Raw genomic sequence first — 144,179 nt, forward strand, 5'->3', positions numbered from 1 at the left:
AGTCGTTTAACTTGCTGGGGTTCTTTTGCTACTCTGTGAACTTAGCAAGTTTGCGGCTGTATTCTCAGATTTGCCTGCCTAAATCCTGTCTCACTGTGCAAGGTGTTCAGGTGTCAGTTTAGTGGCAGTAAGCTGAACCTGTGCACTGCAAGTGAGGATTAGGATTGTGGAGACTCTCCTTGTGTCTATCATTCCATCTCTGACCAAGGAGTTTACTGCCACACCCGTTGGTAACCCTTTAGGGTTTTGCTGTTGCCCTTAGCAACAGCATTTCGGGTTCTCTACATATTAAAACACAACATCTTGCTTTTTCCATCTGAGCATTCCTAATTATAGGGAGACACCCAGTTTCTTAGCCTCTGGGCTTCTCTGTTCACTTTGTGTTTATTTTGTTACCCTATCACCTTCTGTGTACATAATGTCATATTCCCCAGTCTGTCTGTGAGATCATTTGTTATGCATCCCTATCCGTTCAGACACCAGTACATTCCTGCAGGCACTGGTGTGCATAACAGTTCAGACACCAGTACATTCCTGCAGGCACTGGTGTGCATAACAGTTCAGACACCAGTACATTCCTGCAGGCACTGGTGTGCATAACATATTCAGCAGCCTAATACTCCTGTTGAAATTTTGTGGGAATATGGAGCATACCCCTCAAAATACGTTGCAACAGGTGGTCGATCAGGTGCAGGTCCTGACTCGACAATTTAATGATTTGTCCATTAAAATGCACACCTCCCAGGCTGCTGGTGGAGCTCCCGCAGCAGCAGCACCTTCAGGGGTTGAGGAGCCGAAAGTAAATCTCCCGGATCGTTTTTCTGGAGATCGCTCGCAGTTCTTTTGTTTCAAGGAGAGCTGCAAGCTGTACTTCCGGCTTAGGCCTCAGTCTTCTGGGTCGGAGATTCAGCGGGTGGGCATAGTGATTTCCTTGCTACAAGGATGTCACGATCCGGGTATCTGGACGCCATTTCTTACCCATCAGATGCCTCCTAAGGCTGGCTCAGCGCTCCAGGACCGGATCCCATCTGTTATCCTGATGTGTACATTCCTGTATCCTCTCCTGTCACTCTGGGACGCTGTCACAGTAAACGCCATATTACACCTGGCATGGCGTCTCCCGCGGCCTCCGCCGCCGTCCCTGAACTTCTGCATGCAGAGTGTCTGAGTGGCGATTACGTCAGCCGCGGCCTCCGCTGTGTCCGCGTGGTTGGATGTGCATCTGTCAGCCTGGCGCCTCCTGTCTCCGGTGGCCGGCGCCGCCATTACTGTTTTCATTACCACATGGATTACAAACCAAACTTCCCTCCAAGTGTCTGCATGGGCGCAGCCATCTTGGATTCTGTCAGCTGATCATTTCCACCAATCTGTTTTCAGTATTGATAATCTGCATAATTGCCTAGCCAATCCCTTCCTTGCTGCAGGTATAAATACACTGTGCCTGAGCAAGGAAGGCGTCAGTGCTTTGGTTGTCAAACCTAGTTCCTGTTTGTCTCTCTCCTGTGATTGTCTTCCAGGTTCCAGCTCCTGTCTCAAGACTTCCACCATAGAGACCCGCACCAGCATTCCACCTGCGGTGTAGCCTGACTCTCCAATCCATTGTGGATTCATCTGTTTCCAGCTACAACATTACCTGCTTCCAACTCAGCTTCCAGCAGAGTACAGCTTCCCTTAAAGGGCCGGTGTCCTTTCTACACTTTACCACTCTCCACCGGTATTATTATTTCTCCGCTCTCAAGTTCTACATTTCAGTTCATATTTCATCGCTCCCAAGTTCATTTATTAATTAACTGGTTCCAGCCAGTATCCACTCCGTGCTAACAACAGTCTGGTTCCAGCCAGTATCCACAGCAGCTGTTTTATCTTCAGCAACCCAGCTTTTCCTGGAACACCAGCTGGCACAATCCTGGGTTATCTCCATTGCTACAGTCGGGCCTGGTAAGGACTTTCCATCTAGAAGATCATAAGAACTATCTCACACTACCAGTGCCCTGTGGCTCCTGCCATCCTGTAGTACCCAGGAACTGTATTTATTCTTTGCTGACTTTTACGTTTTCTTTTACTGCTGCTGTGTTGCGGAGTTGTCATAATAAACATCATTGACTTTTATCCAAGTTGTCGTGGTCACGCCTTCGGGCAGTTATTATTCATGTTACTTACATGTCCAGGGGTCTGATACAACCTCCCAGGTTCCGGTACATCTCAGCCCCTACAACTGAGGCTGCCTCCCGTCAGCTCAGGCCCTCAGTTGTGACAGTAAGCACTGACCTAATGAATCCAGCCGGAGACCAGGATCAAGCGGCCAGGCCGATGCAAGAACTGGCAGCCCGACTAGAACATCAGGAGGCTGCACAGGGCCACATCATCCGCTGTCTCCAGGATCTCTCTACTCGGCTGGATGGGATTCAGACAACTCTCCGTGGATCAGGCGCGTCTGGTGCGTCAACCACAGTGACTCCAGCTATAACCCCACCAACCTTACCCATTTCTGCTCCACGTCTTCATCTTCCAACGCCAGCAAAATTTGACGGATCTCCAAGATTCTGCAGGGGATTTCTCAACCAGTGTGAGATTCAGTTTGAGCTACAACCTGGCAATTTTCCCAGTGACCGTACAAAAATTGCCTACATTATTTCTCTTCTCAGTGGCTCAGCCCTTGATTGGGCATCACCGTTATGGGAGAGGTCCGACACCCTGCTATCTTCCTACACTGCCTTCGTGTCAACATTCAGGCGCATCTTCGACGAGCCAGGCCGGGTAACCTCAGCTTCATCCGAGATTCTCCGTTTACGCCAGGGGTCACGTACTGTAGGACAATATCTGATACAGTTCCAGATCCTGGCATCCGAACTGGCATGGAACGACGAGGCCCTGTATGCTGCATTCTGGCATGGCTTATCTGAGCGTATTAAAGATGAGTTAGCTACCAGAGACTTACCTTCTAAGTTAGATGAGCTAATCTCACTCTGCACGAAAGTTGATTTACGTTTCAGAGAGAGAGCAACTGAGCGTGGAAGATCATTTGCTCCAAAATCTTCTGCTCCTCGTCAACTGTCACCATCTAAAGATGAGCCCATGCAACTTGGCCGTTCCCGTTTAACTCCTGCTGAGCGCCGAAGACGTCTCTCCGAGTCTCTCTGTCTCTATTGTGCAGCTCCGTCTCACACCATTAATGCCTGTCCCAAACGTCCGGGAAACTCCAAATCCTAGCTCGCCAAGGAGAGGGCCGGCTAGGAGTAATGATCTCCTCTCCATCTTCTCAAGATTGTAATCTCCCAGTCTCGCTTCAAGTTGCTCAACGTTATTGGAACGTCATTGCCCTCCTTGATTCCGGAGCGGCTGGGAACTTTATTACCGAAGCCTATGTTAAACGGTGGTCCCTACCCACCGAGAGACTTCCTTCGTCCATTTCTTTAACTGCCGTGGATGGCAGCAAAATTTTTGATGCAGTTATTTCTTTAAGGACTCTACCAATTCGTCTGAGAGTGGGAGTTCTTCATTCCGAACTTATTTCTTTTTTAGTGATTCCAAGAGCCACACATCCTGTGGTCCTGGGCCTTCCATGGCTCCGTCTTCACAATCCTACAATTGATTGGACGACTACGCAAATCCTGGCATGGGGTTAATCCTGTGATGAGACATGTTTGTTTAAAGTATTGCCTGTCTGTTCTTCCTCCCCCAGGTCGTCTGATGTTCCACCTCCTCCATATCAAGATTTCACGGATGTGTTCAGTAAAGCTTCTGCTGATATCCTTCCTCCTCATAGAGAATGGGACTGCCCGATTGATCTCGTTCCAGGGAAGGTTCCACCTCGAGGCCGAACTTATCCGTTGTCTCTGCCTGAGACGCATTCTATGGAGGAATATATTAAAGAGAACCTAGCAAAGGGGTTCATTCGACCTTCTTCTTCTCCAGCCGGCGCAGGCTTCTTTTTTGTAAAAAAGAAAGATGGTGGTCTGCGGCCATGCATCGACTACAGAGGTTTGAACGACATTACCATCAAGAACCGTTATCCTTTACCCCTGATTACTGAGCTCTTTGACAGAGTTAGCGGAGCTACCATCTTTACAAAGCTGGACTTGAGAGGTGCATACAATCTCATCCGGATCCGTGAGGGTGACGAGTGGAAGACCGCCTTTAACACCCGTGACGGACATTATGAGTACCTCGTCATGCCCTTCGGATTGAGCAATGCTCCAGCTGTCTTCCAGCATTTTGTCAATGAGATCTTCAGAGACATTCTATACCGTCATGTCGTGGTCTATCTAGACGATATCCTCATTTTTGCCAACGATTTAGAGGAACATCGTTTTTGGGTTAAAGAGGTTCTGTCCCGTCTCCGTGTCAATCATCTCTATTGCAAATTAGAAAAATGCGTCTTTGAAGTCAAGTCCATTCCGTTTCTAGGGTACATTGTGTCCGGTTCCGGACTAGAGATGGATCCTGAGAAACTACAAGCAATCCAAAATTGGCCGGTACCCTTAACCCTCAAAGGGGTCCAGAGGTTCTTAGGGTTCGCCAACTATTACCGAAAGTTTATACGAGACTTTTCCACCATGGTGGCGCCTATTACTGCTTTCACTAAGAAGGGTGCTAACCCGTCCAAGTGGTCTGAAGAAGCCATGCAAGCATTTCATCTTTTAAAACAAAGGTTCATCTCTGCGCCTGTTCTGAAACAGCCTGACATCGACTCTCCTTTCATCTTAGAGGTGGATGCCTCCTCCGTTGGAGTAGGAGCGGTGTTATCTCAGAGGGCTAAAGATGGCCATTTACACCCTTGCAGTTTCTTCTCCCGGAAGTTCTCCCCAGCTGAGCGCAACTATGCCATTGGCGACCAGGAGTTGCTAGCCATCAAGCTCGCTCTAGAAGAGTGGAGGTATCTGTTGGAGGGAGCTTCTCATTCAATCACCATACTTACAGACCACAAGAACCTTTTATATCTGAAAGGCGCACAATGTCTCAACCCTCGTCAGGCCAGATGGGCACTTTTCTTTTCCAGGTTCGACTTTAAACTCCAGTTCTGTCCGGGCTCTCAGAATCGCAAGGCCGATGCCCTTTCCCGCTCATGGGAGCAAGAAAATGAGTCAGAGTCTTCAGACAAGCATCCTATTATAAATCCGTTGGCATTCTCCACGGTAGGGATGGACTCTACGCCCCCATCAGGGAAAAGTTTTGTGAAACCGATGCTAAGGAAGAAGCTCATGCATTGGGCCCATGCTTCCCGTTTTGCCGGACATACAGGTATCCAAAAAACCCTGGAGTTTATCTCTAGGTCCTATTGGTGGCCAACTCTGAAAAAGGACGTCTTGGAGTTTATTGCATCTTGCCCAAAGTGTGCTCAACATAAGGTATCCCGCCAGTCGCCTGCGGGGCAACTGGTTCCACTATCTGTTCCCCGTCGACCTTGGACCCACTTGTCGATGGATTTCATTACAGACTTACCCATGTGTAACAAGTTCAATACCATCTGGGTGGTAGTTGACCGGTTCACCAAGATGGCACACTTCATTCCTCTCACCGGTCTTCCGTCAGCTTCCAAGTTGGCTCAAGTATTCATACAAGAGATCTTCCGACTCCACGGTCTTCCTTAAGAAATTATCTCAGATCGAGGAGTTCAATTCACAGCCAAATTCTGGCGAAGTTTATGTCCAGTCCTCCAAGTCAAGCTAAAGTTTTCCACGGCTTACCATCCTCAGACCAATGGTCAAACCGAGAGGGTGAATCAGGACTTGGAGGCCTTCCTCCGCATCTATGTGTCCTCCTCTCAAGATGACTGGGTTCAATTACTTCCTTGGGCCGAGTTCTGTCATAACAACCAGTATCATTCTTCATCTGCTTCAACACCATTCTTCACTAACTTTGGATTCCACCCTAAAGTCCCTGAGTTCCAACCGCTTCCAGCAACTTCTGTTCCCGCAGTGGATATCACCTTGCATCAGTTTGCCAATATCTGGAAGAGCGTACGATCAGCTCTGCTCAAGGCATCGTTCAGGTACAAGAAGTTTGCGGATAAGAAGCGTCGAGCAGTTCCTGCTCTCAAGGTGGGTGATCGGGTATGGTTATCCACGAAGAATTTGAGGTTAAGAGTTCCCAGTAGGAAGTTTGCACCTCGCTATATCGGTCCTTTCAAGATTGAACAAGTCATCAATCCTGTTGCTTACAGACTCCAGTTGCCTCCCTTCTTAAAAATACCCAGGACATTCCATGTTTCCCTGTTGAAACCGCTGATCTTGAATCGGTTTCATTCCTCACTTCCTCCAACTCCGAAAGTCCAAACTCAACGAGGCGTTGAGTATGAAGTGGCTAAGATCCTGGACTCACGTCACCGTTACGGTCAACTACAATATCTTATTGACTGGAAGGGTTATGGTCCTGAGGAACGTTCGTGGACCAATGCTTCTGATGTCCATGCTCCTGCCTTGGTCCGGAGATTCCATTCCAAGTTTCCTCAAAAGCCAAAGAAGTGTCCTGGGGCCACTCCTAAAGGGGGGGGTGCTGTCACGATCCGGGTATCTGGACGCCATTTCTTACCCATCAGATGCCTCCTAGGGCTGGCTCAGCGCTCCAGGACCGGATCCCATCTGTTATCCTGATGTGTACATTCCTGTATCCTCTCCTGTCACTCTGGGACGCTGTCACAGTAAACGCCATATTACACCTGGCATGGCGTCTCCCGCGGCCTCCGCCGCCGTCCCTGAACTTCTGCATGCAGAGTGTCTGAGTGGCGATTACGTCAGCCGCGGCCTCCGCTGTGTCCGCGTGGTTGGATGTGCATCTGTCAGCCTGGCGCCTCCTGTCTCCGGTGGCCGGCGCCGCCATTACTGTTTTCATTACCACATGGATTACAAACCAAACTTCCCTCCAAGTGTCTGCATGGGTGCAGCCATCTTGGATTCTGTCAGCTGATCATTTCCACCAATCTGTTTTCAGTATTGATAATCTGCATAATTGCCTAGCCAATCCCTTCCTTGCTGTAGGTATAAATACACTGTGCCTGAGCAAGGAAGGCGTCAGTGCTTTGGTTGTCAAACCTAGTTCCTGTTTGTCTCTCTCCTGTGATTGTCTTCCAGGTTCCAGCTCCTGTCTCAAGACTTCCACCATAGAGACCCGCACCAGCATTCCACCTGCGGTGTAGCCTGACTCTCCAATCCATTGTGGATTCATCTGTTTCCAGCTACAACATTACCTGCTTCCAACTCAGCTTCCAGCAGAGTACAGCTTCCCTTAAAGGGCCGGTGTCCTTTCTACACTTTACCACTCTCCACCGGTATTATTATTTCTCCGCTCTCAAGTTCTACATTTCAGTTCATATTTCATCGCTCCCAAGTTCATTTATTATTTAACTGGTTCCAGCCAGTATCCACTCCGTGCTAACAACAGTCTGGTTCCAGCCAGTATCCACAGCAGCTGTTTTATCTTCAGCAACCCAGCTTTTCCTGGAACACCAGCTGGCACAATCCTGGGTTATCTCCATTGCTACAGTCGGGCCTGGTAAGGACTTTCCATCTAGAAGATCATAAGAACTATCTCACACTACCAGTGCCCTGTGGCTCCTGCCATCCTGTAGTACCCAGGAACTGTATTTATTCTTTGCTGACTTTTACGTTTTCTTTTACTGCTGCTGTGTTGCGGAGTTGTCATAATAAACATCATTGACTTTTATCCAAGTTGTCGTGGTCACGCCTTCGGGCAGTTATTATTCATGTTACTTACATGTCCAGGGGTCTGATACAACCTCCCATGTTCCGGTACATCTCAGCCCCTACAACTGAGGCTGCCTCCCGTCAGCTCAGGCCCTCAGTTGTGACAAAGGAGACCCACAGGTCTGGGCATATGGGTTGCAGCCTGACTGTCCGTCGCTTAAAAGTGTTGATGCTTTTTTTACGGCACTGGGCATGTTGTATGATGACCCTGACAAGACGGCCTCAGCCGAGGCTCAGATTTCGATCCTTAAGCAAGGGCGAAGGCCAGTTGAGGTTTACTGTACGGAGTTTCGGAGGTTGGCCCATGATACCCAGTGGAATGACCCAGCCCTGAGACACCAGTACCGAAGAGGTCTTTCTAACCAGATAAAAGACCAACTGGAACAATATCCCTTGCCTGATAGCTTGGATCAGCTCATGCAGTTATCCATCCGGGTGGATAGACGGCTGAGAGAGCGTAGGCTTGAAAGGGAGACAGAGGTTTCCTTCTTTCCCAAGGGAACCTCAGACTCTGAGGAATTTTCCGAGGAGCCTATGCAGATTGGGGCTACCCGCCTCTCCTCGCGTGAGAAGACGCGGAGGAGACAGCAGGGGTTGTGTTTGTACTGTGGGAATAAAGGTCATGTGGTAGTATCATGCCCAGAAAAGCCGGAAAACTTCAGGGCCTGAGGGTGATGGGAAATATCCTGTCAGGCCAGAAGTCAGAATTTCCCAAGAAGACTTTTATCATTCCGGTGACCTTGAAGATCCTCGGTCAAACTGTCAAGACTGAGGCCTTTGTGGACAGTGGGGCCGACGGGGTTTTTATGGACCGCCAATTCGCCCTGAAACACTCTGTTCCCTTAGTACCCTTGGCATCGGAAATTGAGATTTGTGGGTTAAACGGGGAACCATTATCCCAAGGTAAAATTACCTCTTGCACTAGCCAGATTTCTTTGTTTATTGGAGCCACACACTCTGAAAAATTGTCCTTTTATGTGACTGTCTGTACTTTTGCCCCATTGGTGTTGGGGTTACCCTGGTTAAGGGCCCACAATCCTCAATTTGACTGGGTCTCTGGGGAGATTCTTAGTTGGGGTACTGATTGTTTCAGGAGTTGCTTGAGCCTTCCAGTCAGGCTCTCGCAGCTAAGTTTGCCAGGATTGCCAGGGTGTTATGCAGATTTTGCGGACGTGTTCTCCAAAAAAGTTGCAGAGGTACTACCTCCCCATCGCCCCTATGACTGTGCCATTGATTTGTTGCCAAATGCTAAGCTTCCCAAGAGCAGGTTGTACTCCCTGTCACGTCCTGAGACTCAGGCTATGGCAGAGTACATTCAGGAGAACTTGGCTAAGGGATTTATCAGACCTTCACAGTCTCCAGTTGGGTCGGGGTTCTTCTTCATGGGTAAAAAGGACGGTTCGTTGCGACCCGGCATCGACTTCAGGGAATTGAACCGTATCACGATTAAAAACTCATACCCACTGCCTCTCATTTCGGTCTTGTTTGACCAGCTTCGTACTGCCACCATTTTTTCTAAGATTGACCTACGCGGGGCGTACAATCTAATCCGAATAAGAGAGGGGGATGAATGGAAGACTGCCTTTAATACCCACTCAGGGCATTATGAATATTTGGTGATGCCTTTTGGGCTCTGTAATGCCCCGGCAGTCTTCCAGGATTTCATGAACGATGTACTCAGGGAATATTTGGATAGATTCTTAGTTGTATACTTAGATGACATCCTAATCTTCTCCCATTCCCTGGAGGAACATCGGAAGCATGTACGCTTAGTCCTCCAGAAACTCAGAGACCACCGGCTTGGGGCGAAGCTGGAGAAGTGCGAATTTGAAGTTCAGCAAATCGCATTTCTAGGATATATTATCTCCCCAGAAGGTTTCCAAATGGAGGGTTCCAAGGTACAGGCAGTCCTGGATTGGGTGCAGCCCACTAGTTTAAAGGCGCTTCAGCGTTTCCTGGGCTTTGCGAATTTTTATAGACGATTTATTGCTGGATTTTCGTCTATAGTGGCGCCCTTGGTGGCACTCACTAAGAAAGGGGCGGATGTTGCTCACTGGTCTTGTGAGGCTAAAGCGGCTTTTGCCCGTCTCAAAAGGGCATTTGTCTCGGCCAAGGTGCTGCGACACCCAGATCCAGAGCGTCCTTTTGTGGTGGAGGTGGATGCCTCAGAGATGGGTATTGGGGCAGTGCTCTCTCAGATGGGAGTGTCTGATAATCGCCTTCATCCCTGTGCTTACTTTTCCCGTAAATTTTCGCCTGCCGAGATGAATTATGACGTGGGTAACCGGGAATTGTTGGCTATTAAGGATGCACTCGAGGAGTGGAGACACTGGCTTGAGGGGGCTAAGTTTGTGGTCTCAATTCTCACCGACCATAAGTATCTGGCATATTTAGAGTCAGCGAAGCGTCTCAATGCCAGGCAGGCACGATGGGCTTTGTTTTTTGCTCGCTTTAATTTTTTGATAACATATCGCCCTGGGTCAAAAAACATCAAGGCTGATGCGCTCTCGCTGAGTTTTGCTCCAATCCAGGAGACCACCGAGGAGCCGTTGCCCATTGTGTCCCCATCATGTATTAAAGTGGGCATTACCCAGGACCTCTTGTCATTAGTCCTTAGAGCACAGGAGCAGGCTCCTCCAGACCTTCCGGTAGGTCTTTTGTTTGTGCCTCCTAGGTTAACACAGCGAGTGTTCCTGGAATTCCATGCCAAGAAGTCGGCAGGTCACCCGGGTATTGCCAGAACTCGGGAGTTGCTATCTAGGGCGGTGTGGTGGCCCTCGGTGGCTAAGGATGTGGATCAGTGGGTTCGGGCATGTGACATCTGTGCCCGAAATAAGACTCCAAGAGGGGTTCCTGTTGGCCCATTACATCCACTCTCTATCCCATCTAAGCCATGGACCCACATTTCAATGGATTTTGTGGTGGACTTGCCCAAATCCTCGGGGATGACATCCATCTGGGTTGTCGTTGACAGGTTTTCGAAGATGGCGCACTTCGTTCCACTGGTTGGGCTGCCATCGGCCAGACGCCTGTCTGAATTATTTATGCTGCATGTTGTGCGTCTCCACGGGTTGCCACTTGATGTGGTCTCTGACCGCGGATCCCAGTTTGTGGCCAAATTCTGGAAGGCATTTTGTTCCGATCTCCAGATTTCTGTCAGCTTGTCGTCAGGCTACCATCCGCAGTCTAATGGGCAGACTGAAAGGGTGAACCAGTCCTTGGAGCAGTTCCTCAGGTGTTATGTCTCCAAGTGTCAGACTGACTGGGTTGCTCATCTGTCCATGGCGGAGTTTGCCTATAACAACGCGGCTCACTCTGCTACAGGGATCTCTCCCTTCCTTTGTGTGTATGGGCATCATCCTAAGGCCAATTCTTTTGACCCCCTGGACTCCACGCCTGGTGGTTCCTCTGTGGTTTCGGTCCTTAGAGGTATTTGGAGGAAAGTGAAGAAAGCCCTTGTGTCTGTGTCATTAGTGACCAAAAGGGTTTTTGATAAGCGGAAAAGACCCTGCAGCTTCAAATTAGGAGACTTCGTCTGGTTGTCTACCAAGAATTTGAAGTTGAGACAGCCATCTCATAAGTTAGGCCCCCGGTTCATCGGCCCTTATAAGATCACCAGGGTTATCAATCCGGTGGCATTTCAGTTAGATCTGCCCCGTTCTTTGGGTATCAATAAAACATTTCATTGTTCCCTTTTAAAACGGGCGATTAGTAATCCTTCTTCCAGTGGAAGACCTTCCCCTCTTCTGATACGTAGCCAGAAGGAGTTTGTTGTTGAAAGGATTCTTGACTCCAAGATGGTTCGGGGTCGGCTGTCATTTTTGGTGCACTGGAAGGGGTATGGCCCGGAGGAGCGGTCGTGGGTGCGCAGTTGTGATCTTCATGCCCCCAGACTGATACGCTCTTTCTTCTCGCAGTTCCCTGATAAACCCGGTGGTAGGGGTTCTTTGACCCCTCGTCAGAGGGGGGGTACTGTTAGGGTCTCCTGCCCTGTGCTGCCACGTCGTCATGGCAACCGGGAGACAAGTGCTAGCGGAGTAACCTGAGCGCAGCTGATACTCCGGTTCGGGTCTTTTGCTGTGCAGTGGTTACAGGCTCTGTGCACGGCAGGGGATCCGGTGCTGGTTTTTGTGCTCACAGTCTGTGAGGTCTGAGTGGGGCGTGGACAGCACCTGCTTTATAAACCCTCTTCTCAGGTTAAGCAGATGCTGCTGAATCTTTGTTGGTTAGTTAGTTCCTGAAAGTTAGCCAGTACTGTGTAGCTTTGTATTTGTTGTTGCTTACTGCAAATAGGCCTGGGAATTTGGTACTACACTCTGCCAATCCAGACCTAGCAGTAAGACTGGAGTCAGTCGTTTAACTTGCTGGGGTTCTTTTGCTACTCTGTGAACTTAGCAAGTTTGCGGCTGTATTCTCAGATTTGCCTGCCTAAATCCTGTCTCACTGTGCAAGGTGTTCAGGTGTCAGTTTAGTGGCAGTAAGCTGAACCTGTGCACTGCAAGTGAGGATTAGGATTGTGGAGACTCTCCTTGTGTCTATCATTCCATCTCTGACCAAGGAGTTTACTGCCACACCCGTTGGTAACCCTTTAGGGTTTTGCTGTTGCCCTTAGCAACAGCATTTCGGGTTCTCTACGTATTAAAACACAACATCTTGCTTTTTCCATCTGAGCATTCCTAATTATAGGGAGACACCCAGTTTCTTAGCCTCTGGGCTTCTCTGTTCACTTTGTGTTTATTTTGTTACCCTATCACCTTCTGTGTACATAATGTCATATTCCCCAGTCTGTCTGTGAGTTCATTTGTTTTGCATCCCTATCCGTTCAGACACCAGTACATTCCTGCAGGCACTGGTGTGCATAACAGTTCAGACACCAGTACATTCCTGCAGGCACTGGTGTGCATAACAGTTCAGACACCAGTACATTCCTGCAGGCACTGGTGTGCATAACACTGAGAGACACAGTGCTTGGAGCCAGCACACACACAGTGCTTCAATAGGTAGATATAAACCAAATACTTGGCACTGTGTACCCTTAAAAATCTACACAATAATTTACAGCCTTCCCCCTTCTACAACCCCCTGGTACCGCACAGGATAGCTGGAGTCATGTGGAGGGACGGCACTTCCTGTCAGCGGTCGCTGTGGGTGTATCTGCAGGGAGAAAATGGTGCTGGGCCCGCTCTGAGGAGAAGCGCCGCCCCTTGAACATGGCGCGTCTTCCCGCTTTCAATTCTTTATACTGGCCTGAGGTATGGGCTAGCAACGTTACCGAGGTCCCTGACAGCCTTGAGTGACCAGTGTAGGGTATTCACGCTGGCTCAGGGCGCCCCTCATAGCGCCGCACTGTGTACCGCTGAGCTCTCCGGAGCACAGTTAGTACTGCACTCCTGCCCTGTTGCCACCATTCACACTGGTTCCCCCGCTTGTCGGGTCACCGGTGACTCACTCGCCACCGGAATCTTCTGGCAATGTTAGAGGGTGGGGGCATGCTGCAGGAGTGAGCGGTCGCCTCAGGCAGCTAACGATCATCACCCTCAGGAGCTCAGTGTCCTGTCAGCGGAGATAGTGGCAATTAACCTCTCATGGTTGGACACTACTCTCCCCCCTAAGCCCCACACAGCAGAGAGGCTGTTGCCAGCAGCCTCCCTGTGCCTAACTCTAAGAAAAATAATAAAACTAGAAAAAGTCATATGGAGCTCACCTAGCTGTGACCGGCTCCACCCGGCACATTTTCTAAACAGAGTCTGGTAGGAGGGGCATAGAGGGAGGAGCCAGCCCACACTATTAAACTCTTAAAGTGCCAGTGGCTCCTAGTGGACCCGTCTATACCCTATGGTACTAATGGAAACCCCAGCATCCTCCAGGACATAAAAGAGAAATAAAGGTTATCCCAGGTGACCAAATCGAAAGCATTCTCCGCATCCATAGAAATGATTACTTGTGGGGAGAGGGAAGAAGAAGACATGGCAAACGACTGGATCCCGGAGATCACCTTACAAATATTAATAGTGTAATGGCAACCCCCAAATAACCCAATCTGATCTGGCGCAATAATAGATGACAAGATTGTTTTTAATTTGTCAGAAATAATGTTCATGAACATCTTGTAATCAACATCCAAAAGTGATATAGGACGATATGAGGCATGTAGTTCTTGGTCACGGCCTGGTTTGGGTAAAACTTTGATAACAGCACTGTTCAAATGGTGGAAGATGGTGTGAAAGAGAGGATGGAGTTAAAAGGGGAAGTAAGGGGTGTACATGTATTTTTGTTGAGGATTTAAAAAAAGTCTCCTGAAAAGACGTCTCGGCCAGGAGCTTTTAATGGCTTCAGTTTGCTAATTGCAGCAGACACCTCATCGGTTGTAATAGGGGCTAGCAATGACTCAAAAAGCTCTGAGAGGATTAATGGAGAGACTATGGGGGGGTCATTCCGAGTTGATCGCTCGCTAGCTAGTTTTAGCAGCCGTGCAAACGCTATGCCGCTGCCCACTGGGGAGTGTATTTAGCTTAGCAGAAGTGTGAACGCTTGTGCAGCCGAGCTCTGCAAAAACAGTTTGTGCAGCTTCAGAGTAGCTCTGAACCTAGTCAGCGCTTGCGATCACTTCAGCCTATTCGTGTCCGGATTTGACGTCATATACCCGCCCAGTGAACGCCCAGCCACACCTGCATTTTTTCAGACTCGCCTGCGTTTTTGCAAACACTCCCTGAAAACGGTCAGTTGACATCCAGAAACGCCACCTTCCTGTCAATCTTCTTGCGGCCGTCAGTACGACTGAAAACTTTGCTACAACTTGTGTACAACCACAACGGGCTTTGTACCCGTATGACACGCGTGCGCATTTCGGCCCATAAGCATGCGCATAAATGTCATTTTTTTACCTGATTGCTGCGCTGCGAAAATCAGCAGCGAGCGATCAACTCGGAATGATCCCCTATGTGGGTCATTCACAGTTGATCGCAGCAAATTTGTTAGCAGTTGGGAAAAACCATGAGAGTCATTCCGAGTTGATCGCACGTAGCAACTTTTTGCAGCCCGAGCGATCAACTAGACGCCGCCTATGGGGGAGTGTATTTTAGCATAGAAGGGCTACGATCACTTGTGCAGCCATGCTATGCTAAAAAAGTTTTGTGCAGAACAAGACTAGGCCTAGACATACTTACCCTGTGCGATGGATCCAGTGATGAAGGTCCCGAAATTGACATCCTACATCTGCCCTCCAAACGCCTGGACACACCTGCGTTCGTATCTCCACGCCCAAATTTATAGACTGACAATTCTTACGAAAAGTATAACAGGAAATCAATTGGTCCAGAACTCCATTGGAATGTGTTTTAGCTTTCAAAGAAATTTCTTGAGCAAAGGGGGTTAGGGTTCGGATTTGAAATATTGAAATGAAGCAGTAAGGTCAGATTGGGCTTGTGTATATAATGGAGTACACTCTGTTGTGTTTGGCGGTATATACTTTGATTATATGTTACTATAGCTAGTATATGCTAGTACAGACTTAGCTGCCTGCCAATAAAGGGATGGATTATCTACATGAGAAACATTATTACGTGCATAATCACACCACGCTCCCTCTAACATATTGCAAAATTTCACAGAATGCACTAAGTAAGATGGGAACCTCCATGTCAGGGCTTTTAACACAGAAGGGGGCCCCTGTGCAGACTCCGGTTGGGTCCCCTTCTCAGCAGGGTGCAGTAGTCTCCGGCATTGTGCCGGAGACTACTGCTCATGAGCAGGTCTCTGTAAACATGGCTCCCGCCATGTTCCAGAGACCAATTTTACTATTGTATGGCAGACATTTTGGGGTGTGATTTCTGAATCGCCTGTAGCGCCCGACGTGGGACTCCGGAAATGTATGTATTAAAATATGGGTGCAGTGTGGGCCTCCTTTGGACCCAGGGGCCCATGTGCACTGCACACATTGCACCTATTATAGAAACGCTGCTCCACGGCCTTTAAGAAAGAACAGCTATAAATTACCAGGTTGAGAGATAACCAAGTCAAAATATGGTCAGATAGACATATAGGTTCGATATTGGACTCATCAACCCAAAAAGTTAGTCTGTCGGAGAGCAAAATATAATCAATGCTAGACAACATAGCGTGAGCAGTAGACAAGCAAGTGTATTCTCTAGAAGTTGGCTGACAAGACCTGCAAACCTCAATCAAATGATGGTGAGAAATGAGATGTGGGATACCAATAGGCAAGGAGCGATGGGGTCCAGCAGATGGACGCTGATGGTCCATATAGTCAGAGGCCACAATATTTAAATCTCCTCCCACAGTTAATGAAGTATCTAGGAAAGGACTAAGCTTAGCCAACAAAGATTGAAAATAACTTTTTTGAATATACATTTGGTACAGAACGTAAACTTGTCCCCAAGGATGGAAACATCTGATATAAAACACATCTACCAGCAGGGTCAGCAATAAACCAACTGGGGAGCTAATTGCTTTTTGATCAGAGTGACAACAATAATATGGAGTAACCCATAATATTAAGCTTCAGGTTTTCAGGCTGCAGCAAGTGGGTCTTCTGAAGCATTACCACATACATACCCAATTTATGGACCTGCGGTAAGTGAATATCTTTTTCCTGTTTATGGGAGAGTTGATTCCCCCGACATTCCAAGTACAGATTTTCAGGAGAGCCATATTAGGGCAGAATCAATAAGTAACCAAAAAAATGCCATTCCATACAAAGCAGTCAGGACCCCAATCAAGAGCAGCACACCCATAGTAATAACAAAGACATGGTAAAGCAGTACAGCACTCCAGTAATTGAATGGGGGAGGGGGAGGGGAGAAAAATAGGATTTTAATACCTACCGGTAAATCCTTTTCTCTTAGTCTGTAGAGGATGTTGGGGATGCTTCAAGAACCATGGGGTATAGACGGGATCCGCAGGAGACATGGGCACTTTAAGACTTTAAATGGGTGCAAACTGGCTCCTCCCTCTATGCCCCTCCTCCAGACCCCAGTTATAGGAACTGTGCCCAGGGAGACGGACATTTCGAGGAAAAGGATTTTTTTGTTAAACTAAGGGTGAGATACATACCAGCTCACACCACAAACACGCTGTACAACATGGCATTAAACAGAATTCCAGTCAACGGCATGAACAAAGGGTGTAATTCCAAGTTGATCGCAGCAGGAATTTTTTTTTAGCAATTGGGCAAAACCATGGCCCTCATTCCGAGTTGATCGCTCTGTATTTTTCATCGCATCGCAGTGAAATTCCGCTTAGTACGCATGCGCAATATTCGCACTGCGACTGCGCCAAGTAATTTTACAATGGAGATAGTATTTTTACTCACTGCTTTTTCATCGCTCCGGCGATCGTAATGTGATTGACAGGAAATGGGTGTTACTGGGCGGAAACAGGCCGTTTTATGGGCGTGCGGGAAAAAACGCTACCGTTTCCGGAAAAAACGCAGGAGTGGCCGGGGAAACGGGGGAGTGTCTGGGCGAACGCTGGGTGTGTTTGTGACGTCAAAACAGGAACGACAAGCACTGAACTGATCGCACAGGCAGAGTAAGTCTGAAGCTACTCTGAAACTGCTAAGTAGTTAGTAATCGCAATATTGCGAATACATCGGTCGCAATTTTAAGAAGCTAAGATTCACTCCCAGTAGGCGGCGGCTTAGCGTGTGTAACTCTGCTAAAATCGCCTTGCGAGCGATCAACTCGGAATGAGGGCCCATGTGCACTGCAGGGGGGCAGATATAACATGTGCAGAGAGAGTTAGATTTGGGTGGGTTATTTTGTTTCTGTGCAGGGTAAATACTGGCTGCTTTATTTTTACATTGCAAATTAGATTGCAGATTGAACACACCACACCCAAATCTAACTCTCTCTGCACATGTTAAATCTGCCTCCCCTGCAGTGCACATTGGCCCTCATTCAGAGTTGTTCGCTCGTTATTTTTTTTCGCATCGCAGCGATTTTCCGCTAATTGCGTATGCGCAATGTTCGCACTGCAACTGCGCCAAGTAAATTTGCTAAGAAGTTTGGTATTTTACTCATGGCATTACGAGGTTTTTTCTTCGTTCTGGTGATCGGAGTGTGACTGACAGGAAGTGGGTGTTTCTGGGCGGAAACTGGACGTTTTATGGGAGTGTGTGAAAAAACGCTACCGTTTCTGGGAAAAACGCGTGAGTGGCTGGAGAAACGGGGGAGTGTCTGGGCGAACGCTGGGTGTGTTTGTGACGTCAAACCAGGACCGAAACTGACTGAACTGATCGCAGTGGCAGAGTAAGTCCCGAGCTACTCAGAAACTGCAAAGAAATTTCTATTCGCAATTTTGAGACTCTTTCGTTCGCAATTTTGATAAGCTTAGATTCACTCCCAGTAGGCGGCGGCTTAGCGTGTGCAATGCTGCTAAAAGCAGCTTGCGAGCGAACAACTCGAAATGAGGGCCATGGTTTGCCCAACTGCTAAAAAAATTCCTGCTGCGATCAACTTGGAATTACCCCCAAAATCAGCAACAGGCTGACCATAACTGAAACACAACCTTTGTGTAACACAAGCAATAACTATTAAACAAGTACTGCAGATAGTGTCCGCACAGGGACGGGCGCCCAGAATCCTCTACGGACTAAGAGAAAAGGATTTACCGGTAGGTATTAAAATCCTATTTTCTCATACGTTGTAGAGGATGCTGGGGACGACATCAAGACCATGGGGCATAGACAGGATCCGCAGGAGACATGGGCACTTTAAAGACTTTTCATTGGGTGTGACCTGGCTCCTCCCTCTATGCCCCTCCTCCAGACCCCAGTTTTAGAAATGTGCCCAGGTCGACTGGATGCACTTTGAGGAGCTCTACTGAGTTTCTCTGAAAAGACTTATGTTAGGTTTTTTATTTTCAGGGAGATCTGCTGGCATCAGACTCCCTGCTTTGTAGGACTGAGGGAGCAGAAGCAGAACCAACTTCCTCAGAGTTTCATGGCTCTGTTTCTGGCTGACAGGACACCATTAGCTCCTGAAGGGAACTGAACGCTAGCCGTGTCTAGATGCTCACTCCCACAGCACACCGTCACCCCCATCACAGAGCCAGAAGACAGGTGAGTATGAGAAGAATGATCTTCAATCAAGTAAGTGACGGCTGATGTGCGGCGCGGCTGGCGGGAGCGCAGCGCTCCATTTCTGCCCACACACACAGGCACTGCAGGGTGCAGGGCGCGGGGGGGCGTCCTGGGCAGCAAGAAAAATACCTCAAACTGGCTAAAAGGGGGCATAAGATGCCGCTGGCACAGCCCTACCCCCGCCCGTATAAATATTGTCATGGATAGTGAGGGGCGGAGCTTCTTTCTCAGGCAGCCAGCACACTACTCAGCACCATTTTCTCTCTCTCCTCAGGCTGCAGAGAACACGCTGGTCCTCTCCTCCACTTCTGGCAAGTACAGGGTGCTATAAAGGGGGGGGGGGGGGGCACAAAGCGATTGTACTGCATTTGATAGTGCTTTTGGGCTGTGGACATACTGTGTTCACAGGCAATACTGGTGCTGGGTTTGTGAACTGGCTGCTCCTATCCTGTGTCCCTCTGACAGATTTTACTGTGGGTCTGTCCTCAAAATAAGTCCCAGTGTGTCTGTGAGTGTGGTGTACACGTGTGAGGCATGTCTGAGGCAGGGAGTTCCTCCCCGTAGGAAGCCATTTTAGCGACACAGAGTTGTAATGTGGTGGCGTTACCGGCACACCAAGAGCCTGCATGGGTGAAAGAACTACATGACAGTATGCATCTGATTAACCGTGGATTAGATAAATCTGAATCTAAGGCTGCATGCTGGAGAAAATCTGTGGAAGATGCGATTTTTCAGGATGCTGTTATTCCTTATGCGGGCGGCCCCTCTGTGTCACATAAAAGAGACCATTTGCAAATGTTGTAAACACTGATACCGATACGGACTCTGATTGTGTCAACAATAGTGAATACAGAGAGATAGATCATAAATTGGCAAAAAGTATACAATATATGATTGTGGCTATAACGAACGTGTTGGAGGTTACAGAAAGCACTCCTATACCTCAGGAGAAAGCTTATTTATGTAAGGAAAAGAAATCCAAAGTCACGTTCCCTCCTTCACACAAACTAAATGCTCTGTTTGAAGGGATGTTGGTGAATCCTGATAAAAAAAATTCGTATTCCCAAAAGGATTCACATAGCTTATCCTTTCCCGGTTGAAGAAAGGAAAAATTGGGAGTCACCCCGTGTTAGACAGTGCACTTTCCAGGTTGACAAAGAAGGTAATTCTTCCTGCTCATGGCACGGCTTCTCTTAAAGAGCCGGCAGACCGCAAAATGGAAACGGCATTGAAATCCATTTATGTTACCAATGGTACACTGATTAGGCCCACTATTGACTGTGCATGGGTGAGTCGCGCTACTGAGAAACGGTCAGAAAGCATGTAATCAGAAATTGACACGATTGATAAAGATGAGATACTCCTTAAGTTAAGGAATATCAAGGACGCTGTCGCCTTAATACTGGAAGCAATGAAGGATATTGGACTCTTGAGTTCACAAGCCGCTACCATGGCAGTATCGGCTAGGCGGGCGTTATGGATTCGACAGTGGAACGCGGATGCAGATTCCAAAAGAAACATGGAGGCTCTCCCATATAAAGCTGAGGCCTTATTTGGCGATGGCCTGGATGCGTTAGTCTCGGCGGCTACCGCAGGTAAGTCAACATTTTTGCTCTCTGCGCCTGCACCGGCAAAAAAGACCTATCACCCGCAAATGCAGTCCTTTCGGCCCAATAAATACAAAAATAAGATTTCAAACCTACCGGTAAATCTTTTTCTCCTAGTCCGTAGAGGATGCTGGGGACTCCGTAAGGACCATGGGGTATAGACGGCTCCGCAGGAGACATGGGCACTCTAAACACTTTAGAATGGGTGTGCACTGGCTCCTCCCTCTATGCCCCTCCTCCAGACCTCAGTTATAGAAACTGTGCCCAGAGGAGACGGACAGTACGAGGAAAGGATTTTTGTTAATCTAAGGGCAAGATTCATACCAGCCCACACCATCCACACCGTATAACATGGAATATACGAACCAGTTAACAGTGTGAAACAAAAACAGCATCAGCCCGAGACTGATCAAATCTGTAACATAACCCTTATGTAAGCAAAAACTATATACAAGTCTTGCAGAACTTAGTCCGCACTGGGACGGGCGCCCAGCATCCTCTACGGACTAGGAGAAAAAGATTTACCGGTAGGTTTAAAATCTTATTTTCTCTTACGTCCTAGAGGATGCTGGGGACTCCGTAAGGACCATGGGGATTATACCAAAGCTCCAGACCGGGTGGGAGAGTGCGGATGACTCTGCAGCAGTGATTGAGCAAACATGAGGTCCTAATCAGCCAGGGTATCAAACTTGTAGAATTTGCACAAGTGTTTGAACCCGACCAAGTAGCTGCTCGGCACAGCTGTAATGCCGAGACGCCTCGGGCAGCCGCCCAAGAAGAGCCCACCTTCCTAGTGGAATGAGCCTTTACCGAATTTGGAACCGGCAATCCAGCCGTAGAATGAGCCTGCTGAATCGTGTTACAGATCCAGCGGGCAATAGTCTGCTTAGACGCAGGAGCGCCAACCTTGTTGGCTGCATACAGGACAAACAGTGCATCTGTTTTCCTAACCCGAGCCGTACTGGCTACATAAACTTTTAAGGCCCTGACTACATCCAGAGACTTAGAATCCTCCCAGTCCCCCGTAGCCACAGGCACCACAATAGGTTGGTTCATATGAAATGATGAAACCACCTTAGGCAGAAATTGAGGACGAGCCCTCAACTCTGCCCGATCCACATGGAAAATCAGATAGGGGCTTTTGTGAGACAAAGCCGCCAATTCGGATACCCGCCTCGCAGATGCCAAGGCTAACAACATGACCACTTTCCAAGTGAGAAATTTCAACTCAGCTGTTTGAAGAGGTTCAAATCAGTGTGACGTAAGGAACTGTAACACCACGTTAAGGTCCCATGGTGCCACTGGGGGCACAAAAGGAGACTGGATGTGCAGCACTCCCTTTACAAAAGTCTGGACTTCTGAGAAAGAAGCCAATTCCTTCTGAAAGAATATGGATAGGGCCGAAATATGTACCTTACTGGAGCCTAACTTCAGGCCCATATCCACTCCTGTCTGTAGAAAATGGAGAAAACGGCCCAGGTGGAACTCTTCCGTAGGAGCATTCTTGGCTTCACACCAAGAAACATACTTCCTCCAGGTACAGTGATAATGTTTCGCCGTCACCTCTTTCCTAGCCCTTATCAGAGTAGGGATGACTTCCTCCGGAATACCTTTCCCAGCTAGGATTCGGTGTTCAACCGCCATGCCGTCAAACGTAACCGCAGTAAGTCTTGGAACAAGCAGGGCCCCTGCTGCAACAGGTCCTCCCTGAGAGGAAGAGGCCATGGATCTTTTGTGAGCATCTCTTGAAGATCTGAATACCAGGCCCTTCGAGGCCAATCTGGAACAATGAGTATTGTCTGCACTCTTTTTCTTCTTATGATTCTCAATATTTTGGAGATGAGAGGAAGAGGAGGGAATACATAGACCGACTGAAACACCCATGGTGTCACCAGAGCGTCTACCGCCACTGCCTGAGGGTCCCTGGACCTGGCACAATACCTCTGAAGCTTCTTGTTGAGGCGTGACGCCATCATGTCTATTTGAGGAAGTCCCCAAAGACTTGTTATCTCGGGAAAAACTTCCTGATGAAGTCCCCACTCTCCTGGATGGAGATCGTGTCTGCTGAGGAAGTCTGCTTCCCAGTTGTCCACTCCCGGAATGAAGACTGCTGACAGAGCGCTTACGTGATTTTCCGCCCAGCGCAGATTCCTTGTGGCTTCCGCCATTGCCACTCTGCTCCTTGCCCCGCCTTGGCGGTTTACATGAGCCATGGCTGTGATGTTGTCTGATTGAATCAAAACCGGCAGGTCGCGAAGAAGATTCTCCGCTTGTCGTAGGCCGTTGTATATGGCCCTTAATTCCAGTATGTTGATGTGTAGACAAGCACCCTGGCTTGACCATGTTCCCTGAAAATGTCTTCATTGTGTGACTGCTCTTCATCCTCGGAGGCTCGCGTCCCAGGTCACCAGAACCCAGTCTTGAATGCCAAACCTGCGACCCTCTACAAGATGAGCACTCTGCAGCCACCACAGGAGAGACACCCTGGCCCTGGGGGACAGGCTTATTTTCTGATGAATTAGAAGATGGGACCCGGACCATTTGTCCAGAAGGTCCCACTGAAATGTCCTCGCATGAAATCTGCCGAAGGGGATGGCCTCGTAAGTCGCCACCATCTTTCCAAGTACTCGAGTGCATTGATGGACTGACACTTTTCGGTTTTAACAGGTCTCTGACCATGTTCTGGAGTTCCTGGGCTTTTTCCATCGGTAGAAAAACCCTCTTTTGTTCTGTGTCCAGAATCATGCCTAAGAAAAATAGCTGTGACTTTGGTAGATTCAGAATCCAGCCATGTTGCTGCAGCACTCTCAGGGAGAGCGACACGCTTTTCAGCAACTGAACTCTCGATCTCGCTTTTATCAGGAGATCGTCCAAGTATGGGATAATTGAGACTCCCTGTCTGCGCAGGAGCACCATCATTTCCGCCATTACCTTGGTGAAAATCATCGGGGCCGTGGAAAGCCCAAACGGCAACGTCTGAAACTGGTAATGACAGTCCTGTACAGCAAATCTCAGGTACGCCTGATGAGGGGAATATATGGGGACATGAAGGTATGCATCCTTTATGTCTAGTGACACCATAAAATCCCCCCCTTCCAGGCTGGAGATAACCGCGCGGAGCGATTCCATCTTGAATTTGAACATTTTCAAGTACAGGTTTAGGGATTTTAGATTTAGAATGGGCCTGACTGAGCCATCCGGTTTTGGAACCACAAATAGGGTTGAATAGTACCCCTTCCCCTGTTGAACTAGGGGAACCTTGACAAGCACTTGCTGTTGATACAGTTTTTGAATTGCAGCTAAAACTATCTCCCTCTCTGGGGGAGAAGCTGGTAAAGCCGATTTGAAAAACCAGCGCGGAGGCACCTCTTCGAATTCCAGCTTGTATCCTTGGGATACAATTTCCATCGCCCAAGGATCCACGTCTGATTGAACCCAGACGTGGCTGAAGAGTCAAAGACATGCCCCCACCGGGGCGGACTCCCTCAGTGGAGCCCCAGCGTCATACAGTGGATTTAGTAGAAGCCGGGGAGGACTTCTGCTCCTGGGAACTAGCCGTAGCAGGCATTCTTTTCCCTCTACCCTTACCTCTGGCGAGGAAGGAAGAGCCCCGACCTCTTCTGGACTTATGCGACCGAAAGGACTGCATCTGATATTGTGGTGTTTTCTTTTGCTGTGGGGTAACATAGGGTAAAAAATAAGAATTTACTCACCGGTAATTCTATTTCTCGTAGTCCGTAGTGGATGCTGGGGACTCCGTAAGGACCATGGGGAATAGACGGCTCCGCAGGAGACTGGGCACAATTAAAGAAAGATTCAGGACTATCTGGTGTGCACTTAACAGTATGATAACAACGGAGCCTCTGAACAGATGGCTCGCAATAACAACCCGATTTGTGTAACAATAACTATTTACAAGTATTGCAGACAATCCGCACTTGGGATGGGCGCCAAGCATCCACTACGGACTACGAGAAATAGAATTACCGGTGAGTAAATTCTTATTTTCTCTGACGTCCTAGTGGATGCTGGGGACTCCGTAAGGACCATGGGGATTATACCAAAGCTCCCAAACGGGCGGGAGAGTGCGGATGACTCTGCAGCACCGAATGAGCAAACTCAAGGTCCTCCTCAGCCAGGGTATCAAATTTGTAAAATTTAGCAAAAGTGTTAGACCCTGACCAAGTAGCCGCTCGGCAAAGTTGCAGTGCCGAGACCCCTCGGGCAGCCGCCCAAGATGAGCCCACCTTCCTTGTGGAGTGGGCTTTTACTGATTTTGGCTGCGGTAGTCCTACCGCAGAATGCGCAAGCTGAATAGTGTTACAAATCCAGCGAGCAATGGTCTGCTTAGAAGCAGGAGCACCCAGCTTATTGGGTGCATACAAGATAAACAGCGAATCAGTTTTCCTGACTCCAGCCGTCCTGGAAACATAAATTTTCAGGGCCCTGACTACGTCCAGCAACTTGGAATCCTCCAAGGCCCTAGTAGCCGCAGGCACCACAATAGGTTGGTTCAAGTGAAACGCTGATACCACCTTCGGGAGAAACTGAGGACGAGTCCTCAACTCTGCCCTATCCATATGGAAAATCAGATAAGGGCTTTTACACGACAAAGACGCCAATTCTGATACACGCCTGGCCGAAGCCAGGGCCAACAACATGACCACTTTCCACGTGAGATATTTCAAATCCACGGTTTTAAGTGGCTCGAACCAATGTGACCTCAGGAATCCCAAAACCACATTGAGATCCCAAGGTGCCACTGGAGGCACGTAAGGAGGCTGAATATGCAGAACTCCCTTGACAAAAGTCTGAACTTCAGGCAACGAAGCCAGTTCCTTTTGAAAGAAAATCGACAGAGCCGAAATCTGGACCTTAATGGACCCCAATTTGAGGCCCATCGTCACCCCTGCTTGCAGGAAATGCAGGAACCGACCCAGTTGAAATTCCTCCGTTGGGGCCTTCCTGGCCTCACACCAAGCCACATATTTCCACCAAATGCGGTGATAGTGGGTTGCAGTCACATCCTTCCTGGCCTTGATCAGGGTAGGAATGACTTCCTCCGGAATACCTTTTTCCTTCAGGATCCGGCGTTCAACCGCCATGCCGTCAAACGCAGCTGCGGTAAATCTTGGAACAGGCAGGGCCACTGCTGCAGCAGGTCCCGCCTTAGCGGTAGAGGCCACGGGTCCTCTGAGAGCATCTCTTGAAGTTCCGGGTACCAAGTTCTTCTTGGCCAATCCGAAACCACGAGTATAGTTCTCACTCTTCCCCTTCGTATTATTCTCAGCACCTTGGGAATAAGAGGCAGAGGGGGAAACACGTAAACCGACTGGTACACCCACGGTGTCACTAGAGCGTCCACAGCTATCGCCCGAGGGTCCCTTGACCTGGCGCAATATCTTTTTAGCGTCTTGTTGAGGCGGGACGCCATCATATCCACCTATGGTCTTTCCCAACGGTTTACCATCAATTGGAAGACTTCTGGATGAAGCCCCCACTCTCCCGGGTGAAGGTCGTGTCTGCTGAGGAAGTCTGCTTCCCAGTTGTCCACACCCGGAATGAACACTGCTGACAGTGCTAGCACGTGACTTTCCGCCCATCGGAGAATCCTTGTGGCTTCTGCCATTGCCCCCCTGCTTCTTGTGCCGCCCTGTCTGTTTACATGGGCGACCGCCGTGATGTTGTCTGATTGGATCAGAACCGGTTTGTTTTGAAGCAGGGGTCTTGCTTGGCTTAGGGCATTGTAAATGGCTCTTAGCTCCAGGATATTTATGTGTAGTGAAATCTCCTGATTTGACCACAGCCCTTGGAAATTTCTTCCCTGTGTGACTGCTCCCCAGCCCCGAAGGCTGGCATCCGTGGTCACCAGGACCCAGTCCTGTATTCCGAATCTGCGGCCCTCTAGGAGATGAGCCCTCTGCAGCCACCACAGTAGTGACACCCTGGTCCTTGCCGACAGGGTCATCTGCTGCTGCATCTGGAGATGCGACCCGGACCACTGGTCCAACAGGTCCCACTGGAAAATCTTTGCGTGGAACCTTCCGAATGGAATTGCTTCGTACGAAGCTACCATTTTTCCCAGGACTCGCGTGCATTGATGTACCGACACCTGTCCTGGTTTAAGGAGGTTTCTGTCGCAATAACCGCCCTGAGCGATTCCATCTTGAACTTGAATCTTTTGATATATGTGTTCAAGGATTTTAAATTTAAGATGGGTCTCACCGAACCGTCCGGTTTCGGTACCACAAACATTGTGGAATAGTAACCCTTTCCTTGTTGAAGGAGGGGTACCTTGACAATCACTTGCTGTGAATACAGTTTTTGGATAGCCACCAACACTGCCTCCCTGGCAGAGGGAGTTGCTGGTAAAGCAGATTTTAGCAAACGGCAGGGAGGAGACGTCTCGAATTCCAGCCTGTACCCCTGAGATACTACTTGAAGGATCCAGGGATCCACCTGTGAGAGAGCCCACTGTGCGCTGAAATTTCTGAGACGGGCCCCCACCGTACCCGGGTCCGCCTGTGCAGTCCCAGCGTCATGCTGTGGACTTACCGGGCGCGGGGGAGGACTTCTGCTCTTGGGAACTGGCTGTATGCTGCAGTTTTTTCCCTCTACCTTTGCCTCTCGGCAGAAAGGATGCGCCTCTAGCCCTCTTGTTTTTATGGGGCCGAAAGGACTGTACTTGATAATACGGTGCTTTCTTTTGCTGTGGGGTAGCCTGTGGCAAAAATGTCGATTTCCCAGCCGTAGCAGTGGAAACAAGATCTGAAAGACCATCCCCAAACAGTTCCACCCCCTTATAAGGCAAAACTTTCATGTGCCTTTTTGAATCGGCATCACCTGACCACTGCCGAGTCCAATGGACATTGCGCTTATTTTTGATGCCAGCCGGCAAATATCCCTCTGTGCATCACGCATGTATAAGACAGCGTCTTTTATATGCTCTATTGTCTGCAAAATATTGTCCCTATCCAGAGTATCAATATTATCCGACAGGGAATCTGACCACGCAGCTGCAGCACTGCACATCCATGCCGATGCAATCGCTGGTCGCAATATAATGCCCGTGTGTGTATATATAGCTTTAAGGGTAGCCTCCTGCTTTCTATCAGCAGGTTCCTTTAGGGCGGCCGTATCCGGAGACGGTAGTGCCACCTTTTTTGATAAACATGTAAGCGCTTTATCTACCCTAGGGGGTGTTTCCCAACGTGACCTATCCTCTGGCGGGAGAGGGTACGCTGCCAATAACCATTTAGAAATTATCAATTTCTTATCGGGGGAAGTCCACGCTTCCTCACACACCTCATTTAATTCCTCAGATGCAGGAAAAACTACTGGTAGTTTTTTCTCACCAAACATAATACCCTTTTTTGTGGTACCTGGGGTACTATCAGAAATGTGTAATACATTTTTCATTGCCTCAATCATGTAACGGGTGGCCCTATTGGAAGGTACACTAGTCTCATCGTCGTCGACACTGGAGTCGGTATCTGTGTCAACATCTGTGTCTGCCATCTGAGGTAGCGGGCGTTTTAAAGCCCCTGATAACATTTGAGACGCTTGGACAGGCACAAGCTGAGTAGCCGGCTGTCCTATGTCGTCAAACCTTTTATGTAAGGAGCTGACACTGTCACGTAATTCCTTCCATAAGTCCATCCACACAGGTGTCGACCCCGCAGGGGGTGACATCACATTCACAGGCATTTGCTCTGCCTCCACATCCTTATCCTCATCATACATGTCGACACAGCAGTACCGACACACAGCACACACACAGGGAATGCTCTGACAGAGGACAGGACCCCACAAAGCCCTTTGGGGAGACAGAGGGAGAGTATGCCAGCACACACCAGAGCGCTATATAACACAGGGATATCACTATACAGAGTGTTTTCCCCTATAGCTGCTTGTATTATCTATACTGCGCCTAAATTTATTGCCTCCCCTCTCTTTTACCCTTTCTGTAGTGCAGGACTGCAGGGGAGAGCCAGGGAGCGATCCTTCCAGCGGACCTGTGAGGGAAAATGGCGCCAGTGTGCTGAGGGAGATAGCTCCGCCCCTTTTTCGGCGGGCTTTCTCCCGCTGTTTGTGTAAATCTGGCAGGGGTAATTTTCAACTATATAACCTCTAGGGCTATATATGGTGTCAGTTTTGCCAGCCAAGGTGTTAATATTGCTGCTCAGGGCGCCCCCCCCCCAGTGCCCTGCACCCATCAGTGACCGGAGTGTGTGGTGTGCATGAGGAGCAATGGCGCACAGCTGCAGTGCTGTGCGCTACCTTGGAGAAGACAGAAGTCTTCAGCCGCCGATTTTCCAGACACTTCTTGCTTCTGGATCTGTAAGGGGGACGGCGGCGCGGCTCCGGGACCGGACGACGAGGTCGGGTCCTGTGTGCGATCCCTCTGGAGCTAATGGTGTCCAGTAGCCTAAGAAGCCCAAGCTACCACCAGTTAGGTAGGTTCGCTTCTTCTCCCCTTAGTCCCTCGTTGCAGTGAGCCTGTTGCCAGCAGGTCTCACTGTAAAATAAAAAACCTAAAATATACTTTCTTTCTAGGAGCTCAGGAGAGCCCCTAGTGTGCATCCAGCTCGGCCGGGCACAGAAATATAACTGAGGTCTGGAGGAGGGTCATAGGGGGAGGAGCCAGTGCACACCAGATAGTCCTGAATCTTTCTTTAATTGTGCCCAGTCTCCTGCGGAGCCATCTATTCCCCATGGTCCTTACGGAGTCCCCAGCATCCACTAGGACGTCAGAGAAAAGTAGGTTTACCCGCGGTAGCTGTGGAAACCAGGTCCGCGAGACCTTCCCCAAATAAAACCTCACCCTTGTAAGGCAAAACTTCTATATGTCTCTTTGAGTCGGCATCACCCGTCCATTGGCGGGTCCACAGGGCTCGCCTAGCAGAAATCGCCATGGCGTTGGCTCTCAAACCTAGCAGCGCTACAAACCCAAGCCGACACTATTGCCGGTCTGAGCAAGGTACCCTTATGTGTATAAATTCATTTTAAGGTAGTCTACTGTCTGCGATCAGCAGGATCCTTGAGGGCCGCCGTGTCTGAAGACGGTAGGGCCACCTTTTTGGACAAGCGCGTTAAAGCCTTGCCCACCCTGGGCGAGGATTCCCACAGTAACCTGTCCTGTGCCGGGAAAGGATACGCCATAAGAATTCTCTTGGGAATCTGCAGTTTCTTGTCTGGAGTTTCCCAAGCTTTTTCAAATTCAGCTCATGAGATGGGGGAAAGGTTACCTCAGGTTTCTTTTCCTTAAACATGCACACCCTCGTGTCAGGGACAGTGTCAGGCCATCTGTGATATGCAAAACATCTTTTATTGCAATAATCATATAATGAATACTTTTGGCCACCCTTGGGTATAACCTCGCATCATCGTAGTCAACACTGGAGTCAGAATCCGTGTCGGTATCAGTGTCTGCTACTTGGGACAGTGGACGTTTCTGAGACCCTGAAGGGCCCTGTGACAGTCAAAGCCATGGACTGACTCCCTGTTCTATCCCTGGACTCTGCTTAGTCCAATCTCTTCTATAATAAAGACACATTTGCATTTAAAACATTCCACATATCCAACCAAACAGGTGTCGGCGTTGCCGACGGAGACACCACAATCATCTGCTCCACCTCCTCCTTAGATGAGCCTTCCGCTTCAGACATGCCGACACACATGTACCGACACCCCCACACACTCAAGGATATATCTATATGGAGACAGTCCCCCAATAAGGCCCTTTGGAGAGACAGAGAGAGAGTATGCCAGCACACACCCAGCTCTGCCGGACACCGGAATAAAATCCCAGTAGTACAGCGCTTTTATATAAATATATATATATAATTACACTCACTGTGCCAATTAAATGTGCCCCCCCCCCCCCTTTTTTGCCCTCTGTAAACGTGTTCCGCAGGGGAGAGTCCGGGGAGCCAGCTTCTTGCAGTGTGCTGTGGAGAAAATGGCGCTGGTTAGTGCTGGAGGATCAAGCTCCGCCCCCTCAGCGGCGGGCTTCGGTCCCGCTCAAATTATTTATGCTGGCGGATTTTTTTTTATATATACCGCCTCTGCCATATCTAATCTCTATGTCAGTGTCCCTTGAGATTAATATTGCTGCCCAGGGCGCCCCCCCCCTGCGCCCTGCACCCTTACAGTGCCCGCTGTGTGGGTATGTGTGGGAGCAATGGCGATCTGAAGTCTTCTGCCGCCTTGGAAGTCTTCTTTCTTCATAATACTCATCCGGCTTCAATCTTCCGGCTCTGTGAGGACGACGGCGGCGCGGCTCCGGGACGAACGGCAAGGGTAAGACCTGCGTTATGACCCTCTGGAGCTAATGGTGTCCAGTAGCCTAAGAAGCAGAGCCCATCATTTAAGTAGGTCTGCTTCTCTCCCCTCAGTCCCACAATGCAGGGAGCCTGTTGCCAGCAGAGCTCCCTGAAAATAAAAATTTAACAAAAAAGAAGGAGACTCCCCTGCAGTGCACCCAGTCTCCTCTGGGCACAGGATCTAACTGGGGTCTGGAGGAGGGGCATAGAGGGAGGAGCCAGTGCACACCCAATCTAAAGTCTTTAGAGTGCCCATGTCTCCTGCGGAGCCCGTCTATACCCCATGGTCCTTATGGAGTCCCCAGCATCCTCTTGGACAGTGGTTCTCAAACTCGGTCCTCAGGACCCCACATGGTTCATGTTTTCCATGTCACCCAGCAGGTGCACTGTGTATCACTAACTGCCACATCTTAAAAATCTACAGGTGACCTGCAAAATATGAACCTTGTGGGGTCCTGAGGACCGTGTTTGAGAACCTGTGCTCTAGGACGTAAGAGAAAATGTGAGGGGTTCCCCCTTTTTTGAAGGTAGGGGAAGGGGAAAGAAGCCCACACCGGCTCCAGGTTCCCAAGAGCCGAAGTCTACCCCTAATTCTGCCAAATCTCCAACATGACGCTGGAACTCCCTTACGGAGGCCGCTCAGGTGGGGGCACGTCTCAAACTCTTCAGCCAGGATTGGATTCTGTCTGGCCTGGATCCCTGGGTGTTGCAAATAGTATCCTAGGGATACAAACTAGAGTTTCAAAACGTTCCCCCATGCCGATTTTTCAAATCGACCTTGCCAGCTTCTCCGCCAGAGAGAGAAGCAGTAACAGCAGCAATCCAAAAATTATGTCAGGACCAGGTTATAGTCCTGGTACTGTTGTCACAAGGGTGGGGTTTTTATTCAAGCCTCTTTGTTGTTCCGAAGCCGAACGGCTCGGTCAGACCGATCCTAAATCTAAAAGATCTGAATTTCTTCCTGAAAAGGTTCAAGTTCAAGATGGAATCACTTCGGGTGGTGATTGCCAGTCTGGAGGAGGGGGACTACTTAGTGTCGGTGGACATAAAGGATGCTTAACTGCATGTTCCCATTTATCCTCCTCACCAGGCTTATCTGAGATTCGCGATTCAGGATTGCCATTACCAATTCCAGACGTTACCTTTCGGTCTCTCCACGGCGCCGAGGGTATTTTCCAAGGTGATGGCGGAGATGATGGTCCTCCTTAGTCAGAAAGGAGTCAATATAATCCCTTATCTGGACGACCTCCTGATAAAGGCGAGATCCAGGGAGCAGTTATTACAAAACATGTCCCTCTCCCTGTCAATACTCCAACACGGGTGGATCATAGTCACAGTTGGAACAGACGACAAGGTTGTCTTTCCTCGGGATGATTCTGGACACAGAAGTTCAGAGAGTATTTCTTCCGCTGGAAAAGGCTCTGGAAATCCAGAAAATGGTAAAACAGATATTGAAACCATCAAATGTGTTGATCCATCAGTGCATTCGGTTTTTGGTGAAGATGGTGGCAGCCTACGAGGCCATACAGTTTGGCAGGTTCCATGCCAAAGTATTCCAGTTGGACCTGTTGGACAAGTGGTCGGGGTCACACCTACACAGAAAGATAATCCTGTCATCAAAAACCAGGATTTAGCTCCTGTGGTGGTTGCACAGCTCTCACATGCTAGAGGGATGCAGGTTCGGGATTCAGGACTGTGTCCTCGTAACCACGGATGCAAGTCTCCGAGGCTGGGGAGCAGTCTCTCAGGGAGAAAACTTCCAGGGACGTTGGTCACAACAGGAAGCCTGCCTTCACATAAATGTTCTGGAGCTAAGAGCCATTTACAATGGCCTTCAACAAGCGGAACATCTTCTTCAAGACCGTCTCGTGCAGATCCAGACAGACAATGTAACAGCAGTCCCATACATAAACAGGAAGGGCGGACTGAAAAGCAGAGCAGCAATGGCAGAGGCGACAAAAATCCTCCGCTGGGCAGAAAAACATCTACAAGCTCTGTCGGCACTATTCATTCCGGGAATAGACAACTGGGAAGCAGACTTCCTCAGCAGACACGATCTCCATCCAGGAGAGTGGGGCCTCCACCAAGAAGTCTTCGCAGAGGTGACAAGTCTTTGGGGAGTTCCTCAAATAGACATGATGGCGTCTCGTCTCAACAAGAAGCTTCAGAGATACTGTTTCAAGTCGAGAGACCCTCAAGCAGTAGCAGTGGATGCACTGGTGACCCAGTGGGTGTTTCAGTCAGTGTATGTTTTCCCTCCACTTCCGCTGATCCCAAAAGTACTCAGGATCATAAAAAAGACAAGGGTTTGAGCAATCTTCATTGCCCCAGACTGGCTAAGAAGAGCTTGGTTCCCAGACCTTCAGCAGTTACTCATAGGAGATCCTCTGCCTCTTCCTCCTCGGGAGGACCTGCTGCAGCAGGGGCCGTGTGTGTACCAAGACTTACCGCGGCAACGTTTGACGGCATGGCTGTTGCGCGCCGTATCCTAGCCAGGAAGGGTATCCTAAGGAGGTCATCCCCACCCTTATTCAGGCCAGAAAGGGAGTAACGTCAAAACATTACCACCGTATTTGGAGAAAATATGTATCTTGGTGTGAATCCAAGAAAGCTCCTACGGAAGAGTTTCACTTAGGATGTTTTCTCCATTTTTTGCAGGATGGTGTGGAGACGGGCCTACGATTGGGATCAATCAAGGTCCAGATTTCGGCCTTGTCAGTGTTCTTCCAAAAACAATTGGCCTCTCTTCCAGAGGTTCAGACCTTCATGAAAGGTGTTCTGCACATCCAGCCTCCATTCGTGCCTCCAGTGGCACATGGGACCTTAATGTGGTATTGCAGTTCCTTCAATCGGATTGGTTTGAGCCTCTACAAAAGATAGAGTTGAAGTTTCTCACTAGGAAAGTGGTGATGCTTTTGGCATTGGCATCCGCAAGGTGGGTGTTGGAATTGGGGGTCTTGTCTCACAAGAGCCCTTACCTGATTTTCCATGAAGATACGGCAGAGTTGTGAACTCGCCAACATTTTCTTCCAAAGGTGGTTTCTGCTTTTCACATAAACCTATTGTGGTGCCAGTAGTTACTGACACATTCACTGATTCAAAGTCTCTACATGAGGTTAGAGCTTTGAAAATCTATGTTGCTAGAACAGCTCGTATACGGAAAACAGAGGCTTTGTTTGTCCTGTATGATCACAACAAGATTGGCTGTCCTGCTTCCAAGCAGACTATTGCGCGTTGGATCAGAAGTACGATTCAGCACGCTCATACTAAGGCTTGATTGCCGTTACTGACGTCGGTGAAGGCCCATTCCACTAGGAAGGTGGGCTCATCCTGGGCGGCTGCCCGGGGGGTCTCTGCATTGCAACTTTGCCGAGCAAGCTGCTTGGTCAGGGTCAAACACATTTGCTAAGTTCTACAAGTTTGACACCTTGGCCGATGAGGACCTAAAGTTTGGTCAATCGGTGCTGCAGGGTCATTCGCACTCTTTCGCCCGTACTGGATCTTTGGTGTAGGCCCCATGGTCTTGATGTCTTCCCCAGCATTCTCTAGGACGTATGAGAAAATAGGATTTTGATAACCTACCGGTAAATCCTTTTCTCCTAGACCGTAGAGCAGTGGTTTCCAAACTTTTTTGAATCACAGCGCCCTAGAGTATCAGAATTTTTTTCATGCACCCCTAGGTCAAACATTTTTTATTGAGAAATTTATAAAGAAATATTTATTTAGGTAAATTGTATTTATATGTCATCCTTAGGCTCAATTGTGTGGTGAGGGACAAGATTTGCTTCTGTTTGTCCCCATATCGTATGACCGACAGCCACCAGCACTAGTTTTGCCTATTATATTGACCATAAATAATTTGAATTGGTCCTTGACCACCAATCCAAGGCACCCCAGCAAGTGTCCCGAGGCACCCCAGGGAGCCACGGCACACAGTTTGGGAACCACTGCCGTAGAGGATGCTGGGCGCCCGTCCCAGTGCGTACTTTACCTGCAGTTTAGTTATTACAGTCACACAAAGTTGTGTTATCTTAGTTTGAGCATGTTGCTGCAATTAGTTCATGCCTGTTGGCATGTGTTATGTTGAATGCCATGTGTGCGGCATGGTTGAGGGTGTGAGTTGGTAGATATCTCACCACTAGTTAAGTAATTCCTTACCTCGAAATGTCAGTATCCCTGGGCACGGTTCCTACAACTGGGGTCTGGAGGAGGGGCATAGAGGGAGGAGCCAGTTCACACCCAATGAAGTCTTTAGAGTGCCCATGTCTCCTGCGGATCCCGTTTATACCCCAAAGAACTTTTGTGGCCTCTGCCATCGCCGCTCTGCTCTTTGTTCCGCCCTGGCGGTTTATGTACGCCACTGCTGTTACGTTGTCTGACTGAATCAAGGCGGGCAGACCACGAAGAAGATGCTCCGCTTGCCAATGGCCGTTGTAAATGGCCCTTAATTCCAGAATGTTGATGTGCAGACAAGCTTCCTGGCTTGACCATTTTCCCTGGAAATTTTCCCCCTGTGTGACTGCTCCCCAGTCTCGGAGACTTGCATCCGTGGTCACCAGGATCCAATCCTGGATCCTGAGCCTGCATCCCTCTAGGAGGTGAGAACTGTGCAGCCACCACAGGAGAGAGATTCTGGTCCTGGAAGATAGGATTATTTTCCGGTGCATGTGGAGGTGAGACTCAAACCACTTGTCCAACAGGTCCCACTGAAACACTCTGGCATGGAACCTGGCAAACTGAATGGCCTCGTAGGCCGCCACCATCGTCCCCAGCAACCGAGTGCATTGATGGATCGACACTCTTGCCGGTTTCAGAATCTGTTTTACCATGTTCTGTATTTCCAGAGCCTTTTCCACTGGAAGAAAAACGCTCTGTAATTCTGTATCCAGAATCATACCCAAGAACGACAGCCGTGTTGTCGGAACCACCTGTGATTTTGGCAAGTTTAGGAGCCAACCATGTTGTTGCAGAATTGCCAGGGAGAGCGTAACGTTGTTCAGTAATTTCTCATTGGATGTCGCCTTTATCAGGAGATCGTCTAAGTACGGGATAATTGTGATTCCCTGCTTGCGCAGGAGAACCATCATTTCCGCCATAACCTTGGTGAAAATCCTCGGAGCCGTGGACAGACCAAACAGCAACATCTGAAATTGGTAATGACAATCCTGAACAGCAAACCTCAGGTAAGCCTGATGTGGAGGATATATGGGGATGTGCAAGTAGGCATCCTTTATATCGACCGACACCATAAAATCCCCCTCCTCCAGACTGGAGATCACTGCTCGGAGAGATTCCATCTTGAATTTACATTTTTTTAGATAAAAATTGAGGGATTTTAGGTTCAGAACCGGTCTGACTGAGCCATCCGGCTTCGAGACCATAAACAGGCTCGAATAAAAGCCTTCCCCCTGTTGTGACAGGGGTACCGTGACAATGACTTGATTTTGACACAGCTTTAGTATTGCAGCGCAAACTACCTCTCTTTCTGGAAGAGAAGCTGGCAAGGCCGATTTGAAAAATCGGTGAGGGGGCACGTCTTCAAACTCCAAACTGTAACCTTGGGTTACTATTTCCAATACCCAAGGATCCAGGGCTGAGCGAACTCAGACCTCACTGAAGAGTTTGAGACGTACCCTCACCGGTGCGGACTCCTGCAGAGGAGCCCTAGCGCCATGTGGTGGATTTAATAGAAGCCGGGAAGGACTTCTGCTCTCTTGAACTTGCCACAGCCTGTGACCTTTTTCCCCCCTTCCTCTACCTCTCGTAGCAAGGAAGGAAGACCCTCGTCCTTTTTTGTATTTATTGGGCCGAAAGGACTGCATCTGATAGTGGGCCATTTTCTTTTGTTGTGCAGGAACATAAGGTAGAAACGAAGACTTACCCGCGGTAGCCGTAGATACCAGGTCAGTGAGGCCGTTACCAAACAAGACACTACCATTGATCGGCAGAGACTCCATAGCCTTCTTAGAATCAGCATCAGCATTCCATTGATGAATCCACCATGCCATCCTAGCCAAGACCGCCATGGCATTGGCTCTTGATCCCAAAAGGCCAATATCCCTCGCAGCTTGCTTTAGATAGGCTGCAGCGTCCCTGATATGACCCAGTGTCAAAAGCACGCATTCCCTGTCCAGGGAATCCATATCAGATGACAAGTTATCTGCCCACTTTTCAATAGCGCTACTCACCCATGCCAATGCAACGGCAGGCCTGAGCAGCGAGCGTACCTGTAGTGACATACATGGATTTTAGTGTATTTTCCTGCTTACAATCCGCAGGATCCTTTAGGGCTGCAGTGTCAGGAGACAGAAGCGCCACCTTTTTGGACAGACGAGATAGAGATTTGTCCACCGGGGGGGGGGGGGGGGGGTGACTCCCACCTTTCCCTGTCCCCAGAGGGGAACGGATATGATGCCACTGGAATTCTCTTGGGAACCTGTGACTTCTTGTCAGGATTTTCCCAAGCTTTTTCAAAAAGAGCGTTCAGTTCATGAGAAGGAGGAAACGTCACCTCGGGTTTCTTTCCCTTAAACATGCAGACCCTAGTATCAGGAACAGCGGGGTCTTCCGTGATATGTAATACGTCTTTTATCACCACAATCATGTACTGAATGCTCTTAGCCAGTTTAGGATTCAATCTGGCATCACTATAGTCGACACTGGAATCAGAGTCCGTGTCGGTATCTGTATCCACTATCTGGGTAAATGAACGCTTCTGTGACCCCGAGGGGGTCTGAACTTGCGATAATGCATCCTCCATGGATTTTCTCCATGTCTGGTTCTGAGACTCATTTATCCAATCTTTTGTTCAATCGAGCCACATTAGAATTCAAAACACTCAAAACATTTACCCAATCAGCCGTCGGCGGTGCCGACACGGTCACTCCCACAGCCTTTTCTGTCCCCACTCCAGCCTCCTCCTGGGAAGAGCACTAAGCCTCAGACATGTCGACACACGCGTCCCGACACGCACAAACACACTGGGGCTATAGGGGACAGACCCACAGCAAAGCCTGTTAGAGAAACACAGAGGGAGTTCTGCCAGCTCACAACCCTGCACCTATCCCGGTTCTTGAGCGTGTAATATACTGCCCAGACCTGTTAGCGCTTTTAATATCAATAAAATAGCACCAAATCAACTGTGCACCCACCCACTTCCCCCCTGTTTTGCACCCTGTTACTTGTACAGCAGTGTGGGATGCCAGGCTAGGCGTCTCTGCAGCTGTGAAGAGAAAATGGCGCTGGTTAGAGCTGTGAGGGCTAAGCCACGCCCCCATAATGGTGCGCTTCAGTCCCGCTTATTTTTCTATATTTATACTGGCGGGGGGCTGTATTTAGTGCCCAGGCACTGTATACTCTTATGCCAGTTGCTATTGAGGTTTTATTCTGCCCAGGATGCCCCCTCCCCCCTCCTACGCCCTGCACCCTGCAGTGCCGTTTTGCATGTGGGAGCATGGCGCGCAGCGCGGCCGCTGCGCGGTTCCTCAAAAGCCGTCACTGAAATCTTCTGCTGTCACTGAAGTCTTCTGATCTTCTTCTACTCACCCAGCTTCTGACTTCTGGCTCTGCAAGGGGGGTGACGGTGCGGCTCCGGGAACGAGCATCTAGGCGTACCTAGCGATCAGACCCTCTGGAGCTAATGGTGTCCAGTAGCCTAAGAAGCAGAGCATTGAAACTCACAGAAGTAGGTCTGCTATTCTCCCCTCAGTCCCACGATGCAGGGAGCCCGTTGCAAGCAATTCTCCCTGAAAATAATAAACCTAACAAAAGTCTTTTTCAGAGAAACTCAGGAGAGCTCCTCAGTGTGCATTCAGTCTCACTGGGCACAGAATCTAACTGGGGTCTGGAGAAGGGGCATAGAGGGAGGAGCCAGTTCGCACCCATTTAAAGTCTTAAAGTGCCAATGTCTCCTGAGGATCCCGTCTATACCCCATGGTTCTTGAAGCATCCTCAGCATCCTCTAGGACGTATGAGAAACAGGGGGATAAAAACAAAACGGAGAACATGGAGAAATTTACACAATGACAACCACATCCTAAGCAGGGATAGGAGACTTCTGAAAGCCAACAGACAAATGTATTAACTTCCAGTTATAAAGTGAATACATAAAAATAAAAAGGCACATTAAAAGTGCTATGACGCACCTAAAATGTAACGGAGAGATGGGGTCCAGGGAGCCAAGCATCCAATGAACATCACACCGTAGTAATAGATGTGGGGAACAGATGGTAAGAGAAATTGGTACCATGTGATGTATATAAAGTGGAAATAGGAGGTTTTCTGGCTCTGGTCACTTCTGCGGAATAATCCTGAAAAATGAACAATTTGTGGCCTTTCCAAAGAATGCTGTGGTTATGCCTGGACGTCTGCCATAGAGCCTCTCAATAAAGAAGTTGAGACATCGAAATATGGTGACCTCCAGAATCAGCATGAGGGGGGGCCAATGCGGTGTGCATGTTCCATGATCATGTCAGTAAAGGCGTTAGAAATCTGTAATAATTCTGGAAGTGCAGTAGTAAGAAAGCGAGACAAGGCATCTCCTTTTACAGAGTCAGGGAGTTCCACTATATGCAGATTGTTCCTGCGTGATCTATTTTTGAGTTATCGACTTTGTTCAGGACTTGCATATATTTTTTTTTTTTTAATTCAACAATCATTTTTATCAGATTTTTTATATAGAAATACAAGAACAGGGAAGACCTTCATGTTACAGACATACAAAAACCTGAAAGTAACCGGTATAGTTACAATAATCCATCATAAAGGTAGTTTTAAACCACATCAGTGAGATAACAGATGCATAGTAGATAATTGTAGCCTTGAGTAAGAGGTAAAAGATGAATAATCTTAACCAAATATGAGGACTAGGAAATGATGAACACATTACCGACGTGCGTTTCAGCATAAGAAATCACCATATACCTAAAGCTAAGCATACAATTCTACCTGAGGATTCATAGGGCATCTATATACACGAAAGGTCAGTAAAGAAGACAGACAGGAGGGGGGGAGAGAGAGACAATTGGGAAAAGACCATACAAATATAATCATATCATGAATGAGTAGCGGCCAGAGAAGTTCTAAGTAAAATTATTAGAGAAGTAATTCAGGCATGGTTAGCAGTTCCAGCAAAAGAGAAGGTTCAGTACTCGTATGGCATCAGACTAAACATACAGCAAGAGATATTATAATTAATATAATTGCATTTCCTAAGAAAACAGCAGGTGGTCCTAAAAGAAAAACAGTATATGGGCCTAGGTTGTTAAGGGGCCCTATCGATTTGTCTGTGTAGATACCACATTGTGGTCTGAAAAAGTTTATAGATGAACCACTGTACATCCGGGTCTAGAGTATCAATATACCTCTCCCACTTCTTGGCAAACCACCTGACCCCCAATTCAATATCAGGAAGAGTAGCATGCCTCTCAAAATAAATAATCCGGAGGGTCATGTGTTTCACAGCCATCAAAGAAGGGGTAGACTGTTTGATCCAATGATTAAGAATTTGTTTCTTGGCAATTGTCAGGATAACCGAGTGTACTGGTACAATATCCCTATCCTCAGGCCCAAGAGACCATTCCCTAAAATCAAGTAGCAGACAAGCCGTCGGGCGTTTAATTAGCTGTAAGTTAAATACTGTGTTGAGATAAGCGACCACCTTGTACCAAAACTTAGATATTTTCCGACAAGACCACATATTGTGATACAAGGTGGCACTCTGCGCAGTACATTTGATGCAGCAGCCAGTAACATCGGGGGGCATGTGTGCCCTCTGGTTAGGCGCTATATATGCCCTTTGAAGAGTCTTCAAGTGAACCTCTTGCAAAAAGGCAGAGTATAGGAACCTAAAAGTGGGTAAAATGTTATCTAAGAATTCAGCGCACGATCCCATATTGGGAATATCTCTAGACCAGGAGGACAATGCTGAATCCTAGAGCCGGTCTCTATACGAGACTCTAAAGGTGGATCTGAAGTAACTAAGATGGTAAGGGCAATCTTTAGTGAGCACCATTAAGGTGTGCAGCGGGTCTGTGGTAGCCTCAGAAATCATTGGGTGAGACTGGGAATGAGCAAAGTGTCTAGCCTGCAAGTACATAAAAAATTCCCGGTGGGAAATACCAAATTTTATCTGGATATCAGAGAAAGAAAGCACTGCGTTGCCTCCTGGGTCATATATGTCTCTAATGGCAGCGATCCCCTTTTCCCTCCAACTCAAAAAATGTGCGTGATCATGGCCAGGAAGGAAACATGGGTTACCCCAAAACGTAGTGTGAAGAGATATGTCAGGTTTTCTCTGAGCTTTAGTGTGAGTGGCCTGCCATGCTTGATATGTATGCCAAAATAAAATATTGTGTTTTATCTCAGATGGGAGTCGGGATTTTGGGGTGTGTAAGAGTGCAGCAGGGGAGAAAGGATGGAATACGGCCAGTTCAAGTGGTAAGTTCATAAATACTGATCTGCCCCAAAGCCAGTCTGTGATATACCGGTACATCGCTGCTCTACTAAATAGGACAGGATCCGGGATTCCCATATCTCCCTCTTCACGTAATAGCTGTAACCTAGCGTAGGGGACTCTTGGTCGTTTACCCACCCATAGAAATCTAGTGAAAAGTTGTTTAAGAAAAAGGACATCTTTCTCGATGAGAGCAATAGGGAGCATAAGAAGAAAATAAGAAATCTTGGGAAAAACAAGAGATTTAATAACTTCTGCGCGACCCATAAGAGACAAAGGGGTCTATTTACTAAGCCTTGGATGGAGATAAAGTACCAGCCAATCAGCTATTAACTGTTATTTTTCAAACACAGCCTGTGGCATGGCAATTAGGAGGCGATTGACTGGTACTTTATCTGTCAACTTCATCTCCATCCAAGGCTTAGTAAATAGACCCCAAAGGCAGAGACGCCCAGTCTGTAAGGATTTTAGACACCTTGGACAAAATAGGACCAAAATTAACCACATATAAATCCGGAAAGGAAGTAGGGATCTGAACCCCTAAATATCTAAGACTATCTCGAGCCACTGGAAATCGGGACAGGACCGGTTATAATGGAAAAAGGGAAGAGTCTCCTGAAAGGAGGAGAAGCTCGGATTTAGATATATTAATTTTGTACCCCGCAAAGGAACCAAATTGTTCAATCAGGGAGACAATCGCAGGGATGGACGTATCAGGCTGAGAAATAAATAGAAGCATGTCGTCAGCATACAGTGATAATTTTACCATGGTGTCCATTATTTTTATGCCTGTAAATCTGGGAGAATTTCTCAGGGAAACAGCTAGGGGTTCTAAAGCTAAGGCAAATAATAAAGGTGACAAGGGGCAGCCCTGTCGTGTGCCACTCTGGATAAGAAAAGGGGAAGAGAGGATACCATTCCCCAAAACTTGAGTGGAGGGAGATTCATATAATCGGGAAATAAGAGAAAAAGTCCTCAGGTGCACCAAAGCGGTGAAGCGTTTCATACAGATGGTCCCAGGTGACCAGGTCAAACGCCTTTTCGGCATCAAGCGACAATAATACATTAGTGTCAGTGGGTTTGGAGAGCTGAAAGGCCTGCATAACAGTCAAGACCTTTCGTATATTGCTCACTGATTGCCGACCCCAGACAAATCCAGTCTGGTCTGTATGAACTATATCAGGGACTATGAATTTGAGTCTATTCGAGAGGATTGTAGTGAACAATTTATAATCCATGTTTAGGAGGGAGATCGCACGATAAGAACTGGGAGACTCCGGATCCCAGCCAGGCTTCGGTATAACATTTATGACTGCGGAATTAAAATATTGAGGTAAGGGAGCACCCTGCATGAAAGAATTAAATAAGACAGAAAGAGGTTCACATAATCTAGCAGATAGAATTTTATAGTAGTCATTAGCGAAACCGTCAGGGCCCGGAGTCTTCCCAGTCCTAAGTCCAGCTATTGCTACAGAAACTTCCTCAGTGGTAATAGGTGTAAGAAGAGAGGTACAGTGCGACTCTGACATTTGAAGCAGATCAGTAGAAGCCAAAAGCTGGACTTGTGAGTTTGGTTAATAACAGGACGTGCATAAAGATTGGTATAAAAAGACTGTAGCACCCCAGCAATCTCAGCAGAGGTCCGTACTCTGTCCCCACCTTGGGTGAGCAGAGAGTGAATGACCACTTTGGGGTGTCTGCTTTTTAACAAATGGGATAAAAGTTTGCCAGTTGGCCGTATCTGTAGATGCCACAGTCTCTTGAAAATTAATATTTAGCTTCCATCTGAGAAAGAAGGGTATCAAACAGTGTTTTTTGTGTAAGGTAACGTTCCCTAGTAGAAGGGGAGGTGGAGGATTTAAATACCTGAAAAGAATGAGTAAGAGCCGCCTGGGCTTCCAAATATTGTGAATTTAAATCTAAATCCCTATTTTTACTATAGGACATAATGTGTCCACGGACAACTGATTTTGACGCCTGCCAGAAAAGAGCAGGATCATCGCGCAGAGTCTCTCTATTATGCTTCTGATAATCCAGCCATGCTGCATCTAATGTGGAGTGGAATTTCAGAGAACCACTTAAATGAGAGGGGGAAGTGCCAGGAGCGAAAAGGGGATTTATCTGAGAGAAGCATCAATTTCATCCAGCATAAAGCATGGTCTGAAATACAGATATCCTCAATTTTAGAATCAGCCACTGTCAAAAAAAAAAAAAAAAGTCAGACAACAGGAGATAATCAATCCTCGAGAATGTATGATGCGCAGCTGAGAGGCATGTAAATTCCTTTCTAATGGGTAACATGCGTGTCACACATCCACTAAGGACAGCTGCGAGCAAATATAGGGGATACAAATACGTGGTAACGAGGGGGGAGCACGCGCGCAGGGGGGATTTATCCAAGGCCGGAGAAGAAAATAAATGAAAATCCCCACCTAGGATTATAGAAATTTCAGAGTAGTTTAGTAGTTTAAGCAATTTTATATGCACATTGTCACTAGAGTAATGATTGGGAGCATAAATATTACATAGTAGGAACCTGGATGCATACAATGTGCCAGCACATACCGGCCCTGAGTGTGCCTAGCTAAAATGATCATACCCCTAGCCTTAGATGAGAAGGAGGCTACCACAGACCAACCCATAGTGTTCAGTTTTGCCACCTCATTTGGCATAAGATGAGACTCCTGAATGAAGACAACATCAATCCCCACCTTCCGAAGATAGAGCAAAATCTTTCTGCGTTTAGCTGGGGAGTTGATCCCTCCCACATTCCACGTACCGACACTCAGACTTGCCATGCATCAAATGAACTGGGAAAACCTGTGCAGTAACCATAATATCTACAGCTGCCGAAAAACAAATACAAAACATACCGGGGTAGACACATAAGGAGAAGAAGGGGAAGGAGAGAGAGAAAAAAAAGGGGGAAAAGAGGGACAGAAACATAAAAACACACAAAATATAACACTAACATTGTGAAAGAAAGTCCTGCTAAGGACAATCATAACTTCAGAAAAACGCGAGCAACCGGTTCAAGCAAACACAGAGGTCATCATAGACTGCCAATGAGCCAGCCAGAATTATGAAAACCTGAGGAAAAAATGAGGGAGGGGGCGCCCTTACATAATAAAGAATATATACATATGAAAAAACAACAAGAAAATATCAGAGCACACAGAGCATGTTACAGAAAAACAAAAACGCAGCCTCCCACATACGATTGTAAAAAGAGTGAAGAAGGGGAAAATATCTCTGCTAAGCATACATAAGCATACTGGTAAGATTATATAGCCACAGAAAAACAAGTAATAAAAATATAAAATATAAAACGTCGCAAAAAGGTTCAGCCCGCTGTATAAGGCCAACGTCTCTTTTGGGAAAAGAAAACACCTGCAGCAGATCCCACAGCAATAATTAAATTGGCAGATATAACAGGAAACAAAGAAGTCCCGTAGCAATACTCAGCCATCTCGATCCGGGGCGTCATCTGCCTGAGAGGAGTAGTCATATGCCTGAGAGGAGTAGTCATCTGCCTTGGATGCCTCAGAAACATAAGCCTCTGCATCTGCGAGATTTGTAAAGTCCAGATAACTGCTTGATTTGGGATTTTAGATCTTTTCCTGCCTGCTGCATTTTAGTAGCATGTGCATCCGCAATAGGCTCCATGGCATCCCTAACAGCTCTTACTACATCAGCATAAGTCACTGGAGAGGCAGGGGAACAGTCAGGCTCACCTGAGGGAGAAATGTGTTTTGCAGAAGCCTGTTTGATGCTGCCAGCAGCCTGCAGACTCGTTTGTGAGCTAGGTGCGGTGGCCATCTTGGATTCCCCCGACCGTTTTACAGACCTTGATCTCTGGGCTTTAGGGGGCATGGGGGAGAACAGAAACCTTTCCATCCAATCCCTAGCGCTTTCCCACAGGTGGGAGGCGCTGTGTGCTCCGGTTACCGAGGGTGCAGGGGAGCTGCAGAAATCAGCTTCTCCTCACATGGGCGCCGGAATCGGAAGTCGCATATATTGTTTATATAGCTTTTTATAATGCTGTTTAAGATCAGAAACATCAGTAAAAGTCTCACCCAGCTGAATCTCATTAGCTTGGACGCTCTGTGTCAGCTGTACAATATTATTGTTAGCCTCCTTCAAAGCCTGTATAAAGGAGTCAACTGCTGTCTCCTTAATGACCTGCACTATGTCAGTGTAAGAGGCCAAAGATCCCTGCAGTTCTCCACCTTGTAAGGGCACAGAGAGTAGATGGGGTGGTGAGGAGGTGGCAGTAGAGCTGAAGAAGCAGACGCCACAGCAGCCATCTTGGATTGGCACTGTTCCATTTCCCGGTACTGGTGTTTGTAGGGCATTAAAGAGGAAAAATACCTCTCCATATATGTAGGGGATCTTCCCCTAGGCAGTGGTGGTCCTGGTCTAACTGTTCAGGCCCGTAGTAGGCTTGTAAATGGGGATGCTGCTTTAGCTAGAGAGGAGCTGAGCCAGGCTGCAGCCATTTCCATTGGGGGTATGGCAGGAAGTCCATATTTATTATCCTTATTAAACATGGGGAAGACCAAGGAGGTCTCACTACCCCAGGATAATACCAGCAGAGCAACCAGTATTATGAACGCTTCATTGTCATTGCAAACTAAGAGCAAGCTGACCCGCTCTGTCTTCTACACCGCTTTACAAAACTCAAGTTTCTGACTTTTGCCTTTCTGCAAGCTTGCAGTAACTTAACTTTCTGCCTCAATTTGCAGATTTGAAAGACAAATATCTCCATGAACTAGGGATGCAACACAATCAGGATTTGGGCCAAGGGTCCTTAGCGCAAACTGAATCTGGATTCCGATTTCTTGTAATTTTATGATGTGTGATGTATTCCAGCAGCTAAAAACTTACATATGTTAAAAAACAAATTAAAAGTTCAGAAAAGGTAAAATTTAAATCTTAAAATAGAGATTTGCATTGCTATGTGAGCCATGTGGAGTCACTGGGGGTCATTCCGAGTTGATCGCTAGCTGAAAATGTTCACTGCGATTAAGTAAAAAACCGACACTTCTGCGCATGCGGCGCAGTGCGCACACGCGACGTACTTTCACAACGGCCGATGTATTTTCACACAAGGTCTAGCAAAGCTTTTCAGTCGCAATGGCCGCCGCAGAGTGATTAACATGAAGTGGGCGTTTCTGGGTGTCAACTGACCGTTTTCAGGGAGTGCTCGAAAAAACGCAGGTGTGCCAGGAAAAACTCAGGCGTGGCTGGGCGAACGCAAGGCGTGTTTGTGACGTCAAATCCGGAACTGAATGGTCTGAAGTGATCGCAAGCGCTGAGTAGGTCTGAAGCTACTCAGAAACTGCACAATATTTTTTTGTAGCCGTTCTGCGATGCATTCGTTTACACTTCTGCTAAGCTAAGATACACTCCCAGAGGGTGGCGGCTTAGTGTTTGCACGGCTGCTAAAATGTCGTTTCATTTAGTGGAGCATATACAATAAAACATTTCCCATACAAATGGCTAGCTTTGTGTTGAATTACTTTCCGCAATTGCCCCATGAACCTTTGGATGATGAGCCAGCAATGAGACATAGGCGAGAGCTCTCCCACACACAGTACACAAGTAAAACAATTCACAATACGCCCTATATACCTATAATCTCTATATATAATCTTATGTTTAACAAGTTCTGAATTCATTATAAACCTATTCCCACATCTGGACATGCAAATGGTCTCACTCCCGGGTGTGAATTGTCTGATGTCTGACCAAATTTGGTCTACGCTTGAAGGATTTACCACACTCGGAACAGGTAAATGGTCTCTCGTTTGTGTGAGATCTCTGATGGGCAACAAGCTGCCAGCTGCTACCAAATGCTTTTCCACACTCTGAGCACACAAATGGCTTCTCCTCTGCGTGCACTGCAATGTGGGAACTAAGATCACCGCTGCTATGGAAACCTTTTCCACATTCTGAGCACGAGAAAGGTTTCTCACCAGTATGACGTCGCAGGTGAATAACCAGATGTGAGCGTTCCCTAAAACATTTACCACATTCAGTACAAGGAAAAGGTTTCTCTCCTGTGTGGACTCTTTTGTGTGTTTCAAGCTCAGCCTTTACAAAAAAACTTTTCCCACATTCCGGGCATTCAAATGCTTTTACTACGCCAATGTGAAGTCTCTGCTCATGTGAAATCAGCCCGGCTTTCTGTGTAAAGCGTTTCCCACACTCTGCACACACAAATGGCTTTTCTCCCGTGTGTATTTTCTGATGCTGCTTCAGATGACCTTTCTGTTTAAAATGTTTGTCACACTCAGTACACGCATAGGTCTTATCATGGCTTCTCTTGTGCTGGGCGAGGTCAGACAAATTCTGGAAAGAGTCACCACACTTGCGGCATTTATTGGATTTCTGCCCTGTGTGGACTTTTATGTGTCTGGTAAGATGAGCTTTGCTGGGAAAATACTGTGCACATTCGTTACATGCAAATGGTTTTTCTCCTGTGTGGGATTTCTGATGGAGGCGAAGATTGGCTCTGCAAGCAAATGCTTTCCCGCACTCAGAGCACTTACAAGGCTTTTCCCCTGTGTGTGTCTGCTTATGGCTGCTGAGATGTGTATTAGTAGAGAAGCATTTTCCACATTCAGGACACTCAAAGTTCTTCTCTCCCGTGTGGACAAACTGGTGGTTGCGTAGCTGGGACTTCGTAGGGAAAGCTTTATCACACTCAGAACATGGAAAGGGGTTTGCTCCTGTGTGGGCAGCTTCATGTATACGACATTGTGAACTGGTGGTAAATCCTTTCCCACATTCAGAACATTTATATGGCTTCTCTCCCATGTGCGTTCTCCTGTGGATGGAAAGATTTGATTTAAAAGCAAACCTTTTCCCGCACTCTGTGCACTGATGCGGCTTCTCTCCGGTGTGTGTACGGTGATGGGACTGGAGATGCTGCTTCTGCACAAAACATTTCCCACACTCTTTGCATTCATATGGTCTCTCCCCTGTGTGCACTCTCTGGTGTATGAGTAGGTGGGATGAACAACGAAAGTGTTTTCCACATTCCGGACAGGGGTACTCACCCTTTCTTTTGTTCTCAGACTTATTGTCATCCAGGCCGGAGTCAGCCTGAGAGCTCTCCTCAGACTCAGAGCTGTATGTAGGCTGTGTAGGGCAGGCTTGCTTTGGATCCTTATGACCTGACCCAGTGGAGACCTCTGAAGTCCCTTTATTGTCAGGAATCACAGACATAGCCTCCTGTGTGTTCTCCATGTCCGTTGTTTCGGTGATGCCCTCATTAATGTCAGCCAGGCTCGGTTTTCTGCCACTGCCACGTTTCTTAGACATTCTGCCACACTCTCCAATGATCTATTCCTGATGATACGGCCCACTGCGATCTCCCACAGAAAGCACCAGTGGAGAATCTGTGTGATTATATTCCTGTTGGGAGACACAGTATTACTATAATATTTTATTTACTCACTAAAATATGTTAGTCTTTGGGTGTTTTTTTACTTTTGTCACTGACTACTGTTAAGTTTCTAATAATGCATGTGACCCTAGTCCAGAGGTCATAATAGATTATTTTAAATAAATACATACACACATTATATATATATATATATATATATATATATATACATATACATATATACACACATACACACACACACATATATATATATATATATATATATATATACTGCTCAAAAAAATAAAGGGAACACTAAAATAACACATCCTAGATCTGAATGAATGAAATATTCTTATTAAATACTTTGTTCTTTACATAGTTGAATGTGCTGACAACAAAATTACACAAAAATTATCAATGGAAATCACATTTATTAACCCATGGAGGTCTGGATTTGGAGTCACCCTCAAAATTAAAGTGGAAAAACACACTACAGGCTGATCCAACTTTGATGTAATGTCCTTAAAACAAGTCAAAATGAGGCTCAGTAGTGTGTGTGGCCTCCACGTGCCTGTATGACCTCCTTACAACCCACATAAGTAGCTCAGGTAGTGCAGCTCATCCAGGATGGCACATCAATGCGAGCTGTGACAAGAAGGTTTGCTGTGTCTGTCAGCGTAGTGTCCAGAGCATGGAGGCGCTACCAGGAGACAGGCCAGTACATCAGGAGATGTGGAGGAGGCCAACAACCCAGCAGCAGTACCGCTACCTCCGCCTTTGTGCAAGGAGGAACAGGAGGAGCACTGCCAGAGCCTTGCAAAATGACCTCCAGCAAGCCACAAATGTGCATGTGTCTACACAAACGATCAGAAACAGACTCCATGAGGGTGGTATGAGGGCCCGACGCCCACAGGTGGGGGTTGTGCTTACAGCCCAACACCATGCAGGATGTTTGGCATTTGCCAGAGAACACCAAGATTGGCAAATTCGCCACTGGCGCCCTGTGCTCTTCACAGATGAAAGCAGGCTCTCACTGAGCACGTGACAGACGTGACAGAGTCTGGAGACGCCAAGGAGAACGTTCTGCTGCCTGCAACATCCTCCAGCATGACCGGTTTGGCAGTGGGTCAGTAATGGTGTGGGGTGGCATTACTTTAGGGGGCCGCACAGCACTCCATGTGCTCACCAGAGGTAGCCTGACTGCCATTAGGTACCGAGATGAGATCCTCAGACCCCTTGTGAGACCATATGCTGGTGCGGTTGGCCCTGGGTTCCTCCTAATGCAAGACAATGCTAGACCTCATGTGGCTGGAGTGTGTCAGCAGTTCCTGCAAGACGAAGGCATTGATACTATGGACTGGCCCGCCCGTTCCCCAGACCTGAATCCAATTGAGCACATCTGGGACATCATGTCTCGCTCCATCCACCAATGCCACGTTGCACCACAGACTGTCCAGGAGTTGGCGGATGCTTTAGTCCAGGTCTGGGAGGAGATCCCTCAGGAGACCATCCGCCACCTCATCAGGAGCATGCCCAGGCGTTGTAGGGTGGTCATACAGGCACGCGGGAGGCCACACACACTACTGAGCCTCATTTTGACTTGTTTTAAGGACATTACATCAAAGTTGGATCAGCCTGTAGTGTGTTTTTCCACTTTAATTTTGATGGTGACTCCAAATCCAGACCTCCATGGGTTAATAAATTTGATTTCCATGGATAATTTTTGTGTGATTTTGTTGTCAGCACATTCAACTATGTAAAGAACAAAGTATTTAATAAGAATATTTAATTCAGTCAGATCTAGGATGTGTTATTTTAGTGTTCCCTTTATTTTTTTGAGCAGTGTATATATACACACATACACACACACATACATACATACATACATACACACACACACATACATATATTTATATTGTGAGAGTTGTATAAAAAAAACCTTTTTTGAATCACGGTGCCCTAGTGCAACGGTGGCCAACTCGCGGCTCTTTCTATCTCCGCATGCGGCTCGTAAGAAACGCGGCGCCTCCTGCTGCCCTAGTCTACAGTGTCCGGCGCCAGGCCGTGAGCCAATCAGAGCTCACGGACCGGCAGCCAATCAGGAGTCTTAGCTGTCGGTCTGCGAACTCTGATTGGCTCACAGACCGGCGCCTAATTAGAGAGAATAAACGCTGCTGGAGAGTGGAGACTGAGGGGCAGGAGAGGCGCACGCTGCGCTCTCCTCCCCTCACAAGCAGCAGACTGAGCAGAGCAGCGGTGAGCAGCACTTGGGGGGTGCAGTGTGGGGACATGTGTATCTTATACAGGCGGCATATATGGCACTGGGGGGGATGTGTATCTGCCACTGGGGGGACATGTGTTTCTGGAACTGGGGGCATATCTGGCACTGGGGGGGGACGTGTATCTGGCATTGGGAGCATATCTGGCACTGGGGAGACGTGTAGCTGGCAGTGGGGGCATATCTGGCACTGGGGGCATATTTGGCACTGGGGGCATATCTGGCACTGGGGGGACATGTGTATCTTGCACTGTGGGCATATCTGGCACTGGGGGGACATGTGTATCTGCACTGGGGGCACATCTGGCACTCGGGGGACGTGTTTCTGGCATTGGGGGCATATCTGGCACTGGGGAGACATGTAGCTGGCAGTGGGGGCATATCTGGCACTGGCGAGACGTGTAGCTGGCAGTGCGGACATATCTGGCACTGGAGGGACATGTTTATCTGGCACTGGGGGGACGTGTATCTGACAGTAAGGGCATATCTGGCACTGGGGAGACGTGTAGCTAGCAGTGGGGGCATATCTGGCACTGGGGACATATCTGGCACTGGGGGGCACATGTGTATCTGGCACTGGGGCACATGTGTATCTTACACTGGGGGCATATCTGGCACTGGGGATATGTGTATCTGGCAGTGGGGGCATATCTGGCACTGGGGAGATGTTTATCTGGCAGTGGGGGCATATCTGGCACTATGGGGACATATATGTATATGGCACTGTGGGGGCACCCAGTCTTTGGTGTTTTTATTTGTATGTGGCACTGTACAACATGAATAAAAATGGGGTTATGACACAAGGTCATACTCCTACAAACCGAAAGGTGTGTGCATAAAAATGGGGTGTGGCTTTGTGACAACTATGCCACGCACCCATTTTTGCTTGCGCACATGATATAGCTCTTACTCTTGACAACAGATCTTTTCTGGCTCTTTGCCACTGACTGGTTGGCCACCCCTGCCCTAGTGTATCAGAATTATTTTCATTGCACCCCTTAGGCCAAAAGTTTCTTATTGAGAAATTGTCACCCTTAGGGTCAGTTATGTGGTGAGGGATAAAAGTCGCTTCTGTTTGGCCACATATTTTATGATTGGAAGCCACAAGCAGGCCTGCCATCAGGGGAGTGCTGCGGGCACAGCTGTCTCGGGCCCGGCCTCTTTAAAAGAGAGGAGAGGGCCTGTGCTTCCATTTGTCCGCCGCTGCCCATCCCCGTCTTCCGCCGCCGTCCACAGCAATCTAATGGAAATGTCCCTCTCAAAATGGCCACCGCCTCAGAGGAGACAGTTAAAGATACTAGAGGAGTCTCTAGTATCTTAAATAACTGTCTACTATGAGGCGGTGGCCATTTTGGGTGGGACGTTTTCAATTGAAGCAGTCAGGCGCGAACAGTCTGCACTGCAGTGGCAGCAGCTGCAGCAGTGGCGGCCAGGGAGGTGGGGGGAGAACCCTCTGACAGAGCAGAACTCTATATATATATATATATATATATATATATATATATATATATATATATATATATACATACACATACATACATACATACATACATACATATACACACATACATACATACATACATACATATACACACATACATACACACACACACTTAAGCAAGAAATAAGAATTTACTCACCGGTAATTCTATTTCTCGTAGTCCGTAGTGGATGCTGGGAACTCCGTAAGGACCATGGGGAATAGACGGCTCCGCAGGAGACTAGGCACATCTAAAGAAAGATTTAGGACTATCTGGTGTGCACTGGCTCCTCCCCCTATGACCCTCCTCCAAGCCTCAGTTAGGACACTGTGCCCGGAAGAGCTGACACAATAAGGAAGGATTTTGAATCCCGGGTAAGACTCATACCAGCCACACCAATCACACCGTATAACTCGTGATAGGAACCCCGGTTAACAGTATGATAACAAAAGGAGCCTCTGAACAGATGGCTTGCAATAATAACCCGATTTGTGTAACAATAACTATTTACAAGTATTGCAGACAATCCGCACTTGGGATGGGTGCCCAGCATCCACTACGGACTACGAGAAATAGAATTACCGGTGAGTAAATTCTTATTTTCTCCGACGTCCTAGTGGATGCTGGGAACTCCGTAAGGACCATGGGGATTATACCAAAGCTCCCAAACGGGCGGGAGAGTGCGGACGACTCTGCAACACCGAATGAGAGAACTCCAGGTCCTCCTCAGCCAGGGTATCACAGTTGTAGAATTTTGCAAACGTGTTTGCCCCTGACCAAGTAGCAGCTCGGCAAAGTTGTAAAGCCGAGACCCCTCGGGCAGCCGCCCAAGATGAGCCCACCTTCCTTGTGGAATGGGCTTTTACAGATTTAGGCTGCGGTAGTCCTACCGCAGAATGCGCCAGCTGAATAGTGCTACAAATCCAGCGCGCAATAGTCTGGTTAGAAGCAGGAGCACCCAGTTTGTTGGGTGCATACAGGATAAACAGCAAGTCAGTTTTCCTGACTCCAGCCGTCCTGGAAACATAAATTTTCAGGGCCCTGACTACGTCCAGTAACTTGGAATCCTCCAAGTTCCCAGTAGCCGCAGGCACCACAATAGGCTGGTTCAAGTGAAACGCTGATACCACCTTCGGGAGAAACGGAGGACGAGTCCTCAATTCTGCCCTATCCATATGGAAAATCAGATAAGGGCTTTTATAGGACAAAGCCGCCAATTCTGACACACGCCTGGCCGAAGCCAGGGCCAACAGCATGACCACTTTCCACGCGAGATATTTCAAATCCACAGTCTTAAGTGGTTCAAACCAATGTGATTTCAGGAACTCCAAAACCACATTGAGATCCCAAGGTGCCACTGGGGGCACAAAAGGAGGCTGAATATGCAGAACTCCCTTGACAAAAGTCTGAACTTCAGGCAGGGAAGCTAGTTCTTTCTGGAAGAAAATCGACAGGGCCGAAATCTGGACCTTAATGGACCCCAATTTGAGGCCCAACGTCACCCCTGCTTGTAGGAAATGCAGGAATCAACCCAGTTGAAATTCCTCCGTTGGGGCCTTCCTGGCCTCACACCAAGCAGCATATTTTCGCCAATGCGGTGATAATGTTTTGCAATGACATCCTTCCTGGCTTTGATCAGGGTAGGGATGACTTCCTCCGGAATGCCCTTTTCCTTCAGGATCCGGTGTTCAACCGCCATGCCGTCAAACGCAGCCGCGGTAAGTCTTGGAACAGACAGGGCCCCTGCTGCAGCAGGTCCTGTCTGAGCGGCAGAGGCCAAGGGTCCTCTGAAAGCATCTCTTGAAGTTCCGGCTACCAAGCTCTTCTTGGCCAATCCGGAACCACGAGTATAGTTTTCACTCCTCGCCTTCGTATTACCTTGGGAATGAGAGGCAGAGGAGGAAACACATAAACCGACTGGTACACCCACGGTGTTACTAGAGCGTCCACAGCGATCGCCTGAGGGTCCCTTGACCTGGCGCAATATCTTTTTAGCTTTTTGTTGAGGCGGGACGCCATCGTGTCCACCTGTGGTCTTTACCACCGGTTTACCAGTATTTGGAAGACTTCTGGATGAAGTCCCCATTCTCCCGGGTGGAGGTCGTGCCTGCTGAGGAAGTCTGCTTCCCAGTTGTCCACTCCCGGAATGAACACTGCTGTCAGTGCTAACACATGATTTTCCGCCCATCGGAGAATCCTTGTGGCTTCTGCCATTGCCCTCCTGCTTCTTGTGCCGCCCTGTCTGTTTACATGGGCGACCGCCGTGATGTTGTCTGATTGGATCAGTACCGGCTGGTTCTGAAGCAGGGGCCTTGCTTGGCTTAGGGCATTGTAAATGGCCCTTAGCTCCAGAATATTTATGTGAAGCGAAATCTCCTGATTTGACCACAGTCCTTGGAAATTTCTTCCCTGTGTGACTGCCCCCCAGCCCCGAAGGCTGGCATCCGTGGTCACCAGGACCCAGTCCTGTATTCCGAATCTGCGGCCCTCTAGTAGATGAGCCCTCTGCAGCCACCACAGCAGCGACACCCTGGTCCTTGCCGACAGGGTTATCCGCTGTTGCATCTGGAGATGGGACCCGGACCATTTGTCCAACAGGTCCCACTGGAAAGTCCTTGCGTGGAACCTTCCGAATGGAATTGCTTCGTACGAAGCTACCATTTTTCCCAGGACTCGTGTGCATTGATGTACCGACACCTGTCCCGGTTTTAGGAGGTCTCTGACTAGAGATGACAACTCCTCGGCTTTTTCCACTGGAAGAAACACTTTTTTCTGGTCTGTGTCCAGAATCATTCCCAGGAACAGAAGACGTGTCGTCGGGACCAGCTGTGACTTTGGAATATTGAGAATCCAGCCGTGCCGTTGTAGCACTTCCCGAGAAAGTGCTACCCCCACTACCAACTGTTCCTTGGACCTCGCCTTTATCAGGAGATCGTCCAAGTACGGGATAATTAAAACTCCCTTCTTGCGAAGGAGTATCCTCATTTCGGCCATTACCCTGGTAAAGACCCTCGGTGCCGTGGGTAACCCAAACGGCAGCGTCTGGACTGATAGTGACAGTCCTGTACCACAAATCTGAGGTACTCCTGGTGAGGGTGGTAAATGGGGACATGTAGGTACGCATCCTTGATGTCCAGGGAGACCATGTAATCCCCCTCTTCCAGGCTCGCAATAACCGCCCTGAGCGATTCCATCTTGAACTTGAACCTTTTGATATAAGTGTTCAAGGATTTTAAATTTAAGATGGGCCTCACCGAACCGTCCGGTTTCGGTACCACAAACATTGTGGAATAGTAACCCTTTCCTTGCTGAAGGAGGGGTACCTAGACAATCACTTGCTGTGAATACAGTTTCTGGATAGCCACCAACACTGCCTCCCTGACAGAGGGAGTTGCTGGTAAGGCAGATTTTAGAAAACGGCGGGGGGGGGGGGGGACGTCTCGAATTCCAGCCTGTACCCCTGAGATACTACTTGAAGGATCCAGGGATCCACCTGTGAGAGAGCCCACTGTGTGCTGAAATTTCTGAGACGGGCCCCCACCGTACCCGGGTCCGCCTGTGAAGCCCCAGCGTCATGCTGTGGACTTACCGGACGCGGGGGAGGACTTTTGCTCTTGGGAACTGGCTGTATGCTGCAGCTTTTTCCCTCTACCTTTGCCTCTCGGCAGAAAGGATGCGCCTCGAGCCCTCTTGTGTTTATGGGGCCGAAAGGACTGTACTTGATAATACGGTGCTTTCTTTTGCTGTGGGGTAGCCTGTGGCAAAATGTCGATTTCCCAGCCGTAGCTGTGGAAACGAGGTCTGAAAGACCATCCCCAACAGTTCCACCCTTCAGCAAAATATTGTCCCTATCCAGGGTATCAATATTATCCGACAGGGAATCTGACCACGCAGCAGCAACACTGCACATCCATGCTGATGCAATCGCTGGTCGCAATATAATGCCCATGTGTTTATATATAGCTTTTAGGGTAGCTTCCTGCCTTCTATCAGCAGGATCCTTTTGGGCGGCCGTATCCGGAGACGGTAGTGCCACCTGTTTTGATAAATGTGTAAGCGCTTTATCTACCCCAACGTGACCTATCCTCTGGCGGGAAAGGGTACGCTGCCAATAACCTTTAGAAATTATCAATTTCTTATTGGGGGAAGTCCAGGCTTCCTCACACACCTCATTTAATTCCTCAGATGCAGGAAAAACTACTGGTAGTTTTTTCTCACCGAACATAATACCCTTTTTTGTGGTACCTGGGGTACTATCAGAAATGTGTAATACATTTTTCATTGCCTCAATCATGTAACGGGTGGACCTATTGGAGGGTACACTAGTCTCATCGTCGTCGGTATCAGTGTCGACATCTGTGTCTGTCATCTGAGGTAGCGGGCGTTTTAAAGCCCCTGATGACATTTGAGACGCTGGAACAGTCACAAGCTGAGTAGCCGGCTGTCCTATGTCGTCAAACCTTTTATGTAAGGAGCTGACACTGTCACGTAATTCCTTCCATAAGTCCATCCACACAGGTGTCGACCCCTCAGGTGGTGACAACACATTCACAGGCATTTGCTCTGACTCCACATCATTTTCCTCATCATACATGTCGACACAGCGGTACCGACACACAGCACACACACAGGGAATGCTCTGACAGAGGACAGGACCCCACAAAGCCCTTTGGGGAGACAGAGGGAGAGTATGCCAGCACACACCAGAGCGCTATATACCACAGGGATATCACCTATAAAGAGTGTTTTCCCCATATAGCTGCATATATATATATTATACTGCGCCTAAATTTGTGCCCCCCCCCCTCTCTTTTTTACCCTTTCTGTAGTGCAGGACTGCAGGGGAGAGCCAGGGAGCAATCCTTCCAGCGGAGCTGTGAGGGAAAATGGCGCCAGTGTGCTGAGGGAGATGGCTCCGCCCCTTTTTCAGGCGGGCTTTCTCCCGCTATTTTAATATTTCTGGCAGGGGTTAATATACACCTATATAGCCTCTGGGGCTATATATGGTGTCAGTTTGCCAGCCAAGGTGTTATTTATTGCTGCTCAGGGCGCCCCCCCCCAGCGCCCTGCACCCATCAGTGATCGAAGTGTGTGGTGTGCATGAGGAGCAATGGCGCACAGCTGCAGTGCTGTGCGCTACCTTGGAGAAGACAGTAGTCTTCAGCCGCCGATTTTCCGGACCTTCTTGCTTCTGGCTCTGTAAGGGGGACGGCGGCGCGGCTCCGGGAACGGACGACGAGGTCGGGTCCTGTGTGCGATCCCTCTGGAGCTAATGGTGTCCAGTAGCCTAAGAAGCCCAAGCTACCACCACTTAGGTAGGTTCGCTTCTTCTCCCCTTAGTCCCTCGGTGCAGTGAGCCTGTTGCCAGCAGGTCTCACTGTAAAATAAAAAACCTAAATTATACTTTCTTTCTAGGAGCTCAGGAGAGCCCCTAGTGTGCATCCAGCTCAGCCGGGCACAGAAATCTAACTGAGGCTTGGAGGAGGGTCATAGGGGGAGGAGCCAGTGCACACCAGATAGTCCTAAATCTTTCTTTAGATGTGCCCAGTCTCCTGCGGAGCCGTCTATTCCCCATGGTCCTTACGGAGTTCCCAGCATCCACTAGGACGTCAGAGAAAGGAGATATTGCCAGTATAAAAAAATATCACTGTAGCTCTGGGGCCATGGAGTGAAGGGGGCGGCGGCGCAGAGCTACCTCAGAGCGGGAACAACAGCATTTTGGCGCCTTGCAGCCACAGACAGCACACACACATCGCTTCCTGCCTCGCAACTGGAAAACTGGTACAGGGTGTAGCAAAGGGGAGAGCCACTATTGTACACAATCTGTGTCCTCTACAGAAATTATTAGTGCAACTGTGATACAATTAGCTGTAGGCCTCATTGGGGCTGTGCTGGTGTCTCTCTCTATGTGTCTCTTCTCACATACAGTAAGGGCAGGCTTGAACAGTATTACCGTCTGTGTGTATGATATTGTGCTTACTGTGAAATATGGGTAAACACAAGCTGTGCAGTATATGTCACACTAGATTCTCTCCAGTATCATCCGATTCTGTTTCTTGTGAACAATGCAGCCAATCTTCACAAATCAGTGATGGGGCTGGGGGAGAGGGCTAGGGTCTCTTAAAACAATGATGTCTGATATGTCATCCCAGCTCACTGCTAATGTACAAAAAACTCAGCTACTACAACAAGCTGTTGCAGACTTAAATGCTAGGGCAGATGTTACACATACCCCCCTCCCATGCAGCACCACAGAAGCATACCTCCCAACATTGCCTGCAGAGGAAGAGGGACATCTATTCAAATTAGCCTGGAAAAATCCAGACAAAATGTTCAGTGTCAAAAAAAGTGTTTGCGCACTTTCCCATTTGCTCCTGAAGGCAGGAAATTTTGGGGAGGAGCCCCCGGGGGTTGATGTATCAGGCTCTCGGCTGTCCAAAAAGGCAGTGCTGCCTGCCCTGTGCTCCTTTACTATAAATGATCCTGGGGACAGAAAGATAGAAGCTACGCTCAAAGCTATTTACATGGCAGCAGGTGTATCACGGAGGCCGGTCCTAGCAGGATGCTGGATGACCCATGCCATTCATTCGTGGGCTACTCAGATTCAGGGGGGCCTCTCCGGGGATATGCGTCTGGTCAATACGATGACTCTCCTCAAGCACATTCAGGACACTACATGCGTAGGGGAATATTAATGCTAGGACTTCTGCCATGGCAGTATCGGCACGCAGGGCTTTGTGGTTGCGTTAGTGGATAGCGGACGCAGAATCAAAGCGCAATATGGAATCCCTTCCCTTTTCCGGGGAATGGCTTTTTGGGGTTGAGTTGGATATGTGGATTTACAAAGTCACGGCTAAAAAAAACACATTTCTCCCCTCTGGGGCCCCGTCGGCTAGGCGTTCCTACCCGGGTCCTTTCGGCCTAACAGATTTCGATCTAGGGCCAGAGGTGCCTCCAATGTGAATAGAGGCACCAGAGGTAAGTCAAAAAGACCTGCCACCACCGGCTTTCAGGAAGAGAGCACCAGTTCTGCTTCCACTAAGTCCTCAGCATGACGGTGCCCACTCACCCCGAGGAGATCTCGAGGTGGGAGCTCAACTGTGTCCCTTCAGACACATCTGGGAAGACTCCTGCCAGGATACCTAGGTAAGGAAACTCATTTCTCAGGGCTACAAGCTGGAGTTCGATGGTGCTCCTCCCCAACGATTTTTCAAATCAAGCTTACCAGCTTTGGAGAATACGCAGGTTACGTTGCAACAGGCCATCCAAAAATTGGTCCAGTCCCACATCTTTGTTCAGGTACCGATACCACAACATGGCAGGGGTTATTACTCAAACCTGTTTGTGGTACCGAAGCCGGACGGCTCGGTACAGCCCATTTTGAATCTAAAGTCCTTGAATCCTTACCTAAAGGTTTTCAAGTTCAAAATGGAATCCCTGAGGGCAGTGATTGCGGGTCTGGAAAAACAGGAATTCATGGTTTCCCTGGATATATCAAGGACACCTACCTTCATATTCCAATTTGGCCACCTCATCAGGCTTATCTGAGGTTTGCCCTACTGGACGATCACTACCAGTTCCAGGCACTACCCTTTGGCCTGTCCACAGCTCTGTGGGTGTTCACGAAGGTGATGGCGGAGATAATGATCCAACTCAGCATCCAGGGGGTCAATGTTGTCCCTTACCTGGATGATCTTCTGATAAAAGCAAGATCCAGGGAGCTTTTATTGCTCCATATTGACCACACTATCCAACTTCTGTCACGCCATGGGTGGATTGTCAATCTACAGAAGTCCCACCTGGAGCCAACTCAGCAGATCCTGTTCTTGGAGCTGTTGCTGGATACTGTGGCCCAGAAGGTGTTCCTCCCAGAGGACAAGGCGAGAACACTTCAGGAGATGATCCGCATGGTGCTCCGACCTGCTCGTGCAGCCATCCATCTTCTGCACCATATTGTTGGGGGAAGATGGTCGCCTCCTACGAGGCAATCCAATATGGGAGGTTCCATGCCAGAACTTTTCAATTGGATCTCCTGAGCAAGTGGTTTGGATCACATCTACAGATGCATCGGATGATTCGGCTCTCACCTGAGGCCAGGATTTCCCTCCTGTGGTGGCTGCAGTCCTCCAACCTACTGGAAGGCCAGAGTTTCGGGATTCAGGATTGGGCCCTCCTCACAACGGATGTGAGAGTCTGTGAGGATGGGGAGCTGTCACCCAAGGGGCGCAGTTCCAGGGCAGGTGGTCAGCCCACGAAACCCTCCTTTCAACCAATATTCTGGAACTTCGGACGATCTACAATGCTCTGCTTCAGGCCTCTTGTCTGCTCACGGATCACGCAATCCAAGTTCAGTCGGACAGCGCCACAGCACTGGCGTACATCAATCGACAAAGAGGGACAAAAACCAGATCCTGCATGCGAGAGGTGTCAAAGATACTCCTCTGGGCGGAAAGAAATGCAAGAGCAATGTCCGCAATCTTCATGCCGGGCGTGGACAACTGGGAAGCGGACTTCCTGAGTCATCATGATCTCCATCCGGGGGAGTGGGGACTCCACCATCAGGTGTTCCAGCAGATCATCCAAAGGTGGGGCTGCCCACAGATAGACATGATGGCTTCTCGACTCAACAAGAAGCTTCACTGGTATTGCTCACGAACCAGGGACCTTCACGCAAGGGCAGTGGATGCACTGACGTCGCCTTGGCCTTACCAGCAGGTCTACCCGTTTCCTCCGATTCCGTTGCTCCCAAGGGAGCTCAAGCAAATCAGAAATCAAGGAGTCCAGGCAATTCTGATTGGCCTCGGAGGGCATAGTACGCGGATATTCTGGACATGTCCTTTAAAGACCCTTGGCCTCTACCGCTAAGAAGCGATCTTCGTCAACAAACACCGTTCATCTACCGGGACTTATGGCGACTTTGACGGCATGGAGGTTGAGTGGAACATCCTAGCTCACAAGGGCCTTTCCAAAAAGGTTATAGCTATCATGGTTCAGGCCAGGAAACCTGTGACGTTAAAACGCTATCATCATATCTGGAGAAGATATGTCTCTGCGAGGAATGCACGTATACGCCTGCAGAATTCCACTTGGGAGCCTAGGTACACAGTTTGAGAACCACTGTGTAAAACTATCCCTAATCTATTCGGAATACTCTAGTCTCTAACCTTAAGAGCAGACTGGATAGGCCATGTGGCTCTTATCTGCAGTTATCTTCTATGTGAAGAAAATGTTCTTTTTGCGTGGCACTAACTCACATTTATCATCAGGCAGTTGCTGTGGAACTTATCACATGCCACTTACGCACATTTTCACCTGAGGGACTGGCTATTGAAGTGGGGAGAGAGTGCGCTGAAGATTTTCCTAGAGTGCAGAGAGGGTGAAACACATATGAGACATTGCATTCCCCGCTCCCTCATACCACTGTGTAATGTGAGATTTTTATACATGTGGGTTCTGTAGTAGTCTATGGCTCACCCATATTGGTTTGGAGTGGCTGGCACCTTTTGAAAACACTTTTTAGGGATTATCACTAACCCGGGAATAGGAACTGAGGTATATCCTGGGTGGGCATATAATAATAGGGTTCCCTGGGTTATCCTATACAGGTACTATTGATCTCAGGAGGAATCATGTTGCTTTTGCATTTGAGATAGTAAGTAGATTTTATCACATTTGTGATCCCTTATACTGCTGATATAACAGTATGTGAGACATATACTTAATATGTTGCCGATACCAATATTTATTGTATTGGATTTACTATGTGAGATATATGCTTCAGATGCTGCGGACACCAATGCCATCACTATAAACTTTATATACTGTTGCTATTGTTATTTATAGTATTGGATCTAAATGTTTTCCTGACAAGATCATCATTTGCATACAAAAGTTAATATACATTTTTTTGTCATCAACATATTTTTGCATTCCAATACGATTATATTTCTGGTGTCTTATATTTACATACTGTACCTCCAGCAATATATGCACCATAAGGGAGGTGGTAACATCTATTCATTTTTGGCTTGCTTAAAGTATATTTTTGACTAGACTCATGAGGAAGTGGGTAATCATTACGATACATTATTCTATGTTTTCCTATTACAGGCTTTATTCCAGCGACCTGTTTTGATCTGCATTATTAAATGTTATTTTAAGGAGGAGCATCCACTGGTATGTATCCTACTTCAACACGGTAGTGTTTAGCACCTGTTCGCTCTTTTTATTCATTTTTCATTATCAAAGTTTTATCGAATATAATTTTGTTCTTCCTCTGGACTGATAAAGTCTTATCGTAATTGTATGCTTTTTTAGATATTCCATGTAATGGCCATCTTTTTGTCATCATCATACGATTAATGCTCTTAATGGGATCCACATAGATGGGTACCCCACTATTTGTTTCTTATTGGTTTGTATGACAGCATTCCTATTGTTATTGGTACCATCCTTTGGTCAGATCAAAATGTACTGACTTCTGCCTACCACCTAGATATTTGACCCCTGATGAAGTCCTATGGACGAAACGCATAGGGTTGCTTTCTACAGATCGTTTCACTTCTGGAAAGAAATTATATCGAGATTTTCTCCTCCACAATCAAACGCAAACAGTACCATTGTCTTTTAAAATGCTAAATGTTGTGTGGATTCAGTATGAAATATATATTATATTGTGATTCACTGTTTTATTTATGGATGTACATTGTACATATTGTAAATAAACATTTTTATTCAAATCGGTATTGTCTAACTAACCCTACTTAAGACATCTAGGTGGTATTCATACATTAGCACCCTCAGGAACCTTTTGTTTTTGTTTCTACAAGATTGAACCCCCATCTAACGGGGTACCTCTTGGGGTGTTACTCCTTCAATAGCGCATAGTAGGAACGTAATTGAAATATATATTTTGTATATATATATATATATATACCAAGAAATTGAAGAAGCAGTGAGCGCCAATAGTGCATTAAAAGTGTATAACAATTTTATTATAAAAAGTCCAAGTCGGTAACAAGTATGAACCCGTACCATAAAAGGCGGTGAAACCACCGCTTGTATAACCAGCACTAGAATTACCCCACAGTGCAAACAGCGTTCTCAGTTCGGAGTCCGTACGTCAGACCACGCCCATATGCGTTTCGTCATTCGACTTCGTCAGTGGGCTTGGTCTGAAGTCACAATAGCGTTGTTTAAATACACTTCTCAGTATTTCAATTGGCCCGTGCAAATTACATTCAAATAAGCTACAGCTTATCTAAAAAAACAACATCCCCTTAATACACCGATGATTCAAAGTATCAAGTGCTAAGCTTCTGTACAATAAACATTGTAACAAGAGTTCATCAAAGCATCTAAAATAAATATATACATCCAAATAAATAACAATAATATGAGACAATATAATACATTCGATTAGGCAAATAAGCGCATCACCATAAATGACCTTATCACACAGAATAACCAGGCTAACCATTCATCACCCATATAAATTCTTAATAAACGGTTCCATATTCCTCATGTGTCATATATATATATATATATATATATATATATAACATTGCATACATTAAGACGCATGAGCAGACGTCTCGTCTGGCCAAAAAAAACCTTCATTCTGGCTAAATTACCCGTAACTGTGTTACTTACAATAATGATAACAACACTTAAAAATAAGCTTATATTAATATTACATGTTACTCGTCCTAGCGTAACTTGTAACCTTATTCCCGTCGCATGACTAAAGCCGGATGGTCAAACAGCGCACATTGATGACACAGACGGGATCGAAAACCAGTATAATTAAAAGACCTGACGTCTATTTAAGAGACCCGCACTTGCTTATGCAACCCATTATTTAAAAGGGAAACAACTATAGCATGTTCTATAGTAATGATGAGGACTAAAATTTAAAAACCTCTATTTACAGTAGACACAGACTATGAAAAAATAATAATAAGGAGAGGAAAAAATGAGGGAAAAAATGAATGAAAAACTAAGCAAAAGTCATCCGAAATGGGAAACAATGTGATGTGGTAAGACTTTTGCTTAGTTTTCATTCATTTTTTCCCTCATTTTTTCCTTTCATTATTATTTTTTCATAGTCTGTCTATTGTAAATAGAGGTTTTTAAATTTTAGTCCTCATCATTACTATAGAACATGCTATAGTTGTTTTCCTTTTAAATAATGGGTTGCATAAGCAAGTGCGGGTCTCTTAAATAGACGTCAGGTCTTTTAATTATACTGGTTTTCGATCCCGTCTGTGTCATCAATGTGCGCTGTTTGACCATCCGGCTTTAGTCATGCGACGGGAATAAGGTTACAAGTTACGCTAGGACGAGTAACATGTAATATTAATATAAGCTTATTTTTAAGTGTTGTTATCATTATTGTAAGTAACACAGTTACGGGTAATTTAGCCAGAATGAAGGTTTTTTTTGGCCAGACGAGACGTCGGCTCATGCGTCTTAATGTATGCAATGTTATATATATATGACACGAGTAATATGGAACCGTTAATTAAGAATTTATATGGGTGATGAATGGTTAGCCTGGTTATTCTGTGTGATAAGGTCATTTATGGTGATGCGCTTATTTGCCTAATCGAATGTATTATATTGTCTCATATTATTGTTATTTATTTGGATGTATATATTTATTTTAGATGCTTTGATGAACTCTTGTTACAATGTTTATTGTACAGAAGCTTAGCACTTGATACTTTGAATCATCGGTGTATTAAGGGGATGTTGTTTTTTTAGATAAGCTGTAGCTTATTTGAATGTAATTTGCACGGGCCAATTGAAATACTGAGAAGTGTATTTAAACAACGCTATTGTGACTTCAGACCAAGCCCACTGAAGAAGTCGAATGACGAAACGCGTATGGGCGTGGTCTGACGTACGAACTCCGAACTGAGAACGCTGTTTGCACTGTGGGGTAATTCTTGTGCTGGTTATACAAGCGGTGGTTTAACTGCCTTTTATGGTACGGGTTCATACTTGTTACCGACTTGGACTTTTTATAATAAAATTGTTATACACTTTTAATGCACTATTGGCGCTCCCTGCTTCTTCAATTTCTTGGCAGGATTATCACCTGTTCGGGACCGGGCGTCATTGGGGAAGAGACAGCTGGAAGTCCCAGAGTTGCACATTGACAAGTTTCATCTGCCAGTAATACTGGATGTCAGTGACTGTGAGGAACACTGTTTCTTGTCCAGCCTTGGACTTGTAGTTCCACTGGACTTTAAATTTACCTTGTTTATGCGCTCATACTGCTTGTTTTAAATATATATATGTCCCTACTATGAGCCATTGAAGGAGTAATTTATATATATATATATATATATATATATATATATATAATAAGAATTTACTCACCGGTAATTCTATTTCTCGTAGTCTGTAGTGTATGCTGCGAACTCCGTAAGGACCATGGGGAATAGACGGGCTCCGCAGGAGACTGGGCACTCTTAAAAGAAAGATTAGGTACTATATCTGGTGTGCACTGGCTCCTCCCTCTATGCCCCTCCTCAAGACCTCAGTTAGGGAAACTGTGCCCGGAAGAGCTGACATTACCAGGAAAGGATTTGGAATCCAGGGTAAGACTCATACCAGCCACACCAATCACACTGTACAACTCGTGATAACCATACCAAGTTAACAGTATGAACAACAACTGAGCCTTAGTAACAGATGGCTCATAACAATAACCCTTTAGTTAAGCAATAACTATATACATGTATTGCAGAGAGTCCGCACTTGGGACGGGCGCCCAGCATCCACTACGGACTACGAGAAATAGAATTACCGGTGAGTAAATTCTTATTTTCTCTGACATCCTAGTGGATGCTGGAAACTCCGTAAGGACCACGGGGATTATACCAAAGCTCCCAAACGGGCGGGAGAGTGCGGATGACTCTGCAGCACCGAATGAGCAAAGGCAAGGTCCTCCTCAGCCAGGGTATCAAACTTGTAGAACTTAGCAAACTGGTTTGAACCCGACCAAGTAGCAGCTCGGCAAAGCTGTAAAGCCGAGACCCCTCGGGCAGCCGCCCAAGAAGAGCCCACCTTCCTTGTGGAATGGGCTTTTACTGATTTAGGATGCGGCAATCCTGCCGCAGAATGAGCTTGCTGAATCGTGCTACAGATCCAGTGCACAATAGTTTGCATTGAATCAGGAGCACCCAGCTTGTTGGGCGCATGCAGGATAAACAGCGAGTCAGTTTTCCTGACTCCAGCCGTCCTGGCTACATATATTTTCAAAGCCCTGACTACATCTAGTAACTTGGAGTCCTCCAAGTCCCTAGTAGCCGCAGGCACCACAATAGGTTGGTTCAAATGAAACGCTGATACCACCTTAGGGAGAAATTGGGGACGAGTCCTCAATTCTGCCCTGTCCATATGGAAGATCAGATAAGGGCTTTTACACGACAAAGCCGCCAATTCTGACACACGCCTAGCCGAAGCTAAGGCCAATAGCATGACCACTTTCCACGTGAGATATTTTAGCTCCACGGTCTTAAGTGGCTCAAACCAGTGGGATTTCAGGAAATCCAACACAACGTTAAGATCCCAAGGTGCCACTGGAGGCACAAAAGGGGCTGAATATGCAGCATTCCCTTAACAAACGTCTGAACTTCAGGCAGTGAAGCCAGTTCTTTTTGAAAGAAAATAGATAGGGCCAAAATCTGTACCTTTATGGATCCTAATTTTAGGCCCATAGACACTCCTGACTGTAGGAAGTGCAAGAATCGACCCAGCTGGAATTCTTCTGTAGGGGCCTTCCTGGCCTCACACCAAGCAACATATTTTCGCCATATATGGTGATAATGTTGTGCTGTCACGTCTTTCCTAGCCTTTATCAGCGTAGGAATCACTTCATCTGGAATGCCCTTTTCCGTTAGGATACGGCGTTCAACCGCCATGCCGTCAAACGCAGCCGCGGTAAGTCTTGGAACAGACAGGGCCCCTGCTGTAACAGGTCCTGTCTGAGAGGCAGAGGCCATGGGTCCTCTGAGATCATTTCTTGTAGTTCTGGGTACCAAGTTCTTCTTGGCCAATCCGGAACGATGAGTATAGTTCTTACTCCTCTCTTTCTTACAATCCTCAGTACCTTGGGTATGAGAGGAAGAGGAGGGAACACATAAACCGACTGGCACACCCACGGTGTCACTAGTGCGTCCACAGCTATCGCCTGAGGGTCTCTTGACCTGGCGCAATATCTTTTTAGCTTTTTGTTGAGACGGGACGCCATCATGTCTACCTGTGGCCGTTCCCAACGATTTACAATCAGCGTGAAGACTTCTGGATGAAGTCCCCACTCTCCCGGGTGGAGGTCGTGCCTGCTGAGGAAGTCTGCTTCCCAGTTGTCCACTCCCGGAATGAACACTGCTGACAGTGCTAGCACGTGATTCTCCGCCCATCGAAGAATCCTTGTGGCTTCTGCCATCGCCATCCTGCTTCTTGTGCCGCCCTGTCGGTTTACATGGGCGACCGCCGTGATGTTGTCTGACTGAATCAGCACCGGTTGGTTTTGAAGCAGGGGTTCTGCTTGACTCAGGGCGTTGTAAATGGCCCTTAGTTCCAGAATATTTATGTTTAGGGAAGTCTCCTGACCTGACCACTGTCCTTGGAAGTTCCTTCCCTGAGTGACTGCCCCCAACCTCGGAGGCTTGCATCCGTGGTCACCAGGACCCAGTCCTGTATGCCGAATCTGCGGCCCTCGAGAAGATGAGCACTCTGCAGCCACCACAGCAGAGACACCCTGGCCCTCGGGGACAGGGTGATCAGCCGATGCATCTGAAGATGCGATCCGGACCACTTGTCTAACAGATCCCATTGAAAGATCCTTGCATGGAACCTGCCGAAGGGAATTGCTTCGTAAGAAGCTACCATCTTTCCCAGGACTCGCGTGCAGTGATGCACAGACACCTGTTTTGGTTTCAGGAGGTCCCTGACCAGAGATGACAATTCCTGGGCCTTCTCCACCGGGAGAAACACCATCTTCTGTTCTGTGTCCAGAATCATGCCCAAGAACAGCAGACGCGTCGCAGGAATCAGCTGCGACTTTGGGATATTCAGAATCCAGCCGTGCTGTTGCAGCACTTCCCGAGATAGTGCTACGTTGACTAACAACTGCTCCTTGGACCTCGCCTTTATAAGGAGATCGTCCAAGTACGGGATAATTATAACTCCCTTCTTCCGAAGGAGTATCATCATTTCGGCCATTACCTTGGTAAATACCCTCGGTGCCGTGGACAGACCAAACAGCAACGTCTGGAATTGGTAATGACAGTCTTGTACCACAAACCTGAGGTACTCCTGGTGAGGTTGGTAAATGGGGACATGCAGATAAGCGTCCTTGATGTCCAGCGACACCATAAAATCCCCCTCTTCCAGGCTTGCAATAACCGCCCTGAGCGATTCCATTTTGAACTTGAACTTCCTTACATAAGTGTTCAAGGATTTTAAATTTAGAATGGGTCTCACCGAACCGTCTGGTTTCGGTACCACAAACATTGTGGAATAGTAACCCCGTCCCTGTTGAATGAGGGGAACCTTGATTATCACCTGCTGAAGGTACAGCTTGTGAATAGCCGCCAACACTACCTCCCTTTCCCTGGGAGCCGCTGGCAAGGCTGATTTGAGGTAACGGCGAGGGGGAGTCGCCTCGAACTCCAGCATGTATCCCTGAGATACCACTTGTAGAACCCAGAGATCCACCTGTGAGCGAACCCACCGGTCGCTGAAGTTCCGGAGACGCGCCCCCACCGCACCTGGCTCCACCTGTGGAGCCCCAGCGTCATGCAGTGGACTTAGTGGAAGCAGGGGAGGATTTTTGTTCCTGGGAACTGGCTGTCTGGTGCAGCTTTTTCCCTCTACCCCTGCCTCTGGGCAGAAAGGATGTGCCTCTGACCCGCTTGCCTTTCTGAGGCCGAAAGGACTGTACTTGATAATACGGTGCTTTCTTAGGCTGTGAGGAAACCTGAGGTAAAAAAGTCGACTTCCCAGCTGTTGCTGTGGATACGAGGTCCGAGAGACCGTCCCCAAACAATTCCTCACCCTTATAAGGCAAAACCTCCATGTGCCTTGTAGAATCAGCATCACCTGTCCACTGCCGAGTCCATAATACTCTCCTGGCAGAAATGGACATTGCATTAATTCTAGATGCCAGCCGGCAAATGTCCCTCTGTGCATCCCTCATATACAAGACAACGTCTTTTATATGCTCTATGGTTAGCAAAATAGCATCCCTGTCGAGGGTATCAATGTTGTCTGTCAGGGTATCAGACCATGCGGCTGCAGCACTACACATCCATGCTGAAGCAATAGCAGGTCTCAGTATAGTACCCGAGTGTGTATATACAGACTTCAGGATAGCCTCCTGCTTTCCATCTGCAGGCTCCTTTAGGGCGGCCGTATCCTGAGACGGCAGTGCCACCCTTTTAGATAATCGTGTGAGCGCCTTGTCCACCCTAGGGGATGTCTCCCAGCGTAACCTATCCGTTGGCGGGAAAGTGTACGCCATCAGTAACCTCTTAGAAATCACTAGTTTTTTATCAGGGGAACCCCACGCTTCTTCACACAATTCATTTAATTCATCAGATGGGGGAAAAGTCACTGGCTGCTTTTTCTCCCCAAACATAATACCCTTTTTAGTGGTAACCGGGTTAATGTCAGAAATGTGCAACACATTTTTCATTGCCGTAATCATGCATCGGATGGCCCTTGTGGACTGTACATTTGTCTCATCCTCGTCTACACTGGAGTCAGACTCCGTGTCGACATCTGTGTCTGCCACCTGAGCTAGCGGGCGTTTTTGAGCCCCTGATGGCCTCTGAGACGCCTGGGCAGGCGCGGGCTGAGATGCCGGCTGTCCCAAGGCTGTTACGTCATCAAACCTTTTATGTAAAGAGTTGATACTGTCGGTTAATACCTTCCACATATCCATCCACTCCGGTGTCGGCCCCGTAGGGGGCGACATCACACTTATCGGCTCCGCCTCCACGTAGCCCTCCTCATCAAATATGTCGACACAGCCGTACCGATACACCGCACACACACAGGGAATGCTCTGACTGAGGACAGGACCCCACCAAGTCCTTTGGGGAGACAGAGAGAATGTATGCCAGCACACACCACAGCGCTATATAACACAGGGATTTTCACTATACTGAGTGATTTTTCCCAATAGCTGCTTATTAACACCAATTGCACCTAAATTTATGTGCCCCCCCCTCTCTTTTTTACCCTTGTCGTACTGGATACTGCAGGGGAGAGCCTGGGTAGCGTCCTTCCAGCGGAGCTGTGAAGAGAAAACGGCGCTGGCTGTGCTGAGGAAGATAGCCCCGCCCCCTCAGCGGCGGGCTTCTCCCGCTTTTTATAATGTTAATGGCGGAGTTTTTTGCACATATACAGTGTTATACACTGTATTATGTGCTATTTTTGCCAAAAGGTAAACTAATTGCTGCCCAGGGCGCACCCCCCCCCCCCCCCAGCGCCCTGCACCCAACAGTGACCGGAGTGTGTGGTGTGCTATGGGAGCAATGGCGCACAGCTGCAGTGCTGTGCGCTACCATAATGAAGACAGGAGTCTTCAGCCGCCGTTTTTCATCTTTATCTTCCGTCTTCTGGCTCTGCAAGGGGGACGGCGGCGCGGCTCCAGGAACGGACGATCGAGGTCGGGCCCTGTGTTCGATCCCTCTGGAGCTAATGGTGTCCAGTAGCCTTAGAAGCACAAGCTAGCTGCAAGCAGGTAGGTTTGCTTCTCTCCCCTCAGTCCCTCGTAGCAGTGAGTCTGTTGCCAGCAGATCTCACTGAAAATAAAAAACCTAACAAATACTTTCTTTTCTAGTGAGCTCAGGAGAGCCCAATAGGTGCATCCAGCTCTGGCCGGGCACAGATTCTAACTGAGGTCTGGAGGAGGGGCATAGAGGGAGGAGCCAGTGCACACCAGATATAGTACCTAATCTTTCGTTTAAGAGTGCCCACTCTCCTGCGGAGCCCGTCTATTCCCCATGGTCCTTACGGAGTTCCCAGCATCCACTAGGACGTCAGAGAAATATATATATATATATATATATATATATATATATATATACACATACACACACACACACACACACAGAGAAAGGTACGGCACTCCTAAAAGCTCCATTTGTATAATGCCGGTGCCTCCGTAAAACCGAAGTAATATAGCAAAGTACAGACGTGGCACTCACGGCAACTCCAAGAAATCACACAGTCAACAGAACTTCTGTTGACTGTGTGATTTCTTGGAGTTGCCATGAGTGCCACGTCTGTACTTTGCTATATATATATATATATTATATAATATTAAAAATACACACACTCGCTATTGAAGGAGTATAGATGTTTGTGTATTAATATATATATATATATATATATATATATATATATAAAGTAGCCTAACTGTACTATTTAAGGAGTACAACATTGGTATGGAAACACTGACGTCATTGCAGACTTATACTTCACCCTAGTTGGGGTTATTTACCATATAACCACTTTTCTATGTCTATTCATGTAGTTAATAAGAATAATATTGTGTGACTTGATGTAAGGATGGTAACATATCGAATATTGTCAACTACAAGTTCAAATGTAAAAAAAATTATATATATATATATATATATATATATATATATATATATATATATTAGTGTGTGTGTGTGTGTGCTCAAATTTATTGGTATTACCTATGCAAGTTTGAGTAAAAACACTACTTAGAATGGCTTACATAAGAAGCCATTTGAGTGGGGGGGGGGGGGGGGACTGCAGCCAGGGGTGTATCTAGGGCAGGGGTCGGCAACCCCAGTGGGACGCAGGGAGAGACCGCCGTAGCCCGGCCGTTACCAAGTCAAAGACAGGTAGGTGGCCACGGCAGACCTCTATCCCCTTCCCTACTGCACATCCACATCCCCCCCCCCCTCCACCTGGCATGCTTGGGTTTTAGAAAAAAAACGTCCTATATTATATGTATATAAATTAATATATTATATAATTATATATATTTAAGGGCCAGAATAAAATGACTGGGCACATTTAAGGGGCAGAAATAAATAGCTAGACATATATGGGGCAAAATAAAATGGCTGGACACATACATGGGTCAGAAATGACTATAAATCTCTTTGTTGTATTGAAAAATACTAGTCAGTAGATTTTGTATTACATTGTACCTCTTTTACGTTATTGTGGATATGTATAAATTTAAGGATAATGGCATTTTTTGTTTGCTTCAGGGTGATAATTAAAGTTCTGCTTTTTATTTAAAAAAAATACAAGGACGACTCAAATAGACATTGAGTATTTTATTTGAAAGTAACCTTCAATCCAGCGTCTTTTTTTTTTTCGGAGTTCAAAATATTTTTGTTGTATGCAGAAATAAAATGTTTTCCCTGTAGCAGTTCATTGATTTCATAAATGAAACACGGTATAGTTTTTTTTTTATACATAGAATAAAGCTAAAATAGGATTTTAATACTTACCGGTAAATCCTTTTCTCTTAGTCCGTAGAGGATGCTGGGGATGCTTCAAGAACCATGGGGTATAAACGGGATCCGCAGGAGACATGGGCACTTTAAGACTTTAAAAGGGGTGTGAACTGGCTCCTCCCTCTATGCCCCTCCTCCAGACTCCAGTTATAGGAACTGTGCCCAGGGAGACTGATATAAAAGTATGTGCGACCCCCCTGGACGGCCAATTGTGTCTGCTAGAGATTCACTTTATAGCAATATCTCTAAATTTTTGGATTGTTATTTACAACCATGTGTCCAGGCGGGGAGCACATACTTGAGGGATACCACGGATCTTTTATGTGAATTACAAGAATTGGGTGAGTTGCCTCCCAACACATGGCTATGCACGTTAGACATCAGTAGTCTCTACACCAGTATCCCCCATGAGGGGGGACTTGAAGCAAATGTCTGATTACAGATAACGTACTATACACTGGTCCTAATGTTCAGTTCTTTCTTGTGTTGTTAGAATTAGTATTGAAACGGAATTATTTTTACTTTAATGGTCAATACTATATTCAGTGTTCCGGGTGTGCCATGGGATCTCACGTGGCACCCATGTATGCCAATGCATATATGTCGATATTGGAGAAGACATTGTTCTTCAATCGGGAGAATAGAGAACGAATAATATTCTATAAACGTTATATCGATGATTTAATTCTTTTTTGGGCTGGTACTCGTATAGAATTTGAGGATTTAGTAGAACGTATTAACAATTTGGATTGTCATATAAAATTTACGTATACCATCAGTCGGGAAGAGATCTCCTATCTAGATGTTAAAATCAAAGTTGATGGGGAGAATATGATACATACCAGTGTCTATATGAAAGCCACTGATAGGAATACCCTTTTAAGGGCAGATAGTTACCATCCACAATCAACTATTAATAGTCTCCCCTATTCCCAATTCTTAAGGACGAGAAGAATTACCAGTGATGAGAATCTATTGGATCAGAGTCTAGAAGTTATGACTGCTAAATTCAGAAATAGGGGATATAGGGATGATGTACTAACAGCCGCGAAAAATAAAGCCAGATGCATTCCAAGGGCTGAGACTCTCAAAAAAAATCGACAAAGAGGAAGACTGGGGACACCCTTAATTGGGCACATAAATATACAGTAGCCCATGATAAAATTAGGGAGACAAGTACCAATGTATGGCCAGTAATACAAAATGAAATCAAAAGTTTAAAATACACAAATATTAGACATTGTTACCGCAGAGGGAAAAACATTCGAGACTGGACGGTGCACTCTGATATTACCAGACAACTAAAATAAAAAAATGGGAACAAGAGTAGAAGCAATGGTTGCTTTAAATGTACAGGGTGCACCACCTGTAGTCATATGACATCGGGCAAATATTTTTGCCATCCCCACACTGGTCGTAGATATGAGATCCGCCATGCCTTAACTTGTACCAGCACGTATATTATTTATCTCATCAAGTGCCCTTGTGGCTTATGCTATATTGGCAAAACCATACGCTCCTGTAGAGAGCGCATGGCGTTACATAGATCAGCAATAAGAGCAGCGATCAATGGCAAAGGTTCAGATCAGCCGATTGCCAGGCACTTTAAAGAGGCGAGACATAATATGGCCAGTCTGCGACATATGATCATAGATCACATCCCGGATGATGGGAGGCAGGGGGACCGACACAAGAGGTTACTGCAGTGCGAGGCTAAATGGATTCACATGCTAGACACTGTGAAACCGAGGGGCCTCAATGATCAACTGAACCTAAGCGTGTTTTTGTAATATTAAAATAATGATTCTTTTGATAAATTAATGTTTAGGCTAAAATTTGATCTATTCACACTGATCCTGTACTTATATGTATATATGTGGAGCTTTCACATTGTTTTTAATTGGGATATCACTGTTAGTTGTTTTAGTATATAGATTGTTTATTATCACTCTTTTAGATATGTTTTTTCTGTGTCCATAGACGCACTAAAGTCTCCGTACCCGACCTATCAGGTAAACGCTACTGAGGATCCGGACTGAGGCGAGAACACAGTGACGCGCTGTCCGGAAGGGTAGCCAGGCAACGTCCGGGACTGTTAGTAACCACGGGTTGCTATGGCAACTCCCGAAGGGCGGAAGCGGATGTGGTATCGCGTCACACCCGGAAGTCGGATTAGCGTGGCTGGAGGCGGGAGGGAGCCCGTGAAGTCTGGGAGACAGGTAAGGGTATTTAATCTGTATGTTGTTCACAATGATGTTTATGACCATGCTGCTTGAAAACGGCCATTAAAGCCGAAACGTTGCACATTAACTTGTGTTATGGAATGATGTTTTATTGAGAAGCCCGCTGAGTGCCTTACCTTGGAGGATGTGTATGATACCTTAAAGAGCACCGCGGCCTGAGTTCGATTGAAGGAGAGAGAGTGCCGACTACACGTGTGTGTGTGTGTGTGTGTGTGTGTGTGTGTGTGTGTGTGTGTGTGTGTGTGTGTGTGTGTGTGTGTGTGTGTATATATATATATATATATATATATATATATATATATATAGGGGTTGAGTATCCCTTATCCAAAATGCTTGGGACCAGAGGTATTTTGGATATGGGATTTTTCCATATTTTGGAATAATTGCATACCATAATGAGATATCATGGTGATGGGACCTATATCTAAGCACAGAATGCATTTATTTTACATATACACCTTATACACACAGGGGGTCATTCCGAGTTGTTCGCTCGCAAGCTGCTTTTAGCAGCTTTGCACACGCTAAGCCGCCGCCTACTGGGAGTGAATCTTACCTTATCAAAATTGCGAACGAAAGATTCGGAATATTGCGATACGACATCTCTGTGCAGTTTCTGAGTAACTCGAGACTTACTCGGCATCTGCGATCCGTTCAGTGCTTGTCGTTCCTGGTTTGACGTCACAAACACACCCAGCGTTCGCCCAGACACTCCTCCGTTTCTCCAGCCACTCCCGAGTTTTTCCCAGAAACGTTAGCGTTTTTTCACACACACCCATAAAACGGCCAGTTTCCGCCCAGAAACACCCACTTCCTGTCAATCACATTACGATCACCAGAACGAAGAAAAAACCGTGAGTAAAATTCCTAACTGCATAGCAAATTTACTTGGCGCAGTCGCAGTGCGGACATTGCGCATGCGCACTAAGCGGAAAATCGCTGCGATGCGAAGAAATTTACAGAGCGAACAACTCGGAATGACCCCCACAGCCTGAAGGTAATTTTAGCCAATATTTTTTATAACTGTGCATTGAACAAAGTGTGTGTACATTTGCACAATTCATTTATGTTTCATATACACCTTATACACACAGCCTGAAGGTCATTTAATACAATATTTTTAATAACTTTGTGTATTAAACAAAGTTGTGTACATTAAGCCATCAGAAAACAAAGGTTTCACTATCTCACTCAAAAAAGTCCGTATTTCGGAATATTCCGTATTTCGGAATATTTGGATATGGGATACTCAACATGTATATGTATATGTATATATATATATATATATATATATATATATATATATATATATATATATATATATATATATATATATATATATATATAATATTTATTTTTTGTATTTTTTTAAACTAAGGTGAGATACATACCAGCTCACACCTCAAACACGCCGTACAACATGGCATTCAACAACAACAACAACAACAACAACAACGCATGCACCGGCATGACTAACATCAGCCACAGACTGACTGAACTAAACCTGAGTGTAACCATAACCAAAAACTGCAGATACAGCCCGCACTGGGACGGGCGCCCGGCATCCTCTACGGACTAAGAGAAAACGATTTACCGGTAGGTATTAAAATCCTATTTTCTCATACGTCCTAGAGGATGCTGGGGATGCTTTAAGAACCATGGGGTTTATATCAAAACTCTAGAACGGGCGGGAGAGTGCGGATGACTCTGCAGCACCGATTGACCAAACAAGAGGTCCTCCTCAGCCAGGGTATCAAACTTGTAAAACTTTGCAAAGGTGTTTGATCCCGACCAAGTAGCAGCTCGGCAAAGCTGTAATGCCGAGACCCCTCGGGCAGCCGCCCCAGATGATCCCACCTTCCTGGTAGAATGGGCCTTCACCGATTTCGGTAACGGCAATCCTGCCGTAGAATGAGCCTGCTGAATCGTATTACAGATCCAGCGTGCAATAGTCTGCTTGGAAGCAGGAGCCCCAATCTTGTTGGGAGCCCATAGGACAAACAGAGCCTCTGTTTTCCTAATTTAAGCCATTCTGGCGACATAGATCTTCAAAGCTCTGACCACACCGAGAGACTTCGCTTCCGCCAAGGCGTCAGTAGCCACTGGCACCACAATAGGCTGGTTTACGTGAAAATGAAAAAAACACTTTTGACAGAAATTGTTGAGTTCTCAACTCCGCTCTATCAGCATGGAAGATTAAATAGGGGCTTTTGTGAGACAAAGCCGCCAATTCAGATACTCGCCTTGCGGATGCCAATGCTAACAACATGACCACTTTCCAAGTAAGGAATTTTAACTCAACCTTACATAAAGGTTCAAACCAATGAGATTGCAGGAACCGCAACACCACATTAAGATCCCATGGTGCAACTGGGGACACAAAGGGAGGTTGGATGTGTAGTACGCCTTTCATGAAGGTCTGAACTTCTGGAAGGGAGGCCAATTCTTTCTGAAAGAAAATCGATAAGGCCGAAATTTGTACTTTAATGGAGCCTAACTTCAGGCCCGCATCCACACCTGCTTGCAAAAAAATGGAGCAAACGCCCCAGCTGAAAATCCTCCATAGGAGCCTTCTTGGATTCACACCAAGACACATATTTCCTCCAAATACGGTGGTAATGCTTTGCTGTTACTTCTTTTCTAACCTGAAGAAGTGTGGGAATGACTTCACTGGGAATACCCTTTCGGGCTAGGATTTGGCGTTCAACCGCCATGCCGTCAAACGCAGCCGCGGTAAGTCTTGATACACGCACGGTCCTTGTTGTAACAGGTCCTCACATAGAGGAAGAGGCCAGGGATCTTCTATGAGCAACTCCTGAAGATCTGGATACCAGGCCCTCCTTGGCCAGTCTGGAACAATGAGTATCACCTGAACCCTTGTTCTTCTTATGATCTTTATCACCTTTGGAATGAGTGGAAGTGGAGGGAACACACAGACCGACAGAAACACCCACGGTGTCACTAGGGCGTCCACCGCTATTGCTTGAGGGTCCCTCGACCTGGAACAATATCTCTGAAGTTTCTTGTTGAGGCGAGACGCCATCATGTCTATTTGAGGAATTCCCCAATGACTTGTCACTTCTGCGAAGACCTCTTGATGAAGACCCCACTCTCCTGGATGGAGATCGTGTCTGCTGGGGAAGTCAGCTTCCCAGTTGTCCACTCCTGGAATAAAGACTGCTGACAGAGCGCTTGCATGTCTCTCCGCCCAGCGAAGAACTTTCGTGGCCTCCGCCATCGCCGCTCTGCTCTTTGTTCCACCCTGGTGGTTTATGTACGCCACTGCAGTTATGTTGTCCGACTGAATCAAGACGGGCAGACTGCGAAGAAGAAGATGTTCCGCTTGCATTAGACCGTTGTAAATGGCCCTTAATTCCAGAATGTTTATGTGCAGACAAGCTTCCTGGCTTGACCATTTTCCCTGGAAATTTCTCCCCTGTGTGACTGCTCCCCAGCCTCGGAGACTTGCATCTGTGGTCACTAGGATCCAATCCTGAATCCCAAACCTGTGTCCCTCTAGGAGGTGAGAACTGTGCAGCCACCACAGGAGAGAGATTCTGGTCCTGGAAGATAGGATTATTTTCCGATGCATGTACAGGTGAGACCCGGACCACTTGTCCAACAGGTCCCACTGAAACACTCTGGCATGGAACCTGCCAAACTGAATGGCCTCGTAGGCCGCCACCATCTTCCCCAGCAACCGAGTGCATTGAAGAATTGACACTCTTGCCGGTTTCAGATGCTGTTTTACCATGTTCTGTATTTCTAGAGCCTTTACCTCTGGAAGAAAAACTGTATCTGTATCCAGAATCATACCCAGGAACAACAGCTGTGTTGTCGAAACCAACTGTGATTTTGGCAAGTTTAGGAGCCAACCATGTTGTTGCAGAATTGTCAGTTAGAGCGTAACGTTTTTCAGTAATTGCTCCTTGGATCTCGCCTTTATCAGGAGATCGTCCAAGTACGGGATGATAATTGTGATTCCCTGCTTGTGCAAGAGAACCATCATTTCCGCCATAACCTTGGTGAAAATCCTTGGAGCGGTGGACAGACCAAACGGCAACGTCTGAAATTGGTAATGACAATCCTGAACAGCAAACCTCAGGTAAGCCTGATGTGGAGGATATATGGGGACGTGTAAGTAGGCATCCTTTATGTTAATCGATACCATAAAATCCCCCTCCTCCAGACTGGAGATCACTGCTCGGAGAGATTCCATCTTGAATTTGAATTTTTTTATAGATAGAAATTGAGGGATTTTAGGTTCAGAATTGGTCTGACTGAGCCATCCGGCTTCGGGACCACAAACAGACTTGAATAAAAGCCTTCCCCCCTGTTGTAACAGGGGGTACAGTGACAATGACTTGATTTTGACACAGCTTTAGTATTGCAGCGCATACTACCTCCCTTTCTGGAAGAGAAGCTGGCAAGGCCGATTTGAAAAATCGGTGAGGGGGCACGTCTTGGAACGCCAATTTGTACCCCTGGGCTACTATTTCTAATATCCAAGGATCCAGGGCCGAGTGAACCCAGACCTGACTGAAGAGTTTGAGACGTGCCCCCAAAGGTGCGGACTCCCGCTGAGGAGCCCCAGTGTCATGCGGTGGATTTGGTAGAAGCCGGGGAGGACTTCTGCTCTTGGGAACTTGCCACAGCCTGTGACCTTTTTCCCCTTCCTCTCGTGGCAAGGAAGGAAGACCCTCGTCCTTTTTTGTATTTATTGGGCCGAAAGGACTGCATCTGATAGTGGGGCGTTTTCCTCTGTTGTGTAGGAACATAAGGTAAAAATGATGACTTACCCGCGGTAGCCGTAGATACCAGGTCAGCGAGGCCGTCACCAAACAAGACACTACCGTTGATCGGCAGAGACTCCATAGCCTTCTTAGAGTCAGCATCAGCATTCTATTGATGAATCCACAATGCCCTCCTAGCCGAGACGGCCATGGCATTATTGGCCCTTGATCCCAAAAGGCCAACATCTCTCGCAGCTTCTTTTATATAGGCTGCAGCGTCCCTGATATGACCTAGAGTCAACAACATGCTATCCCTGTCCAGGGTATCTATATCAGATGACAAGTTATCTGCCCACTTTTCAATAGCGCTACCCACCCATGCCGATGCAACGGCAGGTCTGAGCAGCGTACCTGTAGTGACACAAATGGATTTTAGTGTATTTTCCTGCTTACGATCCGCAGGATCCTTTAGGGCTGCCGTGTCAGGAGACGGAAGCGCTACCTTTTTGGACAGACGCGACAGAGCTTTGTCCACCGTGGGGTTTGACTCCCACCTTTCCCTGTCCCCAGAGGGGAACGGGTATGCCACCGGAATTCTCTTGGGAACCTGTATCTTCTTCTCAGGATTTTCCCAAGCTTTTTCAAATAGAGCGTTCAGTTCATGAGAGGGAGGAAACGTTACCTCAGGTTTCTTTCCTTTAAACATACAGACCCTTGTATCAGGAACAGCAGGGTCCTCCGTGATATGTAATACGTCTTTTATCGCCACAATCATGTACTGAATGCTCTTAGCCAGTTTAGGATTCAATCTGGCATCACTAGTTGACACTGGAATCAGAGTCCGTGTCAGTATCTGTATCTGCTATCTGGGCAAATGCACGTTTCTGGGACCCCGAGGGGGTCTGAGCTTGCGACAATGCATCCTCCATGGATTTTCTCCATGTCTGGTTCTTAGACTCAGATTTATCTAATCTCTTATTCAACCGAGCCACATTTGCATTCAAAACACTCAACATATTTACCCAATCAGCCGTCGGCATTGCCGACACGGTCACTCCCACAGTCTTCTTTGTCCCCACTCTGGGCTCCTCCTGGAAAGAGCACTCAGCCATGTCGACACATGCGTACCGACACACACAATCACACTGGGACTATAGGGGACAGACCCACAGCAAAGCCTGTTAGAGAAAACACAGAGGGAGTTTTGCCAGCTCACAACCCAGCGCCCATCCCGGTTCTGAAGAGAGTAATATACTGCCCAGACCTGTTAGCGCTTTTAATATCAATAGAACAGCACCAAATCAACTGTGCCCCCTTCCCCGTTTTGCACCCTGTTACTTGTACAGCAGTGTGGGAGGCCAGGCTAGGCGTCTCTGCAGCTGTGAAGAGAAAATGGCGCTGGTTAGAGCTGTGAGGGCTAAGCCACACTCCCTTAGTGGCACGCTTCAGTCCCGCTTATTTTATATATTTATACTGGCGGGGGTCTGTATTTACTGCCCAGGCACTGTATACACTACTGCCAGTCGCTATTGAGGTTTATGCTGCCCAGGGCGCCCCCCTGCGCCATTTTGTGTGTGGGAGCATGGCGCGCAGCGCGGTAGCTCAAAAGCAGTCTGAAATCTTCTGCCGTCACTGAAGTCTTCTGTTCTTCTTCTACTCACCCGGCTTCTGCCTTCTGGCTCTGCAAGGGGGGTGACGGCGCGGCTCCAGGAACGAGTATCTAAGCGTACCTAGCGATCAGACCCTCTGGAGCTAATGGTGTCCAGTAGCCTAAGAAGCAGAGCCTTAAAACTCACAGAAGTAGGTCTGCTTCTCTCCCCTAAGTCCCACGATGCAGGGAGCCTGTTGCCAGCAGGTCTCCCTGAAAATAATAAACCTAACATAAGTCTTTTTCAGAGAAACTCTGGAGAGCTCCTCAGTGTGCATCCAGTCTCACTGGGCACAGAATCTAACTGGAGTCTGGAGGAGGGGCATAGAGGGAGGAGCCAGTTCACATCCCTTTTAAAGTCTTAAAGTGCCCATGTCTCCTGCGGATCCCGTCTATACCCCATGGTTCTTAAAGCATCCCCAGCATCTTCTAGGACATTTGAGAAACAATGATATATGCAGTGTTATCTTAATTTTATATGTCAAAATGGTTTTGTGGCTCCCAAGTTTTTCTTTTCTGGGGGAAACGGGTCCAAATGGCTCTTTCATTGTTTAAGGTTGCCTACCCCGGATCTAGGGGTCCAAGCAGCCCTGGCAAAGTAAGGGACCGACGGGGCTGCATAGGTGTTACAGCAACATGAGCTGTCTGGCTGACACCGATCATCAATACCGACCAGGGATGAACATGTGCCACTGGCAGTGATGCGAGTCAGGATGGGAATGGTATACTTGGCAGAGAGTGCAGCAAGTGGGCACCGCAGGTTAAGTCATGTCAGGTTATCCCCGTCTGACAGCAGCCACCACTGTACAGCTGTTTCCAAGTGCTTGCTGCCACCACACATCTCTTCTTGGAGAGCTAGTCTGGAGCCCAGGACTCTGATTGGTCCTCAGTGATAAGACCTCTGAACTACTGTGTGATTCTATCCCCTGGCTCCACCTCCCTTCCCGCCCATATACGTACCCCTGACAAGTGCCATCTTGGCCAAGAGGTAGATACTCCCCCAACTGCAATATACATTATGCCACATGTTAGACAGGTGAAACTCAGAAACTTAGACTATTGTGCAAAAGTTCATTTATTTCAGTAATTCAACTTAAAAGGAGAAACTGATATATTATATAGACGCATTACATGCAAAGTGAGATATTCCATATCTGTGCTGCATTTTTGTGAGCAGTATATAGTAGTACAGTGCAGCATTGTGGTGACCAGTATACTATAGTACAATAGTCCAGGGCAGTTCTCTGTAGTATCCTCAGTGCTCAGTATAATCAGTGATTGATCAGTATAATCAGTTCTCAGTATAATCAGTGTGCTATTAGACGTGCGCCCGTTTTCCGCCATTAGTGCATTGGGATTTAGACAATTGATGAAGTTATTGTGTCCCCGGTACAAAATCCCATCTAGATTCCACTTCATTAGCAGGAGATAGCGAGATTTTACCAATTAATATCAGTGATTTATAATTATTAATTACAGTGATCTTGCCAAATGATTCCAGTGATTTTGTCATTTTCTTCCAGTGATTTGTACCAATAATACCATCGATTAGAACGAATAATTCCTGTGATATTGAGGTGTTTGTGTCGCTTAGCTTAGCCATCCAGCGACCACAGTGCACCTCTTTTTCTCTTTTCTTTGCATCATGTGCTGTTTGGGGCCAATTTTTTTAAGTGCCATCCTGTCTGACACTGCAGTGCCACTCCTAGATGGGCCAGGTGTTTGTGCCACCCTCTTGGGTCGCTTAGCTTAGTCATCGAGCGACCTCGGTGCAAATTTTAGGACTAAAAATAGTATTGTGAGGTGTGAGGTGTTCAGAATAGACTGGAAATGAGTGGAAATTATGGTTATTGAGGTTAATAATACTATGGGATCAAAATGACCCCCAAATTCTATTATTTAAGCTGTTTTTGAGGGTTTTTTGAAAAAACACCCGAATCCAAAACACACCTGAATCCGCCAAAAAAATTTCAGGGAGGTTTTTGCCGAAACGCGTCCGAATCCAAAACACGGCCGCAAAACCGAATCCAAAACCCGAAAAATTTTCGGTGCACATCTCTAATTCTACCACAATCCTATATTAACAAGTTCAGGGGTCATTAGCACAAGAAGACAGAGCTTGGAGTCATGACTTGCTCAATGCCAGGAACTAGCTCTGTACCTGTAATAATCATGTATTTAGAGCCAGGAATAGCACAGCACCTATATCCATGTACATGTGTCTCCATTACCAGCTACACTGGTTACTGCCCCACTCTATGTATCAGTGGTTGTCTGCACCTCCTGGCGCACGTTTGCTTAAGCAGAGCAGTTTTCCCTTCTATTTATATGCCATCTGTTTGTGTAAAAACATGCGCACACCATCTATTCACAGTGAGTGGAGAGCTAGGGGCAGCCCGGCATGTACGTGAACACTAAGGGGGTCATACCGACCTGATCGCTCGCTGCAGTTGTTCGCAGTGCAGCGATCGGGTCAGAACTGCGCATGCACCGACGCCGCAGTGCGCCGGCGCTTGCCGGACGGCCAAAAGCCGTTGTTCCCTAGTGATCACCTCTGCCTGATTGACAGGCAGAGGCGGTCGCTGGGCGGGAGGAGGCGGCACGGCGGCGTTTGGCCGCCGTTTTGGGGGCACGTTCCGGCCAAAGCAGACGTGACCGGACCGTGCGGGGGGTGGGCCACAGCAGCTGCGTGACGTCACACGCAGCCACTGCGACCAGGGGCAGCGACGACCAACTCCCGGTCAGCCGCAGGAGCTGCGCTGACTGGGAGTTACTCAACAGGTACAAAAGCATTGCCGCTGTGTGATGCTTTTGTACTTGTGTGGGGGGGCTGGACAGACATGCGGGGCGGGCTAGCCCTGTGCTGGGCGTCCCCCCGCATGTCTGGGAACATTGTAGCTGTGCTAACTTTAGCACAGCTACGATCAACTCGGAATGACCCCTTACGTCTCCCAATCTAATGATTATGATAACACCAATAAATATCTTCCACAAGTAGAAACGTTCCTATTTTTTTTTAAATTCCCAATCACAAACTGTCCAGAGTCACTACCAGCTGGTCTCAGGAGTGACCTCAATTAACCTCGAGGTCTACCGCAGACCCCAAAGTTCCCACCATAAACATAATGGAGGATTGCAATCCTACACTATAGCTTATGCGCTCCGTCTGATTGACAAGCCAGGAGCACACAGCTAATCAGGGGAGCACTATGACATGGCGCTCCCCGATTGGCTGGCGGGTCTCCAACTGACAGAAGTCACGACCGGTCATTCTGGGAAAGGGGATCCATGTAAACATGGAACCCCTTTAGTTGGCATGGACCAGGTTTTTTTTTTTTTTTTAACCCCTGGATGCCTACATGGACCGAAGAGGCTCGAACTACACCAGATTGTTGGAGAGTATAATTTTTGTTTTTTTACAGGTTCCATAATGGATTCTACTGGAGAAGGGGGTATGAATGGCGGCGCGGGATGTAGGTAAGTATGTGTGAGTGTTTAAGTGTGTTTTAATAAAATTATACTTTCACAGTGTGCATATCTTTATTTGAATATTTATTTTGTTGTGGAACTACAGGTACCAGCGGGCCCTATAATGGTGGTTCTTTTAGTACCAGCATGCGGGGGGAGGCTTGCTGGAACCTGTAGTTCCACAACAAGACAAAAAAAATTTACATTTATTTTTTACACATTTATGGCTATCAGCCAGCCATCCGCAGCTCATGGATGGCGGGGACAGCCTCGGGCTTCATCCCTAACTCTTGGGTGACTAGAGGCGGGGACCCCTTTATTTTAGGGGTCCCCACTCCTCCCGGGAACCCTGGCCAGGGGTGACCAGTTGGGGTGTGTGATGCTGGGCCCACAGGGATCTATATAAAAGTGTCCCCAGGCTGCAGCATTAACTCCCTGGCTAGTGGAGTCCGGTGCTGGTTTTAAAAATACAGGGAACTCCTTTTCCTTTTGTCCCCCATATTTTTGGAACCATAACTGGTCCAAGAGCCCGGTGCTAGTTGTTAAATTACGGGGGAAGCCCAGTCATTTTTTTCCCCGTATTTTTGCAACCAGGACCGGCTCAAAGAGCCCGGGGCTGGTTAGGCTTGTGGGAGGACCTGCACGACTTTTTTTTTTACATTTGTAACTGTTTTTTACTTTTACAGACAGAAGCATGCATGGATCTCACTGATCTGTGTATGCTTCTGTCAATCTCACCAGCCAGAAGCTGGTCTATTTATTGTCGATTTTTTGGTAATGTTTTAGGTGCGAGTTGTAAACTCGCATCCTATTACATTGCCCAAGTTGTATGTTTGCAATGGCAAAACATCTGGATGCGATTTTTGCCATTGCGATTATCTGGACTGCAGAAAACATGCGAGTTTCCATGTTCCCGCACCCCATTACATTTGCAAATTTCTGTAAAAACGTGCGATTGTGCGGTCTAAATCGCACGTTTTCCAAAATTGTATCCTATTACATCTAGCCCTAAGAGTTTTTCCAGCTGCCCTCACTGACTTTCAGATACTTCAGTCACTCAAGTCTCTAGCATACCAGTGCTCAAGTATAAGCCATGCCCCGGCTTTTCAGCTTCTTCAGCTACCCAGTGCTCAAGGATAAGCTGTGTCCCAGCTTTTCAGTTACTTCAGCTATTCAGGTCTCCAGCACTTCAGTGTTCAAGTATAGCCGAGTCACGGCTTCCTAATTACTCCAGCTATCCAGGTCTTCAACCCACCGGAATCCAAATATGCAACTGTGCACCGGCTGTCTCAATATTTCAGTTTAGCTTTTCACCTAAATTCAAGCAGCAAGTAAGATCTCAGCAGCTAGTATTGGACATTCACTTCCTCTACTCATCAGTGGCAAGTGTCCAGCCGACCTCCTTGCCTATCTCTAAGAACTCTTGCATATTTGTGTTTCATAACTCTTCAGCTCCTACCAGATTGGCAACACCGAGCAAATTCTACAGGACACCCAAGCTATGTCGTGGCTTCCTCAATCAGTGCAAAGTGCATTTTACCCTCCAAGCTGCAAGCTTTTCCACAGCAAGAACCAAGGTGGCATACATTCTCTTCCTTCTGGATTGGATCTCCCCTCTCTGGGAACGTTCGGATCCATTACTGGTCGACTACCCGCGGTTCATTGAAATGTTCTGAAAATTTTTAGATGAACCAGGACATTCATCTTCTGCCTCAATAGATATTATGAGGATTCACCAATGGAATAGGACTACGGGACAGTATATTGTTCTTTTCCAGACGCTTACAGCAGAGTTACAATGAAACGAGGAGGCGCTCATTGCAGCCTTCTGGCATGGGCTGTCCGAAAGAATGAAGGATAAGCTAGTCTCACGGGACATTTCAAATAAGCTGGCTGATTTAATGTCTCTCTGTAATAAGATCGATCTACGTATCAGAGGCGGATTCTCGAGTGGTCAAAGGGCGATCACCCAAAACCTCAGAATCAGCCACATCCTTCCAATCCTCACACTGATGATGAGCCCATGCAGATCAACCGTTCCAAGCTTCCTTCTAAGGAGCGTCAACGAAGACTTCGGATGTATCTTTGTACGTATTGTGGCGATTCCGGTCACCTGGTCAATTCTTCTTCTAAGCGCCCGGGTAATGGGTTCTCCTAATCTCCAACGGAGGGAAGGGGTTAGGAACGTTTTCAGTCTCTCCACGTAGGAAGAATCCAGTTTTTACTGTTCTTCTCAAAAATTGCACCAATCAGCTTTCTGTGACAGCTCTTCTTGATACAGGAGCAGCCAACAACTTCATCTCTGCCTCCTTCGTTGAACGACATAACATACTCACTGAAGAACTATCCCAAGCTATTTCCTTATCTGCTATTGATGGCAGTTTGATCCACAACTGCACAGAAACTGTCAAAACCAAAGCCATACAGCTCTGTGTTGGGGCCTTACATTCTGAACATCTTGCCTTCTTGGTCATACCCAAGATGCCCCACACTGTGGTCCTTGGTCTACCCTGGTTTTAGCTATATTACCTGCATGTGTACGGGTCAAGTATGCAGATTTTGTCCTAAGGTGAGAGGTGCAGAACTTCCTGCCTTCAAAAAGTTTGTCCATGCTGTTCCTCAGAAACTGCTAAAATTCCTGCGCAGTATCATCAGTTTCAAGATGCCTTCAGTAAAGGTGGTGCTGATTTACTTACTCCTCATCGTGAATGGGAAAGTCCCACCAATTTGATTCCAGGTACAAATCAGCACAGAGATCAGACCTATCCTGTCTCTTCCAGGAACAGCCGCCATGTCTGAGTATATACAAGAAAATCGGACTAAAGGATTCATCCGTCCCTCCTCATCCCCAGCAGTGGCTGGTTTCTTGTTTATTAAGAAAAAGGACGGAAGTCTCAGACTGTGTATTGACTACAGAGGATTAAACAAAATCACGGTGAAGAACCGATATCTGCTTCCGTTAATTAATTAACTGTTTGATCGGGATAAGGGAGCAGAGATCTACACCAAACTGGATCTTAGAGGGGCTTATAATCTCATCAGGATTTGATCCAGGGATGAGTGGAAGACTGCATTCAATACAAGGTAAGGTCATTACGAGTACCTTGTCATGCCCTTCAGATTAAGTAACACACTTCCTGTGTTCCAGCACTTTGTTAACAAGACCTTCTTTATCACTCTGTTGTAGTCTACCTGGATGATATCCTCATCTTTTCTTCAGATCTTTATTTTCATCGTCAAGAAGTTTCTGAAGTTCTTCATCCTCTTCAAAAAAAACCAACAAAAAAAAACCAACAACAGGATTTTAATACCTACCGGTAAATCCTTTTCTCCTAGTCCGTAGAGGATGCTGGGGTCCACTTCATGACCATGGGGTATAGACGGTTCCGCAGGAGCCATGGGCACTCTCAAGACTTTTCAATGGGTGGGAACTGGCTCCTCCCTCTATTCCCCTCCTCCAGACTTCAGTTATAGGAACTGTGCCCAGGGAGACTGACATTTCGAGGAAAGGATTTACTTTAATACTAGTGGTGAGATACCAGCTCACACCTCAACCATGCCGCACACATGGCAATCAACATAACACACACCAACAGGCATGAACCAATTGCAGCAACAAGCTGAAACTAACATAACACAACTTGTGTATAACTAAATTGCAGGTAAAGTACGCACTGGGACGGGCGCCCAACATCCTCTACAGACTAGGAGAAAAGGATTTACCGGTAGGTATTAAAATCCTGTTTTCGCATATGTCCTAGAGGATGCTGGGGTCCACTTCATGACCATGGGATTTATACCAAAGCTCCAGTACGGGCGGGAGAGTGCGGATGACCCTGCAGAACCGATTAACCGAACTTGAGGTCTTCATCGGCCAAGGTGTCAAACTTGTAGGTCAAACTTGAAGAACTTTGCAAATGTGTTTGACCCCGACCAAGTAGCTGCTCGGCAAAGTTGTAATGCAGAGACCCCCCGGGCAGCAGCCCAGGATGAGCCCACCTTCCTAGTGGAATGGGCCTTCACCAACGTCGGTAACGGCAATCCAGCCGAAGTATGAGCTTGCTGAATCGTACCTCTGATCCAACGCGCAATAGTCTGCTTGGAAGCAGAACAGACAATCTTGTTGGGAGCATACAGGACAAACAAAGACTCTGTTTTCTGAATTCGAGCTGTACTAGCGACATAAATCTTCAAAGCTCTAACCACATCTAGAGACTTTGATGCAGTGAATGTGTCTGTAATCACTGGCACCACAATAGGTTGGTTTATGTGGAAAGATGAAACCACCTTTGGAAGAAAATGTTGACGAGTTCTCAACTCTGCCCTATCTTCATGGAAGATTCAATAGACAAGGCCCCCAATTCAGACACCCGCCGTGCGGATGCCAATGCCAAAAGCATCACCACTTTCCAAGTGAGAAACTTCAACTCTATCTCTTGTAGAGGCTCAAACCAATCCGATTGAAGGAACTGGAACACAACGTTAAGGTCGCATGGTGCCACTGGAGGCACAAATGGAGGCTGTATGTGTAGAACCCCTTTCACAAAAGGTCTGAACCTCTGGAAGAGAGGCCAATTGTTTTTGGAAGAACACTGGCAAAACCGAAATCTGGACCTTGATTGACCCCAATCGGAGGCCCGCCTCCACACCAGCCTGCAGAAAATGGAGAAAACGTCCCAAATGAAACTCTTCCGTAGGAGCCTTCTTGGATTCACACCAAGATACATATTTTCTCCAAATACGGTGGTAATGTTTCGACGTTACTCCTTTCCTGGCCTGAATAAGTGTGGGAATTACTTCTTTTGGAATACCCTTTCGGGCTAGGATCCGGCGCTCAACAGCCAAGCCGTCAAACGTAGCCGCGGTAAGTCCTGATACACACACGGCCCCTGCTGCAGCAGGTCCTCGCGAAGAGGAAAAGGCCGAGGATCTTCTATGAGCAACTCCTGAAGATCTGGGTACCAAACCCTCCTTGGCCAGTCTGGGGCAATGAAGATTGCGCGAACCCTTGTTCTTCTTAGGATCCTGAGAACTTTTGGAATCAGCGGAAGTGGAGGGAAGACATACACTGACTGGAATACCCATTGGGTCACTAGCGCATCCGCTGCTATTGCTTGAGGGTCTCTCGACCTGAAACAATATTTCTGAAGCTTCTTGTTGAGACGAGATGCCATCATGTCTACTTAAGGAACTCCCCAAAGACTTGTCACCTCTGCGAAGACTTCTTGGTGGAGGCCCCACTCTCGTGGATGGAGATCGTGTCTGCTGAGGAAGTCTGCTTCCCAGCTGTCCACTGACAGAATGAAAATTGCTGACAGAGCTCTTGCATGCCTTTCTTCCCAGAGGAGGATCTTTGTCACCTCTGCCATTGCTGCTCTGCTTTTCGTTCCTCCCTCCCTGTTTATGTACGCGACTGCTGTTACATTGTCCGACTGGATCTGCACGGGATGATCTTGAAGAAGATGTACCACTTGTTGAAGGCAGTTGTAAATGGCACTCAATTCCAGCACGTTTATGTGAAGGCAGGCTTCCTGACTTGACCATTTTCCTTGGAAGCTTTCCCCTTGAGTGACAGCTCCCCAGCCTCGGAGACTTGCATCCGTGGTAACCAGGACCCAGTCCTGAATCCCGAATCTGCGTCCCTCTAGTAGGTGCGGACTGTGTAGCCACCACAGGAGTGAAATCCTGGCTTTTGATGACAGGACTATCTTCCGGTGCATGTGAAGGTGGGATCCCGACCACTTGTCCAACAGGTCCCACTAGGAATACTCTGGCATGGAACCTGCCAAACTGTATGGCCTCGTAGGCCGCCACCATTTTCCCCAACAACCGAATGCACTGATGGATCGACACACTGGATGGTTTCAATATCGGTTTTACCATTTTCTGGATTTCCAGAGCCTTTTCCACCGGAAGAAATACTCTCTGAACTTCCGTGTCCAGAATCATCCCGAGAAAAGACAATCTTGTTGTCGGTTCCAATTGTGACTTTGGATAATTTATGATCCAACCGTGTTGTTGTAGAATCGACAGGGAGAGTGTGATGTTTTGCAACAACTGCTCCCTGGATCTCGCCTTTATCAGGAGATCGTCCAGATAAGGAATTATATTGACTCCTTTTTGACGAAGGAGGACCACCATCTCTGCCATCACCTTGGTGAATACACTCGGCGCCATGGAGAGACCGAAAGGTAACGGCAATCCTGAACCTCAAATCTCAGATAGGCCTGGTGAGGAGGATAAATGGGAACATGCAGGTAAGCATCCTTGATGTCTACCGACACCATGTAGTCCCCCTCCACCAGACTGGAAATCACTGCCCGAAGTGATTCCATCTTGAACCATTTCAAGTAGAGATTCAAATTTTTTAGGTTTAGGATCGGTCTGACCGAGCCGTCCGGCTTCAGAACTACAAAGAGGCTTCAATAAAACCCCTCCCCTTGTTGCAGCAAAGGTACCAGGACTACGACCTGGTCCTGACATAATTTTTGGATTGCCGCTGTTACTGCTTCTCTTTCTTGAAGAGAAGCTGGCAAGGTTGATTTGAAAAATCGGTATGGGGGAACGTTTTGAAACCCCAGCTTGTATCCCTGGGATACTATTTGCAATACCAAGGGATACAGGCCAGACAGAATCCAACCTTGGCTGAACAGTTTGATACGTGCCCCCACCCGAGGGGCCTCCCGCAAGGGAGTTCCAGCGTCATGCTGAAGATTTGGCAGAAGTAGCGGTAGACTTCTGCTCCTGGGAACCTGGAGCCGCTGTGGGCTTCTTTCCCCTTCCTGCAAAGAAGGGGGAACCTCTCGCTCTTTTGTATTTATTGGGCCGAAAGGACTGCATGTGTGTGTGATAGGTCTTTTTTGCCGTGCAGAGAGCAAAAACGTCAACTTACCTGCGGTAGCCGCCAAGACTAACGCATCCAGACCATCACCAAATAAGGTCTCACCTTTATATGGGAGAGCCTCCATGTTTCTTTTGGAATCCGCATCCGCTTTCCACTGGCGAATCCACAATGCCCGCCTAGCCTATACTGCCAAGGTAGCGGCTTGTGAACTCAAGAGTCCAATATCTTTAATCGCTTCTAGCATGTAGGCGATGATATACCCTAACTTAAAAATAAGAATTTACTTACCGATAATTCTATTTCTCGTAGTCCGTAGTGGATGCTGGGAACTCAGTAAGGACCATGGGGAATAGCGGCTCCGCAGGAGACTGGGCACAAAAGTAAAAGCTTTAGGACTACCTGGTGTGCACTGGCTCCTCCCCCTATGACCCTCCTCCAAGCCTCAGTTAGGATACTGTGCCCGGACGAGCGTACACAATAAGGAAGGATTTTGAATCCCGAGTAAGACTCATACCAGCCACACCAATCACACCGTACAACCTGTGATCTGAACCCAGTTAACAGCATGACAACAGAGGAGCCTCTGAAAAGATGGCTCACAACAATAATAACCCGATTTTTGTAACAATAACTATGTACAAGTATTGCAGACAATCCGCACTTGGGATGGGCGCCCAGCATCCACTACGGACTACGAGAAATAGAATTATCGGTAAGTAAATTCTTATTTTCTCTGACGTCCTAGTGGATGCTGGGAACTCCGTAAGGACCGTGGGGATTATACCAAAGCTCCCAAACGGGCGGGAGAGTGCGGATGACTCTGCAGCACCGAATGAGAGAACTCCAGGTCCTCCTCAGCCAGGGTATCAAATTTGTAGAATTTAGCAAACGTGTTTGCCCCTGACCAAGTAGCTGCTCGGCAAAGTTGTAAAGCCGAGACCCCTCGGGCAGCCGCCCAAGATGAGCCCACCTTCCTTGTGGAATGGGCTTTTACAGATTTTGGCTGTGGCAGGCCTGCCACAGAATGTGCAAGCTGAATTGTACTACAAATCCAACGAGCAATAGTCTGCTTAGAAGCAGGAGCACCCAGCTTGTTGGATGCATACAGGATAAACAGCGAGTCGGATTTCCTGACTCCAGCCGTCCTGGAAACATATATTTTCAGGGCCCTGACTACGTCCAGCAACTTGGAGTCCTCCAAGTCCCTAGTAGCCGCAGGTACCACAATAGGCTGGTTCAAGTGAAATGCTGAAACCACCTTAGGGAGAAATTGAGGACGAGTCCTCAATTCTGCCCTGTCCGTATGAAAAATTAGGTAAGGGCTTTTATAGGATAAAGCCGCCAATTCTGAGACACGCCTGGCTGAAGCCAGGGCTAACAGCATTACCACTTTCCAAGTGAGATATTTTAAGTCCACAGTGGAGAGTGGTTCAAACCAATGTGATTTTAGGAACCCCAAAACTACATTGAGATCCCAAGGTGCCACTGGAGGCACAAAAGGAGGCTGTATATGCAGTACCCCCTTGACAAACGTCTGAACTTCAGGAACTGAAGCCAGTTCTTTCTGGAAGAAAATCGACAGGGCCGAAATTTGAACCTTAATGGACCCTAATTTTAGGCCCATAGACAGTCCGGTTTGCAGGAAATGCAGGAAACGACCCAGTTGAAATTCCTCTGTAGGGGCCTTCCTGGCCTCGCACCACGCAACATATTTACGCCAAATACGGTGATAATGCTGTATGGTTACATCCTTCCTGGCTTTGATCAGGGTAGGGATGACTTCATCCGGAATGCCTTTTTCCTTCAGGATCCGGCGTTCAACCGCCATGCCGTCAAACGCAGCCGCGGTAAGTCTTGGAACAGACAGGGTCCCTGCTGGAGCAGGTCCTTTCTTAGAGGTAGAGGCCACGGGTCCTCTGAGATCATTTCTTGAAGTTCTGGGTACCAAGATCTTCTTGGCCAATCCGGAACCACGAGTACAGTTCTTACTCCTCTCCTTCTTATTATTCTCAGTACCTTGGGTATGAGAGGCAGAGGAGGGAACACATACACCGACTGGTACACCCACGGTGTTACCAGAGCGTCCACAGCTATTGCCTGAGGGTCCCTTGACCTGGCGCAATACCTGTCTAGTTTTTTGTTGAGGCGGGACGCCATCATGTCCACCTTTGGTTTTTCCCAACGGTTCACAATCATGTGGAAGACTTCTGGGTGAAGTCCCCACTCCCCCGGGTGGAGGTCGTGTCTGCTGAGGAAGTCTGCTTCCCAGTTGTCCACTCCCGGAATGAACACCGCTGACAGTGCTATCACATGATTTTCCGCCCAGCGAAGAATCCTTGCAACTTCTGTCATTGCCCTCCTGCTTCTTGTGCCGCCCTGTCTGTTTACGTGGGCGACTGCCGTGATGTTGTCTGACTGGATCAGCACCGGCTGACCTTGAAGCAGAGGTCTTGCTAGGCTTAGAGCATTGTAGATGGCCCTTAGCTCCAGGATATTTATGTGAAGTAATGTCTCCAGGCTTGACCACAAGCCCTGGAAATTTCTTCCCTGTGTGACTGCTCCCCAGCCTCTCAGGCTGGCATCCGTGGTCACCAGGACCCAGTCCTGAATGCCGAATCTGCGGCCCTCTAGAAGATGAGCACTCTGCAACCACCACAGGAGAGACACCCTTGTCCTTGGTGACAAGATTATCCGCTGATGCATCTGAAGATGCGACCCGGACCATTTGTCTAGCAGATCCCACTGGAAGGTTCTTGCGTGGAATCTGCCGAATGGGATTGCTTCGTAAGAAGCCACCATTTTTCCCAGGACCCTTGTGCATTGATGCACTGAGACTTGGCCTGGTTTTAGGAGATTTCTGACTAGTTCGGATAACTCCCTGGCTTTCTCCTCCGGGAGAAACACCTTTTTCTGGACTGTGTCCAGGATCATCCCTAGGAATAGAAGTCGTGTCGTCGGGATCAGCTGAGATTTTGGAATATTGAGAATCCAACCGTGCTGACGCAGCACTATCTGAGATAGTGCTACCCCGACTTCCAACTGTTCCCTGGATCTTGCCCTTATCAGTAGATCGTCCAAGTAAGGGATAACTAAAACTCCCTTCCTTCGAAGGAGTATCATCATTTCGGCCATTACCTTGGTAAAGACCCGGGGTGCCGTGGACAATCCAAACGGCAGCGTCTGAAACTGATAGTGACAGTTCTGTACCACAAAACTGAGGTACCCTTGGTGAGAAGGGTAAATTGGGACATGTAGGTAAGCATCTTTGATGTCCAGAGACACCATATAGTCCCCGTCTTCCAGGTTTGCAATCACTGCTCTGAGTGACTCCATCTTGAATTTGAACCTTTGTATGTAAGTGTTCAAGGATTTTAGGTTTAAAATTGGTCTCACCGAGCCGTCCGGCTTCGGTACCACAAATAGTGTGGAATAGTATCCCTTTCCCTGTTGTAGGAGGGGTACCTTGATTATCACCTGCTGGGAATACAGCTTGTGAATGGCTTCCAATACTGCCTCCCTGTCTGAGGGAGACGTCGGTAAAGCAGACTTTAGAAAACGGCGAGGGGGAGACGTCTCGAATTCCAATTTGTACCCCTGAGATACCACTTGAAGGATCCAGGGGTCCACTTGCGAGTGGGCCCACTGCGCACTGAACTTCTTGAGACGGGCCCCCACCGTGCCTGAGTCTGCTTGTAAAGCCCCAGCGTCATGCTGAGGACTTTGCGGAGGCGGGAGAGGGCTTTTGTTCCTGGGAACTGGCTGTTTGTTGCAGCCTTTTTCCTCTCCCTCTGCCACGGGGCAGAAATGAGGCGCCTTTTGCCCGCTTGCCCTTATGGGGCCGAAAGGACTGCGCCTGATAATACGGCGTCTTCTTAGGTTGAGAAGCTACCTGGGGTAAAAATGTGGATTTTCCAGCAGTTGCCGTGGCTACCAGGTCTGATAGACCTACCCCAAATAACTCCTCCCCCTTATAAGGCAATACTTCCATGTGCCTTTTAGAATCCGCATCACCTGACCACTGCCGCGTCCATAAACCTCTTCTTGCAGAAATGGACAGCGCGCTAACTCTTGATGCCAGTCGGCAAATATCCCTCTGTGCATCACGCATATATAGAAATGCATCCTTCAAATGCTCTATAGTCAGTAATATACTGTCCCTATCTAGGGTATCAATATTTTCAGTCAGGGAATCCGACCACGCCAGGCCCGCACTGCACATCCAGGCTGAGGCGATTGCTGTTCGCAGTATAACACCCGTGTGAGAGTATATACATTTTAGGATATTCTCCAGCTTTCTATCGGCAGGTTCCTTTAGGGCGGCCGTATCAGGAGAGGGTAGTGCTACCTGTTTTGACAAACATGTGAGCGCTTTATCCACCCTAGGGGGTGTTTCCCAACGTGCCCTATCCTCTGGCGGGAAAGGGTACGATGCCAATAACCTTTTAGGAATTATCAGTTTTTTATCGGGGGAAACCCACGCCTCATCACACACTTCATTTAATTCCTCGGATACAGGAAAAACTACAGGCAGTTTTTTCTCACCAAACATAATACCCTTTTTAGTGGTACTTGTATTATCAGAGATATGCAATACATTTTTCATTGCTTCAATCATGTAACGTGTGGCCCTAGTGGAAGTCACGTTTGTCGCCTCATCATCGACACTGGAGTCAGTATCCGTGTCTGTGTCTGCCATTTGAGGTAACGGGCGTTTTAAAGCCCCTGATGGCGTTTGAGACCCCTGGACAGGCACAAGCTGAGTAGCCGGCTGTCTCATGTCGTCAACTGTCTGTCGTAAAGAGCTGACACTGTCACGCAATTCCTTCCATAAGCTCATCCACTCAGGTGTCGACTCCCTAGGGGGTGACAACTGTATAATAGGCAATTGCTCCGCCTCCATCTCATTTTCCTCCTCAAACATGTCGACACAATCGTACCGACACACCGCACACACACAGGGAATGCTCTGATAGAGGACAGGACCCCACTAGCCCTTTGGGGAGACAGAGGGAGAGTATGCCAGCACACACCAGAGCGCTATATATAGACAGGAATACCACTATAAAATGTGCTTTTCCCTTTATAGCTGCTGTAAGTTTAAAACTGCGCCAAATTAGTGCCCCCCCTCTCTTTTTTGCCCTTTTCTGTAGTGCAGGACTGCAGGGGAGAGTCAGGGAGACGTCCTTCCAGCGGAGCTGTGATGGAAAATGGCGCCCGTGTGCTGAGGAGATAGGCTCCGCCCCCTTCTCGGCGGCCTTTTCTCCCGCTTTTTTGGTGAGTTCTGGCAGGGGTTAAAATACATTTATATAGCCCTGGGGGTTATATGTGGTGTATTTATGCCAGCCAAGGTGTTTTACATTGCTGCTCAGGGCGCCCCCCCCTAGCGCCCTGCACCCTCAGTGACCGGAGTGTGAAGTGTGCCTGAGTAACAATGGCGCACAGCTGCAGTGCTGTGCGCTACCTTGTTGAAGACTGATGTCTTCTGCCGCCGATTTTTCCGGACCTCTTCTTGCTTCTGGCTCTGTAAGGGGGCCGGCGGCGCGGCTCTGGGACCGAGCTCCGAGGCTGGGCCTGTGTTCGGTCCCTCTGGAGCTAATGGTGTCCAGTAGCCTAAGAAGCCCAATCCACTCTGCACGCAGGTGAGTTTGCTTCTTCTCCCCTTAGTCCCTCGATGCAGTGAGCCTGTTGCCAGCAGGTCTCACTGAAAATAAAAAACCTAAAACTAAAACTTTCACTAAGAAGCTCAGGAGAGCCCCTAGTGTGCACCCTTCTCGGCCGGGCACAAAAATCTAACTGAGGCTTGGAGGAGGGTCATAGGGGGAGGAGCCAGTGCACACCAGGTAGTCCTAAAGCTTTTACTTTTGTGCCCAGTCTCCTGCGGAGCCGCTATTCCCCATGGTCCTTACGGAGTTCCCAGCATCCACTAGGACGTCAGAGAAATAAGATTTTACTCACTGGTATATCTATTTCTCGTAGTCCGTAGTGGATGCTGGGAACTCCGTAAGGACCATGGGGAATAGCGGCTCCGCAGGAGACTCTGCACAACTAAGAAAGATTTAGGACTACCTGGTGTGCACTGGCTCCTCCCTCTATGCCCCTCCTCCAGACCTCAGTTAGGAAACTGTGCCCGGAAGAGCTGACACAACAAGGAAAGGATTTGGAATCCCGGGTAAGACTCATACCAGCCACACCAATCACACCGTACAACTCGTGATACTATACCCAGTTAACAGTATGAATAACAACTGAGCCCACCAACAGATGGCTCATAACAATAACCCATTAGTTAGGCAATAACTATATACAAGTGTTGCAGACAATCCGCACTTGGGATGGGCGCCCAGCATCCACTACGGACTACGAGAAATAGATTTACCGGTGAGTAAAATCTTATTTTCTCTGACGTCCTAGTGAATGCTGGGAACTCCGTAAGGACCATGGGGATTATACCAAAGCTCCCAAACGGGCGGGAGAGTGCGGATGACTCTGCAGCACTGAATGAGCAAACTCAAGGTCCTCCTCAGCCAGGGTATCAAACTTGTAGAATCTTGCAAAAGTGTTTGAACCCGACCAAGTAGCAGCTCGGCAAAGTTGTAAAGCCGAGACCCCTCGGGCAGCCGCCCAAGAAGAGCCCACTTTCCTCGTGGAATGGGCTTTTATAGATTTAGGATGCGGCAGTCCAGCCGCAGAATGTTCAAGTTGAATCGTGCTACAGATCCAGCGAGCAATAGTCTGCTTAGAAGCAGGAGCACCCAGCTTGTGGGGTGCATACAGGATAAATAGCGAGTCAGTATTCCTGACTCCAGCCGTCCTGGAAACATATTTTCAGGGCCCTGACTACGTCCAGCAACTTGGAGTCCTCCAAGTCCTGAGTAGCCGCAGGCACCACAATAGGTTGGTTCACATGAAAAGCTGATACCACCTTAGGAAGGAATTGGGAACGAGTCCTCAATTCCGCTCTATCCATATGAAAAATCAGATAAGGGCTTTTGCATGACAAAGCCCCCAATTCTGAAACACGCCTGGCCGAAGCCAAGGCCAACAGCATGACCACTTTCCACGTGAGGTATTTTAGCTCCACGGATCTAAGTGGCTCAAACCAATGCGACTTCAGGAAACCCAACACCACGTTGAGATCCCACGGTGCCACTGGAGGCACAAACGGGGGCTGAATATGCAGCACTCCCTTAACAAAAGTCTGAACTTCAGGCAGTGAAGCCAGTTCTTTTTGGAAGAAAATGGACAGAGCCGAAATCTGGACCTTAATGGAACCCAATTTTAGGCCCATAGTCACTCCTGACTGTAGGAAGTGCAGAAATCGACCCAGTTGAAATTCCTCCGTCGGGGCCTTCCTGGCCTCACACCAAGCAACATATTTTCGCCATATGCGGTGATAATGTTTTACGGTCACATCTTTCCTAGCCTTAATCAGCGTAGGAATGACTTCCTCCGGAATGCCCTTTTCCTTTAGGATCCGGTGTTCAACCGCCATGCCGTCAAACGCAGCCACGGTAAGTCTTGGAACAGACAGGGCCCCTGCAGCAGCAGGTCCTGTCTGAGCGGCAGAGGCCATGGGTCCTCTGAGATCATTTCTTGAAGTTCTGGGTACCAAGATCTTCTTGGCCAATCCGGAACCACGAGTATAGTTCTTACTCCTCTCCTTCTTATTATTCTCAGTACCTTGGGTATGAGAGGCAGAGGAGGGAACACATACACCGACTGGTACACCCACGGTGTTACCAGAGCGTCCACAGCTATCGCCTGAGTGTCCCTTGACCTGGCGCAATATCTTTTTAGCTTTTTGTTGAGGCGGGACGCCATCATGTCCACCTGTGGCCTTTCCCAATGGTGTACAATCATTTGGAAGACTTCTGGATGAAGTCCCCACTCTCCCGGGTGGAGGTCGTGTCTGCTGAGAAAGTCTGCTTCCCAGTTGTCCACTCCGGGAATGAACACTGCTGACAGTGCTAACACATGATTTTCCGCCCATCGGAGAATCCTTGTGGCTTCTGCCATCGCCATCCTGCTTCTTGTGCCGCCCTGTCGGTTTACATGGGCGACCGCCGTGATGTTGTCTGACTGGATCAGCACCGGCTGGTGTTGAAGCAGGGGTCTTGCCTGACTTAGGGCATTGTAAATGGCCCTTAGTTCCAGAATATTTATGTGTAGGGAAGTCTCCTGACTTGACCATTGTCCTTGGAAATTTCTTCCCTGTGTGACTGCCCGCCAAGCTCAAAGGCTGGCATCCGTGGTCACCAGGACCCAGTCCTGTATGCCGAATCTGCGACCCTCTAGAAGATGAGCACTCTGCAGCCACCACAGCAGAGACACCCTGGCCCTCGGAGACAGGGTTATCAGCCGATGCATCTGAAGATGCGATCCGGACCACTTGTCCAACAGATCCCACTGAAAGATCCTTGCATGGAACCTTCCGAATGGAATTGCTTCATAAGAAGCCACCATCTTTCCCAGGACTCGCGTGCAGTGGTGCACGGACACCTGTTTTGGTTTTAGGAGGTCTCTGACTAGAGATGACAACTCCTTGGCCTTCTCCTCCGGGAGAAACACTTTTTTCTGTTCTGTGTCGAGAACCATCCCCAGGAACAGTAGACGCGTTGTAGGAACCAGCTGCGACTTCGGAATGTTCAGGATCCAGCCGTGCTGTTGTAGCACTGCCCGAGCTAGTGCTACTCCGTTCAACAACTGTTCCCTGGACCTCGCCTTTATAAGGAGATCGTCCAAGTACGGGATAATTATAACTCCCTTTTTTCGAAGGAGTAACATCATCTCTGCCATTACCTTGGTAAATACCCTCGGTGCCGTGGACAGACCAAACGGCAACGTCTGGAATTGGTAATGACAGTCCTGTACCACAATTCTGAGGTACTCCTGGTGAGGGGGGTAAATGGGGACATGCAGGTAAGCATCCTTGATGTCCAGTGATACCATGTAATCCCCTTCGTCCAGGCTTGCAATAACCGCCCTGAGCGATTCCATTTTGGACTTGAACCTTCGTATATAAGTGTTCAAGGATTTCAAATTTAAGATGGGTCTCACCGAACCGTCCGGTTTTGGTACCACAAACATTGTGGAATAGTAACCCCGTCCCTGTTGAAGGAGGGGTACCTTGACTATCACCTGCTGCGAATACAGCTTGTGAATTGCCTCCAGCACTGCCTCCCTGTCCGAGGGAGCCGTCGGCAAGGCAGATTTGAGGAAACGGCGAGGGGGAGACGTCTCGAATTCCAGCTTGTACCCCTGAGATACTACCTGTAGAATCCAGGGATCCACCCGTGAGCGAGCCCACTGGTCGCTGAAGTTCTTGAGACGGGCCCCCACCGTACCTGGCTCCGCCTGTGGAGCCCCAGCGTCATGCGGTGGACTTAGAGGAAGCGGGGGAGGACTTTTGTTCCTGGGAACTGGCTGTAAGCTGCAGCTTTTTCCCTCTACCTCTGCCTCTGGGCAGAAAGGACGCGCCTTTAACCCGCTTACCTTTCTGGGGCCAAAAGGACTGTACCTGATAATACGGTGCTTTCTTTGGCTGTGAGGGAACATGGGGTAAAAATGCTGATTTCCCAGCTGTAGCTGCGGAAACGAGGTCCGAGAGACCATCCCAAAAAAACTCCTCACCCTTGTAAGGCAAAACTTCCATGTGCCTTTTAGAATCAGCATCACCTGGCCACTGCCGAGTCCACAATCCTCTCCTGGCAGAAATGGACATTGCGTTTATTTTAGATGCCAGCCGGCAAATATCCCTCTGTGCATCTCTCATGTATAAGACTGCGTCTTTAATGTGCTCTACGGTTAGCAATATAGTGTCCCTGTCTAAGGTATCAATGTTATCTGACAGGGAATCTGACCACGCAGCTGCAGCACTGCACATCCATGCTGAAGCAATAGCTGGTCTCAGTATAATGCCTGAGTGTGTATATACAGACTTTAGGATAGCCTCCTGCTTTCTATCTGCAGGTTCCTTTAAGGCGGCCGTGTCCGGAGACGGTAGTGCCACCTTCTTTGACAGGCGTGTGAGCGCTTTATCCACCCTAGGGGATGTCTCCCAACGTGACCTGTCCTCTGGCGGGAAATGGTACGCCATTAGTAACCTTTTAGAAATTACCAATTTCTTATCGGGGGAAGCCCACGCTTCTTCACACACTTCATTTAATTCATCAGATGGGGGAAAAACCACTGGTAGCTTTTTCTCCCCAAACATAATACCCTTTTTTGTGGTACCTGGGGTAATATCAGAAATGTGCAACACATTTTTCATTGCCGTAATCATGTAACGGGTGGCTCTATTGGAATGTACACTAGTCTCATCGTCGTCGACACTGGAGTCAGTATCCGTGTCGACGTCTGTGTCTGCCATCTGAGGTAGCGGGCGTTTTAGGGCCCCTGATGGCTTTTGAGACGCCTGGGCAGGCACGGGCTAAGAAGCCAGCTGTCCCACATCTGCTATGTCGTCAAACCTTTTATGTAAGGAGTTGACGCTGTCGCGTAATTCCTTCCACATGTCCATCCACTCAGGTGTCGACCCCGCAGGGGGTGACATCACATTTATCGGCATCTGCTCCGCCTCCACATAAGCCTCCTCATCAAACATGTCGACACAGCCGTACCGACACACCGCACACACACAGGGAATGCTCTGACTGAGGACAGGACCCCACAAAGTCCTTTGGGGAGACAGAGAGAGAGTATGCCAGCACACACCAGAGCGCTATATAATACAGGGATTCACACTACCCACAGTGATTTTTCCCCTATAGCTGCTGATATTACACAAATTGCGCCTAAATTTAGTGCCCCCCCCCCTCTCTTTTTTACCCTATGTAGTCTGGAAACTGCAGGGGAGAGCCTGGGGAGCGTCCTTCCAGCGGAGCTGTGAGGGAAAATGGCGCCAGTGTGCTGAGGGAGATAGCCCCGCCCCTTTTTCGGCGGACTTCTCCCGCTTTTTTATATGTATATCTGGCAGGGGATTTTACACATATATAGTCTTAATGACTATATTATGTGTTTATTTTGCCAGCAAGGTACTTTTATTGCAGCCCAGGGTGCCCCCCCCCCAGCGCCCTGCACCCATCAGTGACCTGAGTGTGTGGTGTGCATGGGGAGCATTGGCGCACAGCTGCAGTGCTGTGCGCTACCTTGATGAAGACCGAAGTCTTCTGCCGCCGATTTCCAGGAACGTCTTCTTGCTTCTGGCTCTGTAAGGGGGACGGCGGCGCGGCTCCGGGACCGGACGACCGAGGCTGGGCCTGTGTTCGATCCCTCTGGAGCTAATGGTGTCCAGTAGCCTAAGAAGCCCAAGCTAGCTGCAAGCAGGTAGGTTCGCTTCTTCTCCCCTTAGTCCCTCGTAGCAGTGAGTCTGTTGCCAGCAGATCTCACTGAAAATAAAAAAACCTAATTATACTTTCTTTTCTAAGAGCTCAGGAGAGCCCCTAGTGTGCAACCAGCTCGGCCGGGCACAAAATTCTAACTGAGGTCTGGAGGAGGGGCATAGAGGGAGGAGCCAGTGCACACCAGGTAGTCCTAAATCTTTCTTAGTTGTGCCCAGTCTCCTGCGGAGCCGCTATTCCCCATGGTCCTTACGGAGTTCCTAGCATCCACTAGGACGTCAGAGAAATAGTATTTCATCTTTATCAATCGTGTCAATTTCTGATGACACGCTGTCTGACCATTTTTCAATAGCGCGACTCACCCACGCGCAGGCAATAGTGGGTCTGAGCAGTGTACCATTGGCAACATAAATGGATTTTAATGTAGTTTCCATCTTATGGTCAGCCGGCTCTTTTAGTGAAGCCGTGCCAGGTGCAGGGAGAATTACCTTCTTTGTCAACCTGGATAGTGCACTGTCTAACACGGGGTGATTCCCATTTTTTCTTGTCTTCTGCTGGGAAAGGGTAAGCTATCTGAATCCGCTTCGGAATATGAAATTTTTTATCAGGATTCACCCACATCCCTGCAAAGAGAGCATTTAGCTCGTGGGAAGGAGGGAACGTGACTTTGGATTTCTTTTCCTTACATAAATAAGCCTTCTCCTGAGGTACAGGCGTGGCTTCTGTAACTTCCAACACGTCCGTTATAGCCACAATCATATATTGTATATTTTTTGCCAATTTATGATCTATTTCACTAGAGTCACTATCGTCGACACAAGAATCAGAGTCTGTGTCGGTATCAGTATTCACAATATTCGCAAATGGTCTCTTATCTGACCCAGAGGGGCCGCCTGCAGATGGAAGAACCGAGTCCTGAAAAATCACATCTTCCACAGATTTTCTCCAGCATTCAGCCTGAGATTCAGACTTATCTAACCTCCTGTTAATAAGATGCATACGGTCACGTATTTCTTTCACCCATGCAGGCTCTTGGTGCGTCGGCAGCGCCACCACATTACAACTTGTGTCCCTAAAAGGAACTCCCTGCCTTAGACATGTCTTACACGTGTACAACACACACTCACAGACACACTGGGACTTATAAGGGGACAGACCCACAGCAAAATCTGTCAGAGGGACACAGTTTAGGAGCAGCTAGTTCACAACCCCAGCGCCAGTATGTAATGTCTGTGAACACAGAATGCCCACAGACAAACAGCGCTTTTACAGTAATTCCCACTTGTAATGCACCACAAAACGCTTTGTGCCCCCCTTATTTGCACCCCATACTTGTTGTCAGAAGTGGAGGAAAGGACCAGTGTTGTCTCTGCAGCCTGAGGAGAGGAAATGGCGCTGAGCAGTGTGCTGGCTGCCTGAGGAAGAAGCCCCACCCCTGCAATGGCGCGTTTTTCACTCAGCAATGTATGTTAATATTTATACTGGCGGGGGTAGGGCTGTGCCAGCGGCATCTTATGCCTCCTTTGCACCAGTTTTAGGTATTATTTGCTGCCCAGGGCGCCCCCGCACCCTGCACCCTGCAGTGCTCTATGTGTGTGGGCAGCAATGGCGCGCTGCGCTCCCGCCAGCCGCGCCGTACCTCAGCCGTCACTTTAGTTGCTAGAAGATCTATCTTCTCATACTCACCTGTCTTCTGGCTCTGCGAGGGGGGTGACGGCGTGCTGTGGGAGTGAGCATCTAGGCACGGCTAGCGTTCAGTACCCTTCAGGAGCTAATGGTGTCCTGTCAGCCAGAAGCAGAGCCATGAAACTCTTCAGGAAGTTGGTTCCTACTTCTGCCCCCTCAGTCCCACGAAGCAGGGAGTCTGCTGCCAGCAGTTCTCCCTGAAAATAAAAAACCTAACATAAGTCTTTTCAGAGAAACTCAGTAGAGCTCCTCAGAGTGCATCCAGTCTGCCTGGGCACATTTCTAAAACTGAAGTCTGGAGGAGGGGAATAGGAGGGAGGAGCCAGTTCGCAAGCCCATTGAAAAGTCTTGATAGTGCCCATGGCTCCTGCGGAACTGTCTATACCCCATAGTCATGAAGTGGACCCCAGCATCCTCTAGGACGTATGAGGGGGGGGGGGAAATCTTCTGCAAACTTGAGAAATGCACTTTTGAGGTGTCTACGATTCCTTTCCTGGGATACATTATTTCCGGTATCGAAGTCCAGATGGATCCTGAAAAAGTAAAAGCAATCATTTCTGGTCTGAGCCTACTTCTTTGAAAGCTACTCAGCAATTCTTGGAATTCACAAATTATTACAGGAAGTTTATCTGTGGTTTTTCTACCCTGGTAGCCTCAATTATAGCTCATTGGTTGCCTGAAGCTAGCAAGGCCCTCCAGGACCTTAAAGATGCCTTTGTCACATTTCCAGTATTGCAACGACCCTATGTCAATCATCCATTCATTGTAGAGGTTGTTGCGTCATCTGAAGGGATCGGAGCCGTCTTGTCTCAACGAGCCCGCAACAACAAAGTTCATCCCTGTGTTTTCTTCTCACGAAAGTTCCTACCCGCAGAAAATAATTATCCTATTGGTGAATAGGAACTATTAATAATCAAGTTGGCACTTGAGGAATGGCTCTATTTGCTAGAAGAGGCTCAATTCCCAATTACAGTCTTCACGCATCATAAGAAGTTGCTGTTTTTGAAATCCGTTCAATGCCAATCTCCTAGACAAGCATGATGGTCCTAGTTCTTCCTCCTATTTGATTTTTAAACTCTTACTGTCCTGGTCATCAGAACAAGAAGGCAAATACCTTATCCCGGCGACTTGCCCAGAGTGAGGATGAGGAATCTACGGAGATTTATCCAATTTTCAATCCCACAGTCTTTGTCTCCACTCAAACTTCCCCTGTTCCACCACCAGGTAAGATTTTCGTTAAGCCTCATCTAGCAATTGCTACAGTGGGCCCATTTCTCTCACTTCTCTGACCACATCGGAGTTCTAAAGACTTTAGAGTTTATTCTGAGAACCTACTGGTGGCCTTCAGTCTGAGCTGACAAAGTCTTTAATATCTGTGCTCAACACAAAGTACCTTTCAGAGCACCAACGGATCCGCATCATCCGCTCTCCATACCAGTGCGACCATGGACCCATATTTCTATGGACTTTATCACTGATTTACTTTTATCCAATGACTTCAATACCGTCATTGTCAACAGATTTTCAAAGATGTCTCATTTTGAATCTGTAAAGGGTCTCCCATCAGCTCCTCAGCTAACTAGGCACTTTATTTCATCTATCTTCCGGTTAAACAGTCTTCCAACAGAAATTGTATTCGACAGAGTTCAATTTGTTGCCCGCTTTTGGAAAGCTCTCTGTAAATCCTACCAGATTTAATGCAAGTTCTCTACTGCATATCGGGGGTCATTCAGAGTTGATCGCAGCCAGCAACTTTTTGCTGCTGCTTCGATCAACTAGTCCACGCATATTGGGGAGTGTATTTTAGCTTAGCAGGGCTGCGATCGCTTGTGCAGCCCTGCTAACAAAACTTCAAGCAGAACAAGACAAGCCCTATACCTACTTGCCCTGTGTGATGGATCCAGGTATGATGGGCCCGGCTTTGATGTCACTTCTCCGCCCTGCTGGACACCTGCGTTATACTCGAATCCGCCTTGCCACGCCTCCTTCCTGTCAATCTTCTTAGCGGTCGGCTCTGCGACCGCTTCCTCTGTAAGTCGCGACGTAACCCGGCGACCCCTGCCGCCGCGCAACATTGCCCACGCGCAGTGCGCCCGCCGCGCATCCCGCACCGCAGCAATAAACCGCTGCGTGCGAATGGGTCAGAATGACCCCCCATCATCCGCAGTGCAATCGCCGGATAGAACGGGTTAACCAGGATTTGGAGAAATTTCTGCGTCTCTATATTTATTCATCTCAAGGTGACTGGTTGGATTTACTCCCCTGGGTGGAATTCGCTCATAACAACTCTTTCCATTCTTCATCGGAATCCACCCCATTCTTTGTGTTATATGGACACCATCCAAAGGTACCGGAATTCCCTTCTTTGCACTCCACAGACGTTCCGGCTGCTCATTCCACCATTCAAGATTTCTGTCAAATCTGGAAGGGAGCACATCTTTCTTTAAAGAAATCTTCCCATCGATACAAAGTCTATGCCTACAAAAAATGCTGCTATACCTAAAATTAAGGTCGGGGACAAAGTATGGCTGATAACCAAGAACTTGCACCTCCGATTTCCTTCAATGAAGTTCACTCCCCGGTATATAGGTCCTTCTGCTATCTCTAAAGTGGTTAATCCTGTGGTTTACCAGTTGAATCTACCATCGTTTCTATGAATTCCCAATACCTTCCATGTCTCTCTACTAAAGCCTTTGGTTCTGAACCGTTACCAGACATGGATTCCAAAAGGTCTGAAGGTACAGACGTAAAGAGGCACAGAATTCAAGATGGAAGAGATTCTGGACTCTCGTCTACAGTATGGTCGTTTACAATACCTCATTGACTGGAGAGGTTATGGGCCAGAGGAAATATTGTGGGTCTTCGCAAATGATGTGCATGCTCTTCTTCTCATCAAGAGATTTCACTCCAAGTTCCCCTATAAGCTAAGGTTTTGTCCAGTTGCCACACCAAAAGGGGGAGGTACAGTCATAAAATGATCTCACACTAAGCTGCCTGGGCGCATTCTGTCCAGTTTGTCCCGCCGCATCCATGCTGCTAGCGCTCTCTGAAGTTCTGTCATCGCTGTCTACGGTGACTGGGGTCTCCCTCAGCAGCTGCCATCAGTACCTGTGTCTCAATACGCCAACTTTCTTGCCAGCAACATTCATGAGAGCAGCCATGTTACTCCGGTCAGCTGATCGGACTGCAGACCAACCAGAATCCTGTCTGCAGTCATGTGACTTGGTTAGTCAATCCACTCCCTGACCAAGGTATAAAGCTGGTGAGTTGGAGCTGAACCAGTGTCAGTGCTTTGTTGTTCTCAGCCTGTTCAAGGCTCCTGCGGTGGCTATCTGTTCCAGAATTTTATGCAAAGACACTAAGAGTTTTCCAGGCGCTCTTACTGACTCTGGCTGTAGCTGTGCCACGGCTATCCAGCCTTCCTGCCCTGCTAGTCACCAGTGCTCAAGTATAAGTCATGCCCTGGTTATTTAGCCTTCCTTCCCTGCTAGTCACCAATGCTCAAGTATAAGCCATGCCCTGACTTTTAAACTACTTCAGCTACTCAAGTCCCTAGCACACCAGTGCTCCAGTATAAGCCATGCCCCGGCTTTTCAGCTTCTTCAGCTACTCAAGGATCTACCACACCAGTGCTCAAGTAAAAGCTATGTCCCAGCTTTTGAACTACTTCAGTCACTCAAGTCTCCATCACACCAGTGCTAAAGTATAAGCCATGCCCAGGCTTTTCAGCTTCTTCAGCTACTCAAGCTCTCGCACACCTGTGCTCAAGGATAAGCCATGTCCCAGCTTTTCCTTGCTACTTCAGCTACTCAAGTCTCTCAGCACATCAGTGCTCAAGTACAGCTGAGTCACGGCTTCCCAATTACTCCAGCTATCCAGGTCTTCAACCTACCGGAATCCAAATACGCAGCTGGGCACAGGCTGTCCAGTTTCTCGATACTTTAGTTCAGCTATTCAGGTCTCCAGCACTTCAGTGTTCAAGTATAGCCGAGTCACGGCTTCCTAATTACTCCAGCTATCCAGGTCTTCAACCCACCGGAATCCAAATATGCAACTGTGCACCGGCTGTCTCAATATTTCAGTTTAGCTTTTCACCTAAATTCAAGCAGCAAGTAAGATCTCAGCAGCTAGTATCAGACATCCACTTCCTCTACTCATCAGTGGACAAGTATCCAGCCGACCTCCTAGCCTCTCTCTAAGAACTCTTGTATATTTGTATTTCATAACTCATTCCACAGCTCTTGAGTATAATCCCTGATCCAAGCTCTAGTTCGGGTCCAACAGTCACACAGAATCTGACAAATTGTATATATCTCCGGATTAACAGAGGGGCAACAGGGGCAGTAGTTCTCCGCTGCAGCTGCACTCCCGCAGTGCTCCTCTGGGAACAGAGCATGCCACAAAGTGGGAGAGAGACCTCCCTGCAGAAGCTCCAGTACTCTGTGGCTCCGGTGGCCATAGAAGCAGCGCGGCAGAAAGCCGGGGGTGATCTGACCGCTCCACAGTACGGGAGTCAGAACCCTCGGGACCCACCAGGCCCTAGGCGAGTGCCTAGATTGCATTGTGGGAAATCTGTCTCTACACAAACATGTACTCTCAGCATACATACAGACACATATCTAGTCTCAGTATATATATATATATATATATATATATATATATATATATATATATATATATATATATACACATACATACACACAAACATGTAGCCTCAGCATACACTTCACTGGGGAGTTACTTAATGTAGTCCGGCTGCTGCGAGTCTTGCCTCATTTTACCAGCGCTGCCAGGTACAGGAGGGAGGGGAAGGAGCGGGATGGGACCTTGCAGCCGAGAGAGGGAGTACAACCGCAAGTGGAGCGCCCACCCGGCCTATGCAGCCCACGTATGTGCCACTGATGTCTGCTTCCACTGGTGACAGCACCCACCCGGCATACAGTGCATCAGCAACAGCCCTGTAAGCAACAGCCAGAAGCCCACACCAACAGACTGATATTTTTCCCCTGAAAAAATGCCCCCACAGCATAATGCTGTAATTCGCTTGTCTATTGGGGCCAATATGACAATGGGGGTCAGAATGACCCCATCGCACGCTGCAGTTTTTCGCAGCGTAGCGATCGGGTCAGAACCGCGCATGAGCCAGTGCCGCAGCACACTTAAGCTGCGCTGGTCGGGAGCTACTCTTGAAGTGCAAAGGAATCGCCGCTGTGCGATGCCTTTGCACTTCTGCGAGGGGGGGCCGGACTGACATGCAGGGCGGGCTAGCCCTGTGCTGGGCGTTCCCCCGCATGTCAGGGAAGAAGATCGTAGCTGTACTAAATTTATCACAGCTACGATCAACTCGGAATGACCCCCAATATTCTATGTGATGCAAGTGCCTGGCCCTGCCCCCCATCAACATCTTGCTGAAAGTGTGTGTAACATATGTGTGAGTGGATGTTACATATACTATATACTGTATGTGTTTGCTATATACATACCTCCCAACATGACCCTCTCCAGGAGGGACAGAATGCTCTGTTCCTGGACTTCCCTCTGAATGTATGATTGCCATCACCTGTGCTGAAACACCTTTCTTATCCATTAACCTGTTCAGCACAGGTGCCGGTAATCATACATTAAGAGACAAGTCCAGAAGCAGAGCATTGTGTCCCTCCTGGAGAGGGTCATGTTAGGAGGTATGTATCACTGATGCAGCCAATGTGGGAGAGGTTAAATTACCTGCACAGTGATTTGCACTCTCTCACTATCGGCTGCCCTGTTCAGTGCAATGGCCCTTCTGTGTATGCGCCGTGTCTCCCTCCCCCAGCGGCCATCGCACCTCAGTACCTTGTGCTTGTATGCTTCTTTTAGCAGGACGCCGAGGCTCTGTGGAGGACAGCCCGGAGCTGGCAGCTGCCACAGTCAGGGACAGTGCTGTTCCTGCTGTGGTGAATGGGCAACAACACCTGCAGCTGTCGAAATTGATAGCTGCAGGTGTTGGAACGTTTAGTGCTACTGACCATTCATACATTGCCCTGCATATTGGCCTGCTAATATAGACACTGATCGCATAGCACCCCAGTCATAAATAGGGGAGAAGTGGTATCACCACACATAACGTGCACTGATACCACTTCTCCCCCATACGGACGATTAATACACCTACCCTTCTGTATTACATTGGGACACGGAGTAGTCATTGGACAGATCATTCATCAAAAGGGTAGAAGAAAAGATATTAAACATTATTTATAGATCATGAAAATCAAGTTTTAGTCAACTGCAAAGTCTTTGTATACAGACCCATAACTGGTGCAAACTCAGACATTGCCAGTCAACTTTTACCCCCCTCTATTTGCACGCAGTGTCGATTCCACACACAGCTGGATATTTTAAGCCTGCGCATGCATGCCAGTCACACAGCACCTGCGTTCTAATTGTTAGCACTCAGAGAGAGGCAGAATTAAATCAACGGACACGTTATTACACAGTGTAGTTTTGTGTAGATGGAAACGGGAGGAGTCAGTACTGAAAAGGGGAGGAGTTATGCAGAGGGGGGAGGGCAGGATTGTTAAACCGCCCCCCCTAAATGAAAAGTCTAGATCCACCTCTGGTTGGTTAATATGAAACGCAGACACCACCTTTGGATGAAATTGCTGACTAGTTCTGAGTTCAGCTCGATCCTCATGAAAAATAAAATAGGGGCTTTTGTCAGACAATGCCCCCAGTTCCGACACCCGCCTGGCTGAAGCCAGGGCCAACAGTGTAACGGTCTTCCACGTAAGAAACTTTACGTCCACCTCCTGTAAGGGCTCAAACCATTCCGATTGGAGGAACTGCAACACCATGTTAAGATCCCATGGTGCTGTGGGAGGCACAAAGGGCGGTTGAATGTGCAGAACGTCTGAACCTCAGGGAGGGAAGCCAATTGTTTCTGGAAGAAAATGGACAAGGCCGAAATCTGGACTTTTATGGAGCCCAGGCGTAGGCCCACATCCACACCTGCCTGCAGAAAAAGTCCCAGTTGAAATTCCACCGTAGGAAATTCTTTGTTCTCACACCAAGAGACGTATTTCTTCCAAATACGGTGGTAATGCTTAGACGTTACCCCTTTTCTGGCTTGGATCAAAGTCGGAATAACCTTATCCGGGATTCCTTTCCGGGCTAGAATTTGACGCTCAACTTCCATGCCGTCAAACGAAGCCAAGGTAAGTCTTGGTAGACGAACGGCCCCTGTTGCAGGAGATCCTCTCGAAGAGGTAGAGACCACGGATCCTCCAGGAGCATGTCCAGTAGATCCGCGTACCAAGCCGGTCTTGGCCAGGAGCAATGAGAATTGCTTGAACCCTTTCCCTTTTTTATTCTTTTGAGAATCTTTGGGATTAATGGCAGTGGCAGAAACACATATACCATCTTGTAGACCCATGGGGACGCCAGAGCGTCCCCTGCCACTGCTTGTGGGTCCCTCGACCTGAAGCAATAATGTTGGAGCTTCTTGTTAAGAAGAGAGGCCATCATGTCGATTTGTGGAAAGCCCCATCGACGTGTCAAGCACCCAAACACTTCCGGGTGGAGGCCCCACTCTCCTGGGTGGAGGTCGTATCTGCTGAGGAAGTCTGCTTCCCAGTTGCCTACTCCCGGAACGAAGATTGCCGACAACGCCACTGCGTGTCTTTCTGCCCATGTGCATCATCCATTTACCGTGACCGAGTGTTCACCCAACAGTAGCCGAAAACTAGGACTGTCCGCTGAATTCGGAACGATTGGGAGGTATGGTCTAAAGTGATGCAGACCCTCCAACGTGACCCCTATCACCAGGTACAAAATGCTCTGCTCCTGGACATCACACTAATACCATGCTCACACTGACAATTGGCGGGTTGCACTCGGGACTTGTGCACGAGACCTTCCCAGGTGCAACCCGCTTGAGACCCCATTCAGACTGGCGGCCCCGACACGGCATATAGCCGTGTCGATGACGTCACCGGGTCACATGCGAGGCGGCGCTTGGAGATCAGATGATCTACAAGCACAGCCTGCTCCAATAGTGTTGAAGGGTCCCAGATCGCATCGACCCGGGAACACTTAACCCCGTTCACACTGCCATCAAACTGCGCCTGACCCGGTATTAACCCTTCTTTATTCCCGGGTTGAAATACCGGGTCAGACGACCCGGGAATTTGTCAGGACCCCCGTTCACACTGCACATCAACCCGGATTACTGCGCGTTCACGTGCAATAACAAGGATTTTTCATGGTAGTGTGAACGTGGTATTAATTTACAGTTGCAGTCACCTATGGAGAACTAGTTAATTAATGGAAGTTTAAACAAAGGTGAACCATTAGATATTGTTAAGTCCAGGAGCAGAGCATTCCATACCTGCTGGAAGGGGTCATGCATACCTCCCAACATGACCCCCTCCAGGAGGGACAGAATGCTCTGCTTCTGGACTTCTCTTAATTTATGATTGCCAGTACCTGTGCTGAAACACCTTTCTTATTCATTAACCTGACAGGTACTGGCAATCCCATTATGTATTAAACTATATAATGCTATGCCCATTTGCAGCGGTTTAGCTATAATATCAAAAATTAATATGACACACACACCATATCCATTATTTTCCACTGAACTGCCTCCCCAAAACTATACAGACAAACAAGGATAGCTCCACCATCCCATTCACAAAAAAAAAGTAACCTTGTTATATGCAGACTTTGAAACGCAACAAGCATGGTGTCTCCATGCGATGTGCAGCGGCAGCCATTTTCCCGAAGACCAACATTCCTTTACATATACACACACGAAATACAGTACCGAAACCGGAGACATTTAAGTCACTAACATAACAAGTGTTAGCCTCGGCACTGAAATACAAAAGCAGCTCACCGGGTTAGGGGCAAGGAATCTCGAAAAATGCTCCACAATGCCGGGCTGAGATCTAGACAATGTGAGGGACCGTGTGTAAGAACTATGTGGCTCCGACCCCAACAAATAGCAACTATTAGCGATAAGGCGCATGCGCAATACATGTACTGTGGCTGGTTCAGGGAACCAGTAGACATGACGTCACCAGATTAGGAATGCCGCTGCCATGATTGATAAGGGCAATAGGAAGTTTGCGCCTGAATCCTATTATCCACGAAAATGTTTGCTTTTTATAATTTTTTTTCCTGTCTGGACAATACTGGAAGCAGATTTGACCAACATGTGTGATTTCCAACGCCAGCACTACTCCCCTACTCCTTTTACCACTGTATTATCATATATTAGACAAAATATTGCCCACATTGCAAAATAAACCAGTTGCTTTAATGAACATGGCAGTTTCCAGTCAACAACTGCATCATGTAATAAGAAAAAATAAAATAGTGCAATAAAGACACTCCCTGCTGCTGTTCAGTACGTTTTGTCTACTGATCATACGCCTGAAATCAACATTTGAACTTGAACTCAGGCAATATAAATTCTATTGCCTGTTGTTTCCTTTATTTGCATAGTACAGATATATTTTGGTGCATGTAGGATCCCTGTAGATCTTGGTAATTTAGGTATGTTGCTACTTACCTACTTTATCGGATTATCTAATTCTTACCCATTTAACTAGGAAGGAGGGGGAGTGAGTGGGGGTGATTCTCGGCAAAGTCTTCTGCATGAAAAATAGCTTTCCGTGGAATTGAAAACAACAGTCTCAGAATAAAGGGCCCTTCACACTTGGCGATATTGAAGGACAATATGAACGATATTGTTTAAAAATGAACGATAAATCGTTCATATCATTCAGCGTGGATGCATCAACGATGAATGATGTGCATCAATGTGGAGATGTGTCCGGTCCCCCGAGACACATCCCTTCAGCAGCACGCAGGGGATCTGTGTCCCCTGCGGAAGTGTGTGCGGGGCAGCGCTGGGGCAGTTGGTCTGCCCCCAGCGTTTGTCCGCGGGCAGGAGCGGCGGGTGTCCGGTGCAGGGATTACCCTTTTCCCTGCACCGGACCGGAGGCTGCGTGAGGATTCAAATGTTGGCGCCCTCCGGGAGCCAATCGCGGCTCCCGGAGCGGCAGCCAGTCAGAGAGGGACGCGGCGAGCCAATCGGCGCTCGCCGCGTCATAGGCCCCGCCCCCGGCATCTGACGTCAGACGCCGGGCGGGAGCCGAAGGGACCGCGCGCGCGGAAGAGCGCGGAGAAGAGAGAAGACGCCGGGCGGGAGCCGAAGAGACCGCGCGCGCAGAAGAGCGCGGAGAAGAGAGAAGACGGGCGGGAACAGCGAGGACGGTCGTCGGCGCGCCGGAGCGCAGAAGATCCCGGCGGCGCGAGGAAGAAGACGGAGCTCGGGTGGCCGCGGAAGAGGCCTGAAGACTCCAGCCCTGGGAAAGAAGATGTTCAGCGGCGGCTGGACGCTGCGATGCGACGGCGGCGCCGCTGGCCAGGACGGGCCAGCGGCCGAAGAGGGCACCGAAGATCCCTGGAGCAGGTGAGGCCTCAGTGAGGCAACTTCACCCCCTCCCTTTTCCTCCCTCGACCACCAGGGACGGGCATTAGGCCCGTGGGCACAGTCAAGCCCTCCCGGCCTGTGGGCACGTAGTCGGGCCCTCCCGGCCCGTGGGCACATAGTCGGGCCCTCCTGGCCCGTTGGGGCATTTAGTCGGGCCCTCCAGGCCCGTGGCCAATTAGGGGTACATTAAGGTGACCCTGGGCATTAGGCCCAGGTCACCCAACGGGCACCAGTTAGGCGGGCACTAGGCCCGGGGGCATATCAGGCGATAGGCCTGTGGGGCATTAGAGGGAGCTAGGCCCTAGTGTATTTTGGCAGTAGGTACATATAAGGTGACCTTGGGCACAAGGCCCAGGTCACCCAACGGGCAGCAAGTTAGGCGGGCGCTAGGCCCGTGGGCGAAGTCAGGCCTCCGGCCTGTGTGCAGTTAGGGGGCGCTAGGCCCAGTGAATCAGTGTTTCCCCGAGGTGAGTACAGGTGGCCCTGGGCGCTAGGCCCAGGCCACCCTGAGGTGTTAAGTAGGCAGGCCCGATCGGCCTGAGCCCCTAAGGAGAGAGTACGGTAGGTGGGTGAGCTGTGCGGCCCCCACTACTGGGTGTTCTGAGTCGGGTAAGGGACCGTACCGTCGCTTGCATTGTGTATCGTGATGTATGTTACCGTGCGGGGCGATGTGTGAGCTCGTTAAGTGTGTTAGTTTTGTTGCACCACACCCACAGAGCTAGTTTGAGGGCTCTGCCGTTGTAGTTAGTATAGGGTGTGACACTAGGTTAGAGTTAGGCCCTGCACGGCTGTTTGCTTGTTTGTTTATCTCCTTACAGGGACCTGTAAGAGAAGAAGACGTTCACAGTGCGAAACTGACGGTGAGTAACATCTGTGTGCGTTTGTCCCTTGTCTGTACCCGAGCGCCGGAATCGGGATTGCTCACGGACGTGAGAATCCTTTTCATCACACTACGTGCGAGAGCGCGAGTGTGTGAAATCTGGGTGGCTGAGGCTTCGTGCCGGTGATGACCATTCACCCAACCGGTGAAGGTCGCGGTCACCCCTGGGGTATCCCCTATTCCAGAGGAAGAAGGGTCGATACCCCCTTTAAGGTATATTATTCTCTCCTCAGCTCGGTCGTCGGTCAGCTCCGAGAGGGAATCGCCGTGTCCGGATCCGACTGAAGATTTCCAGGTCCGTTGAAGGTTCCGGTACCTGAAGGTGAGAGAGAGCGGCGCCTGGTTAGTACCGAGTCTACACCTGCACGGCAGCAGGCACCACCACACAGCAGCCGCACCTCTCACACTTGGCGTAGTCGGCAGGATCAAAGAGACCGGATCACGGACACGATGTGGAACGCCACCAAGAAGACCTCCCTGCGGACGGCTCCGGAGAAGACTCACCCCCGGATGTGTGCGGACCAGAGCGACTGGGTGACGGTGTCTGGGGCAGACATCCTGAAGATGGTGCAGCGGTCGATCCAGCGTGGAAAAGAAGAGCGCCGGGAGAAGGGGCGCAAGAAGGCCGCTGTGACGCCCTGCAAGAAATGTCGGCAAACAGGGCACTTTGCCAGCGAGTGTACTTGGCGAGAGACGTCCCCAAAGAAGGTGGTCCAGGAAGCGGACCGAAGACGTCAGAAGGGCCAAGCGAAGAAGGAGTCCTGGTGTTTGCTCAGCGGAAACTACGGGCATGAGCACAACAGTTGTCCCTGGGACGAAGAGTTGAGCCAAGACGAGGTTGATTCCTGGTGTGAAAACTGTGGAGATCCCCGACATCGGCTCCTGGAATGTCCATGGACGGAAGACAGGACGGACTACGAGGCCACGGTGAAGCAGATGACGGAGTCTCGTCAGCAGCTTTGGGTGGCTGCAGAGCCTGTGTGTGCGCTCTGCGAGGCGAGAGGACATGCGCTTCCCGATTGTCCGTGGAATGAAGACCGGATGATTGCGGATGGTCGCGCCCAGAGATGGGAGGAGGAAACCAGGGAGATGGAGCGGAAGGCCTTGCTTGAAGTTAATTCGCAGGTGCCCATTTCCTCTGAGCCGGAACAAACGGGTGAAGATTCCCCAGCGAATGAGGTGGACAAGGGACCCGTCTTGGAGAAGGTGGCAGTGGCCCTCCCTTGTTGGAAGTGTCGGCGACCAGGACGTGCGGCCAGTGAGTGCCCCTGGGAAGATGCCGCGGACCTACTCTGTCCCAAGAAAGTGACCCCAGTAACGAAGGATCCTTTCCCGCAGCAGGCGGAGGTGGACGACTGGGAGGAGAAGAGACCACGCTGCGAAGAAAAGCGTGAAGACCCAGTGACTGAGACGTCCGGGATCTCCCTGCGATGGAACCGGCCACGTCCAGGACGTGCGGAACAGGAGTGTCCTGGGTACCAAAAGATGCCAGCGGAAGCGAAGGAGTACGCTGAGGAAGTCACGATGCCAGCGGAAGCGAAGGAGTACGCTGAGGAAGCAGAGGTGCCAGCGGAAGCGAAGGAGTACGCTGAGGAAGTAACGATGCCAGCGGAAGCGAAGGAGTACGCTGAGGAAGTAAAGATGCCAGCGGAAGCGAAGGAGTACGCTGAGGAAGTAACGATGCCAGCGGAAGCGAAGGAGTACGCTGAGGACGCAGAGGTACCAGCGGAAGAGACTAAGTACGCTGAGGAGGAAAACGATACCCCAGTACAGATATCGGAGGAGGACTCGGACTACGGAGAGCTGTCCGCCGACGAATCCCTCCCAGAACAGATGGAGGACGACTCTGGCATAGGAAGCGCCGACGAGAGTGACTGGCAGGATCGGGTGGAGTCATGCTCCCAGTTGAATGCCCTCCGTGAAGAGGAGGAGATAGTCCTGGAGCAAGAGTACCTGCCGGGAGTGCCGAAATGGACGGACGGACGGGGACAGGATCGTGATGCCGTGGGAGGACCCGTTCCAGAGGAAGACACAGGACCTTTGGAGATGCCCCACGAGGAAATTCGACATATGATGGCTGTTGCCCGGGAGGAAATGGATGCCCCGGAGGATTCCGCTGATGGGTGGTGGTCGGTACCACGCCCTGAAGACAGGGACGATGTCCCAGACGATCTGGAAGGCCAAGAGTGGGGGACTGCTGTCCCCGTGGAGGAAGATTCCCCTTGGTGGCCCACGTTGAGCGACCGTGGGGAGATGCCACTTCCCCAGAGGATCCACCGATGGAGGTCAGGCGGAACGAAGAAGAGGAACCCGGAGCTGGAGGTGGAAGGATGTGGGGTCACAGCCTGTCCGGGCTGGACCCTTGAACACAACCTCGCCGGAGGGACCTCGGAATTCCCTGACCCGCGGACAATGGACGTCGTGGAGAACTTTGTAGGGACTACAAAGGAAAAAGGGGGGGGAAATGTGGAGATGTGTCCGGTCCCCCGAGACACATCCCTTCAGCAGCACGCAGGGGATCTGTGTCCCCTGCGGAAGTGTGTGCGGGGCAGCGCTGGGGCAGTTGGTCTGCCCCCAGCGTTTGTCCGTGGGCAGGAGCGGCGGGTGTCCGGTGCAGGGATTACCCTTTTCCCTGCACCGGACCGGAGGCTGCGTGAGGATTCAAATGTTGGCGCCCTCCGGGAGCCAATCGCGGCTCCCGGAGCGGCAGCCAGTCAGAGAGGGACGCGGCGAGCCAATCGGCGCTCGCCGCGTCATAGGCCCCGCCCCCGGCATCTGACGTCAGACGCCGGGCGGGAGCCGAAGGGACCGCGCGCGCGGAAGAGCGCGGAGAAGAGAGAAGACGCCGGGCGGGAGCCGAAGAGACCGCGCGCGCAGAAGAGCGCGGAGAAGAGAGAAGAAGACGGGCGGGAACAGCGAGGACGGTCGTCGGCGCGCCGGAGCGCAGAAGATCCCGGCGGCGCGAGGAAGAAGACGGAGCTCGGGTGGCCGCGGAAGAGGCCTGAAGACTCCAGCCCTGGGAAAGAAGATGTTCAGCGGCGGCTGGACGCTGCGATGCGACGGCGGCGCCGCTGGCCAGGACGGGCCAGCGGCCGAAGAGGGCACCGAAGATCCCTGGAGCAGGTGAGGCCTCAGTGAGGCAACTTCACCCCCTCCCTTTTCCTCCCTCGACCACCAGGGACGGGCATTAGGCCCGTGGGCACAGTCAAGCCCTCCCGGCCTGTGGGCACGTAGTCGGGCCCTCCCGGCCCGTGGGCACATAGTCGGGCCCTCCTGGCCCGTTGGGGCATTTAGTCGGGCCCTCCAGGCCCGTGGCCAATTAGGGGTACATTAAGGTGACCCTGGGCATTAGGCCCAGGTCACCCAACGGGCACCAGTTAGGCGGGCACTAGGCCCGGGGGCATATCAGGCGATAGGCCTGTGGGGCATTAGAGGGAGCTAGGCCCTAGTGTATTTTGGCAGTAGGTACATATAAGGTGACCTTGGGCACAAGGCCCAGGTCACCCAACGGGCAGCAAGTTAGGCGGGCGCTAGGCCCGTGGGCGAAGTCAGGCCTCCGGCCTGTGTGCAGTTAGGGGGCGCTAGGCCCAGTGAATCAGTGTTTCCCCGAGGTGAGTACAGGTGGCCCTGGGCGCTAGGCCCAGGCCACCCTGAGGTGTTAAGTAGGCAGGCCCGATCGGCCTGAGCCCCTAAGGAGAGAGTACGGTAGGTGGGTGAGCTGTGCGGCCCCCACTACTGGGTGTTCTGAGTCGGGTAAGGGACCGTACCGTCGCTTGCATTGTGTATCGTGATGTATGTTACCGTGCGGGGCGATGTGTGAGCTCGTTAAGTGTGTTAGTTTTGTTGCACCACACCCACAGAGCTAGTTTGAGGGCTCTGCCGTTGTAGTTAGTATAGGGTGTGACACTAGGTTAGAGTTAGGCCCTGCACGGCTGTTTGCTTGTTTGTTTATCTCCTTACAGGGACCTGTAAGAGAAGAAGACGTTCACAGTGCGAAACTGACGGTGAGTAACATCTGTGTGCGTTTGTCCCTTGTCTGTACCCGAGCGCCGGAATCGGGATTGCTCACGGACGTGAGAATCCTTTTCATCACACTACGTGCGAGAGCGCGAGTGTGTGAAATCTGGGTGGCTGAGGCTTCGTGCCGGTGATGACCATTCACCCAACCGGTGAAGGTCGCGGTCACCCCTGGGGTATCCCCTATTCCAGAGGAAGAAGGGTCGATACCCCCTTTAAGGTATATTATTCTCTCCTCAGTTTGGTCGTCGGTCAGCTCCGAGAGGGAATCGCCGTGTCCGGATCCGACTGAAGATTTCCAGGTCCGTTGAAGGTTCCGGTACCTGAAGGTGAGAGAGAGCGGCGCCTGGTGAGTACCGAGTCTACACCTGCACGGCAGCAGGCACCACCACACAGCAGCCGCACCTCTCACACTTGGCGTAGTCGGCAGGATCAAAGAGACCGGATCACGGACACGATGTGGAACGCCACCAAGAAGACCTCCCTGCGGACGGCTCCGGAGAAGACTCACCCCCGGATGTGTGCGGACCAGAGCGACTGGGTGACGGTGTCTGGGGCAGACATCCTGAAGATGGTGCAGCGGTCGATCCAGCGTGGAAAAGAAGAGCGCCGGGAGAAGGGGCGCAAGAAGGCCGCTGTGACGCCCTGCAAGAAATGTCGGCAAACAGGGCACTTTGCCAGCGAGTGTACTTGGCGAGAGACGTCCCCAAAGAAGGTGGTCCAGGAAGCGGACCGAAGACGTCAGAAGGGCCAAGCGAAGAAGGAGTCCTGGTGTTTGCTCAGCGGAAACTACGGGCATGAGCACAACAGTTGTCCCTGGGACGAAGAGTTGAGCCAAGACGAGGTTGATTCCTGGTGTGAAAACTGTGGAGATCCCCGACATCGGCTCCTGGAATGTCCATGGACGGAAGACAGGACGGACTACGAGGCCACGGTGAAGCAGATGACGGAGTCTCGTCAGCAGCTTTGGGTGGCTGCAGAGCCTGTGTGTGCGCTCTGCGAGGCGAGAGGACATGCGCTTCCCGATTGTCCGTGGAATGAAGACCGGATGATTGCGGATGGTCGCGCCCAGAGATGGGAGGAGGAAACCAGGGAGATGGAGCGGAAGGCCTTGCTTGAAGTTAATTCGCAGGTGCCCATTTCCTCTGAGCCGGAACAAACGGGTGAAGATTCCCCAGCGAATGAGGTGGACAAGGGACCCGTCTTGGAGAAGGTGGCAGTGGCCCTCCCTTGTTGGAAGTGTCGGCGACCAGGACGTGCGGCCAGTGAGTGCCCCTGGGAAGATGCCGCGGACCTACTCTGTCCCAAGAAAGTGACCCCAGTAACGAAGGATCCTTTCCCGCAGCAGGCGGAGGTGGACGACTGGGAGGAGAAGAGACCACGCTGCGAAGAAAAGCGTGAAGACCCAGTGACTGAGACGTCCGGGATCTCCCTGCGATGGAACCGGCCACGTCCAGGACGTGCGGAACAGGAGTGTCCTGGGTACCAAAAGATGCCAGCGGAAGCGAAGGAGTACGCTGAGGAAGTCACGATGCCAGCGGAAGCGAAGGAGTACGCTGAGGAAGCAGAGGTGCCAGCGGAAGCGAAGGAGTACGCTGAGGAAGTAACGATGCCAGCGGAAGCGAAGGAGTACGCTGAGGAAGTAAAGATGCCAGCGGAAGCGAAGGAGTACGCTGAGGAAGTAACGATGCCAGCGGAAGCGAAGGAGTACGCTGAGGACGCAGAGGTACCAGCGGAAGAGACTAAGTACGCTGAGGAGGAAAACGATACCCCAGTACAGATATCGGAGGAGGACTCGGACTACGGAGAGCTGTCCGCCGACGAATCCCTCCCAGAACAGATGGAGGACGACTCTGGCATAGGAAGCGCCGACGAGAGTGACTGGCAGGATCGGGTGGAGTCATGCTCCCAGTTGAATGCCCTCCGTGAAGAGGAGGAGATAGTCCTGGAGCAAGAGTACCTGCCGGGAGTGCCGAAATGGACGGACGGACGGGGACAGGATCGTGATGCCGTGGGAGGACCCGTTCCAGAGGAAGACACAGGACCTTTGGAGATGCCCCACGAGGAAATTCGACATATGATGGCTGTTGCCCGGGAGGAAATGGATGCCCCGGAGGATTCCGCTGATGGGTGGTGGTCGGTACCACGCCCTGAAGACAGGGACGATGTCCCAGACGATCTGGAAGGCCAAGAGTGGGGGACTGCTGTCCCCGTGGAGGAAGATTCCCCTTGGTGGCCCACGTTGAGCGACCGTGGGGAGATGCCACTTCCCCAGAGGATCCACCGATGGAGGTCAGGCGGAACGAAGAAGAGGAACCCGGAGCTGGAGGTGGAAGGATGTGGGGTCACAGCCTGTCCGGGCTGGACCCTTGAACACAACCTCGCCGGAGGGACCTCGGAATTCCCTGACCCGCGGACAATGGACGTCGTGGAGAACTTTGTAGGGACTACAAAGGAAAAAGGGGGGGGAAATGTGGAGATGTGTCCGGTCCCCCGAGACACATCCCTTCAGCAGCACGCAGGGGATCTGTGTCCCCTGCGGAAGTGTGTGCGGGGCAGCGCTGGGGCAGTTGGTCTGCCCCCAGCGTTTGTCCGTGGGCAGGAGCGGCGGGTGTCCGGTGCAGGGATTACCCTTTTCCCTGCACCGGACCGGAGGCTGCGTGAGGATTCAAATGTTGGCGCCCTCCGGGAGCCAATCGCGGCTCCCGGAGCGGCAGCCAGTCAGAGAGGGACGCGGCGAGCCAATCGGCGCTCGCCGCGTCATAGGCCCCGCCCCCGGCGTCTGACGTCAGACGCCGGGCGGGAGCCGAAGGGACCGTGCGCGCGGAAGAGCGCGGAGAAGAGAGAAGATGCCGGGCGGGAGCCGAAGAGACCGCGCGCGCGGAAGAGCGCGGAGAAGAGAGAAGAAGACGGGCGGGAACAGCGAGGACGGTCGTCGGCGCGCCGGAGCGCAGAAGATCCCGGCGGCGCGAGGAAGAAGACGGAGTTCGGGTGGCCGCGGAAGAGGCCTGAAGACTCCAGCCCTGGGAAAGAAGATGTTCAGCGGCGGCTGGACGCGGCGCTGCGACGGCGGCGCCGCTGGCCAGGACGGGCCAGCGGCCGAAGAGGGCACCGAAGATCCCTGGAGCAGGTGAGGCCTCAGTGAGGCAACTTCACCCCCTCCCTTTTCCTCCCTCGACCACCAGGGACGGGCATTAGGCCCGTGGGCACAGTCAGGCCCTCCCGGCCTGTGGGCACGTAGTCGGGCCCTCCCGGCCCGTGGGCACATAGTCGGGCCCTCCTGGCCCGTGGGGGCATTTAGTCGGGCCCTCCAGGCCCGTGGCCAATTAGGGGTACATTAAGGTGACCCTGGGCATTAGGCCCAGGTCACCCAACGGGCACCAGTTAGGCGGGCACTAGGCCCGGGGGCATATCAGGCGATAGGCCTGTGGGGCATTAGAGGGAGCTAGGCCCTAGTGTATTTTGGCAGTAGGTACATATAAGGTGACCTTGGGCACAAGGCCCAGGTCACCCAACGGGCAGCAAGTTAGGCGGGCGCTAGGCCCGTGGGCGAAGTCAGGCCTCCGGCCTGTGTGCAGTTAGGGGGCGCTAGGCCCAGTGAATCAGTGTTTCCCCGAGGTGAGTACAGGTGGCCCTGGGCGCTAGGCCCAGGCCACCCTAAGGTGTTAAGTAGGCAGGCCCGCTCGGCCTGAGCCCCTAAGGAGAGAGTACGGTAGGTGGGTGAGCTGTGCGGCCCCCACTACTGGGTGTTCTGAGTCGGGTAGACAAAGGGACCGTACCGTCGCTTGCATTGTGTATCGTGATGTATGTTACCGTGCGGGGCGATGTGTGAGCTCGTTAAGTGTGTTAGTTTTGTTGCACCACACCCACAGAGCTAGTTTGAGGGCTCTGCCGTTGTAGTTAGTATAGGGTGTGACACTAGGTTAGAGTTAGGCTCTGCACGGCTGTTTGCTTGTTTGTTTATCTCCTTACAGGGACCTGTAAGAGAAGAAGACGTTCGCAGTGCGAAACTGACGGTGAGTAACATCTGTGTGCGTTTGTCCCTTGTCTGTCCCCGAGCGCCGGAATCGGGATTGCTCACGGACGCAGAGCAGGATTAAGGCTATGGGGGGCCCGGGGCACATCAAACAGCGGGGCCCCTAAGAGTGAGGCAGGCAAATATATATTTTTATATATATATACATATACACAAAGAGCTGAATCCGGCACTCCCCTGATGTCGGCTTTACACTGAAGGTGCTCTGGTGCCTTCCTGACAGCTTGGTGCAGTCTGTCTGTCTGGATTAAATTGCACCATTGTTCACCTCAATATCAGTCTCGTGAGTGCCACCTTTCCAGACCCATATATATATACATATATATATATATATACAGGGCTGCCATCGGAAATGGTGGGGCCGGGACTGACAAAATAGAAAGCCCCCCCCCCCCCCCCCAAAAAAAAAGTAAAAAAAGAAATTATATATATAAAATATATATATATATATATATATATATATAAAATATATATATATATATATATATATATATATTTTTTTTTTTTTTTTCTTTTTTTTTTTCATTTTTAAACAGTGTTAGATATTTATAATTCATATTTCAGCTGTAATACTTTATGTTCTAATAACACACACAGGCACACACTCCTACCTCTGCTTCTCCCCAGAGTTCCCAGCTGCCTCCGAACTCAGAGTTCCGCTCCAGGACAGTTCCCCCATCACTCCCCCTACACTACATTTTCTCATACAGCCTGCGCGCTCAGACGGTGACTGAGCCGCTGGCTGTTACACTATTGGACAGCTGAGCCGTCGCTCAGCTGTCCTGTACTGATAGGCGGCGCCGGAGCCACGGCTCAGGTGTTAGGTTGCCAGGGCAACCATACGGGAGCCGGAAATGCAGCGCAGCGCCGCAGATCGGTAAGAGCTCCGATCTGCGGCGGGGGGCCCTTTTAGGAACGGGGGCCCGGGGTACATACCCCCCGGGCCCCCCCCCCTTAATCCGGCTCTGCACGGACGTGAGAATCCTTTTCATCACACTACGTGCGAGAGCGCGAGTGTGTGAAATCTGGGTGGCTGAGGCTTCGTGCCGGTGATGACCATTCACCCAACCGGTGAAGGTCGCGGTCACCCCTGGGGTATCCCCTATTCCAGAGGAAGAAGCGTCGATACCCCCTTTAAGGTATATTATTCTCTCCTCAGCTCGGTCGTCGGTCAGCTCCGAGAGGGAATCGCCGTGTCCGGATCCGACTGAAGATTTCCAGGTCCGTTGAAGGTTCCGGTACCTGAAGGTGAGAGAGAGCGGCGCCTGGTGAGTACCGAGTCTACACCTGCACGGCAGCAGGCACCACCACACAGCAGCCGCACCTCTCACACTCCTGCAGTCTTTCGTCGTTGGTCAATCATCATTTATTCATGCAAGCCAATTTGGACGATATCAATGTAATGTAATGTCATATCATCCAAATTGGCCATAAAAATCGTGCAGTGTGTAAGTAAAAAATCGTTGATGGAAAATCGGCCAACGATACTATTGTTGGTCGTCAAAATCAGACAAATCGCCAAGTGTGTGGGGCCCTTAAGGTCAGTCACCCACAGACTGACTGATCCACATTCACAGGTTCTTGCAATCTGTGGCAGCACTTTTTTTACCTGCACAAGAATACTTGCAAGTCCTGGGGCTGATGGTGCGGACCTTAGAGGCCACACCTTTGTGTCATTACGCACCAGGGAATTAGAGTCAGCCATACTCCAGCAGTGGGGTCAATGCCTCCATGCCTTAAAGTGACACTTCATTCTGTAATACAATCTACAAGCATAGTTAATCATGGTTGGCACAGTGTTTAGCATTTCCATTTCACATCATTGAGGACCTGTGTTCCATTTCTGACCAAGGCATATATGTGTGGAGTTTGTATGTTCTCATGTTTGTGTGGGTTACTCCAGGTACTCCGGTTTACTTCCACACTTCAAAAACATTCTGGTAAGTTAATTGGTTTCTGTAAAAAAAGAATCCTCGTGTCATAGGTGTTTCTATAATGGGTGCAATGTGTGCGGTGCACACGGGCCCCTTGGTCGCGACTGCAGCGCCTGACGCTGGACTCCATAAAGGTAAGTATTAAAAATGCTATGTGCACACACTACACCCCTTTTTTAATACTTACCTATCCAGAGTCCAGCGTCAGGCGCTGCAGTTGCAGCAAAAACTGTCGCCAAAATGGCTGCTGCGCATGCGCAGTAGTGATTTTGGTCTCAGGAACATGGCAAGTGCCATGTTTCTGGAGACCTGCGCATGAGCAGTAGACTCCGGCACAATGCCAGACTCCAGCATAATGCCTGGAGGTACACACGGGCCCCCTCCTCTGTTAAAACGCCCCTGCCTAGTGTGTGAGTGAGTCCAGTGATAGTGAGCATAGACTGTAAGCTCCACTAGGGCAGGGACTTATATTAATAACTAAATAGCTGCATAATGTGTGTGTGCTATATAAGTATATAAATACGTAAAATAAAAGAGGACGCTTCAGTCTAGCTCAAACTTGCCTACACTCCCGGAACTACCGGGAGGCTCCTGAAAATCTGGTGGTGCTCCCGGCCCACCAGAAATGTGGGCAAGTCTCCCAGAGCTAGGTGAAGTGAGCTCCACCGGTGGGTGTTGATGCAATTTGTGCCGAATCGTGTCATCATAGCCACGCCCCTCTGTATGATGCCAGTAATTTTGGCATTGCATAGCGGGAAGCGTGTGGGCACGATCCCGCTGCCACGCCCCCTTCACAACCCCCTTATATTAAACCACAGCTTCCAGCTCTCCGACCTGGCTGCCTTTTCCTGGAGGGGGCAGCCTGAAAGTTGGCTTCTATGTTCTAGCTCCCCCAGCCATGCCTAGTGTGTACAGATTCTGTTTTTTCAGACCTTAGTGATTCATGTTTGTAAGTAAAGCAAAAAAAAAGTGACTTTGTGTCTGGAACAAACCATGATGCCATGCATGGGGATCAGATACATTTTTTTTTTCTGTTCAGGGTAAATAGTGGCTGCTTTTGCATGCAGCACACAAATGTTAGACAGTTTTATTTTTACACTGCAATTTAAATTTCTGTTTGGACCCACCCCGTGTCAGACAGGCTGACCGGGGAACCACTTCTGGTTCATTTATGCCAGGACAGTGTTTAGAGACAACCAGTTCTCTGCACTCACACCTGCAGTCATCTGCGATGCATGTGATGGGTGTAAAGAGCCGTGTGCTTCTAAACACAAAATGGACCAGAAGCAGTTCGCACGGTCAGCCAGTCCGATGCTGGACACACCCCGCCAAATCTAACTTTCTCTGCACATGTTACATATGTTCCACCTGCAGTGCATTGTGGTTTTGCCCAGTTGCTTGCTTGTTTTCTTTACTTACAAACATGAATCAGACCCAGTGTCATCACAGCGAGAAACCAAGAGTAGGAAATCACTGGCCGAAAACAACAGGACGGAATTGGGACCTGGGCCTAGCAGAGTGGAAAACTAATTGGTCAACTTTCACCTGTGAGGACTGCACCAACTTATTTGTGTAAACCTATAGAACGAGCCTCCAGCTTTGACTTATAGGCAGGGGCGGATCCAGAACAAAATGACAGGGGGGGCACCATGATAGGGGAAGGCGGGGGGGGGGAGGACTTTTGCGCACACTCCTGGGCAGGTGGGTGTGGTCTCATAATAAGGGTTGTGGCGTCACAGTGCCATACCAACGAGCCACAACCTAATTTTTATCACGCTGTGGGCATGGAGTACAGGTCTGGTGGGTGACAGGGTGAGTATACAAGGACAGGTCTGGTAGGGGGCAGGGTGAGTGTGCGGGGACAGGTATGGTAGGGAACGGAGTGAGTGTGCGTAGACAGGCCTGGTAGAGGACAGGGTGAGTGTGCGGGGACAGGTATGGTAGGGGACGGAGCGAGTGTGCGTAGACAGGCCTGGTAGGGGACAGGGTGTGTGTGCAGAGACAGGTCTGGTAGGGGACAGGGTGAGTGTGCGTAGACAGGCCTGGTAGAGGACAGGGTGAGTGTGCGGGTACAGGTATGGTAGGGGACGGAGTGAGTGTGCGTAGACAGGCCTGGTAGAGGACAGGGTGAGTGTGTGGGGACAGGTATGGTAGGGGACGGAGTGAGTGTGCGTAGACAGGCCTGGTAGGGGAGAGGGTGAGTGTGCGTAGACAGGCCTGGTAGAGGACAGGGTGAGTGTGCGTAGACAGGCCTGGTAGAGGACAGGGTGAGTGTGTGGGGACAGGTCTGGTAGGGGATGGAGTGAGTGTGCGTATATAGGGGGTATCACCTCATACAGGGCACACGGTATATAGGAATAGTATTGACAGGTATACAGGGGTTGTCACTTCAGTACACATGGTACAGGATATAGGGGGTATGACATGCAGCACATATGGGCAATGACACTGTAGGTATACAAGAGGGGTCTTACCCTGGCATAGGAGTCAGACATATCATCCTCGTGGTTGTCGTGACCGTGACCTGTTGCGGCGGACATGGGTGCCTTGGATGCCAGAGCGCGGATGGTGTGGAGCTTCTGTACGTAGAGAGCGTAGGAGCTGGGCGGCCTCAGAGAGGCGCAGCGCCCGCACACACAAGGGCATCGCCATGATCAGGCTGCCTTGACTGACAGCGACCGCAGCGGGTACGGGCAGCAGTGGGACTCGGCCACAGTAGTCCGGGCTGAGGGGAGGTAGAAGAAGTGCCCCCAAATCACGGCCGCCGCCACGCCACTATAAGCATAGTGTTTTGGCAAACTCCAGATAATGCTACAGTTTTATGACATCTTATCTATTCTGTATGTTTATACAGCAGCTGGTGCACTGGATCTCCTAGATAGATACTGTGATATTACACAGTGTGATCCCCCTGGCTGCTGTACTGACTGTGAGTGCTGAATTAACTGTTCTCCTGCCTAGATCGAGTGAGCCGCCCGAGTGAGCCGTTTCAAGCGAGCGGCGGTTCACTGACAGACTAATGTCTGTGTGATGAGACCATGAGAAGAACTGACTCGCTCCCGGCCGGAAGTGGAACAGAGCCGGCGCAGTGAGCGGCAGTTCTTCACTGACACTGACTTGGTGTAGAAGTGCCGCTCACTGCGCCGCTTCTGTTCCACTTCCGTCCAGGAGCGAGTCAGTTCTTCTCATGATCTCATCACACAGACAGACACAGTCTGTCAGTGAACCGCCGCTGAAGAACCGCCGCTCACGCCACTCCGCTCCGGCCAGCCCTGCTTCCTCCGCTAATGGGGTTGGGGACGCATGCAACCTGCGGCCCCACAGCCCATGCAGCTGAGCTACTGTATTCTGAATATATCCTAAACGACAGGGGGGGCACGTGCCTGGGTGCCCCCCCCCCCTGAATCCGCCAATGCTTATAGGCGCCAGGGCCGTCTTAACAGTAGTGTAGGCCCCTGGGCACAGCAATGCACTGGGCCCCCTACCCATCCTTCAGAGGTAGGGGTGGGGATGCTATCAGCGGCAGCTTTTATGTCTCGCGGGAGGCAGAGGTTGCTCTATCTTCTGCTCAGCGTGTAGGACCTGGAGCAGTAATTTCTGCTAATTTTGCCTTCACTACACAGATGGGGCTAAACTGTAGAAGGGGGCATTGTGCTGAATGAAGGGGCCCTTGTACATGACTTCCAGGGTGGTATGGGGTGTTTAATACGTAGGAAAGGGATGGATAGTGGAGTGGGCTTAATATTTATATTTTTTTGGTGGGAGGGCAGCTTGCTTGACTGCAGATATCTCATGTTCCTGAAATATATTTCTTAGCTTTGAATGGGATAAAAAATTATAGTGTCTCACCTGTCAGGAGGTACTGGGGACTTGGGGATCAGAGTTCGGGAGCCAGAGCAATTCACCAACGGAAATCTAAAACTGCATATTAGGCGTGTGGAGCTGGAGCAGGGACCATATGCTTGAAGGCTGATATCTCTGGTTATGGGCACAGTAGAGACAGGCTACCAGTGTTCACTGAAAGGGGAGAGTCCCAGCTTTTGGATTATACCCTCAGAAAAACTCTAAGTCAGACAGAAACCAAGATATCTGGCAAGGAATAGCAACTAACAGGCTTGGATGGGGACCACTGGTTTCAAGTCAGATATCTCCGGTTCCCCAGGGCCGATTTTCAAAAATCTGGTACCCCTGGAAATAGGGGACCCACAGCTATCAGCCTAGGGCCCTTAAACTCCTGGGACCCTTGGGAAAGAGCCCATTGAGCCCATACGAAAAGACCTTTTGTCATAGAGTGCCACCCATATTCTATTGCCCCTAGAACTTAATGCATTGAGTACAAGTTTACAACAAGCTGGTGCAGTCTACAAATATATGTACAGTATGTGTGTATGTGACAAGTTAGCAACACAACAATTCGACACACAGCAGGAGGGAATACAATAATACAGTAGAGACATGCACAGCAATACAAAATAACAGCATAATGCAGTGGTTCCCAAACTGTGCGCGCCGCGGCGCTGTGACAGGGGTGCCGCAGCCTAGCAGCCGATTGTCCGCTTTTTTTTTTTTTTTTACTTCCGCCTGTCGCTACGGAAGGGGAGTGCTGGCAGCAGGAGAGGCAGGCCAGTGTGGCCGGCGCCGGGACGTGCTGTGCGGAATGTGTCCGCATGTGGCTTCGGGAGGGGAGTGCGGGCAGCAGGAGGATCAGTGTCACAGTAGTGAGTAGTCCGCTCAGTTAGCCGGTGCTGGGGCTAGCGGGTGCTGGCGGCAGCAGCTGATATACAGTGCGCACAGTTAGGGTCGGGGGGCGAGCCAGAGGGAGAGAGTGCAGGCTGATTACCACAGTGTGCACAGAGCCGGCGCCCGGAGGGGAGGGCGCAGGGGCAGGGAGAGAGTGCAGGCGGCAAGCTGCAGCTGGGAAGTGTGGAGTGGCTTGCAGCTGGGCAGTGTGGAGTGGCTTGCAGCTGGGCAGTGTGGAGTTAGCCAGCGGGGGAGGGAGGAAGAGGAGAGCTGCGGCTGGCCAGTGTGGAGTTAGCCAGCGCAGAGGGGAAGGGAGGGGTGTTTGTGCGGGATGTGCTGTGGCTGTGCCCAAAGTTAGCCAGCTCAGGTGCTGGGGCAGTCACCCTGTGGGGAGAGGAGGTGTTATTGTGCAGGTTGTGACCGGGTGCTTTGGGGAACCTGTGACTGGAATCAGCCGGCAGGGGGTGCAGGTGTAAGCAGGTTGCAGTGGCCGAGGAGTGCGCTGAAGTGGCCGAGGAGTGCCCTGGAGTGACCGAGAAGTGCGCTGAAGCGGCCGAGAAGTGCGCTGAAGCGGCCGAGGAGTGCCCTGGAGTGACCGAGAAGTGCGCTGAAGTGGCCGAGGAGTGCCCTGGAGTGACCGAGGAGTGCGCTGAAGTGGCCGGGGAGTGCCCTGGAGTGACCGAGGAGTGCGCTGAAGTGGCCGAGGAGTGCCCTGGAGTGACCGAGGAGTGCGCTGAAGTGGCCAGGAGTGCCTTGGAGTGACCGAGGAGTGCGCTGAAGTGGCCGAGGAGTGCCCTGGAGTGACCGAGGAGTGCGCTGAAGTGGCCGAGGAGTGCCCTGGAGTGACCGAGAAGTGCGCTGAAGTGGCCGAGAAGTGCCCTGGAGTGACCGAGGAGTGCGCTGGGCAAGGGTCCTGACGGCTGATTGAAGTCCTGGAAGCTGTGACAGAGGAGCTGGCTGAGAAAGTGAGTAAAATATTAATATTAATATGTGATACTGTATGTGAGATGCTGCATAGGAAAATCTATAGGAGGGGGGTGCCTGCTATAAGTGACTTATATCTCCCATAGTTAGCAGCGCTGCTGATAGCCCTCTGAGCACTAGAGACTCTACAGTGCATGCGCAGGACGCCGAAAAAATAGGCGCAGCACCATTTTTTCGGAGTCTTGTGCATGCACTGTGGACTCTGGCACTGTGCCAGAATCTCTAGTGCTCAGTGCGCTAGCAGCGGCGGTGGCGGCTACGGGAGAGGAGGGGGCCCACACGAACACCAATGGACGCCGGAAAGGTAAGTATCGAATAAATGGGTGCAGTGTGTGCGGTGCGGCCCCCCTCTGGACCCAGGGGCCCGCACACTCTGCACCAGTGGCGGAACTAGCGAGCGGTGGGCCCAGGTGCGACAAAATGCTTTACCCCCCCTCCCTCCATCCCATCCAAGTCCACCCCCTCACCCCTGGAGAGGATCTGGTGAGGGGAATTTGCTCAGGGCCAGGGAAATGGATACCTAGCAACAGTGCCGTAACTAGACATTTTAGCGCTGTGTGCAAGAAACGGCATCTGAGCCCCACACAATGTAAAACAGGGGCAATGCAATTACACCAGGTAGAGCCCCTTTTACACATTACGGCGGACAGATTCCCCTTTTTATACATTACGGCAGACAGCTTCCCCCTTTTTTACACATTACGGCAGACAGCGTCCCCTTTTTTACACATTACGGCAGACAGCGTCCCCTTTTTTGCACATTACGGCAGACAGACAGAATATATATAGACAGACAGATAGAGAGATAGATAGAATAGATTATACTTACAGTCTCCGCTGGCAGTCAGGCTCCTCAGTGCAGGCAGTCAAATACTGATAACATTGGTTTGACCCAACTACTTTAAAAAAAGGGACAGTTCGGTAATTATTTTGGCTTAAGGGTGCCTTGAAAAAGTCAGGAAGACCCAAAGGGTGCCTTGGACTAAAAAAGTTTGGGAACCACTGGCATAATGGATGGTAAGAGACGGAGCAGAGGTCAAAGATGCAGCTAAGGAGCGCAGTTATATACTAGAAAGATTCATGATGGTGGCAACAGAGAGTTGTTGATAATCCACGTTAGGGCATAGAGCAGAGAGAGGGCTTGATCCAGAGGTGGATGTAGCTGCATCACCAATAGCGTCCACTGTCTGAACAATCGCTGCAATTATATGTAGATGCCAATTTTAGCCTTCCCCTTGCAGTTTTGTGTGTCAGAGAGTACAAACCCCGATACACACACTTTCAATGTCCGTGGAGAGTGCAGCTGCCCTAGTGGTTCTGAACACTCCACCATCGGCACAACATGTACACCACCATCGGTGCACTATCCATGGCAGGTGCAGTGTCTGCTTCTGAAACTCCTCTAAAGATGGCCTCCATGGCAGTGGATCTGCGCTTGGGATGCAGCTGCCTACACTGACACGCCCGTGACAATCCCATTACACGCCCATGAAATGGCCTTTTTTTTAACTCACTTCAGGCCACAACCCAGGAGCGCTCATGCGAGTTGATCACTAGCTGAAAATGTTCGCTGCACTTCGATTAAGTAAAAAAACGGCACTTCTGCGCATGCGTATGCGGTGCAATGCGCACGCGCGACGTACTTTCACAACGGCCGATGTATTTTCACACAAGGTCTAGCGAAGCTTTTCAGTCGCAATGGCCGCCGCAAAGTGATTGACATGAAGTGGGTGTTTCTGGGTGTTAACTGACCGTTTTCAGGGAGTGCTCGAAAAAACACATGCGTGGCTGGGCGAACGCAGGGCGTGTTTGTGACGTCAAATCTGGAACTGAATGGTCTGAAGTGATCGCAAGCGCTGAGTAGGTCTGAAGCTACTCAGAAACTGCACAATATTTTTTTATAGCCATTCTGCGATACATTCGTTCACACTTCTGGTAAGCTAAGATACACTCCCAGAGGGTGGCGGCTTAATGTTTGCACGGCTGCTAAAACCTGCTAGCGAGCGATCAACTCGGAATGACCCCCCATGGTTCTAATGCCAGCGACTCCATTGTGCAGTGTGAAAGGGGCTGACCCTGGAACAACCTGGGTCAAGGCTGCGGAGTAATCGAGGTCTGACCCAGGTTGGAACCATGTTCCAAAACTCTGGTTGGACCCAGGCTATCAGTGGAAAAACGGTATTAGTCTGAGGAGAGGTGATAGTACTATTAGAGACTACTAGGGTGCAGCCCTGGTCCTCGGAGTAGTACAGGACATTTATAACCATTTTCTTATTTCTTCTAAAACTGTTGTCACATTTTCCACTTACTGTACACCTCCTTGCTTAGAGAACAGATGATGAAGGGAGCATGTAAGCGTTGCATAGTACAGTGCGGGAGTGTTCACAGAAATGCATCCTCTGCAAACTCAAACTAACTGTGGCTGTTGTGATGTATCTGCATTAATTGATATTTGCAATCGGTCAATAGCTGGAAAAAGAATTCCTATTTGTATATTAATGTATTTTACATAGTAAATGTGTCTTAGTAGTTCTTATTCGCAATGGGCCTAATGCAGAGATGTATGCAAACAGGTTGGGTACGGGATCCCGTCGGTCGAGACCCCGGCGGTCAGAATTCCGACACCAGAATGCCGGCAGGGGGGCGAGCGCAACGAAGCACCTTTGCGGGCTCACTGCGCTCGCCACGCTGTAGGCCCGATGGCTCTCTGCGCTTGCTACAGGTTCTATTCCCACTCCATGGGTGTTGTGGACACCCAGGAGTGGGAATAGCTGTGGCGGCGCTGTCGGCATTCTGGCAGTCGGGATCCTGGCGTCGGTATTGTGACCGCCGGGATCCTGACTACATCCCTGTGCAAACCCAATGGTTTACGTACATCTCCAATGTTAGGCTAAATGCTGCAATTGTGCCATAGTCGGGTGCAGGGGCAGCAATAAGGATACTATTCACTGCAAATCACAGCATCAGGCCCCTGAATAGAGTTACCACCTCATCCCTTTAATTCTGGACTCATATTAATTACACAGGTTCTGTGGCTGGCTGACTTCAAGACTTCATTTCACCTGGTTTTAATCAGCCACAGAACCTGTGTAATTAATATGTGTCCAGAATTAAAGGGATGAGGTGGTAACCCTACCCCTGGACCTTCCACCATTGGGGAATTGCGGAGGATGGTCTACTTTCTCTCTGATGTCTGGGAAAGATCCCTGAAATTCAGAGTCTCCCGGATATTCCAGGAGAGAAGGCAAATGCTTTATCAGTCATTACAGGCAGGATACAGCTATTCTGAGCTCAAATATCCAATATTACAGGAGGTCTGAGTAACAGGCTTAGTGCATTGGTGGAGTCTGCATCAATTGCCTGAATTAGGAGATTCAGGGATAGGGGATTGTTTTTTTGGGGGTAAAGAACAGCGCACTCGGTTGGACTAGTAGAAATAATATATTAACCGTAATTTAGAAAGTTCTGAATCTAGTTGTAATGCTATTCACTCATTAAAGTTCATGAAAATGAGCGTTAGCTATTATGGGATCCGGACTGAAAGTCGACAGTAACTAGGTCGACAATGTCTCGGTCGACCACTATTGGTCGACAGTAACTAGGTCGACAGGGTGTCTAGGTTGACAGGGTCTTTAGGTCGACATGTTCTAGGTCGACAGGTCAAAAGGTCGACATGGGTTTTTCACAAATTTTTTCTTTTTTTTAACCTTTTCATACTTAACGATCCACGTGGACTACGATTGGAACTGTAATCTGTGCCGAGCGAAGCGGTAGCGGAGCGAAGGCACCATGCCCGAAGCATGGCGAGCGAAGCGAGCCATGCGAGGGGACGCGGTGCACTAATTGGGGTTCCCGGTCACTCTACGAAGAAAACGACACCAAAATAACATGAAAAACTCATGTTATTTGACCTGTCGACCTAGAACATGTCGACCTAAAGACCCTGTCGACCTAGACACCCTGTCGACCTAGTTACTGTCGACCAATAGTGGTCGACCTAGACATTGTCGACTTTCAATACCACACCCATCTCTATGTAGGGATTAGATAATAATAATTAATAATAATAATTTTATTTATATAGCGCTCTTTCACCATCAGGACTCAAGGCGGTTTACAGATATCAAAAACAATGCACATGATACAGAGGATAATATAGATGATCATATAGATGAGTTAGAATCTATGTGTTCAGTCTAATTGACACAGATATAATTATTCCTCCATGAAACGTATTACAAATAGATAGCTAGAAATAAATATTACCGTTATCTCCATCTAACTGTGTAGTTGGTAACAATATATCCAACACGTTACTTTTTTGCCAAGCATATATAATCAAGGTATTATAAGAGAGTTTGTTGTTGCAATGTTGAAGATTTAACTTCACAAAAAACATTATAGCAGGTCAGTAGAAACAATGTTGTCATACATATAATCCCTGCTCATGATGTGTAGTGAAGGACAGTGTAAAATACAATTATGAACTTTAAGTCTCAAAAGATGTGATGGATAACTGCAACGTTGAAACAGCTAGTTGTTAATTAATAAAGGCAATTATAAAATAGTTTGTACTGTGTTCCACTTGTAAGGGATTATAAACCATTTATGATTATAGAGTGAAAAGAGCGAATTATGCACCATCCATCAATGGTCATTGTGGAAAAGTCCAAAAGTCAGAATGTTTTAGAAAATGTGTTTCCCAAAGTTGTCATATTTTCCCCCTTTATAACAGACTAAATAAATACGTAACAAAAATTATTATTAATAATAATAATAATAATAATAATAATAAATATCTATCTATATATAGTTAGTATATATATATATAGAGAGAGAGAGAGAGAGAGAGAGAGAGAGAGAGAGAGAGAGAGAGAGAGAGATCTAGAGCTATACTGTGGCTCTGTCTATCTATAACATGCAATTACAGGACACAAATATAAAGAATAGGACGATGCTGAAGTTAGCTTCTTATTCGGCCAGCTTCTTATTCACTTCTTATTCAAGCTCCAGCTTCTTATTCAGAAAATTTAGTTTTGCAAGGGTTAATGAGTCTTGGGTCACAAATTTTACCCCTGAAATAAACAGAGGGTGGTCACTTACATATGACCCAATAGGTCATGGCTCATGACATGGCTAAAAGTAGTCACTTATGTGCCTTTGGGAAAATGTCTCCGCTAATGAAGACAAAGAAATAACACACTGCTGTCTCGCTAGCGCACACAGAGTGCGGCGCCCGCACCACCTGTCTCCATGTTATCGCGGCTAGCTCCACAGAGTTCTGACTTGTGGGGACCGCGCTTGTGTTCTGCGCATGCGCTCTGCTGGAATATCGGACAGCGAGCTGACCCTGGCTGCATTCAGCTGCGGTGTGAGAGATACAGTGTAGCGGGGCTAGGCAGCCGCAGGGAGGGAGGCGCTCAGGTATCTGCATTGTCCTCACTGTACACTGCTTATGATGACAGGCTCCGTGTGTGATGACATCACCCAGTAATCTCTTCTACTTGACTTGTAAATGTCATACTTGTGTATTTTACTGTAGCCTGCCTCCCTTACACCTGTGTGTTATACTGTAGCCTTTGTGTTATACTGTAGCCTGCCTCCCTTATACCTGTGTGTTATACTGTAGCCTTTGTGTTATACTGTAGCCAGTGGCGGATCTTGCCACGGGCAAGCAGTACTTTTGCCCGGGGCGCCGCCTTCCGGAGGGCGCTGGCGCCATCCGGAGGGCGCCGCACCGTGGCAAGATCCGCCACTGCTGCCCGCTGTGTCCCCGTCCGCCTCCGCTGCCCGCTGCCGTCCCCGTCCGCCTCCTGAAGGGAACTAGACGCTATGCGTCTAGTTTCCCTTCCTGGATTGTAACTTTGCTGAGCGGTGCGCGATGACGTCATCGCGCACCGCACAGCAAAGGTCCTCTCTACGAAGGGAACTAGACGCATAGCGTCTAGTTTCCCTTCGTGGAGAGGACCTTTTGCTGTGCGGTGCGCGATGACGTCATCGCGCACCGCTCAGCATTCAAGCGGCGCTTTTAATGTACAGGGGGCGTAATTGACCAGGCCCCCTGTATTAGGCCACGCCCCATTTCCTGCCCGGGGCGCAGAGCGCCCTTGAACCGGCCCTGACTGTAGCCTGCCACCCTTATACCTGTGTGTTATACTGTAGCCTGCCTCCCTTACACCTGTGTGTTATACTGTAGCCTTTGTGTTATACTGTAGCCTGCCTCCCTTACACCTGTCTGTTATACTGTAGCCTGCCTCCCTTACACCTGTGTGTTATACTGTAGCCTGCCTCCCTTACACCTGTGTGTTATACTGTAGCCTGCCTCCCTTACACCTGTGTGTTATACTGTAGCCTGCCTTCCTTACACCTGTGTGTTATACTGTAGCCTGCCTCCCTTACACCTGTGTGTTATACTGTAGCCTGCCTCCCTTACACCTGTGTGTTATACTGTAGCCTGCCTCCCTTACACCTGTGTGTTATACTGTAGCCTGCCTCCCTTACACCTGTCTGTTATACTGTAGCCTGCCTCCCTTACACCTGTGTGTTATACTGTAGCCTGCCTCCCTTACACCTGTGTGTTATACTGTAGCCTGCCTCCCTTACACCTGTGTGTTATACTGTAGCCTGCCTCCCTTTCACCTGTGTGACATACTGTAGCCTGCCTTCCTTACACCTGTGTGTTATACTGTAGCCTGCCTCCCTTACACCTGTCTGTTATACTGTAGCCTGCCTCCCTTACACCTGTCTGTTATACTGTAGCCTGCCTCCCTTACACCTGTGTGTTATACTGTAGCCTGCCTCCCTTACACCTGTCTGTTATACTGTAGCCTGCCTCCCTTACACCTGTCTGTTATACTGTAGCCTGCCTCCCTTACACCTGTGTGTTATACTGTAGCCTGCCTCCCTTACACCTGTGTGTTATACTGTAGCCTGCCTTCCTTACACCTGTGTGTTATACTGTAGCCTGCCTCCCTTACACCTGTGTGGTATACTGTAGCCTGCCTCCCTTACACCTGTGTGACATACTGTAGCCTGCCGCCCTTACACCTGTGTGACATACTGTAGCCTGCCTACCTTACACCTGTGTGACATACTGTAGCCTGCCTTCATTACACCTGTGTGTTATACTGTAGCCTGCCTCCCTTACACCTGTGTGACATACGGTAGCCTGCCTCCCTTACACCTGTGTGACATACTGTAGCCTGCCTCCCTTACACCTGTGTGTTATACTGTAGCCTGCCTCCCTTACACCTGTGTGTTATACTGTAGCCTGCCTCCCTTACACCTGTCTGTTATACTGTAGCCTGCCTTCCTTACACCTGTCTGTTATACTGTAGCCTGCCTTCCTTACACCTGTGTGACATACGGTAGCCTGCCTCCCTTACACCTGTGTGACATACTGTAGCCTGCCTCCCTTACACCTGTGTGTTATACTGTAGCCTGCCTCCCTTACACCTGTTTTATACTGTAGCCTGCCTCCCTTACACCTGTGTGACATACGGTAGCCTGCCTCCCTTACACCTGTGTGACATACTGTAGCCTGCCTCCCTTACACCTGTGTGTTATACTGTAGCCTGCCTCCCTTACACCTGTTTTATACTGTAGCCTGCCTCCCTTACACCTGTGTGACATACTGTAGCCTGCCTCCCTTACACCTGTGTGTTATACTGTAGCCTGCCTCCCTTACACCTGTGTGACATACGGTAGCCTGCCTCCCTTACACCTGTGTGACATACTGTAGCCTGCCTCCCTTACACCTGTGTGTTATACTGTAGCCTGCCTCCCTTACACCTGTTTTATACTGTAGCCTGCCTCCCTTACACCTGTGTGTTATACTGTAGCCTGCCTCCCTTACACCTGTGTGACATACTGTAGCCTGCCTCCCTTACACCTGTGTGTTATACTGTAGCCTGCCTCCCTTACACCTGTGTGTTATACTGTAGCCTGCCTCCCTTACACCTGTGTGTTATACTGTAGCCTGCCTCCCTTACACCTCTGTGACATACTGTAGCCTGCCTCCCTTACACCTGTCTGTTATACTGTAGCCTGCCTCCCTTACACCTGTGTGTTATACTGTAGCCTGCCTCCCTTACACCTGTGTGTTATACTGTAGCCTGCCTCCCTTACACCTCTGTGACATACTGTAGCCTGCCTCCCTTACACCTGTCTGTTATACTGTAGCCTGCCTCCCTTACACCTGTGTGTTATACTGTAGCCTGCCTCCCTTACACCTGTGTGTTATACTGTAGCCTGCCTCCCTTACACCTGTGTGTTATACTGTAGCCTGCCTCCCTTACACCTCTGTGACATACTGTAGAAATTAAGCACAGATCTCTCCGTGTGTATGCCTAAAAGCGATAGCGATGCACGGCCCAGCACGTCGCTATTGCTGACTCTAAATTTGGCTTGCATGCATGCCAAATCTAGTAGATCGCTCACTTCACTGCTGTGTCCCCCCACCCTCGCTCAGCAGACATTGCGCTGTGTGCTGAGCGGGGGAGAGATGTGTGCTGAGCAGTCTGTGCTATATCCCTCAGCACACATCTCTCCCCATGTGTACGGGGCTTTACTCCTGTGTATTACTCTGTAGGCCTCTGTCCCTTCACCTGTATCACATGATTACCCCTTTATGTCTGAAGTATGTCACACAGACTAAATTTCATGTTTAGCATGTGTTCCCATGCTTTTTTCATAGCCTTCTCTGTTGTTTGAGGAACTGATAGAGCTTTCTTTCTGTGGTTTATATTTGTATTATACTTGTGTCATTATATAATTTATTTTATGGCTACGCCTTATGGAGAACCAGACAAAAAGGAGGAGGAGGGAGGAAGGAAGGATGGAAGGAAGGGGAGCCAACAAACCTTTCCAAGGTCCCATAAATACTGTAGCCTGCCTTACTTACACCTGTGTGTTATACTGTAGCCTGCCTCCCTTACACCTGTCTATTATACTGTAGCCTGCCTCCCTTACACCTGTCTGTTATACTGTAGCCTGCCTCCCTTACACCTGTCTGTTATACTGTAGCCTGCCCTTACACCTGTCTGTTATACCGTAGCCTGCCTCCCTTACACCTGTGTGTTATACCGTAGCCTGCCTCCCTTACACCTGTGTGACATACTGTAGCCTGCCTCCCTTACACCTGTGTGTTATACTGTAGCCTGCCTTCCTTACACCTCTGTGTTATACTGTAGCCTGCCTCCCTTACACCTGTGTGACATACTGTAGCCTGCCTCCCTTACACCTGTGTGACATACTGTAGCCTGCCTTCCTTACACCTCTGTGTTATACTGTAGCCTGCCTCCCTTACACCTGTGTGACATACTGTAGCCTGCCTCCCTTACACCTGTGTGTTATACTGTAGCCTGCCTCCCTTACACCTGTGTGTTATACTGTAGCCTGCCTCCCTTACACCTGTGTGTTATACTGTAGCCTGCCTCCCTTACACCTGTGTAACATACTGTAGCCTGCCTTCCTTACACCTGTGTGTTATACTGTAGCCTGCCTCCCTTACACCTGTGTTATACTGTAGCCTGCCTTCCTTACACCTGTGTGTTATACTGTAGCCTGCCTCCCTTACACCTGTGTGTTATACTGTAGCCTGCCTTCCTTACACCTGTGTGTTATACTGTAGCCTGCCTTCCTTACACCTGTGTGTTATACTGTAGCCTGCCTCCCTTACACCTCTGTGACATACTGTAGCCTGCCTCCCTTACACCTGTCTGTTATACTGTAGCCTGCCTCACTTACACCTGTGTGTTATACTGTAGCCTGCCTCCCTTACACCTGTGTGTTATACTGTAGCCTGCCTCCCTTACACCTGTCTGTTATACTGTAGCCTGCCTCCCTTACACCTGTGTGTTATACTGTAGCCTGCCTCCCTTACACCTGTGTGTTATACTGTAGCCTGCCTCCCTTACACCTCTGTGACATACTGTAGCCTGCCTCCCTTACACCTGTGTGTTATACTGTAGCCTGCCTTCCTTACACCTGTGTGTTATACTGTAGCCTGCCTCCCTTACACCTGTGTGTTATACTGTAGCCTGCCTTCCTTACACCTGTGTGTTATACTGTAGCCTGCCTTCCTTACACCTGTGTGTTATACTGTAGCCTGCCTCCCTTACACCTCTGTGACATACTGTAGCCTGCCTCCCTTACACCTGTGTGTTATACTGTAGCCTGCCTCCCTTACACCTGTGTGTTATACTGTAGCCTGCCTCCCTTACACCTGTGTTATACTGTAGCCTGCCTTCCTTACACCTGTGTGTTATACTGTAGCCTGCCTCACTTACACCTGTGTGTTATACTGTAGCCTGCCTCCCTTACACCTGTGTGTTATACTGTAGCCTGCCTCCCTTACACCTGTGTGTTATACTGTAGCCTGCCTTCCTTACACCTGTGTGTTATACTGTAGCCTGCCTCCCTTACACCTGTGTGTTATACTGTAGCCTGCCTTCCTTACACCTGTGTGTTATACTGTAGCCTGCCTTCCTTACACCTGTGTGTTATACTGTAGCCTGCCTCCCTTACACCTGTGTGTTATACTGTAGCCTGCCTTCCTTACACCTGTGTGTTATACTGTAGCCTGCCTCCCTTACACCTGTGTGTTATACTGTAGCCTGCCTTCCTTACACCTGTGTGTTATACTGTAGCCTGCCTCCCTTACACCTGTGTGTTATACTGTAGCCTGCCTTCCTTACACCTGTGTGTTATACTGTAGCCTGCCTCCCTTACACCTGTGTGTTATACTGTAGCCTGCCTCCCTTACACCTCTGTGACATACTGTAGAAATTAAGCACAGATCTCTCCGTGTGTATGCCTAAAAGCGATAGCGATGCACGGCCCAGCACGTCGCTATTGCTGACTCTAAATTTGGCTTGCATGCATGCCAAATCTAGTAGATCGCTCACTTCACTGCTGTGTCCCCCCACCCTCGCTCAGCAGACATCGCGCTGTGTGCTGAGCGGGGGAGAGATGTGTGCTAAGCAGTCTGTGCTATATCCCTCAGCACACATCTCTCCCCATGTGTACGGGGCTTTACTCCTGTGTATTACTCTGTAGGCCTCTGTCCCTTCACCTGTATCACATGATTACCCCTTTATGTCTGAAGTATGTCACACAGACTAAATTTCATGTTTAGCATGTGTTCCCATGCTTTTTTCATAGCCTGCTCTGTCAGATTCTCTGTTGTTTGAGTAACTGATAGAGCTTTCTTTCTGTGGTTTATATTTGTATTATACTTGTGTCATTATATAATTTATTTTATGGCTACGCCTTATGGAGAACCAGACAAAAAGGAGGAGGAGGGAGGAAGGAAGGAAGGAAGGAAGGAAGGAAGGGGAGCCAACAAACCTTTCCAAGGTCCCATAAATACTTTCATGCAATCAATATGGCCAATTATCTTCTCCCAGGAGTAGAACCAAATACCGGTGTCCTTTATGTAAATTCTTATTAAGCTATGACGGTAATTATTTTTGCTCAGTATTCACTACTGAAAGAGATGGGAAGGGGCCACAGTTGCAGGGATATTCAGGAAAATGAAACCAGTACATTTACAGAGGAGAAGGTCCTAACAGAACTCTCAAAGCTGAAAGTAGATACATCAATGGGGCTAGATGGGATACATCCAAGAATACTAAAAAAGTTTAAAGAGCTGCTGGTAGCACCATTGACAGAATTATTCAACCAGTCATTAGCTACAGGAGTAATTCCAGAAGACTGGAAAAGAGCGAACGTAGTCCCAGTGCACAAAAGTGGAAGTAAGGAAGAGGCAAACAACTACAGACCAGTGAGTCTTACATCAGTAGTAGGGAAATTGATGGAAACACTCTTAAAAGAAAGAGTTGTAGATTATCTGAAATCCAGCAATTCACAGGATCCCAAACAGCATGGATTCACTGGGGGGAGATCATGTCAAACAAATCTTATTGACTTTTTTGACTGTGTGGCTAAAGTGATGGGTAAAGGTGGAGCCGTGGATATAGCTTATCTAGACTTTAATAAGGCTTTTGACACTGTTCCACATCGCAGACTGCTAAATAAACTTGGAAGTTTGGGATTGGAGACTAGGATTATTGAATGGATAAGATCTTGGTTGCAGGATAGAAAACAGAGAGTTGTGGTAAATGGAGTATATTCGCAGGAGGGAAATATTACCAGTGGAGTACCCCAGGGATCTGTACTTGGACCAGTGCTTTTTAATATCTTTATTGGTGACATTGCAAATGGCATTAAAGGGAAAGTATGCCTTTTTGCAGATGACACAAAGGTATGCAACAGGG

The 144,179-nt window shown here is 48.8% G+C and overlaps 1 protein-coding gene across 1 annotated transcript; it reads right to left on the reverse strand.

Moving 5' to 3' along the window:
* Positions 1-39,357: 39,357 nt before the first annotated feature.
* On the reverse strand, positions 39,358-113,807 carry LOC135054901 (gastrula zinc finger protein XlCGF57.1-like). The gene is made up of 2 exons (XM_063958359.1): positions 113,706-113,807; positions 39,358-48,611 (listed from the first exon to the last, which is right to left on the reverse strand). Exon 2 carries the CDS (start codon positions 48,516-48,518, stop codon positions 46,908-46,910), a length of 1,611 nt encoding a protein of 536 aa, XP_063814429.1. The 5' UTR covers positions 48,519-48,611; positions 113,706-113,807; the 3' UTR covers positions 39,358-46,907.
* Between the last annotated feature and the right edge of the window lie 30,372 nt (positions 113,808-144,179).

The sequence above is a fragment of the Pseudophryne corroboree genome, chromosome 3 (genome assembly GCF_028390025.1).
Source record: "Pseudophryne corroboree isolate aPseCor3 chromosome 3, aPseCor3.hap2, whole genome shotgun sequence".
Taxonomy (NCBI): Eukaryota; Metazoa; Chordata; class Amphibia; order Anura; family Myobatrachidae; genus Pseudophryne; species Pseudophryne corroboree.

Coding starts and splice junctions, on each gene's coding strand:
- LOC135054901 (XM_063958359.1), bottom strand. CDS start 48,518: ATGTCTAAGAAACGTGGCAGTGGCAGAAAACCGAGCCTGGCTGACATT.